At 38.5% G+C, this 144,179-nt stretch overlaps 1 protein-coding gene across 1 annotated transcript; it reads right to left on the bottom strand.

The window, feature by feature from the left end:
- Positions 1–42,505: 42,505 nt before the first annotated feature.
- nes (nestin) lies at positions 42,506–95,280 on the bottom strand. The gene is made up of 4 exons (XM_051923302.1): positions 94,294–95,280; positions 76,871–76,995; positions 51,284–51,357; positions 42,506–51,055 (listed from the first exon to the last, which is right to left on the bottom strand). The coding sequence occupies exons 1-4, from the start codon at positions 95,104–95,106 to the stop codon at positions 43,332–43,334; spliced, it is 8,736 nt and encodes a 2,911-aa protein (XP_051779262.1). The 5' UTR covers positions 95,107–95,280; the 3' UTR covers positions 42,506–43,331.
- Positions 95,281–144,179: the final 48,899 nt, after the last annotated feature.

The following is a 144,179-nucleotide window of genomic DNA, read 5'->3' on the forward strand; positions in this document are numbered from 1 at the left end:
TGGTGCTGGCAGCCATCACGCTGTTGGGTTGTTTTTCAGCAGTAGTGTCTGGGCGACTAGACAAAGTTGAGTGGAACAAAGTACAGAGATGTCCTAATAAAAACCTGCTCCAGAGTGCTCTGGGCCTCAGAGTGGGCCAAAGGTTCATCTTCCAAGAGGCCAATGACCGTAAGCACAGAGTAAAGACAACACAGGGGTGGCTATGAACAACTCTGTGAAAGTCCTTGAGTAGCCCAGTCACAGCCGTGACTTGAACCCAATCTAACATCTCACCACCGATGCTGCTCATCTAACCTGACAGAACTTGAGAGGATCTGCAAAGGAGAAGAGGAGAAAATCCCCAAATCGACGTCTGAGGCGCTTGTTGCATCAAACTCATGTGAAATAAACAGACTCGACACACTTAAAAAAGTTTGGTGCAGCCACCGGTATAATATCCCTGGCTGCAAAAGGGGTATGAAAATAGTTGTGGAGTCCACAACTGAACTGATGTCTTAATGAAAACATGGCAGCTTTAACAGCCGGGATCGGAAGTGACAAGGCAGAACCGGAAGTGACGTTCTTCTGAGCGCAAGAACCAGATTTGATGTCATCAAGGATAAATTAGGTAGGGTTTCCTGTGTTTGGACTATAGAGATAACAGAAGGTTTAGTGCACCTGGCCACCCCCTGTCCTGGCGTGATCCATACAGCTCTTTCCTACTCACACGTGTGTGACACCCAAGAAGACTCCAGGCCGTGATCGCTGCCAGAGGTGCCTCAGCTAAGTACTGAGTAAAAGGTCTGAATGCTTGTGTCCATGGTATATTTCAGTATTTTATCTTTAATAAATGTGCAATACTGTCAAAAGTAATGTATTCTCTGTCATTCTGGGGTATTGAGTGCTGCTTGATGTGAAGTAAAAAATCAATGTAAACGATTTTAGCACAAAGCCACAACATAATAAATTATTAAAAAAATGTGAAGGTTCTAAATAATTTGTGAAGGCTCTACATGTCAGTAACTACCCCCGGGCAATAGTCAGTCCATCACAAAATACATTCACATGGACAGCCACACTCGCAAGGACCTGGCCAGTCTAGAACTGCATATCACCTCAGCCGTCACAGCACTGAGGAGGCAACCAGGGTAGCTGGAGAAAAACCACACAGGCACACGAGAGGACTTGCCAGCCTGTCACTCCTGGAGCTGGTAGGCATTGCTGAGCCCAGTGTCACCACTTTGCTGAGTAACCTCACTGTAGGGTAAGAGAGCTTCAACAAGTCCATCAGGTACATGTCCACATACAAATTCCTAACCTTGTGCTTATTTCTAGTTATTCTCACAAGCAGTCATGGCGTGGGCTCATTGAAAAGCCCCCCTATTAGGTGACAGGAGACTCCTGGGCTCATTTTTTAAGTTGCTCTTCTTCATGGTCATGTGTCCTGCTGGTAAGCCTCTCCCCAGCTGAAGCTATCAACCGAACTTTGTCAGAATCTTATTGAAGGATTATTAAAGAAAAACTCTCCTGATCATTGAATTGCTCTAATTTAGCATATACTTGAGAAATCTAATTAGAGACAGAGCAATGGATTAAGTCAATGCATTGAAACACTATCAAATATTGTAGACAAAAGTGAATGCCTTCAAGAAAAAAGTTACCTGAAACTTTCATGTTTGTTGTATTTTTCCAAGATGGAATTGTGCTTCACCTCTTTTACCAACTTTCAACACTCGATGTGTTTTCTTCATCAATTTCTGATGATCTTCTTTCAAAGATCTGAGATTTCAAATTAAACTTGGAATTTTAAAGCTAAGTTGGCCTAAATCAGGACAGCAGATTGGAAACTGTTAAGAAAAAAATAACTGGGCAGAATGCACTTAATTTTAACTATGGCATGTCGGTTTTAAAAATACATTTCTGAGTACTTGTGGCTCCTCACTGGGAGTTATTTCAAACGGATTGCATCAGAAGCCCTCAGACAAAGCTGTTATCGGAAGCCAGAGCAGCTCTCAGACGTGGGGGAGCAGATAAACTGACAGCAACGTTTTCTTCAATGGCAGTCTGCTTTCTCTCTCCTGCTATCCTCGCAACTAATCACTTGGTAATTCCTTTATGGTGACCTCTGAGCACACAATGTCTTTTACACCAAAAAACAAGTGACGTCTTCTCAATGCAAATTTACTCAATGAATGACCTGAAAGATGAAGGACTTGCTGAAACACTGCCATGTCATAAATACGGTAAATGACGGAAAACAAACTCGCCTTCTTGACCTGTAAACTGTTCAAATGTACATTACATCACAGCCATGCAAGCACAGAGTTTCTTCCTTGAAACTTTTCTTTCTGTGTTGCATTACATCAACCATATACATTCCAGGCACAAACTTTTCATTTGTTAAGTTTTTTTACATTCATTTTCACTTTCTATAACAGTTGAGAATTTCGCTGTTAACTTACAACAACATTACAGAGAGCCCAGTGGCACAGAGATGAGTACTGTGGGTTCACTCCTCAAGGCACTGGTATACAATGAAAAAGCAGTTTGATTGTTTCATGAGATTTTTATAGATTTCGAGTTGTTGAATTCAAAATTAAAACCATTTTTCTCTATCGCATAACTTTTTTTTCACAAAACACATTTTTAGCTGTCAATTATAACTTTTATTGTTTGTTCATTATAATTAATAAATAACACTATTTTAATAATAATTGCTTGCGTTTAATATTTTCTAATATTAAAACCTATGTGTAAAGTGACACAGGCATTGTGTTTATAATCCACATTACTAACCGAGAATGCTAAACCTGATGGACGCAGGGACATCCGGCCATGGCCCGTAGCCGCAAAAAGACGTACTGCGCAGGCGCCCCAAAAAATGAGGCGCCGCGAGAGGCGGACAAGACCACAGAAAAAAGGAGTGAGCACAGAAAAAAGGAGTCAAACGCAGGCGATGCACACAGCGCCGCACGAGCAAAACCCCCCCAAACACACACACACACACAGAAGCAACGGACGGGACACACACAAAGAGGACGATTCAACAAGCCCCTGGAACACAAAAAAAAAGAGCCCGCAAACCCCCCCCCCCCACCACCACACACACACACACACACACAAGCAACGGATGGGACACACACAAAGAGGAGGATTTAATCCCATTGTACACGAAACGGGACGCACACAAAGAGGAGGATTCAACAAGCCACAAGCACACAAAAAAAACGAAGCCAAGAGCACCACACAAAGCCCATTGGACACGAAACGGGACAGACATTGGACATAGCACATGAAACGTACACAAAAACGACGATTCAGACCCACGACCACAGTAACATAAATAACAAATGACACACAAAGCCCCATTTCTAAATGAACCGTCCGTATTAAACATACGTCATCTCAACACGTTCACAATATGCAGCATAGGTAGATCTCATTACAATGAGGCACTATTAACCGTTCAACCGCAGAAAAGGCTCCATATTAACAGTGAGTGCGATCCTCCTTATTACTTATCCATATTTCTAGAAGAAAAAATGTCTCGGCTCCAAAAACGCAAAGTTCAATTAAAGCTTCTAACTAACGATGTACCTAAAAGTAAAAACTTTATGAACTGCATTAGATCCTACAATAGTTCATTTGCTTTTGCATCTACCGGAGTAAATATCAGGCCACCAAAAGGCAATGGACCATACTGCTTTCGCATATGTGCACAAATACTGCATCGCATTGGAACAGTGCACCCTGAAACAAATCAACAACGCAAATATGCACAAATCTACATCCTAGATCCACATGACGCAATCTATCAATCAAAGTGCTGCATCGCAACAGGCACGGATTCAAAACGAAACACCTCCCGTCTCAGACATACGTTAAAGGCAGCGAAGGCTACAACAGGCTTCTCACACAGCACAGGAAAATCGATTACAGCTCCAAAACAACACGTCCCAAATACTACACATGCAACAACGCGCCTCTCAAACGGCACAAGCAAAACATACACCAGGAAAATTCATTCGGATTAATGAATGTCATTTGCAATCATTGTCATTCAGTTCACATCCCTGAAGAAACAACTGGCAATACAAGTAATACATTTAGACGTTGTTGTCAAAAGGGTCAAATTTGACTGCCTCCTTTACATTCATATCCTGAATATCTACAGAAGCTTCTAACTAACGATGTACCTGAAAGTGAAATCTTTATCAACTGCATTAGATCCTACAAATCGGTATCCACTATGAACATTAACGGTGGCACTGCACGTGACATCCGTCTTGCAAAAATGTTAATTATTGATGAATGTACAATGGCATCCAGTCACTTACTCAACACCATTCATAAACTTCTACAAACGTTTATGAATAATAATATTCCCTTTGGAGGAAAGGTACTTTTATTAGGAGGAGATTTTAGACAGTGCTTAGCTATTCTTATACATGCCATCCGCTCAGCTATTGTTCAGTGCACCTTAAAATACGCAGACAATTGGCAATGCTTTCAAAAGATACAGTTAGTAAAAAACATACGATGTCCAGAACCAGATCATAACAATTGCTTATTACAACTGGGAGATGGTACACTCACCAATACAGATGGACTTCAGCCACATATTATTACAATTCCTCAAGCCTTTATCTGCGACGACTTAGTTACAAACAGATTTGGAACAGCAATCTCATTAGACCAAATGCCTCTTTTAACACAACGCACTATATTATGTCCAAAAAATATTAATGTGCAAAACATAAATACCCAAGTCATTCCATTACTTCCTGGAGAGACACAACTCTTTCTAAGCTCTGACAAACTTGACTCTGATCACAACAATAACCATCTTCATTGACATTACAAGTTCTGACCTGGAATTACCTTTTACACTTAAACGGCGTGTACAAAGAAATTTTCCAAAAAAACTTTACACTGTGCCACACACTTTATTGTTTGCTTTATATTTGCATCATCTACACCTTCACACTATTCTATATCTCATTCATACATCACGCTCTTTGTCATTCCCAACACCAGGGGTTGGCGAGCGAAGCGAGCAGGGGGCAGAGCCCCCTAGTAAGGTCAGAATATATTGGAAAATTTGGTGTATGTTACTGGGTCAGCAGTCAGGGCATACAAAATTCCAGGTTTTCTTCATGAGTGGGCCATCAGAGCCAAGAATTTACATTGGGATCAGAGGGAATGGGCAGCTAGAATTAAATTTCAGCTTAGTAACGAAAACCTTCAGAACTCACTCGGTGAATCCAGATAAAGTGACGCTACCACTGTTTCATATTAAGCTTGGTTTAATGAAGCAGTCCTCTCAAAAGATGGGGCCTTTTTAATGTATTTGTGCCAAAAGTGTCGATGTTTGTCCGAGGCTGATTTAAAAGAAGGTATTTTGGCTGACCTGAAAAAAATTCAAATAGAAAATCGGTTTTTGATACAGAATTTGGTCGTGTGATGAATGATTTAGGACAAGAGGCTTGGGTATCATTCAAAGAATTAATTTCTAAGTTTTGTATCAATAAAGATACACATTTTAAAGAAATTGTGAAAAATGTATTAAGTTTACGGAATTGGGTTGCAACATGTGTTTCAAGGTTCACTTTTTTAGATTTGCATTTTGAATTTTTGCCTGAAAATCTTGGGGTGAAGAGCAAGATGAAATATTCCATCAGGATGTCAGGGACATGGAAAGAAGATACCAAGGATGATGGGATATCGGTTTGACGGCAAACTTCTGATGGATGATAAATCATATGGACCCTCCACAAAAAGTGTACAAACAGCGGGTTAGCAGACAAAGGTTTGGACCGAAAAAACTTAGAAGTGACAAAAACTAGAGAAGTTATACAGTACGTAAGTCAATGAACATGTATTATTGTTTTCTTCACATATATGTTTAATGGTATTTATTATATTGACTACATATCCATCCATCCATTATCCAACCCGCTATATCCTAACACATATTTTCATGTTAAATTGATTTAGAAATGTAATGTACACATGAATATATTGTGTAATTTGTTTATTAATGAAATGTCTATTTTGTACTTAAATATGAAATGATTGAATTTTTCTTCTTATCTATGATTGTGTTAATGAATGCAAATAAAAATAATGAAAACATACATTCATTCATGTCTTTAATTTTGCATGCCTGTGTTACTCTCCTACTGTAAGTCGGGTGTATCGAATATTCCCCCTGCATCCGTATGGTGTACTCTATGGCTACTCCGTTTTTTCGCACATCCTAAAGTCAGGCAGTTTTATTTGGAGATTCTGATTGAATACCGTTTTTATAAGTTGCAGAGATGTGTCTGTGTGAACTTGGCCTGCAGTGACTGGTCCGCTGTGGTTTCTTATTTTACACCTGATGCTTCTCTTGTAGGTTTTTCAACCCCTGCAACCCTGTATTGTCATAAGCAGTTTACAAAATGGCTGAACAGATTGTGTAAACTTTAACTCTAGGAAAGTTAAACTGGTAACATCTTCAGCTTTGTAGCTCAGTGGTGCAGTAACAAAGTTTAAGATGGGTCGTGAAAAAAACGCTCACCTGCCAGTTTCTTTTATGACAATACATTTCCTTCAGTGACATTTCGTTTTGCTGGTCACCACTTTATTTCTACATTGAGTTGTTTAGGACAGAACAGTTGGCCATCAGTGTTCTTGGCTTACTGTATGTTTATTTTCTGTTTTATTCTTTTTTATTATTTTTCACGTGTTTTTATGCAGTTATTGGTAATATTGTTATATTTATTTTAGAGCTGATGCTCAATTAATAAATTGAATCAAACAATTACAATTTTTGATCGAAATTAACTCCATATTAATCGCAATTTATCATACTTCCTTCAAGCATCTTTCAATGATATTTTTCTATAAAGCAGAAATAACATATATTTTTTTTCTTTTTTAAACCATGCATATGTATAGTGATCAATGCAGCAGTTCTGATCACTACTTGCAAAATAAAATGCATTGCGTCTACATTTCCACAGATAATGGTTAGAACTGCTGCAGAAACTTCCTTTCTAATATTCTGCTCACATATAAGTCAAGTATTTTGGTTCATTTTATTTTTTAACAATGTTACCACTCATTATCAAATATCTGCAGGCATTGTCATTTTAAAATTTGGGACTCTGGCACCCTGATACTAGAATTGTCTCCACTAACCCAGGCTGACTTTTAATAAATTTGAAGTTTACAAACCAAAGTAATAAAATAAAAAGAATGGAAGGAAAAATTCACAGTGCCAATCACGCATCAAATTCAGGAGTAGACTGAGATCCATTGACTAATCAGGATGGCAGCACACAAAGTTCACCTTAGGCCTGAACTGTAAAGAACACAGAGCTCAAAACAATACGATTAATGTGAATGGGCATTTTAGTTCATTTTACTGATTCAATTTTTTAGAACTATACGTTTAAGTGAATTGATTCTTTTGATTCATTTAGTTCATGGGTCCCCTCTGAATCCATCACAAATATATAATTTAATAAATCACCCACACACACACACACACACACATACACACACATGCAAATATAATTATTTATGTAACATAATGATACTTCATATGACACTGTTCTGTTTCAGTACACAAAGCATGATAAAACATTTAAGATACATAATTAAAATAAGATATTACATTACAGAATCACAAGAAAATAAGAATTGCGCAACTCAGTCTCAGGCAATGAATCAGTTCACAATTCAAATAATCAAAAATCATGAGAGTTGTTTATAAATCAAAATGAATGGGAATTGTGTAAATTATTTGTGAGTTAAATGAATGAGAATCGTGTGACTCGTTCTCAGGTAATGATTCAGTTGGAACTCTAAAAAATAGACAAATGATATATGTTGTCTGCATTCAATGAGCTATTAAATATGCGCACTAGAGTAAAGCTGAAAACAGATAATAGTTAGAAGTTAGAATAATAATTTTATAAGGTTTCATTTTGAATGTACAAGAAGACATAAATGTATCAGTTTAATATGATGTTTATATATTTTGTTCAATTCATTATTGGAATTGTCCTAAACAGAACAAACAATTAATATATTCTAATATAAATGTGTTGTTACTCTGTTGTGCTTGTATGGTGAACGAGGGGATGATCAATGACAGAGTTTTCTTTCGCTGATTATTATTTAGATCAAACTAGCAAGATCATGAAAGATCAGACAGGCGGTACTTTCACATGCGCTTCAAACACCTAAATGAAAGAGGCTGGCGGTATCACGCGTGTGATTTGTCTCTCCAACGGAGCTCTGCTGAATTGATTTGTCTATACTCACTAATCAATTCCTATAATTAATTGAAAGGAGCTGCTCAAGAATAATGACTTTTTAAAAACATTATTATTAAAACAAACTAAGGATGTGTAAACCATTACAAGGTGTATTTTTCCAATGCTTTATTTACCATGGGACTTTTTCTGTATTTTCAGGTTTGCATGGTGTTCAGTATATTTGCTTGTGTGCAAATGTTTCTGAATTTCTTGTGAAAAATTCATGTTAATATTCTATTCAAAGCATAAAAACATTTGAAATGCAGATGACTTCATATTGTAAATATGCAGAAATGTTAATCTCCACAATTTTTGACATTCTGCTAACAAACATAACTGCCCATCTCATAAGAACTCATGTTAGGTTTCATAACTAAGTATTCCCAGTCTTGCACTTTTGTTTTTATATTGTTTTTTGTTTTTTTTGTATTTTATTCCTGCTCCCATCTGATTTTGAATTACGTTCATATATTTATGCGTCTTTCTTATTCCCCTCTCAATTTATTAGCCACACATATTGTTACTGATATACATATTGTTTCAGATGAAAGTTCTCTTAAATGCAAGCCAATCAACCCTTCTTTGATGCTTTCTCTTGTCAGCATTGTGAATACATAACTTTAATAGAAGTCTAAATCAGAAAGTGCTTCAAACAAACTACTGCATAGGCAACAGTTGTAATACTTGTGAGCCCCCCCAGTGTGTTGGGCCGGACTGTCACAGGCACATTCTTTAGCCATATGAACGCAAACTGGGGTGCCTGTAAGATACATATGCAGCCACAAGGAGAAAAAACAGCCTACACCTAAGCAGTGACCGGACCAAGAATGAGATTAAGGATCCTGAAACTGTGAAGTAGCAGTGCTAGATCATATGGTTAAAATCAGTAGAAATACCAGTATGAAGTTACTTACTGGATATCTGACTCCTGTAAACCAGCAGACCAGCTTCTGTGTCCAATATGTTTGAGTCTATTTTGTATTTTTTTCTTTGTTTAATATTGTCCTGCTGAGAATCAGACAGATGTTTCTTTTTTTCCTGAGCTAAACTGGACAAAGTGCATAAAAATTAAGCCAAAATAAATTATAATAATTTTAACTATCAATTTCTAAGAAGAGACAAAAATCAAAGTCAAAAAAACAGGAAAAGAAGTCAAACCAAATGAAGCTTGCAAGAAGCACTAAAACAAAAGATTTGTTTAGGAAGGTGGTATCTGCAGATCGGATTTAAAAAGAACCCCCAGCTTACTTTTTGTCCTATCTCACCACGGGTCACGACCCCAGATGCCACACCCCTAGCAATGTGGGAAGCAGCAACAACAAAATGGCGGTGAAATAAATCCCTAAAAAATAGCTATCAAGACATTAGGAAAACCAAATGAAATCACATGAAACCTAGTCACGACAAATATATTATTATTTATTTGTTATATTTAATTTTGTATTTAATTCTTTACAGTTTTGATCAAAAGAATTCTGATGAATTCACAACAATTTAACTAGGGTCAAAAACTCCACATCAATATTATGGGATCATCCATAAACACTTAGTTTGTGAAATGGTAACTACGGAGACAATGGCATGGAGAGTACTTGGTTGTCAGGCTCACAAAGCTACATTGGCCTGTAGTCCATATCGTAATATCAGACATCAAATTCTTTTACTTAAAAAGAACAGAGAGCACTGAAAAATAATAAATCAACCAGGAATCGAGGTGTTATGTCACCTTTTGGATTGTTATTGAAACTAACACAACATACTGTATCATCAATACAGTATGCAATACAAAAAAATGAGAAAAAATTGGTTTACACTAAATACAAAACAAGACAAGAAAAGGCCAGATTTTCAAATCATGAACTTAAAGGATCACAGATTCTTGCTCCCCAACTAATTCTGACTAATAAAGAGTTGGATCAGGTGGCTTTCCAGTCAACAGATCTTGGGGTATTTTCACCTTGTTACCTGATCTGCTGCCCAACAATTCTGTCATACTTTATCTTCAAGACTGAATCATTGCTCCATCTAACCTCCAAAACATGGGGCTTACTAGTTCTTTACAGCGTTTCTACATCTGCTGTGGTACTTTGATTGGTGATGAAAATGCATGTGTCAGGAGTTGTCCACAATAGCCTCAGACCACCATGCATTTAGGCTTATTGTCACTCCATTTGTCATATAAAAGTGGCCAATACTGAAATGGTCACTCATCTAATACATGCCAGATGTTATTTTCTAGGCTGACGACTGCATCACTAACCTCACTTATTACTATTGGTGTCCTTATTTCTGAATGCAGTCTTTGTTTTCATAAGCCACCTCACCAAACACTTTCTCTGCTGTTTACTATGTGGATAGTCCTCATCCAGACAACATTCCTCTGACGTGTGTTTACAGCCCGCTTACCATATATACTCACGGATAAGTTCTCCCACGGATAAGCCGGGGCTTGATTTTACCACATAATTTCTGGTATTTTATAATATCGACTGTATAAGTTGAATGTGGAAAACTCACGCTATTGGTCCAAGAGATTATGATATGCTAATATCCACCTGAGAGAGTAACCACGGAGCACACTGCCTTTTTTTTATATGTATTGTGCCTACGTGACCACAATGTAATACCCAAACTATTCCGAAAAATCATTTGCACTGATTTGTATTTTTTGTATCTCACAACCTCATACACCTTTATCGTAAGAGAGCATCCTTTATCTACAATGGAGCATTTGATCAGAAGAAAATATGAAGCTGGTTTTGAAATTAAACATTGTTGAAGTAGCGATAGAAATTGATAACTGTGCTGCTGCAACAAAATTTGATGCATCTGAGAAACTGGTGCGAGATTGGAGGAGGCAAGAAAATGTAAAAAAAAAATGTAAGTGTCGTATTTTTGAATGGCATATAAATCGGGGTCTGATTTTATGATCGATTTATCGGGTTTCAAAACCCGACTTATATGTGAGTATATATGGTAATCCATTTGAGGACTGAATGGATCCGAACAGATTCCTGCAACATCAAGGCAGGATTTAATCCTGTGCTATCAAAGGGCGCTTTCACATATACACTCACACACACTCGTATGGGGACACTTTAGAGATGGAAGAATGTGTAAGGATTTTAACTCGGGACTATGAAGGTGAGACCAAGCAGCTATAATGACTGCATCAGCAAGCTGAAATTTCAAATAAATAATGTAGCAGCTCAAATCAGCATAGCTATTAGCTAAACAAACAAGCCTGATGGAATGAATGGTCTAGCTCTCGTTTGTCAAAGTTGTAATGTTTTTATCAGCAAAATGTAGTGGAATTATTCCACGCTGTATATTCTTCCTCCATCAAGTCCAAGTTTAGAAGGAACATCTCAATAATAGCAGCCTAAAAAGATTCAGCTAGAAACCTTACCCCCATTCATCTGAAGATTCATAATAACAACTACAGTTCAAAGTGTTACATGCAAGGAGTTTTGAAAAAGCAGTGGAAGACATGGTGCCCTGGCAATAATGGCATTCAGTCTAAGCCTGTAAAGGGGCATGTTGACCAGCTGTCATAATTGGGAGTCAGAAACATGATGAAAAGGGTGTAAGGCCTCCACAATTGCTGAACCTCACTGGCCTGCCTTGAAGAGACTCACCCAAGCAAGCCAGCCACAACTACCACCGGTAGGCTTCTGACTAAGCAGGCCCCAAAAATGGGCACTGAATTTATAAGTGAAACATATAAAGAAAGTCCCAAACTATATCTCCAAATACCACCATACTCTATTTTGTAGGGCAAGTCCCACAAAGAATCTTTACAACTGAAGATATTTATTGAAATAAACCAAATATAGAACAGAAATGATCTAAAGAGCAGTAATAAGCAAAAAGGATGTACCTATAAAGGCCATCCACAGTATACAAGTCCCTGAACGCTAATCTAAAGCAAATCCAGGAAATGAACAGGAAACAATCCAATAAACCAGAAATAACCATCAGGGCAGTAGCCACTCCTGCCTTCCATAACATTCCAGCATCCATTGCTAGACATCTCTAATTGCAAGCTAGTGGAAAATCCCTGGCTGTAATACAACAAATTCAAGTTCCTTTGTTATCAGTGAAGTTATGAGATTCAAACTCATTCAGATCCTGCCAGAAGTTCTTCAACAAGACATTTTAAAGAGAAAAAAAGTCAATGAAGAAAAGCAGGCATGTCTGTAAATGAGTGAAAATGGGGGGCAGAACATCTAGGGAAGGTTAACATGGAGCTTTGTCAGTACAGACAGCTAAAACAACTCATGAAATTGGTAACAGCATGTGATAGAGAATTGATGGGACAGGTACAAAGAAAGAGTAATAAGAATCTGCAAAACCACATCACTGAGGTGCGTTATATAACTCACCCTCCCCTGTAACAAGTGAATAGTGTGGGGTACACGTTGTCACACACGTGTGAGTGGGAGGCAGCTAAAGGGCCTGAATAATAGTAGTTCCATGTCAGACCAAGGGGTGGCGAGGTGCACTGACTTTCTCTCTCGATTCTCTGCAGACCATCCACGGGAAATCCCGCATGGTTCTGGCCCCATGGATGACATCACTTCTGGCTCCATGCCCATGGATTTCGTCACTTCCGGTTCCGGGCCGGATGACATCACTTCCTGTCACAGCTTTTAAAGCCACCATATTTACAGCCTTTAACTCAATTCTGTTCTGGACTCAAACCTGAATACAACTCATTTCAACAACCATTTTTGCAGCCAGGGCACAGTATATGGGTGGATGCACCAAATCTTTTTGATGTCTAATCGTTATTCTTGTGACAATGTACATTTTCAAGAGTTCACTTACAAGCAGGATACAGAAGCAGGAGCTAGCAACAGAAATGGAGGAAGACTCCCACGTTATGTGAAGCAAAGCAAAGTATGTTCTAGAAATCTGGGATATCATTGGAAGTCCACGTAGGCACACCTTGTGAATGACAGTTTAAAGGAGAGGAGTACAAAGGTCCAGGAAGGAATAAGTAATATTGAGGGGATACAAGACAAACGCCCGTAGCAGTGGAGGTGGGTTTACAGGGAGCACATTTAAAGTGTAATCTTCTTGAATGAGATAGACATGAGCAATGTTGTGCAAACTAGACACTGTTCTTAATTCTTTCCTGTTTCAATAATACCTTAAGAATGCAGTTTATCTGCACAAGTGGGTTATGTGGAAGTGTCCAAAGTGTATACTATATGGGAAAAGCAAGACTGCTGCAGAGTAGCTTTTTGGTGCAAAACAATCCAATCATAGGGAAAGTAAAGGCCATGCTACAGATAATCTTCATTTTATATGCTGATTTCAACAGCTACCACCATGTCAGGGTACTTTACAAATGCAGATACAAATACATACTGGATATTTTAGCAGTTCAAGCATATACATATTACATGACTTGCTTAGGATTCACACTGTAAGTCCACTTAACTGAAAACCTTTGGCTTTAGACTTCATACCTTGTGCATTACACCACATTTCCCAGGGTCTAGATGATATCCACTGCAATCCTGGAAACAAGAACATCAATTCCCAAGGAGAAGTTAAAAATACATTGGCATTAATTAGGGAAGGAGACAAACCAATAAGGTATTGCATTCTTCCATATTGGGCCTTGACGGTGGAATTCGAAGGAGGTTACTGATTACTAAGACTTTATGGTAACACCTTACATTAATACACTGCAATTTCTATGTAATTCAACTTGTACAGACATCTGTAAGGGAAGATGTGATGAGTTCTGCAGAACATGAAGGATCATCTTCACCAGGTTGAAAGCTGATGATGGTTCTGTGGAGTCCTTTAAAAAGGAAACTGTTAGGAGAACCTCAGAGAAATAGCGTGGAAGACACGGGTGCTTCTGACCTAGTCTGTTGGATTTTGGGGGGCAATGAAAAACAAAATCTTACATGCTGGTGAAAAAGGCAACAAAGTTAAACTGGCTAGCCAGGAGAGGACTGTGATTGAGTTAACTGTTACTTCTGACCACAGAGTAGAAAACCGTTACACCTGACAAAAATTTTGGTCTTCTTCTGATGACACTCAAAGCCAACTGCAATGTGATGATAACTACTGACTGAGACAGACAGCAGTAGATGTTTATTAAAGTAATTCTGAAAAAAGCCAAACCAAAATACTGTATAATTTTACAGTGAACTTTTGTTATATTTCAGCAGCCACTTCACACATTTAAAAAAATGACGTACTGTATTTCCAAATAAAATAATAAGGTACATATACCACTAAAATATTGTATTCTGACTATTTGGGTTCTATTTTAATGTCCACTACAGTAACTAAGAGTTACATGAGGAAGAGAGATTTATTTTATTTTAGAATGCAATGGTAGAGATAAAAATATGCTGAACGATAATCAGGCACCGTGTTAAATTGGCCTGAAAACATGCTAAAAAACTTCTTGCGGGAACTGATATTTTCAGACCTTATAAATATTTATTATTGCCCAATACTGTAGCTTGGCAATTATACTTACAGATACCCTGATTTATTTTGACAAACCATAACATTTTAATAGGACTTCATTTGATCCATATACTTTTTTATTGCTGTTGCCTCGTGGATCCAACATCTTAGGTTTGAGTCCATCGTTCAGTTGTTGTTCTTCTTGTGGATTTTCTATCTTCTCCCCACGTTTGTGTGGGTTTCCATCCACATTTCTAAAGCCGTGCATGTTAGATTAGCTGACAGTTCCATCTTAACCCTGTAAGAGTGAGACAGGGACTGTCCAGAGTGGACTCCCAGCTTACATCCAGTGCTGCTCAGGATAAACTCCAGGCCACCACTATACTGAACTGGATGAAGCAGGTTTGTGATTTTTATGTTGTTTTGTTACACGTGTCATGTGTTTTAATTATTTTTTTTCTGAACATAACACCAATAGCTATATAAACTTTTATTCTTTATATATTTAAAGATTGTTACAGTAGTGTTATTTTTAGAAGAACTCAATATTGTGTCATTACCATGAAATCTCTTAACAATAAATTAATAATAAATCCAGCCAAAGGGGAGGAAGCTATTAATTGGCAAGTTCCTTCTTCAATGAAATAAAGCCAGATTTGTAAGTTTTGATTACTCATTTTACATTTAGTATTTATTTTTTAGTACTTCAGACTTTCAGGGTCCATTTTTACAGTTCATGTTATATTCTCGAATAAAAGCGCAGATGTTTATTTGATACTAGCTGTGTAAGCCCAGGCTCCTAGAAACTATTGAAATTGTCAGAAAAAAAGTCAGCTGTTTCATTTTGCAGATGCGCTCGCCCCCCGTCTATCAGCGGGTAAGCGAGTTTGTCTCCGACTTGTTAACTTGGGGCCGCCCTGTAGCCTTGCACTTCTGGACCGGGCAGACAGATACACACACTTCCACGCGTAGACTTTTATATTTAAGATTTGAACTAAAGTCTTCACACATTATACACTTCACGTAATTACTAATATAACATGGAAAAAAGTTTCTGCTTTAGGTATGTGTTCAGCATTTCTTGCCTCACATTTTCTTTCATCTGACACTTACCCAGATCTTTGTAGACACGGAGCACACATGAAATGCATGTATTCCAAATAACAATATACTATATTATTTACCCTATACAACTCCAGATCTCACACGTAGATAAAGAGCCTTGGCTTGAGCTGGGAGATCTTTTTGTCTGCGAGCTGAAGAATAGGACAGCATGTTGCTTGTGCTAGTCGACACATTTACAAAACAAAAGATGCTGATGATAGAGGTGTGAAGAAATTTAAGGTGGGCAGGGATTACGAGTTTTTTCGTAGGCTTCAGAGATTCTAGTGTTAAAGTACAGAGAGTTTGTAACATTGAGCAAATTTAAACCACTTACTGTTTCATATTATCACTTTCCTGGAGTTCTGCCCTCTATCACAACTTTTCCTTACTTTTTCTTTATGTATCTTTTATTTATGTTTTATATTTTTCTCTGTTCTCTTTAAAATTCCAGCTTAGGGGACAGAACCCCTCATTATTTGGCTATTCCTCAAGTATGCTGCCAGTCATGTGAGGTTTAACAAGAGGACACTCAAGGCTCAGAACTTCATTAAGCCATTGAGTGTGCTGTGATAATTTGTAACTGGAAAGTCTTTTTTGCTAGTTCAACACTGTGTTTCGCTCAAAAGTACCTCTTCAAGCTAAACTGTGGTGGGCTATCAAGAGGGAGAGGGGTTTGTATGTTTCTAACTTCATTCAGTGTCTCATAAGCCAAATCATAATCAGGTTTGGAAATACATTGTAATAAATGAAACTACTCTGAAAACTCCAAGAAGAGTTGGAGAATGACCCTGTATAATGTCAGTTGGACTAAATGAAAAACGATGTAGAATTTGATCAAAAAACCAAAGCATTTGACAGTATTGTAGTCGTTACATGGGTTTCTATACAAAATGGTGGCAGGAAATGACACCAAAGCAGACAGACGGAAGTGATGTCATCAGGGCGGAACCAGATTGAGGTCATCCATAGTAGCCAGAAGTGATGTCATTACAGAGGGCCGGAAGTGACGTCATCTTTAGGGATCAGCAGTGATGTCATCATGGCGGAGCTGGAAGTGACACCATCGTTTGGAGCCAGAAGTGATGTCATCACGGGGGGCAGGGGCTGGAAAGTGACGTCATCAATGGTATTCAGAGACAGGATTGTTGTGTAGTGGCCATTTTGGGAATCTGGAAGAATTGCAGGTAAGTTATGATTGTTTTTCTTCTTTGGTTCTGTTGAAGGAGGGGGGGGGGCATTAGTACCCACAATCAACCCTTTATCTCGTGTAATATCACTCACCTTTGGGCTTGTTGGCTGCCTCCTAAGTGCACGTGTGTGACAATATACACAAAATGATCTGATACGTTTTTTTAATTTGTTACTGTTTTTTTTTTTACTTTCCACAGCATAAAATTTTAATGCCAACAATTCAGCTATGTTAAAGTAATAGGGTATGGGAGAAGAATAATTATTTTTAAAAACCTGAAAATATGATCAGATTAACCCAGGAACAAACTGGAACCACACTGGGATTGTGTACATATGTCCTGACTATTTGTCACTGTGTTCAATTCTAGCTATGTTCTAACCTTATTATCAAATAAAATAATTCTTTTGCTTTAAACATATATATATATTAGAAAATATTACATTCAAACAAATTATTATAAAACTAAATATTGATGGTTAATTAAAGTGCAAAAACAATAACTGTTTTGTGAAAAAATATTACATGCGGGAGAAAAATGGTTTTCATTTTTGAATTCAGCAATGAAAACATATAAAATAACATGAAATAATCAAACAATTTTTTTAGTGTATGTGATGTGTTATATGTTATGGACACATTATGCTAAGTGTTAAGCCTCTTTCTGCATCATCTTAGTGTACTTAGTGGCATCATTTTACCTGAAGCTCATGAAACTGATTTATGCTGACCTGGTATACTGTACACTGTACAGGATAGACAATATAAATATACATATTAATCATGTGAATGAGTGTTCCACCCCATTACAGGTACCACGGTGCACCCTTAAAACAGTCCTTACCAAGCTTGCCTGTGCGACAACAAATAAACTAAACATTACATTTTTGACTGGTAGCATTATCAATCCAAGTACACAGCCCCACTTCTTGACACAGGAACATATCTTTTACTTTCTTCTGAGAGTCCATCAGTAAACACTGTATGTGTTAACAACAATTATCTTACCTGGTTTATCTATAGAGGCTGGGCAGCACAGAACACACCGCCTTATTGGGCAACCTAGTGCTTCTGCTAATACATTTTTTGCTAAAGCTGCTGGAAATGTCTGCTAACTTAACTCAATGGTTCTTATTTTCATCTGAAAGACAACAGAAAGTTGTCACACTATTAAAGGTTTTTGAAAACAAAATTGCAGAGCATAGAGATATCTGGACCTCCAACGTCTCATGAGAAATAAAATCTTCAAAACAAGCTCACTTGCATTTTGGATTGTTCATTGTGTTGCTTCTCAACAGAAGTCCTCTCTCTTTCACATCTAACTAGGGTTTGTTAGAGGCTAACTGCCAGGGAATCCTGAGACTGATGCTGAAGATGACCTGACTGACTCCTTCTGATGGAGTTCTCATGTCCTGCACATTTTCACTTGTCAATTCTGCTGTCCTACTCTAATAATATAGTTTTTGAGCAATTATATTTGTTTTCATTTTCTGAAACTTTCTTATCTTTGAAATAAAATGAGTGAGTAGAAGCAGATACAGAGGAGGAGGAGGCTGGGAGTATGCACTGATAGCGCGTTGCCACACCCACCACATGACAAACCACCTGGATTGGGACCCGAGTGCAACAGGATCTTATTATAAGTTTTTTTAGTGGCACAGAAACCTCACAAAATCACAAAGGAAACCAGAATAGCCATTAGTTATGAAAGTGGAGTTGTATTGAATGTTTTATTGGTGCCTTTACCTTCTATAAAATAATCAATCATTTATGAAAGAAAACTTGTTAGGTATATTAAAGATCAGCTTTGTTTCTTTAGCTAACTCTGTAAATAGTACAGCAACTTCATGTTCATTCTCAAACCTGGCTCTGGGCAAAGTGTCTGTCTATCCCAAGGCCCATTCATTCCGGTTTGGAATTGCCAGTTAATGTAACCAGCATGTCTTTGGGAGTTGTGTGGAATGCCCACACAGACATGGGTAGAATGTGCAGAATCCACACAGGATCTGAGAAACACCAGCACTATCTGTTACACCTCCGAGCTGCTCTATTACAACAAAAGTTTTGTGAATTCCAAAAAAACAAGAGCTTCCCGTGCTAACAGCTATATTTACTTTTTCATGTGACAGTAACTCATAAACCCAAAGTGTATAGCACAATCGTGTTTAACATTTCTGTAGAAATAGCTGTGGCAGGTTATGTGACACACTCAGAGTCACATAGCAAAGCAGTAGCAAGATTTGAAGTTCATTGTGTGCACACCAATGCCTTAGACACTGTCCTTTTGAGAATATCTTTGTTCTGTAAGAGGTAAAAGATGTTGGCTGAAGTTCAAATATGATTGAGCATTGAGTAATGAAACCACAGAAGCAACTGGCTTGCTCATAAATCACTGAGGCGGAGGAATGTTGTGATTTGTCAGAACCATAACTTGACTGCTTGCAACAGCCAGCATGTAGCATAGGAAGCACCTCCTGACAACAACGAGCTGACAATTATTTGGACAGAGAGAGGGACCTAGTTTGGCAAGCCAAATTAAAATTTAGAGATATCTCAAAATGAATTACAGATATCTTAAACTGTAATTTACTTTTTTCTGCTGTGAAGGATCTCTACTTATGTCTTACATTTATGCTGCTTGAGAGAGAGACAATCATCCGCCACTCATTAAGTCCATGTATCTTTTTTCTTTAGAATTAAATCACACAACAGGTTGAACATTCAATATCATCATGCCTTAGCTGGCATTGGATGATGAAGTATTTTTCTCCACAACAAGAATGTGAGGAGTTATTTTATTATGTAAGGCAAATGAAAGAATTGTGCTCAACATATAAAAAGAAACAAACATCTGGTTAATCCAATGATTAAATTGTTGAAATGCCATTAAATCAGAGCCTTAAATGCTGAATAATACTTAGAGCTTAATGGTTTGGTGATAATATCTTAACTGTGTTTTGTTTTCTGTGCTGCTGGCACACGGTTCCCTTCTGCTCAGCGTATTCATAACGTATGCAACTTTACAGTATATTAAAGGCATTGTCCCTCCTTCACGCTCATCTTTCTACGTCCTCTGTTACAGAAGATGGTGCAGGATCATTAACAGTAGCACCATGTGATTCTAGGACATTTCTAATCCTTGGATGATAAGGCAGTGTGCAGCCACTTACGGTGACAACGACAGGTGTGTTCCTGGTATATCTCATCACATTTAACATTTTAGGTAGAATGCCCAGTAAGGGCTGAGCGGTCTCGTGGCCTCAGAACCCCTGCAGATTTTATTTTTTTCTCCAGCCCTGTCCTCCCTGGCCATCGGACCTTACTTTATTCTTTAACTCTTTCAGGACTGATGTCGACTTTTGTCAATAGGAGGAACTGACGATAATCAGTAATCAACTGTAAACTGTGACAAAAGCAACTGTTATGTTTTAGTTAGATTCTCATTGGTAGAAGGAAAGTTAGCTTCATTGGTTAAGATTTCCTGCACTCCCATGAATAGCAAGGCGTAGTCAATGGCAAAATTGGCACTGACATCTGGTGAGAGATCAAAGTGAATGCGTTAAGCAAAATACTCTGTGGACGGCATGTTGCCTGTTCTCTTTGATTTGAACTAAGACTTGTCGGACTCTGATTTTGATACAAGTGATCGAAAATGAATATGAGGTTTTGCAGCTTCAGCTGATTGGTCCCCAGCTAATCGCGGTGCTGAACAGGTTCATGTAGCTGACACAGCCTATGGCACTGTTCACCTGGCCACTTAACAATGATAAGAGGTAGAAACCAGATTGCAATGCACTGTGACCATGACCGCTGCTGCTGCCCCTTGCAGCCACGTGAACACAGCCTGGCAGCTTGCCTGCCACACATTGTTAGAAAACTCGCAGCCACAGCATGCAGCAACACACATTTTGTGTTGATTTCAGTGTGAAGCCATTGCGTTTCAGAAAACTATGTTTTTTGGAAAAAATATTCAGCCCTCAAAGAGTTAATTAGTATTGCCTAATTTTATTTATATTTTCATTATTTTTTTCTTTCTTCAACTTGTAAAGCACTTTGAGTTACATCATTTGTATGAAAATGTGCTATAAATAACTATATAAATCCATCCATCCATCCATTTTCCAACCCGCTGAATCCGAACACAGAGTCACGGGGGTCTGCTGGAGCCAATCCCAGCCAACACAGGGCACAAGGCAGGAACCAATTCTGGGTAGGGTGCCAACCCACCGCAGGACACACACAAACACACCCACACACCAAGCACACACTAGGGCCAATTTAGAATCGCCAATCCACCTAACCTAAATATAAACATAAATTTCGCTGTTGTTAATATGTGGTGCTTTACTCATTTTGTTTGCTATTGGCATTATACCTCAGTAACTAGTATGAATGTCATTGTCCTTTGTTCACCTGACTATACATTTGAAACTTTAAACTTCTAGAAGAAATATTTGGATTTGATTATCATTTTGCTTGTAGAGAAACAACTGCATGCAGGATATAGTTTTCATCTTTAAAAAGGATGCAACAAAATTGATGCCATTCACAACAAGAAGAAAGCCACTTATGTCCTGCCTGGAAGTATTCTCATGCATTTATTCTGCATGTGTCTGTCTGCCATTTAGCATTTACATAAAGGTCTGCTGTGAAAAACAATTAAAAAAGGAAGTGGGTATATCCTCTACCTGGATAAAGTAATTGCTAGGTAACAGTGCTTGGTGGGGCAGGGTGTTTGAGGATTAACAATAGAATTACCAAAGCCTACGAAAAAACTCACAAGTCCGTCCCATCTTAAATCCCTTCGCACCTCTTCGTCAGCATCTTTTGTCCTGTAAATGTGCCAATTAAGACAAGCAGCAAGCAGCCTGCTATTCCATACCCTAACTGCTGCAGAATGGGCACAAAGTTCTCCCAGTTGCAGCCTTGATTATCTGGGAGTGAAGTGCCGGAGTTTTAGAATGGAAATAATAGATCGTTATTTGGAACACCTGCATTTCATGTGTGTTCCATTTCTACAATAATCTGTGTAAACACATTGTTAAAACAGAAACGTTTTTCATATTTTAGTAGTAAATGACAAAATGTAGACAAAAATTATATAATGCGTAAGGCCTGAAGTCCAAAGATCAAATAAACACTTTCACAAAAAGTTCAAGGAAGATGCAACAGCTTCAGTGGCATAGCAGTAAGATCTGCTGACTTGTAATCAAGAGTCCCCAGGTTCGATACTGACTGTCTCGTATATTTACCATTTTGAGTAGTGAGCGGCTCTTATTGTTAATATTATACAAAAAAAAAAAACATACATTTGATTTGTGTCTGTAACAGCCACTACAATTTATAGTACTTGTAAAAGTTAGGGTTTATTTTTTTCCATGATACATACTACCTAACCTCAAGGGATCTGACGCTGTTAGTTTTTATTTGAAACTGGGAATAACTGTAGATGTGAGTGGTGTTTTGAGACAATCGGAATGGAAATTCTCTAATCTAGAGGGATAAAAGCTGACACACAAATGCTGGCGAATCTGCCTTCTTCGTATCTCATTGTCACTTGATTTTTTTTTATTCAGTTTTATTGAGCGTTCCTGCTTAAGCTGAATTTGTATGTGCCTTATGTTCCATGATGTTCAAAGCCACACTGACAAAAAACAGAGACACAGGTATGTATATTTGATAATTGGAATTATTCATTTTATGACCTGTATAGTACATTTTCGTTAAACATTGTGGCATTGATGTAACATTAGTCATTTTCATTCGCATACCATCTTGCGGATGTAATCAGTGACTGCGTGGTTTTGTTTTTCCGATCTCGCACAGTCTGCACATTTTGGTTTATGGTGGTGTTTCTTTTGTACTCTAGGATAAGCAGAGGAAAGAAGGTTCCTCTGCAAGGTGAGCCAGGAACGCTCTTCTTTTCTCAGTGATCCCTGTACATGCCTTGCACAGTACGTGTGCGTTTATCGCTGCCAAGTCAAACATGTTATAGCACAAGCAACCGGCCACCTGCTTGCTCCTGCTCGCACTGAATAAGTTCATGCCTTCTGGTGCATGATGGCAATGCAGCACAGGGAAAAAAGAAAGACAAATATATGTGAAATTTTGAAGAAATCATTTTATGACATGAATAGTACCAATCAGAAAACAATATCTCACTAATGCAATATTATAGGAAAATGAACAGATCAAGTGTAAATTTATCTCCCTCCCCTGATCTGACCCTAAATAACAGCACCAGCATAAATTCACACCCAATCTGACGCTGTTCGTTTTCAAATAATATTGCATTAGTGTGATGATGTTTTCTGATTGGTACTATTCAGGTCATAAAATGATTTCTTCAAAATGTCACATATATTTGTCTCTTTCTTTTTTTTTTTTTTTAGTATGTATCGTGATCGTGGCTGACAGAATAAAAGTGAAAAAAATGCTAACTTTTACAAGTACTATAAATTTACAGTAGCTGTTACAAACGTAAATCAAATGTATTTTTTTTTTTGTATAATATTAACAATAAGAGCAGCTCACTACTAAAAACAGTAAATATACGAGTCAGTCAGGATTGAACCAGGGGACTCTTGATTACAAGTGAGCAATTCTTGCCACTGCATCACGGAAGCTGTTGCATTATATTTGAACCTTTTGTGAAAGTGTTTATTTGATCTTTGGACTTCAGGCTTTATGCATTATATAGTTTATGTCTACATTTTGTCATTTATTACTAAAATATGAAAATGTTTCTGTTTTAATAATGTGTTTACACAGATTATTATAGAAACGGAACACACATGAAATGCATGTGTTCCAAATAACAATCTATTATTTCCATTCTAAAACTCCGGCACTTCACTCCCAGTTAATCAAGGCTGCAACTGGGAGAACTTTGTGCCCGTTCTGCGGTGGTGGGGGGGTGGAATAGTATGCCGTGTGTCTTGATTGGCACATTTACAAGACAAAAGACACAAAGGGATTTAAGGTGGGTGAAGTTTTTTTGTAGACTTTGGTAATTTTAGTGTTAACAGAAGCAGCTTTCCATGTGGTACCATATTGTTGTGGAAAAAACACAATGGTGTGTTTTGGGGTTTCTTTGTGTGTAAAAAATTCAGCATGTCATATTTTTTTAAAATTTACTGTACTTTTCTGTGGCAATGTAACTGAGAGGTGTAAATAGAATTGATTTTCCCAGTGTGGTACTTAACTTAATTAACATGGGTTAGGTAGCTGCAGGAAAGAATAGTGAGACACAGAAGTGTAAACAAGGCTTTAGGGAGCAATACTCCTTGTTTTCTACCCCAAAAATAAACCTTTAACACTCAAAAAAACTCTTAAACAAACCAAAGATTGCCTGTTAAAGGAATTTTACTGTTAGTTTCATAAAACTGTATGCAAATTAAAACTTGCCTTTTTCATTTTTCACTAGTTACTGTATATCCTAAAGCTTTGAAATTATTCATTACTTAATATTGGTTAAATAATCCCTTTATACTTATGCATTTATTTGATCACTGACAGCTTCATATGTGCAGACTATGGCACTTAAAGTGAGGAAGAAGGTACCAAGGAATTGTTGGTGCATGTTGCCATGAGGGAGAACAGGACATAACTGCACAACAGTGTCGCAGATATTAAGAAGAACCCAGCATTCCCTCTCCAAAAGCCCTTGCTGATGGAGGTTCTACAGTCAGAAAAAAATAATTGATAATAGCAGCCAACAAAGGTTGACATAACTTGTGCAGAATAACACATGTACTTCAGTCAGTTTACTCACAGCTGAATACAACAACAGTGAGGAAAGAATCATTCCAGAAGGCAGAACTCATTGATCTCTACCACAAAAGGAGTATGGAAGCTGACCCAACCGTGTTCTATTTGTTCAAGGAAGTAATAAGATGTATTAACATTCTCTAAAGTCCACAAACACTGAGTATTTCAGAACTGTAAAAACATTGCATGATTCATAACTCTTGCTAATCACAGTGATGAGAGTGCGAGGTTATGGCACAAACTCAAATATTCTATAGACCCTCACTGCTATTTGACTTCTAATTTAAATGTGATGCTGTTGGCATTTTGGTATAAGTAGAACAAAATCTAAATTCCTTAAGATATCTGAACACAGTTACAAATCTGGTGTGTCCATTCAGAGCAGCAGTGTTCACATCTACAAATTGGCATTTTTAACAAGGTAATGTTGAACACTGCAAGACTGGGAATAGTTATAGTATGGTGAACTCACCGTCACCAGATCACATGGGCCACTGTTTAAGTGGTGCTGTTTCAACCCGTTCTTTAATTGACAGGCAATAGCTATATATATATATATATATATATATATATATATATATATACAGTATATAGTGAAATAAAGTGCCTTGACACAAAACAAAGGTTTGGGGCAGCCACCCATGTGCTTGACCTTGGCTGCAAAATAAGCAAAATATTCATCACAATAATGTACAGAACGGAGTCCAAAACAGAACTGATCAACAGAGGAAGGGAGTGGGGTTTTATAGAAAGGCTTGTGGAAGTGATGTCATCCTCAGGGCTGGGACAGGAAGTGATGTAGTCCTCAAAGGGCGGGACAGGAAGTGACATCCTCAGAGCTCAAGCTGAAGTGATGTCTTCGTATTCAGGTGGAATTTCCCGTGTCTGGTCTGCGGGGACAAAATAAGTGGGATGAATGCACCCCACCACCCCCTGGCTGGGCATGGAATTCCCTTCTTTTGGTCCCTGTGGCTGGCTCCCATGCGCACGTGTGTGACAATATATCAGAATCAGAAAACTTTATTAATCCCGAAGGAAATTACTTATGTTACAACTTAACAACAGACAAGGGACATGTTACACTAAGAGCAATTATAAAGTCATCATGTAAATATAAATAGAGTATAATAAATGTAAGTATCAAACTAGAGTGCAGAATGTTGCACTTTCAGTTAATATTGCACATTCTGAGAACAAATAAGGTTATTCTCATGTGAAGAGAAGACAATTTATTGCACAAGAACAGATAGTATGTTGCATATTTCAAGTACTTGAAAAATGTACCTGGACATTCAATAAAGAAAAAGGGTAATAGCTTAAAGTGTGGGTGAGTGACCAGAAAAGGAGTTATAGAGTCTGATGGCTGTCGGGAGGAAGGATTTCCTATGACGTTCAGTAGAGCACTTAATGCTAGTCAGTCTACTGCTGAAAACGCTCCTCTGTCCAACCACAACACTATGAAGTGGGTGATTAGCATTTTCAATAATAGACCGAAGCCTACAGATTCTCTGATCTGCCACAGTTTCCAAGCTGTCCAGTTTCTCTCCTGCCACAGAGGAAGCCTTCTGAATTATTTTGTTTAGTCTCCTGATGTCTGCCACTTTCATGCTTCTCCACCAGCATGCCATATTGAAGAAAAAGGCACTGGCAACTACACTGTCATAGAACATCCACAACATAGTGTTGCTGACACTAAAAGATCTGAGCTTGCGTAGGAAATACAGCCTACTTTGACCCTTCTTGTATATGGCCAGCGAGTTCCTGGACCAGTCTAGCTTATTGCTCATATGCACCCCTAGATACTTGTACTCCTCAACTATCTCCACCTCCATGCCCTTAATAGACAGGGGAGTTGCTGGAGATTGCGATCTTCTTAAATCAACTGCCAGTTCTTTAGTTTTACTGGTGTTGATCTGCTGTTGATTCAGCTCACACCAGTCAACAAAATTGTCCACTACCTTCCAGTATTCCGTCTCTTCTCCATGTCTGATACTACCAACATATACATATATATACATAATGACATGTGTGTGCTTGGGAGATAGCTTAATGGCTCTGGTGAAGGTAATTACTTGCCAAACCAGGGGGTTGTATTGTTGTCTATTGCCTTCTCTCTTCCTTACTCTGCAGAGCAGAAGACTGACAGCCACGCCACTGCTGACATCAGTTCAGTTGCCCTGCCTCTTCACAGCCCCCCAGCCTTGACTCTATAAGAAGACAAGGAAAAACTCCCAAAAAACCCTTGTAGGGAAAAAAAATGGAAGAAACCTTGGGAAAGGCAGTTCAAAAAGAGACCCCGTTCCAGGTAGGTTGGGTGTGCAGTGGGTGTCAAAAAGAAGGGGGTCAACACAACACAATACACAAAACAGAATTAATCCTCAATACAGTATACAAATAAAAATTTTACAAGTACAGACCAGAATTTAACAGTAGATGATATCACATAATATGATTTGGATTTGTTTCTAGTCCTGGAGACCTCAGCCATCAAGCTGCCTCCCCCATTTGGCCATTCAACAGCTGAGTCAGCGCTGGGCCAGCCAATCCGATGAAAGGACCCCTCTACCCAAGATTCCTGTGATTTTCTATCAGAGATGACTTTACCTTAGGTAGGCAAAACAACTTGGCAGGTGGGCCGTGTCACCAAGTGCCACATTTGAGTACCGAGAAGAGAAACAGAATAGGTGAGGGTTAGGAACAAATTAAAACTATCATATTACTTATGTTTTAGTGCTAATGACTAACAACAGAGATGCAGTCTGTACAGTTAATCAGCAGCTCTACTCAGGATATGCTAAACTGAAGTAGTGAGTCTTCAGCCGGGATTTAAAAGCTGAGACCGAAGGGGCATCTCTTATAGTAGCAGGCAGACCATTCCACAGTTTAGGGGCCCTGTAGCTAAAAGCTCGACCTCCCACTGTTATTGTATTAATCCTTTGAATCATAACCAGACCGGCATCTTGAGATCTTAATGTGCGGTCTGGTTTGTAAGTCATGATAAGTTCAGACAAGTAAGCCGGACCTTGGCCATTTAATGCTTTATATGTTAAAAGGAGGATTTTGAAATCTGCCCTAAACTTAACCAGGAGCCAGTGTAAGGATTTAAGAACTGGAGTTATGTGTTCGTATATTCTTGTTCTTGTAATAATTCTTGCAGCAGCATTTTGGATTAACTGGAGGCTGTATAAAGAACAGTTTGAACATCCAGTGAAGACTGCATTGCAGTAGTCAATCCTACTAGAAATAAAAGCATGAATTTATTTCTCAGAATCTTGTTTATTTAGAAAGCGCCTTCATTTCCCAACATTTCTAAGATGGAAGAAACATGATTTGGACAACTTTGTAAATATGAGCTTTAAATGACATGCTAGAGTCAAAGATAACTCCTAGATTGCGGGCTGATTCAGTAAAATTAATTGGGATTCCAACTGAGTTAAATGATGACAAAATATTGTTGTGATCAGCGTCATTCCCTCCAACAATTAACATCTCTGTTTTATCTGTATTTAAAGACAAGTAGTTCTCATCCATTCACTCTTTTAATTCACTAACACAACTAATTAAAGACAACATTGGAGAAACTTCATTTGATTTAAATGAAAGGTATAACTGGGTGTCATCTGCATACGAGTGAAAATTAACATTATGTTTCCTAAAGATAGATCCTAGTGGAAGCATGTAAAGTGAAAACAGTAAAGGTCCCAGCACTGAGCCCTGTGGGACACCATATATCACTTCTGTGTATAATGATGGAGTACTGTCAGCACATTTCTGTCCATATTGGAATTGATTTGATAAATAAGAACTAAACCAAGCGAGCATAGTGCCTGTAAGCCCAACATCATTTTCTAGCCTGCGCAGTAAAATAGAATGGTCAGTGGTGTCAAATGCTGCACTTAAGTCTAATAACATAATTACAGTGGAGTTTCCTTCATCAGAAGATATCAGAATGTCATTTACAACTCTAAATTGTAATGCGTAAGGTGTGACTGAAGCTGATTGGCGACTACTTTTTCTAGTATTTTAGAGAGAAAGGGTAAATTTGAAATAGGCCTATAATTATTTATTATATTGGGTTTAGGTCTGACTTTTTAAGTAATGGGTTAATGACTGACACTTTTAGTGCATCAGGTATTGTGCCATGCAATAATGAACTATTGATAATGTTTGGAATAGGCGCTGCAAGAACATCCATTGCACTTTTTACTAGTTTTGTTGGCACTGGATCTAGGGAACAAGTAGTGGGTTTCATTTTAGAAATTAAAGTTAAGACTTCCTGCTCAGTTATAGGATTAAAATTACTAAAGTGCTGAACGCAATGTGAGACAAGGTCTGCCAAGCTAGTACAGGGGGTCCTCGGGTTACGACACAGTTCCGTTCCTACAACAGTGATGTAACCTGAATTTTGGTGTAAGTCGAAACTCACCCTAGCCTAAGCCACTTACTTATTCCTAACACATTTGCAAAATCATAAATATACTGTACTATACACTGTACTGTAGTAAAAATGAGTGTAAAAAATCCTTACCTTTATTCCTTCTCACGTCTCAATTTTTTTAAGTTTTTATGGGAGTGAGCATTTGTTTCCTTTTAGGGGGCGATATAGCTCCCTAGTTGGAATAAGTTCTTTTGAAACTGAGGCATTTTAAGTAACCAAAAAATATATAGATATGATATAAAAGGCGATATTCCTCCCATAGTGATACGGCAGTAAAAATCACATAAGAGAAAATAGCTTAGCTTTCTTTACTGACGATTTACGCAGCATTACAGACAGGAAGCCTATGGCAAACTTTATCAAGGTGGGATCTTGATCTATACAGTCTGTCATCTTTCGTCGCTGCACTGAAAGGATTTTCAGGACGGATGAACGTTATCACTCATCCGTCCATCAGCTTCGAAGTGTTTGGCCGCAGTCCAAGCCTTATATACTGTCTTCTCCACATGTAGGCCCTTCCTTGGTTTCCAAACAAGGAATGTAAAGGATTCAATTTCATCTCTAACATACAGGAATAGTACAATGCCTATTTTCGCAGTTGTCCCCTTCATTCTCCAAATGCTAGAGTAGCAGTTTCTAAATGCTGACAGCCCCTGTGTGCTAACTTTGGCCTGCACATGTAAGTGAATTTATAAAATAATTTCTTGTACAGAGCACAGTGACATTAAACTTACATTCTTGTTACAGCGTTGTAAACTCGAAATGTTGTATGTCGAGATGTTGTAATCCGAGGACCCCCTTTATGCGGTTTGTACTGTGATGCTGAGATCTGGGATCTTATATTTTTAATTTTCTCATTGAAGAAGTTCATAAAATCTTTACTGCTAATATCTGTTGGTATTTTGCACCGTAGATCTGAATTCCCATTTGTTAATTTAGAAACTGTTCTAAACAGTACCCGAGGATTTTTATTATTGCTATCTATTATTGTAGAATAGTATTCTGAGTGAGCTTTAAAGAGAGCTTTTTTTATATTTTTTAACACTCTCTGTCCATGCAATTTAAAAGACATGTAGCTTTGTTGTTCTCCATCTGCGCTCCAGTTTTCAAAACTCTAATTTAAGAGCTCGAGTGTTTTCATTAAACCAGGGAGAGTTTCTATATGCTTTGATCACTTTTGTTTTAAGGGGAGCCACTGCGTCCAGAGCATCTCTCAAGGTTACATTATAATGTGATGTTAGTTGATCTAAATTGTTTTCCACGTTTACATTTAATGTTATCTGATCTAAATGGTTTTCCACAATTACACTCAACTTACTCAAAGTATCTATAAATTTTGAAGCTGAATTACAATCTAGATGTCGTACTGTCTTTGTTTTAATCTGTGAGTACATTGGCAAGGGCAGGACGAAATCAAATGTAATTAAGTAGTGATCGGAAATAACTTCATTTAATGGAGTAATATTTAAATTTTGAATTTCAACTTTGTAAGTTATAATTAAATCGAATGTGTCGTTATGATTATGAGTTGGACCTTTGACAATCTGACAAAATCCTACTCAATTTAACAAATAAGAAAAACATTTGCTAAAAGTGTCAGTTTCTACATCAAGGTGTACATTAAAATCCACCATCAATACTACGCAATCATAATTTATAGCCAATTCAGATAAAAGGTTGCTAAATTCAGTCATGAACAACGAATATGGCCCTGGTGGTCTATAGACTAGCACTATAATTGTGTTGAAATCTGTTTTAATAGTTAAAATGAATGCCTCAAAGGATGTAAAGTCGCCTACATTTTTAGACGTGATTGCATTTTGTTACAATGAATTATTCCAAGGCCTCCTCCTCAACCAGAATCTCTAGACTTATGAAGGAACGAGTATCCATCTGGTGACGCCTCAGCTAGGGGAACAGTGTCACATTTACTTTCAGGTTTCAGTGAGAAGACACAGATCAGATTTTGTACTTAAGATAATATCATTTACCAAAATAGCTTTACTGCCAAAAGAGCGAATGTTCAATAAGCAGCATTTAAAACTGCATGCTTCATTCTGAATTGTTGATATATTTTTTGTTTTAATTTGAAGTAAATTTCTATTACAGATTCCTCTAGTGGAGGGTCTGATTTTATCCCTTGGTCTAATTATACACCTTATTTTTTTGGTTATCAAGTAAGTTAAGGTTTGCATCAAGACTAAATTTACTGGATGCCCCACAACAGGGATTATGGTTAACAGCTTCAGGATAGTAACAGGTGAGATAAACAACAGCGTGTGATTTAAGATCACATGACTGCGGCCTGGATGGTGCTGTAATCAGTCAGCCAGGCAGTTTTGCTGCCATATTTTAGGATAATACATAAGGACCCTCCAGTTAGGATGAAGACCACCTCTTTTGAAAAATCCAGGCCTTTCCCAAAAATCATCCCAATTATTCACAAACGCTATGTTTTTATTTGCACACCAGGTTTCTAGCCATCAGTGAAGGGAACGCAATCTGCTATAAATCACACTCCCGCTACATAATCTTGGTAAGGGGCCAGATACAATTAAATTCCAACATTTTCTTTTGGCTTTGGTGCATAGAGAGATGAAGTTCCTCTTTAAAACCTCAGATTGCTGTAAATAAATATCATTAGTGCTGACATGCAGCAATAAGCTAGGTACTTCATCGTCGGCGACATGGTCCAATGCGGCCTCTGTGTCAGAAATCTTGGCCCCTGTGAGGCATTTAACATTTAGGTGCACTGAGAGATGCACTGAACAAAAAAACATTAACTACTGGTTTAACATAGTTTGGAATTCTAACATTCCGCACTATGGAATCGCCAATTATGAGCACTTTCTTATTTTCAGTTTCCACAGGCGCGCTGCGGAGTGCTGAAAATCTGTTCTGAGTCCAAATTGGTGACCTTAGTGCCGAGGGACTAAATTTTGGCTTCTTAGACCCCGGTCTTACTGTTACCCACTCGCCCTGCGGCTGAATTGGTGCTGCTGACTTCGGCCGCACACTGACTACAGTGGGAACTGGAGAGACTGAAGCCGAATCAGAAGTAGCCGAATTGTCTAAACAAACCTTGTCAATCCAATTTTTGGTTTGCTTAATTGCTATCAGGTTCCTAACGCGGTCCTCCAATTCGTGTATTTTCCCAACCAACTCTGAATTAACTAAACACTTTTGGCAGGTGAAGCTGTCTACACTGTCGACTGGAAAACCTGAACTGTACATGCCCTCAATGTCCAGACAGCAGATAGAACTTATGTTTAGAGCTGATATCATCTTCTCCATTTTTGTAGTAACTTCGGTGCTTCTGCGTTTTTTTAGTGTTCAGCTGAATCACTAAGAGACTGTCAGCTTTAAGTTTCCACCACCCACTGAGCGATTGAGTTTGATTTCTCACTGCCGGTTATTTCTCCTGTCGGCTTTACTTCAGTTGAACTTACTCGGGTGTTTGTGAAGGGCTATGTACCTGTGGGAGACGCCGCTGCTCTGTGCTTTCACTTGCTGCTACTCTGAACACTTTTGCTACATATCCCATGGAGGCTATACTTGTTACAAGAACACACCATAGGACAGATTTCCCTCCCACCGTGACTATAATAGGTTTTGTCAGCCAAGAAAGGTTCCTGAGTCAAGGTTGCTGTTTTTCATTTGTTTTGATGCTATCAAGCACCCCTTTTGTTTGTTAATTTGAATTTATCAATTGGGAATGACCAGGTTGGTGCACCAACATTATATTCTGTATTTATTTTTTTTTTACATTTTGTTGAATTTATTAAAAGTAAGTAACATTCCATACAAGCAAGTCAAACTTCACAAAACTAAGTTCAAGTCAACCCACACCCTGAAGAAAGAGAGCAAGGCCAACAGCCAGAGTAAAACTTTAAGAGTAGATAAAAAGGGAGAGAAGATCCTTTTTTCCAAATATAAAAGCTTATTCTAAAATGTTATTGATTAGAGCCTGCCAGGTTTTTCAATTGTTTTGCACAGATCCTCTGACTTAAAACAGGAGAGTTAGGATTCTTCCATTTGAGCAAGATATGTGCCAATAGTGTAGTAAAGGCAATTACAGTTTGTCCTTCTCCATTATAAGTCCATCTGGAAGTACACCAAACACAGCTGTTAGTGGATAAGGAGGGATTGTGACTCCAAGGCTGAAAAGCATTTGAAGATTATTGTCCAAAATGATGTTAAACTGGTGTACGTCCAAAACATGTGGCCCAGTGAGGCTGGAAGCTGATTGCAACATTCATAGGTTGGAAGTTGCCCTGGAAACATTTTGGACAATTTTAAACGAGAGAGATGTGCTCGATGAAAGATTTTAAGTTGAATAATTGTATGCTTTGTGCATGTGGAGCTTGAGTGAATTCGGTGCATTGCTACCTTCCACTCCTTTTCTGACATGTTGAGTAAGAGATCCTTTCCCCACTGTACTCTGGCATTTTTGAAAGGGAGGGACATTAAAGTGTTTTTATATATTACAGAAATGCTGCCAGAGTCCTCAAGACTGATCAATATTTCTTCTGGAATAGAAGTAGGTGGGAGGTGAGGAAAATTGGGCAGATTTTGTTTAGCAAAGTTTCTAATTTGTAGGTAGTGAAAGAATTGTGTTGATGGAAAGTTAAATTTGGAGTGTAATTGTTTGTAGGATGCAAATACATTGTCTATGTACAGATCTCTAAGTGATTTAATCCCATATATTTTCCAAATGTTAAAAACTATGTACGTTTGAGAGGATAAAAAAAGGTGGTTCTCGTGCAGAGGTGCCACAGATAAAATTTTCTCTGTCTTGAAGTACTTCCTACATTGGTTCCATATAATTAGTGAATGAAGTACAATTGGGTTGTTAGTATATTGGTGATGACTTCTACTTATTGGGGGTACAAAGCAAGGAATATAAAGAAGTACCACAGGATTTTATTTCTATTGCGGACCAAGCCCTGTGTATGTTCATCTACAGTAATCCCTCCTCCATCGCGGGGGTTGCGTTCCAGAGCCACCCGCGAAATAGGAAAATCCGCGAAGTAGAAACCATATGTTTATATGGTTATTTTTATATTGTCATGCTTGGGTCACAGATTTGCGCAGAAACACAGGAGGTTGTAGAGAGACAGGAACGTTATTCAAACACTGCAAACAAACATTTGTCTCTTTTTCAAAAGTTTAAACTGTGCTCCATGACAAGACAGAGATGACAGTTCTGTCTCACAATTAAAAGAATGCAAACATATCTTCCTTTTCAAAGGAGTGCAAAGCAAGCAGTCAAAAAAAAAAATCAATAAGGCTTTTAAGTATGCGAAGCACCGCCGGTACAAAGCTGTTGAAGGCGGCAGCTCACACCCCCTCTGTCAGGAGCAGAGAGAGAGTTAGAGAGAGAGATAAAAAATCAATACGTGCCCTTTGAGCTTTTAAGTATGCGAAGCTCCGTGCAGCATGTCCTTCAGGAAGCAGCTGCACACAGCCCCCCTGCTCACACCCCCTACGTCAGCGCAAGAGAGAGAGAGAGAGAAAGTAAGTTGGGTAGCTTCTCAGCCATCTGCCAATAGCGTCCCTTGTATGAAATCAACTGGGCAAACCAACTGAGGAAGCATGTGCCAGAAATTAAAAGACCCATTGTCCACAGAAACCCGCGAAGCAGCGAAAAATCCGCGATATATATTTAAATATGCTTACATATAAAATCCGCAATGGAGTGAAGCCGCGAAAGGCGAAGCGCGATATAGCGAGGGATCACTGTATTTGTGTCAATTTTCAGGTTTTTATAGTTTGTATATTTGCTACCCAGTAATAAAACTGAAAGTTAGGTAGAGCCATGCCACCTTCTGCCTTAGGTCTTTGTAGGGTCGCCCTTTGGATGAGTGGATATTTTGAATTACAAAATAGGTTATGATAGAATTTAACTTCTTACAAATGATATGTTAATGTATATGAGAATGTTTTAAAATAGAAAAAGAAGCTTAGGAAGGATATTCATCTTGACAATGTTAATTCTTCCAACTAAAGTGAGATGAAGGGTTAACAATCTTTGCAAGTCTTGCTTTGGTTTTTCCATGCAGACAGCAAATTTTTGTTGATAAAGAGCTTTATGTTTACTTGTGATGTTTTCCCCTAGGTATTTAAACTGATCTGCGATGAAAAAAGGGAAGGTGTCCAATCTAATACTGTGTGCTAGAGAGTTCACTGGAAAGAGCCCACTTTTATTCAAATTCATTTTGAGTCCAGAAATTTTTTAAAATTCTGTTAGTGCTGTTTCGGACTGCAGGCACAGTATTTTGTGAATCTGATATATACAGTACCATATCATCTGCATATAGTGATATTTTCTGTTCAAGTCCTTCTCTGATAATCACCTTTATCTAATAAGCATTCTGAAAGTGAACTGCCAGTGGCTCAATAGCAATTGCAAATAGCAGTGATGACAAGGGGAAATCCTTGTTTAGTACCACATTCTAGTTTGAAGTACAGTAATCCCTCACCTATCGCGGGGGTTACGTTCCAGAGCCCCCCGCGATAGGTGAAAATCCGCGAAGTAGCGACCTATATTTATTTTATTATTTATACATATTTTAAAGTTTTTTAAACCCTTCCCACACTCTTATAAACCTTTCTCACTCTCTTGTTAACCTTTTCCCATGCTCTTATAAACACTTCCTATGCTCTTAAACACTTTCTACATTCTTAAACACCTCAGACCAACACTGCACACTGCCTGCACGCAGCGATCAGACGTCAATGTGTCTGCACTCGCTTTGTGAAGGGAGGCAGCTGAACTCACGCTGAGCAGAAATGGACTTTGTGCTGCTTCTGCCAAAATGCCTGCTTGTTGCTCTGCGCGTTCGGAAGGAGGAGGAGGAGTGTGTGTGTGTGTGTGTGTGTGTGTGTGTGTGTGTGTGTGTGTGTGTGTGTGTGTGTGTGTGTGTGGGTGTGTGAGAGCTGAACGCACCTTCGCTCAAACCCCTCCTTCCCTGAAGCGCAGTACGCTCCTGCCACTTTGCATTGTCAAGGGGGTGGGGAGCTGAATGAACGCTAAGGAGAAGTGGACTTTGTGCTGGCTTTGTGCTGCTTGTCGCTCTGCGTGTCAATAATTTTAAGCCTGTACATCACCAATTTTCCTGTCTCACTGTCTTGTCTTGCGTGAAGTTAAAATGTTTTATAATAGTGAGATGTTACTCATATCCTTAGCCCGACATCCACATATCATATGTGTTAACAAAGTGTGTTTTATAAGTTTACATGTGTTTAAAGCATGTGGGATGGGTATTTTAAGGCTTAAACTATAAAAATGTTTATTTATATGGTCTTTCTATATCGCGGATTTTCTCCTGTTGCTGATGGGTCTGGAACATAACTTCCGCGATAGGCGGGCAATCACTTGTATTTAAAAACCCGCAAAGTCGTGAATCCGCGAAAAGTGAACCGCGAAGTAGCGAGGGATTACTGTAGTCTGAAATAATGTTGTTAATACAAACTGAAGCTTCTGGACTGGTATACAGTAGTTTGATCCATGCACATATGTTTGGACCAAGCCCAGATTTCTCCAATGTAGTGAAATGGTAGTCCCATTCAACCATATCAAATGCTTTTTCTGCATAATAATACTTCTGGGGTTTTAGACATTGTGGGTGAATATATTGCATTAAACAGGTGTCGAAGTTTGGAAACTCTCTAGGGTCATTGTCATGTTGCAAGGACCGCTTTCAGTTTAGCGTCAGTCTTCAGACAAATCATATTATCCTCAATCACATCTGGTACAATGAAAAGTTCATAGTAATAGTGTAGTGTAGTGTAATAGTGAACTGCCCAAGCCCTGATGCAGGAAAGCAGTTTCAAACAATAATATTTCCAACATCATGCTTTACAGTTGGTATCAGGTTGTTTCTGGTGAAATGCTGCCTTTAATTTTCACCAAACATGTCTTCTGGTACTATGACCAAATAACTCTATCTTTACCTCATCTGTGCAGAGCACGTTGTGTAGGTATTCACGGACAAACTTTAGTCTTGTCCTGATGCCCTGTTTGCCTTCTTCCTGCCACACATCACATGAAGATCTGCTTTTGCTGCCCCTTTCTAATGATAGACTCATCCACTTCGATATTGAGTGTGGCAGGAGCTACCTATAGCTCCTGACCTGAATAAGTTGTCAGTTCTATGAAATCTTCTCCACTTCTAAATGATCTTCTGGACAGTGGAATGGTTGATTGTGAATTATTTTGTGATGTTTTTAAATCTCTTCCCAGATTCATAGCCATCTACAGTATAACTTTCTTTTGTGAAGGCCTCAGAGAACTCTTTCGATCTAGGCAAGGTGATAACACACACTTCAACAACAAAGATCAAGCTAAACTAAATGTCTAAGGTTAAAATAAGACATGTTACACCAAAACCTCTTTAATGATGTTCTAATCATTTGCATCTGATTTGTTGCACTTAATTCTAATTTTAGGTATTTGAGGTGGTGATGAATGTTTTCCATACACAGAATATTTATTCATGTTTATTTAAATTATATACAACAAAATATTAATGTGGCATGATGTTATATTGTGTGATCTTTCACATGATTGTATTGCAAAGACCTATTGTATGATATGTTTTGTGTATTGTCTTATACCTTGTATGAACACTTTTAAAGTGTCACCTTGCAGTTTGTCAACTCTATATTGTGGAATTTCTATTTTCTTATCAATGTTATAACCACCCCTATCACTCTTTCATCGCAAGGTTGTATGTGAGGTTCTTTTTTCATTTGCAGTTGGAATTTTGTCAAATGATATGTCATCTCCGATGTGTAATCCATTAGAAGTAACGCAGTAGCAGTTCACAGGGAGCTCTGCACAGCCAATTATCATTCCTTCCTCCTTGTTGACTCATGAGTGCAGGCCAGCTGGGGGCCTTCCAATGTTACACTGATAAGCAGCAGAGCAGTCATCCAGCAACCAGATTAAGATTAATTCAATTTGGCTGGAGTTAAAATTGTCCTTCCTCCTTCTGACATAATAGATAAATGGATGGGCATTGATCTTAGGTTAGCTGGATTGAAAAAAAAATAAAAAGATGTCTTAGACACAATAAAGCTCACTTCCTGTCTTCTCTTTTCATTTTCTCCTTGTAGTTTTGCCACACCAATAAGAGACAGGAAATGTTATTGTTCAGCTGATTTTTTAAGCTTTTATAACTCTACAGCCGCCTTCATAACAAACAAGCTGTAAAGTAGCTACTGTATGTTTTTATTATCGTTATATATTTTACCCATCCACAGCCTAGACTATGATGTATTAGTTAATGCTTTTGGTAACTTTTGATTGCAAATATGTGTTAGTGAAAAGATGCTGCTTGAAAGAAAGAAAGAAAGAAAGAAAGAAAGAAAGAAAGAAAGAAAGAAAGAAAGAAAGAAAGAAAGAAAGAAAGAAAGAAAGAAAGAAAGAAAGAAAGAAATGAGTTTAGGCATTTTTTTCTACTGGGTACTTGTACCAAAATGTCTAAGTGGGAACAATGGTCGTTTACTGCTTGGTGGGAGAAGAATGCATGAAGTGTCTTTGTTCTGCATATAATTAACTAAATAGCAAAAAGGAAGGCAGACAGGAAGAAAGAGGCCAAGCCTGTGAAGTCATCCATTGTTGCTTGTCTGTCTGCTTTGTTCTCCCTCCCTGTTTTGCTTTGGGTCTTTTGTGCTAGGTGTTTGCTGGCCTCCACAAGGCCTGAGGGTGTGCGCTTTCACTGGACTTTCGGTGGTCTGGGTGGGACACTGAGAATCACCCAGCCGAATGCTGTAGCCATCGGACCAGTTCTCTTTATTACTGGGGGGGCTCACACTAAACCATGTTGCTGCATTAGCTGGCATGCTGACTAGATGATGGAGGTAGTTTATTATTACCCACAATTTATTTATTTATTTACTGCAGGTAGGCATCAGATATAAAATGTTCCTGTTTATCTAATTTGTTGGTTACTGAATCGGTCCGACTTAGTGATAAGGTTTTAAAGTTGAATTACAAGCTTGCTGGCTCTGACTCATTGGGTGAGTCTGAGTGAGTCGCTTAACCTTCTAACACTCCAACTGCAGAAAACAGTAACAACAGCGATATATTGTGCATTTAAAGCACTGGGAAAAGCACTAAATTAAGATAAAGATTTTTGTTATTGCTTTGTACTCAGTCTACTACGGTGTGCTAGATTATTATAGTTTCCTATTGCATAGTGCTCTGTAATGTAAATATCCAGGTAGAATAATCCTCACGATATAATGTGGGCAGTGGATATTTTTGAACCCATAGCAAAATACATTGCTGCATAACACCCATTGACAAGCTCTGTGCTGAAATGCTGACCTTCTAGATTAAAGGCCTGCTTATTTTTGCAAGTAGATTTCAAATGGCCTTATAAATCTGCAAAAGATGGATTATATTTGGTTAAAATAATACACCAAACCACAGAAATAAAGAATTCATAGTCGTTCTTTATTTTTTTTTGCTACATCATGTCGAGAATATTTGAAGGCCATGTGGACCAACCTGAGTGGGATGTCCACATACTGTTGCATTTATACATTTAGGCAACAATCTGATTAAGGTTTTTGTCACTGAAATTCTGCAATAGAAACAATGTTAATATTCTCAATAACAGAAAAGAACAACAATAACTTCAAGTGCTGAAATACAGAACTGAAAATAAAGCACACAACGGAGAGAAATGTGTTCGTGAGGAAGGTTTCCCCAGGAGATGCCTTGGACTGCTTGTCATCAGGGCCGTCTTAACGCATGGGCACGCTGGGCAGTTGCCCGGGGGTTCCACGAACATAGGGTCCCCATGCTAATCTATGTATGGTGTGACTTGCTGTCAATAAATTAATACTATACTATACTAAACTGTAAATACTTGTTATTGTGTTATAAGTGGACATAGGCATTCACCTCTGAGTTAATATCACGGTCACCTCTGCAACCTCACATGCATGTACAGTATGTGTATGGATCTCACGCGCTACAGAACGTAAAAAACGTATATGTGAATGTAACTTCACAAAAAAATTTAGAAAATGTTTGTGTTGAACACTTGATTAATAATAAATAATTCATAGTAATTTCATCCTCTGCCATCTCCGTCTGTATGGTTTACCAATTGAGTATCATGCATATGTTGAAAGTTTTGCGTTTTTCAAGGCTCATGTTATATTGTTCAAACGTTTGTGTTGATTAATCTTTGCTGTATAGCATGTTTTTTAATGTTTAAACACACTGATTTTGTTGGAAGTACCAATAAAATAAATATATGTTTAATTTTATCGACCATTTACATTTTTGTTCCTGTGACTGGTTGTGTAGGTAGGGGCCCCAGTGCACTGCTTTGCCAGGGGGCCTATAAAGCTATTAAGATGGCCCTGCTTGTCATTGCATCCCTTTAGGTCAGTGCCTGGACATTTTTTAATATTGAAATGCTACAAGAAGATGAGTGTGAAAAACTGCCAGTGTGTCGGCCTTAATGGTTCTCAGTTATAGATATTATTATTAAGGAACAAAGCATCCGTGATGGCAGGCCACCCCTGAAAAAACCTGTCACATACGTATGACAGCATTTTACATGTGAAACAGTTTTTCATTTCAGTTGATGAAATGTGAAGTACAATAATGAATTCTGGGTTGATTTTCAATGCTGGGTTGATTCCTTTCAAAGGCACAGAGTAGCTCAGCATGGGGTATCAGGCACTGTGAACAGAGCTAACATAATTCTATAGTAATTAAAACAAACCTTCACTTCTTGTAATATGTAATATAGAGTATATGTTGGAGTTTGGCTGATGATGGCCACCAGTGGCTAAAAGGATGTACACATACATTTGAGGAATTCCACCTATGAAATCCGAAGAAAGTGCATTAAAATGTGAAGGTGTTAGTTACAGAGCAAACAATCTGCCATCCATGCATGGCTCCAGCTTTGTCCAGTTATTACAGCCATGGATATGGCATTCAAAATGGCAATTCCTGGAACTTTTAATTAAAAAAAAAATTGCTCACACATATTTAGATTTGTCATAGTTAACTGTTCAGTAGTTTTTTGTTTGCTTCTGTCTTTCCGTCATTGGTGACCCATTTCCTCAAATTGTGAATTGGTTGCTGACTGGCAAGGGGTAAAGTTTTTCAAACGTCCTCTGGAGGACAGAAAATCAACAATGGTAGGAAGACAGCAACTTGGCATGGAACATTCGAATGCTGGAGTCGGTAAATCCTGTAATCCCCAGTGAGCTAAGAAAAGTGATAGGCAGGAAAACTAGAGAGAGAGGGCTGAGGAGAAGTTCTACTCGTGATGATCCATGAGGATGCTAGACGACCGGCAGCTCAGCAGGATCAGAATCAGAGAGTACAAGGGGCAGTGTCTTCTAGAAAAAAAGTGTCAAGTAGCAGGAGAAGCTTGGGCCAGTTTTCTCAGTCAAAGGTAAGTTGAGGGAGGTGAGAGAGATGGCCGCTACTTCACCACCTATCAAGCATGGGGACAACAAATAGTCCCAGACATTGTGTAGGGAGGCCATATTTCTGCTCTTAGGAAATGGCCAGATGGTTCAGAAGTGTAGTCATTTCAGGAACCATTAGATAAACATCTGACCTGGTTTTTCAAAGAACAAGCTGTCTCTGATGCCAGAAGTAATTTCAATCCATAAATGCTCCTGGGGATATTTTTAAAACTGCATCATGCCTGAGTACTTATGGAGTCAACAGTGAAGGAGAGTTTGAGGTGAAGGCTCACTGGAAAAAAAGAAGAGGGCAGGATGATGAGTGATGGAAAGAGGTGGGTGGGAGGTGAAGATGGGGGTACTTGCATCCTTTTCAGATGAACAAGTGTATTAGCAACCCTGCTTTCTGGGCAAAGGTTCAAAACCATGCAGTCTGGTGGGGAATGGAAGTAAGTTATTCTTTTGGGGTCTACATGCTTTGTATTTTATATTTTTCATTTTTTCATATTTTTCCCTGAGTGGTTTTGGTTCCATTTTTTAAAATTTGGCCCCCTCTTGTTACACTATTTAAACATTACCTGAATCACACTATCCATCCATCCATCCATCCATCCATCCATCCATCCATCCATCCATCCATCCATCCATTTCAGGGTTGCAGGTTACTGTGGAAGCACTGGATATACGGCTTGAACCAACATTGGATGAGGTGTTAGTGGATAACATATATATGTACTTTATAATGTTATTTATTTACCTGAGTTGTTGAATTTAATATTGGAAATAAAGAGAAACAGACCAAAAAACTGACACACAGAAATCTGCAGTTCATAAAGGATATCTTTTTGTGGTGTGTCCACAATGATACAGGTCTAACTTCATGCTGACAGTCAATTAAATGTAGACATGGGGTACTAATAGTTGGAATATATTTAGTCAAACTCTAAACAAAGCGCACAATCAATTTAAACTCTTTTAACTGAAAATATGTAAATGTAAATGCGGGTGTTGTTAGCACAACAGTTTTTGCTGTTACAACTGTTGACACGGCATAACTACGTCTCCCTTTCTCGTGTCAGAATTTTAAGGTTCAGACGTTTGTCCATCTAACCCTTCTCAGTTCATTTGTCCAAAATGGCATGCAGTAAGTAGGCAAGTTTCTGCTTTATTGCCATTTGACATTTTCACTCTTCCAGTTAGATTCTACAGTTCTTCTTTTTGACATTATTATGAAACTTTTTTTTATAAATAATATTCTAATTTGATTTGTTTCATGTGTTATTCTCTGTTGACTTTTAAATTTTATCTGTTTGTTCTTCTGATGCACACATCTTTGCAGATCAATGCTTGAAATAATTTTCTGTCTTCTTACAGCTCCGACCTTCTCAACATTCTTGTTTAAATATTTTATGTTTCACGCAAAGGCATGTTACTTTACACAAAAGTTATCATTATGAAAATTAAATTTTTCAAATGATAATGCTCATCAGAAAAAGTTTTGGTCATGAAAACTCACAGTGATTTTAAGTCACAATATTGTAACCTCAAAATGTCCAAAAAGAAGGCAAACTGTTAAAGTTGTACTTTAAACACTGGCCATTCTCTTGCACAGCTTTTTTTATGTTTGCTTTTTCAGTTCCTCTCAGACTTATTGGTTCAGGTCATTTTCTTTGTCTTCTTCTTCTGCACAGCCAATGATATCTTTCACTGCTGGCAAGAATTGTTCTTCACTTGCGCATATTCCTTTCACTTTCTCCTCATCTGATAAGAATTCCTCACTCTCACTTTCAGCACAAATCAGAATTTCCATCTTTCCCTTTTGCAGTGTTTCTACTGCCTTCGTGTCATGCAAGTGGTGTATGTCATCTTCTGGGAAATCTTCTGTCTTATCTTCTTGACTATCCTGAGAGGCATTGGTCTGATCACAACAAATTCCATTTAAAGAGTTTGAAAATGAGTTTTCATTGTCCTTGTGTTCTCCATTCATAAGCAACTGTGGCTTTGCTTCAATGGAAAGAGTATGAAAGCTACTAGCCGTTTCTAGCTGATGATCGTGTTGCGCTATTGGCAGTTCTTCATGTGCTTCAGACTCTGTGCTTTTGTTATTATCTCCGAATGCACTGTAAATTTCTGTTAAATAACTATCGACGACTTCTTGCTGCGGTTCTTCATCGAGTATTATTGTTCTTATTCCTCTACTCGCTGTAAGACCATAAGATACATTGGGTGAGTCAGCTTCTGAAACGTCAGAGTCTTCAGAGTTAGCACTGAATTCTGTCAAATTTTCAAAAGTCTTGTAAAGATTGTTGGGTAAATTGAGCTCTGCGGTGAAATCAACATTAGTCTTCGTCGACAGCATTTCCCCTTCTTCTCTACTAACTGTGTCATCAGCAAAATCTTTGAGCCCTGTATCTTGATTCGTGGCAGATTCATGTTCTTCCACTGATGTCTGTGTTAAACATGAATCAAACACTTCAAATTGACTTTTGACTTCATCATCTACTGATTTGTGAACTTCATCTAATATGCCACCCATGCTTTCAGCTAATATGTCTGTATCTTTGTGTTCTTGCATTTCTCTGCATTCATGCACTTCAGCACTCATTTCTTCAGAGCATTCTCCCTCGATATCTTTAAGTCTTTCATCTGTCTTTATGTCTGGGAGCCCTTCATTGTCATAGTCTTTACTCTCTGCCTCTTTATAGAGATTGGTTTCTTCATGATGTCCCTCTGAACTCAGTGTGTCTTTATCCTGGTCTTGCTCTGTTTTTTCAGTGACATTAATATTTTCTTCATCTTCCCTTATGATCTGTGAGTCTAATTCTAATTCTTTAGACCAGCTACTGTAACCTTTAGTTTCCTCTGTTATATGTCTGTCTTCTTCCAGGAGGTTTTCTGTCTTTTTAGGTTGAACGGTTTCTTCTCCATTTCCACATAATGTTTGCGTTTCTTGATCATTGTCTGTCTCTATTGTTTTATTTAGATCAATGTTTTCTTCCATTTCCACTGTTAACGTTATTTTGTCCCCCTGACCTGTCTCTGTTTCATTACAGATTTTAACATCTTCTTCTACTTTCCCTGATATTTGTGTTTCTTTCTCTTGGCCTGCCTCTATTTCTACAGAGAGGCTGTTGTCATCCTTACTTTCCACTACTATATGTGTGTCTTCAATCTGTGTGCTCTCTGTTTCCTGAAATGGACTTGTTGCTTCTTCACTTCCCATTGACAGTTCAGCATCTTCCTCTTTTACTTTAGCATCTTCTTTAGCTTCCACTGTTATTATTTCTCCATCTTCTTGGTCTTTCTCAGTTGATATCTGAATGGCCTCTTCTTCTTCCGTTTCTTTTTCTTTAGATAGAATGATGTCATCTTCGGTTTCACTTGATACGTGTGTGTCTTCTTCATTTTCCATTCTTGTCCATTTGTCTGCTTCCTGGTTTGTTACTATTTCATCAGAGAAATGAACTTCTTGTTCTCTTTCCTTTGATGTCTCTGTGTAATATTTCTGGTCCACCTCTGTTTCTTTGGATAGGTTAGTGTCTTCTTCAGTATTCACGGTAAGAATAATGTTTTCTTTTTCTTCTTCTACTTGGTCTGTCTCAATTCCTTTATCTTCTTCTCCAATTTCCTCAAATGTCTGAATGTCTCCTTCCTCCGCTACCTTTTCTTTACATTGGATAGTGTCTTCTTTAGTTTCACATGATATTGGTGTGTCTTCTTCCTGCTCAATTTCATCTTGTTTAGATGGGCCATTTTCTCCTTCATTTTCCACTTGTTCCTGATTTATTGCCATTTCTTTATGGAAGCTGGCTTCTTCTTCACTTACTATGGATGCAAGTTTGTATTCCACATCTGTTCCTTTGCATAGATTGCTATCTTCTTCGTTTTCAGCTATTATCTTTTTGCCATCTTCATTTTCTACCTCACTAACTTTGGAGTTGCTGCTATCTTCTTCATTTTCCTCAGATGTCTGATAAATTTGCTCTTTCTCCAATTCTTTTTCTTCAGATTGGCTGGTATCTTCCTTACCATCTTCACTTTTTCTAGATGTCTGTCCATCTCTCTCTTCATCCATCTCTGTATCTTTGCATTGGTTGGCATCTTCTTTAATTTCCACTGCTGAGTGCTTGTCTTCCACCTGATTTATTTCTCTTTCTTTGCAGAGGATGATATGCTCTTCACCTTCTTCCAATGCATTTTTGTTTTGCTCCTGACTGATTTCTGTTTCTTTAGATAGGATTATGTCTTCTTCCATTTCCATTGTTATTTCTTTGGCTTTCTCTTGCTTTATTTCTGCTTCATTAGACAGACTGGCATTCTCTTCAATGTCAATGTCTGTATGTATGGTTTCCCACTGGTCTATTTCTACTTCTTTATTGAGACTGTGCTTCATTTGGTTATCTTCTGTTTCATCTGATATTTTAATGTCTTCCTGTTCTTTACCTATTACTATGCTATGTACCTCTGCTTCTTTAGATAAACCAGTGTCTTCAGTTTCCTTTGATAAATGTATATAATTCTCCTGATCAATCATATCTTCACTTTCCATTCTTATGTCTTTGTCTTCCTCTGGCATTATCACTTTTTCTTCTTGTTCTTCTTGTTCTTCTTCTTCATCTATTTCCACTTTTATCTCTTCATTTTTCTCCTGTTCTATTTTTACTGATATAGAGGGAGTAATGACGTCTTCTGTTTCTCCTCTCATATGACTGATTTCTTCCTGGCCAGTTTTTATTTCTTCAGATAAAGTAGTATTTTCTTCGTTTTTTTCTGAGATGAGTGCATGTTCCTTGCCATCTTCCTCTGTTTCTTTTTCCATTCTTATCTGTTTGCTTTCTTCATGATCTACCTCTGTTTCTTTAGGTATATGAATGCCATCTTCTTTGGTTTCCTCTGATATATGCATTTGTTTCTCCTGGTTCACCACCATATCTTCAGATTCCTTTTGTTCACTTTCTGTTGTTATTAGTTTGTCATCCTCCAGCTTTATCTCTGTTTCTTCAGATGGTGTAATGTTTTCTTCAATTTCAATTTCAATCTGTTTGTTTTCTTCCTGTTCTATTTCAATTGATTTTGAAAAAATTGCATCATTATTGATTGCAGATGATTTCTGTGTATCTAGTTTCTGGTCTTTGTCGAATTCTTGCAATAAATTGGTTTCATCTTTTGTTCCTCCTGATACATGTTTTTCACCTTCCTGTTTTGTCTGATCTGCTTGATATAGTTTGATGTCTTCTTCAGTTTTCTCTGTTATCATTGTATCCTCCCCTTCCTGATACACTTCTGCTTCTTGAGAAATCCTGATGTCATCTTGGATTTCCACTGTTGTTGGTTTGCCTTCTACTTCATCTGTTTTTATTTGTTTCAATAAAGTGCTGTCTTTTTCTTTGAATAATGCCATGCTTTCATCCTGGTCTGTCTCTGCCTCTTTAAGTAAGATGATGTCTTCTTCCACTATTGCCTGTCGGTTTTCTTCCTCATTCAACTCTGTTTCTTTAGATAAGCTGAAGCCATCGTCAGTTTTCTCTAATGTTAAAAATTCTTCCTCTTTCTGCAACTCTCTTTCTTTAGAGACCATGGTTTCATACTGATTTTCCAGTTCTGTCTGTTCTTCATTTTCTTGATCTATCTCTGCTTCATTAGATAGGCTAATGGCATCTTCAGTTTTTACTGTTATCTCTGTATTTTCTTCCTGGTCAATCTCTGTTTCTTTAGATAAACTGGCTTCTTCTACTTCTATTTCTTCTTCATCTCTGGATTGATCTGTTTCTTTGCAAACCCTGATGTCATCTTGATTTTCAGCTATTTTAAGTGTGCTTTCTTCTTGTACAGTCTCTGTTTCCTTAGATAAACTGTCATCTTCTTCAGTTTTGCCTGATGTCAGAACAGCTTCCTTCTGGTCTATCTCATCTACTCTAAAAAGTTTGGTGTCTTCTTCAGTTTCCCCTGATGTCAGTATATCGTGTTCTTGGCAAACTTCTGCTTCATTAGACAGCTTAATGTCATCTTGGTTTGCAACTGGTATCTTTATGGCTTCATCTATCTCTGTTTCCTTAGATAAGATGCTGTCTTCTTCCTTTTCTTCTGGTATATATGTGTCTTTCTCTAGATCCTCCTCCATGTTGGGTTCGGTTTCTTTGTGCAACTTGGTATCTTCTTGAATTTCCTCTAATGTCTCTCTGTTATTTTCAGTTTGATCTCTTGTCATTGTATCTTCTTCCTGGTCTTTCCCAGTTTCTTTAGATAAGCCCATTTCTTCTTCAGCATGAATTATTATCTGTCTGTGTTCTTCATGATCCATCTCTGATCCTTTAGATCCTTCAGTTTCCTCAGATATTAGTGTGTCTTTTCCCCGTTCACTTTCTGCTTCTTTAAATAGATCAGCTTGTTCTTCAGTTTCTCCTGACATATGTAATTCTTCTCCCAGGTCTATTTCTTTTTCTTCAAGTGCCCTAGTGAGTTCTTTCATTTCCTCAGATATCTGATCTAGTTCTGTCTTTTGAGAAAAGTGTTCATCGCCTTCAATTTCTTTGTATGTTTGTATGTCTTTTTCCTGAACGATCTCTGTTTCTTTAGATAGGCTGTCATCCTTTTCTTTTTCCAACATATTATATGTATATTCCTCCTCTTCCGTGTCTCTTTCTTTAGATATATCTGTGTTTTCATCATTTTCCATTTTTTCTTGTATGCCCTGTTCATTGCCAAGGCATTTTTCACTTTTCAATGCCATCAGATTTGTAACTTTTTCCAAGTTTATTTCTGTTTCATTTGAAAGACTGGTATCATCTTTAATTGCCAATGTCTGAGGCTCCTTTTCCTCTTCTTCTACCTCTGTTTGTTTAGGAACTTCGTTTTTGTCATTTTCCTCTATTGCGTAAATTTCTTTTTCCTGGATGATATCTCCTTCATCATTCACTGGTAACTGAGATTGTGTTTCCATTTTGAGTTCTTCATCTTTTTCCTCTGTTAACCTTACTTTTTCCTCACTGGCTGTCTCTTCTGTTTTAAATAAGTTGCTTCCTTCACTATCTGTTGTTAAACATGTATCTTTCACCAGATGTTTATCTGGATCATTAGAGAAGTCATCTTGATTTACTGTTGTTATCTGTATGTCTGCATGGGTTTCATTATTAGAATTAATGTCTTCATCATGTTCTGCTATATCTTCCTCTTGTGCCATCTCTGTTTCTTCAGGAAGGCAAAAGTTCTCTTCATTGTCTGCTGTTAAATGTGTGGCTATTTCCTGGGTCACTTTTGGTTCACTCTGGAGACTGGACTCTTTTTCATTTTCTGTTGCTATTGATTCATCTTTGTTCTCCTCCACCACTATTTGTATGTTTTTGTCATATTCCAAGGCATTTTCGTTAAAAGAGTACATGCCTCCCTCTTTAATTGCATTTACCAGAGAGTCATCTTGTTCCACATGCATGCCATTTAATCCTTCACTATCTCCCCTCACTCGAGTATTTTCTTCCTGATTTATTTCATATGTTTCCTCAAGATCACTGGTTGCTTCATATTCCAATTGAATATGTGCTTCCTCATCTGTTTCAATCTCTGCTTCAGTATATAGTTCAGTTTGTTCTTCACTTTCCATTGCTACTTCCATACCTTCTTGTGTCAAGCTTTCCATTACATTTGTTTCAGTTCTAAGTTCCTCTGCAATTTTCTCTTCAAAATCTTCTTTTAAGACTTCAGGGGAAACAGTTGTTTCTGGATTTTGAAATTGTGCCATGGTATTCGAAAGAGCTTCATGTTCGCTCTCTTTTAGAAACAGATTTTCCTCTGCCATTTTGCTTATTTCCTCCCCATGTTCTTCCTCTAAATTTCTGCTATCGTTTTCAAAAATCTTTCCATGTATGGTGTGTGATTCTGTATCAACCAGTGTCCCATCAAGTGCACAGCTCTCTGTACTCTCTATAAGGCTCCCTTTCTCATTGGTTAGGGATGTTTCTGGGATGTTCTGTTTCTCAAAGTCATTCTCTGAAGTTAGCTGTTCTGTAATAATTTCTTGGCTTCCTTTTCTTAAGTCCATGTTGCCTGAGACTAAATGTATGCTATCTTCTGATTCTGCATCCTCTTTGGTCACTTCAGTGATATCATTAGTAGAATCATTCTGATTTGACTCTAATTTGCCAGCATTTTGTAGAAAGTCAGTTTCTGATATGGAATATTCTGATTCATCTATAGGAGCTTGCACAACAGTGGATGATGAATCTTCAGCCTTCCAGGTGCCACTTTCTTGTTCAGTATCATTCATTTCCAAAGTTTGATCTTTAATCATTTCACTGTTTGTGCTAATAGATTGTACTGCAATGTCTGTTGATTCAGATCTTGGACTGTCCAGATCATGCTGCAACTCTTCTTTACCTTTGGCATTCACATCAATAGCATGATGGTCTGAAGATATGTCAGTTTCTGCAGCTTTTTCTATAGCAGTATATTTTAAATCCAGATGTTCTAGCATTGTATCCTTCACATAATTAACTGTAGATGCTGAAACAAGTTCAGTGTTCACTGTGTCATCTGAATGAATGACCACAGGTGTCATTTGTGTTTCAGTTTCATTCATTAAAAGTGATTGTGTATTGCAGGCCAGATGTTCAAACTGTGGCCCTTCTGCAACATTCATAGTCTTCTCTTTGGTAATTTCTTTGTCATTTCCTTCCTCCTCTGTTATTTGAACCTCCTGCTCTTTGGTTATGGGCTCTTGATGACTATCAGGCACATCGACGTTATTGTATTCTTGGACTTCTACAGGAACTGCCTTAGTATGTGTTTTGCTACCATCACAGCTCTCCAAATAATCCTGACTCTCGCTACTTTCTTTTATAAAATGCTCAGCGGTATTTTCACTACTTGATGTTCCATTTTTACTATGATCATACAATGGTATTGAATAAGTTAAGGTATCTGTTGTTTTCTCTGCAGTTAGTTCAACGTCAAAAGCTCGCATTGAGGCTGATGATTCAGCACTGAATGTGCCATTGGTGACCTTTTCATGTGTAACATCAGGAGGAGATGTATTGGATGTCACCTCTTCCATCGAATTACTGAGTACTTCTTCAATGTTTCTTTTTGATCTGGATACTGACACTGGAGTGCTGTCCTTGGTTTCAACAGTTGCATTTAGGTTTTCTTGGTGTGTACTTTCTGTGACTAAACTTGTCGCCGTCATAATCTTTTGAGGTACTTTAGGGCTTTCTTCGGAAGGCACAAAAGGTGTTGATGTTAACATGAAAGATTTTGTCTGTGAAGGAGTATAAAACTGTGGTGAGCTCTTTTTCATGTGAGCTTCCCCACTTTCAGCAGTGCTGACCAGAGGTGAGTGAACATTTTGTCCAAGTCCTTTACTTTTGTCCAGTTTAATATCTGTGAAAAAGAAAATAAATATTACTGAGTTACATATTGTTCTGTCGGTGGTCAATTCTCTTCTCAGATATTTTAAATAAAGCAAATTATTTAAATAATTATAATAAGAAACACATCTTATCTGCTCATTTATATATAGAATTGTTGAAATTTTAGAAAACATTATTTTACTGTATATTGGCCTAACAGCAATGCTCGATTCAATTGCTTTCCCAGCACTGCTCTTACCTTTTCTGAAGGAGGACCTTTGTAATTCTCCTAGAGGCATCTTTACTCTCAAACTTTCAGCATCCAGAAGAGCTCTGAAATGTAAATAAGATACCATTTCTGAGTAATTTACCTTAAGTGCACACAACTTCTGACAGCAATTATAACATAGCTGTTTACTTACAACAAAGGCCAACCACCTTTCATTTATTCGTTCATTTTATATAGCTGCATAAAATTTGGGATGCTCATGAACTGTCTCCAAACCCAACGTAATGCCAAGGATGCCAGAATCTTGGTAAAAAGGACTTTACTTGGAAAATAATATATGGCAAGGATTAGTATGAGCAAAAAAAAAAAATCAAGGTAACAAAACAACAAACACCTGATGCCACTCTTGACTCTCTTCCTCAAGACTTTCCTTGACTGTTTTCAGGTTTTCTAGTCCATGTCTCTGTATTGTATCCAAGCCGGAATAGTTGCTTCCTTGTCCAGCCAAGGAGTCTCCATGAAAGGACCTGGATGGATAAATATCCTGACCAGGTTGGTTACTGGTACCTTTCCAGGCTAAAAAGCCTTAATATAAGGCGAAAGAGAGAGTACATCCCAGAGGGTCTGGTATTCCACCTGTACACATAAGGCTAGTGGAGCTCCCATATGTGCACCAGCAGGGCAGGTTGAGAGTAGTCGTCCTGATGGATGGATATGTTGGAGTACTAGAGCACCGCCTATGGGAACTGCAGGGGAATGCTGCACCTACTTCAAGGGGCTTTTGTCTAACCATGCCTCTCATGCAGCTGTCAAAGAAGAAGCACGGTGACATGGAACCTCATAGCAGAGGCCGCATTTGGTGACTTGAAGATTTGAAGATGACTCTGATTCTACTGTCCCCTAACTTCTCTCTTCCTTTGCTCCTCCAGACCAACACCTCCAACACTGGCCTTGATGCTGTACTGAGCCAGGTTGTCAAAGATCCTGTTGTGTATCTCAGCCAGAAACTGTCAAACCAAGAGACAAGGTACACCGATTGAAGGGAGGGCTGATCACTCAGATTCTCTACTATCTCCTGGGCCGAGAGTTTGCTTTGGTCCTGGTCAAATTCCAGGCCCATGGCCTCATGGCCAGATCTGCTAACCCCCGTAGGACCAAGCTTAGGGGAGGCAGTGTCATGCATGACTGTCCGAGCATCACCTGTGTATTTGTGATATGTGATAACTTGCCAGGGACTTCTCCTTCTCTCCCCTCAGCAGCAAGAAACTGCCCAGTGAGGGCACTTAGCCCCACAGAAAAGTTGTGAAGGTAAAAATTACGCTCTCCTTTTTTCATTTCATGTTTCTGTAAGAAGATCAGATCAATGTCATATCAGATAAGTACTAAATAAGTTATCTTTGAGTGGCACTAAAACCAAAATAAGTCTCTAGTATCTCTGTATTTAACTTGGCAGTCTGTCAGATAGCTTGTAGTGCTGACTGCTCTAATATAATGAGAAACTGCTATGAAATAGAAATATAATGACTATACCTCCCGTTATTTCAGTTTGGAATACCTCTGTTATTTTTGCAAAGAATGCAACATAACCATCCAAGTAATGTATGGTGTTAGTTTTTAAGTGAGACAGCAGCTATGGAGATCTTTTTTAATGCCAGGAGCAACAGTGTAGATAGAGTAGTTCTTCTGTGGTGGCATACTTTTTTGTAACCCAAACAAATCCCAGGGCACACCATGTTTCTACCAACCAAAAAAGCATTAAATCTCTTAAATGTGCTAAACTGTCCAAAAGGGCAAGACAGGATGTGGAAAAAAAGCAGCTTGGAGACTGCCATTTGCTCTGTGAAAGTTGCTGCACCCAGACAGATGGACCTCCAACATGTCTCCTGGCTGCTAAAGTGCTCTAAGTGCTGGGTCTACAAATTGCCAACCACAGAGCTGCTTTTATGTCGGCTTCTCCAGGTAGTTACATCCTTCTCAGACAGTTCTCAACCACCTGAGGAGTGTGTCTCTCTCAGATCTGGACCCAGGGGCACTACACTATTATTTCCAGTTGAAAAACACTTGTGTAGAGTATAGTTATCATTATGTGATGAACAATTGGGGATAGCATTTACGGAGTTTTACCACAAGTTTTATTGTAAACCGATTTAAGAGAAGCTTATTCTTTCAATTAAATGAGCCTTCAGCAGTGCATTCAAAGTCAACCGTCACCTTGATCACTTAATTTTTACTTTGACATGTCTGTGTCTCATATGCTATGCCAATTTGAGAATTAATACATTAGCCTTGTTTTCTTTTTGCCTTCTTTTTAATTTGCCTTTTAGGAAGGTTTTCATATTCAGGTTGTACTTGCTTAAGTAATATTTTGTTAAAAGTTCAGGTTTAAGGTCATTGTTTAAGTTTAAACGATGCCATTAATTTTTGTTCATTTCCTTTGTGTTGATTCTACATTAATTTTGTGATTCAGTGTGTATTTTGTGATAGAAAACAAAACAGTCCAAATAAATGGATGCTTATTATAAGCATACCTCCAACAAGCACCAAGCACAAGTTATCTCTTCATAATCATCTCTCCTCTCACCACTGCACTGCCCTCCTCCAGTTGAGTGTTGCTTTCCTTTCCTTCTAGCTCTGACTCACCTGGACAAGACAGTGCAGTCCCTTTTATTGAGGACCCTGATGTGCTTCCAATGCCAGGGCATTGTCCATTGGAAGTACTTCCAGGTCATCTGGAAGTCTCAGATAGTAGGAAGTGTAACTCCCTGCAGTGCACTCTGTCGGCACCCATGGACCCCATCAGGGCTGCTCTGTCATACTACTGGTTTCCAACCGATATCCAGGGCCGCTACTATCTAGCATCCTGTGGGAATAAAAAGTACCCAGCGACACTTCTTCCCTGTCCTTCATTATTTATCCCATAACATTTGTCCAATTGCCTGAGCGTCCTGTCCGTGTAAGGGAACTCCACCCACTTGGTAAGTCTCGTTTGGGTAAGGCACCTTCCCCTCTTCTGGTAGGGATGCCCAGTCATTCCATGTGGCACTAACAATTTACTTCACCATTTATGTATTCATTTTATAATTACATATTTTAATGGCGATTATTCACATACAGTTTGATTCCCAGCCCTCATATATATATATATATATATACTGTGTATATATATATATATATATATATATATATATATATATATATATGGTTGAAATAGTTTACTGTCAAATAATGCAAAGAGTACGCGACACGTGTTTCGCCCTAATTCTGGGCTCATCAGGCGTACACACTGACGTCCGAGGTTCAATTCCCCGTGGGGGGGGTGCAGTGAGTGTGTACGCCTGATGAGCCCAGAATTAGGGCGAAACACGTGTCGCGTACTCTTTGCATTATTTGACAGTAAACTATTTCAACCATTCTATGATCTGCTTCTCGCAACTGAAATGAGGGCACCGTGGCGGATGTTAGCTGACTTGCTGACCAACCACAAGTGTTACCTGGTAGGTAACCACCCATAAAATCAGATTGTGACACAGACTACGAATGCAATGAATATATATATATATATATATATATATATATATATATATACACATATATACATACACATAAATATATATATAATAAATGCATAAACAACAAAAATAGCATCATAAATGCTGACATAATAACATAATTTCCTGTTAAAACAGTTTTATACCTTCAATATATAGAAAAATTCGAATTCATACTGTCTTCCATCCATTTTTATAAGTCTTACAGAAATATGTTAATGGTCTTAGATTGGCTGAAGACATTCTCAGGCCAGTATCTGCTAAGAGAGACTACTAAGAAGTGAAGCACTCTGCCATGACATAATGTTTAACTAAGACACGTCTCCCAGAGTGCTGCCACAAAGACACAAAGGAGTGCTCTGCATAGCCACATTGTTATGGTAATGATCTGACAGGCTTCTTATTGTGAGACCATCTGGAACTTCAAATCCTTCAAGTTACAAACCGATACACATGAATAACATTGCACAGATACAAAAGTAACTGTAATTACTGGCCTTGTTATTAAAAATGAATACATGGTGGAAATGTGTGCAAAACTATGCAGTACACAGAGATCCATTCTTTCATATTTTTGAGAAAATACCTCACACACAGTTCATATGTAGTATTCTTAGAAACTGCAAGTTAAAAGTTGTGAATGGATGGGACAATGATTTGGATCCCTTGAAAAGACAAATTTGTCATGCATAAAATTTAAGCAGTTCCTCAAAGCAATATTTTTTTAATCGTTCTGTCCATTTTCTAATTTTTTTTGTTTGTTTTAGTCATCGAAAGCCAGAGCCTGTTATGGTACCAATGGACACAAAGCAAGAACCAATCCTGAACACGAGGTTAGTCCATTACAATGCATGCTTACGTATCCACACCACACCAACTTAGTGCTATGTCTGCACCTAACAGCATGTCTTCAGACAATGGATGGAAAACACTTGAATCCCATGTTTTACAAACAGTATGCCTCACATCTGCAGCCCACATGATGGAATAGCCATTCAAATTCATTGAGTCATAAACAGTCTCTCAAACCAAGGTTAGTTATCTAGAGGTATTTGCCTTATTTTTCTTCTGTGCTTCCTGAAGACATACTGTACTGTTCAAAAAGGAAATCACAGCAGGGATGTAAAATCAAGTCTACTGCCATCACAACAGTATCAAATCAGATTTTATCAAATACAAATTATACAGTGAAATGCACAGTTGCTCAACTCCAATAACTGCTTTTACGAAGAATACAAAAAGGTAATAACAATAATACACGACTTATAATAGCAAAAACCATTAATAGAATTATAAATACGTGATTTAAAAAATAACTAAATAAATGACCTAATAGTGTAAATTACTTAATATAAGAGAGTTAACCACAGGGTATCATGTGTTTCTAGACAATAGTGTCACAAATAATTTTCTTTCCCCTTGTCTGACATCATTAAGTGTATATGTCCTAGAAGTTACAGAGCACACACCCAGGGATGCATTTAGCTGACAGCGCCATTCTCTGCCGAGTTTTGCAGACCTGCTGTGTGTTGTTCCCCAAGCCAGGCGCTGCTACTTCCTGTCAGGATACTTTCAATGGTGGATGTGTAGGAAGTTCTTTTGTAATTGGGACGGCAACCTGAAATCCCTGAGGTGGGAAAGACATTGTTGTGCCTTCTTTGTGTCCATGTGTGTGGACCAGGGTAGGTCCTCTGTGAGGTGGGCACTTTGGTATCTGAAGCTGTCCACTCTCTCTTCCTGAGTGTGTTTTACATTGAGGGGAGGGTAATGCTGCCTCAGCATCATAGAAGTGATTTATTTAATCCATTGATTTTCTGAATCTTCATTTTCCTTTACATGGTGATGGAGATCTGGGGTCTATCTTAAACAAAGAGGCACATAGCTGGACAGAATGCAAAAGCTTTACAAACACATGGACATTGACCAAGCTGGAAATTAACCTCTGGTCCCTGAGCCAGCAATGCGAGCCACCATGAGTTATTACCATCCACTTAAAACTCAAATAATCAAAGATACAAGTAGTAGTTAATGGCTAAGTAGCAAGAACAAGGCTGGCAAAATGGCTGGCTTGGGTAACATCTAGCTGAGCATCTCATAATTCTGACAAGAGGAAAATTAATCACCAACTATTTGTGTGGTGCATCATAACAATTATAATGAAAGTAAACAGTTAACCTTTGGAAAGTTTGCGAAACTAGAAATTTTATTCCACAATGGCTAGTGTTAGGCAACCTCAATAACTAGTCTTCATTAGCAGGAGAATCACGTACTCAAGGACATCAGTGGGAATTAAGGAATAAGTGCATTTAAAACTGAAGCAAGGAAGCCCTTCTTTTTGCAAAGAGTTGTGAGACTCTGGAATAAACTATCAAGACAAGCAGTTAAAGCATAAACCTTGACAACCTTTGGGAAGGATCTGGATGAGATACTGTGACAGCTTAGATATTAGCTAAACAAACTGCTTTGATGGACTGAATGATCGCCTCTCGTTTATCAAATTTCTTATGTTCTTTTAGAAAAACCAACAGCATCTACTGCTGGAACATGAAACACAGAAACTGTTGGACTGCTAGGTTACAGGATTTAATAAGAAATCATGAGAATGCTCATAAAGTCAACAGAAATAGTTATACATTTTGTATGATGAAGACTACAATTTGTTCTATGTAGTGCATAAAGTAAAATATCTTTATCAACAGCCCACAATAAAAATATTTATACAATTAAATACAAAAACACAAAGCGTAACCACAATGTGGGTAAATGTTTAAGGTTGTGGTATTGTTTGTTTTATTTTTTTCTCTTTTGGAAACTTATTTTTCTTTTTGGAAATTGCCTGTGTAGTTTGTTTTGTTTAACTGTCTGTTTTTTGTTTCTTTCTTGATTAATCCATTGCTTCATAAGTTGCAGTGGTATCACGGATGTTTTGCTGTAAGGAGATTATCGGTTTGCTTCACGGGTCCTCCCTGTGTGGAGAGCACTTTGAGTAGTGAGAAAAGTGCTGTATAAATGTAAAGAACGACTATTATTACTATTTATAATTTAAGATCCCACATTGGAAGAAGTACTCTACTTGGCTTTTTTTTAAAGGAACATTTTGGCAGAATTAGGAAATTGTGCTAGAAAGAGGCACAGGGGTCTCACTGCTATCACCTTTGAGCTGAACCCAGTCAAGTCTACTTGAGACGTTTTGTATTTGAATTGGGACATTTGTAATAACATGCTGACAACAAAAGCTGAGGATAATTCAATGATCAGTCTTACCATTAAAACGAAAGCTTGAAATAATGAATTAGAGATGATAAGAAATTGCTAAGACTGGGGTGATCTTTATGTCAAAATGTGATGAGTGCAGCAATCGATAGTTGACTGATTTGTTTCAGGTTAATAAGTGAGACTGAATATGGCAACCTTGTATATTCACTAGCCACACTTTCTGCCTATATCGTGCCATTTAGAAGTATATTCCTGATGTATGATATTTTGCGTAATTGCATCTATTTCACTTTGAATTTCATCAGATTATTTTGTGGGTTATAGAAGTAGAGGTGACCTTAGTTGAACTGATGCCATAGTAATTCTGGAGTACTCACCCAGAAAATGGATGATTAGAATCAGTTGCTGGAATTCTTTGGTTGATGACAATGCCTGGCTGAATTCTAACTTTGACCTTTCTCATCAGAGAGAAGATCTTAGCACAAAGGATGTAGAGACACATTTTGACAAATTTCAAAGGAATTCCTGAAAACCTATAGACAAAATGCTGATATCTACCATTTACATTTACTTATTTGTCTGTCTCCTTTATCCAAGTCATCTTACAACATTTATGATACAATTGGTTACATTTCTTTTGGTTTTCCCAATTGGAGCACAAGCAAGTTAAGTGATTTGCTCATTGGTCACAAAGTGTCAGTAGCAGGATTTGAACCCACAACCTTAGGGTATGAAGTGCAAAACCATAATCACTACACCACACTGCCTACAAACATTCTTTTCTGGAATGGCTCTCTTGTTAAAAAATCTCTGAGACCAGTGCATGAAATTTTCCACAGTTGATCTTTAAAAAGAATTTGAATGTTCAAGAGTTCTGGGTAGACAAGTTGAAGTTTATACTTTTCAGTTCCATTATGTCTGGAGAAAAGCTTATACTGTGTTCCACAAGAGGAACCTCTTACTAGTTCTTAAGCATGGTGGTAGTAGCACTGTGTTGTACTGATATCTGAATTTTCTGATTATAAAACAAAGCAAAAATAATGATAATGGTGAAATAGCACTACTTCCCTACTGACGCCGCACTATTTTCGAACATACCACAACAATACCCTGTAAGCGACACAAATGTTAGATCCGTGTATTTAAACCTAAAGAGATAAAATTAATTAACATATAGTGTGAAGAGTGTCTTTCATGTAATGTTCTTCCCATTACACTAATATATACAAAACTCACAAAAATAAGAACATAGGAAATTTGACAGTTGAGAGGAGACTATTCAGTCCCTCAAGCCAGTTTGTTTAGCTAATAATTAAGCTGTCTCAGTATCTCATCCAGATTCTTCTTAAAGGTTGTCAATTTTCTGCTTCAACTACATGTCTCAGTAGTTTGTTCCAGAGTCCCACAACTCTTGTGTTACCTATTATGCCTACATCTTCTTGTTTCAGAATAAATCTTTGGTGTGTGACTGTATTAAAGGCTTTTGAATATCTAATACAGTACAATTTATACGAGCGAAGAGTCCATAGTGAAACAAAAAATGATTATGGAAAAAGTTGATAAAATTAACAATTAACATGACATCTGTTGCAATGTCATGATTTGAAAATGCTTTGCTGAACAAGTTGCCACTTTTAAAGGCACCATAAGTTCAGCATTGAAGATGTAATCAAAAGAATGTTAAATCATCCTTCTTTGAGCAAAACTAAACTAAAGTCTACTTTGGAACAGCTGAAGACAAAGACATTTACACAAGTTTTCGATGACCTATTCAAAGTTTATGCCTACCTTCTGATGATATTTTCTAGGATCCGCTGAAAAACAATGTAATTGTGTTACTAAGTTGAAGAAGTTCTATATAATTGTTGAGCCAAAACTTCTCAACTGTGGCATGAAACATTAATCAATAACTAGTGAAATGCCTGCTTGTAGTTGTTGATGCCAAAATCACCATAGCCAGTTATTGAGGCCAAGGGGAAATTGATTTAATCCACCTGAAGAGAATGCAAATAATATCACAGTTACATCCAAAAAATCAATTTACACTGGACTTGCTATAAAATCAGTTAATAATCATTCACAATTACTGTATGTTTTTGGCAAGTAGAGTATTCTTGGATATCCATTACAAACCAGCTATTAACAGTCCATTAAGATTTTAACTATACTTTTATTTTAAGAATGACTAGTTTTGTCATTCTTCATTGTTTTTTATACCATGTTTAACAAGGCTTTCGATATATTTTATAACACGTCTACTGGTAATACCTGCTTTTAATGGGTACCTAACCTACAGTATAATGGTTTGTCCTGATCTGCCTTTGTAAGAACACAAGCTGGTAGTTTGACTAAACCAATTCCAGCATTCCAACAGTTGGATCTTGTTTCTGCTTCAGGTCACTGAATTCAGTTTGATGGATCAACATTTGCCTGGGGACCTGAGGCATGTATTTGATGACTTCACACTGAGCTTGAAAAAAATCTAAAAGACTTGCAACTCAACTTGGACTTGAACAGCAATGACTTCCACTTGGACTTCTACTTTTGCCTCATGACTCATAAAAGCATTTTTTCTTCTGCCAGGATGCGGAGAATAGACTTAGGTTACATTGAAAACTAGTTAATCCATCCTAAATATAATTTTTTTGAACAGATAATAAAAATCATTAAAATTCATAAAATGTTTTACTGCCTTCATCAATTAACCAATCGGAAACACTGAATATGATCACTCTCTTAATTCTCCCTTTGGTGCTCAGAGAAAAAAAAAAGCTTTCATTTTTAATAAAATGCATAAAATAATTTGTTCACTTGCTGTTACTCTTCAAGTTTCTTCTTTTTCGGTGAAATAATCTATCCCATGCTGCTCCTGGACTCTGCATCATTCTTTGGGCTGCCCAAGAAGCCAGCAGTAATGAAAAAAACACCTTAAATATATTACATGAAAACCAGCAGAAATAAGATCAGCTAATGCTATGGGCTGCTGCCGAACTGCAAGATTATATATAAAAAACAAAGAAAAAACTATAATTGACTTAACATAAATATATCTCTATTAAGTATGATATAAATAAAAAAAAACAGATTTTATGTGTGATGAAGATGATTATTGAATATAACATGACGGGAATTACAGTAATAATAAGTGGAAATGATAAATGTTACCACTAATGGTTATCTATCTCTCACATACTGTACATACCAGTCTAGTGTAAAATTAACTCTGTCCATTAGTTCTTGTGTGAATATCACTAGTTAATATTAGCTAAAACAGAGTGCTTCAAGAAAGTAATTCTGGATAAAATGCTGAAAAGCCTACATAGTATTATTAGAGTTTGGTTTCTGTTAGTTTAGATTATCATGCGCTGACTGCTTATTAACAATCAGATTTTCACAGCAGACGTACATTCAGTTCAGAAGAGCCTGTAGGGTCAAATCTACATTGGTTAAGACTCAAGCTGTGGCAGCTAAAGAATGGCCAGATCTCTTTACCCACCCAGTGGCCAATGTCTGCTCCGCTGTGTCTGTGCACGCTGCATGAATAGAATGCGTTTGTGTTCATCATTGTCGACTGACAAACTTTCCCAGGGGAACGTAAACTGTTTGACGTTCCAGCAGCTGGATAACTGTGCAATGGGATCTTTCTCTTTTGTCGCTGTCATTCTCTAGCACAGGATTTGATTTTCTTATTGTGGTCAAATCAGTTTTTGCCATACATTGGTACTATGGGAATTTGTGAAATTCCCCCAGAAACAGATTATTGAGACGATTATATACATTACAGCTTTAATCATGGCAAGCAGATGGTTTTAAAAAAATGTGCACAAAGTAAATGTTTTAAAAAGTACCTGCAGGGAGAAAGTGCTTCTTATTGTTAACATATAAATAGTTTTACAATTTCATTAGGTTTAATGAGTTTTAAGTAACATAAACTATGATTTAATCTAACTAAATTGAATGACAACTGCTTAATACCATTTTCCACACATAGTTAAAAGTTAGTTAAAACTGAATAGTAAAGTCACACAGTGTTCTTTAAAATCCTGTATTCAAGACTAAGACATCTAAGACAGGTTGAAATCGAAGTAATCCATGTATACTTCATGATTTTTATTTGATAGATAGTCTGGTATTATAATAATACACACCCGATCCCTTTACTTCACTGCCTACTTTTCACTTCCTCTCAGCCTCACTTGTCAAACTGACCACTCTTAAAGTTGAAGTGTTTTGTTAGGAAACTGTGGCGGTGGTTGCTACCACATTGGCCTAGCTTAGCAACTCTAACCAAGTTATATCGGGGCTTTGGCTTCCCAATGTATGCATACTTTATCGTTATTTTCTCTCATCCATTGCCCATTATGCAAAGTTACCAGTCATTAGTATTACAGCTACAGCAATACATGGCCCAAGCGGATGCAAGAAAGTCGCTAACATGTTGCTGTTGTGGCTGTATAACATTGGACAACATAATAGGTAAATAAGACCAATTTCCTAATTTTTTATACCCCTATTTGGTATTTATCTAGATAGATAGATAGATAGATAGATAGATAGATAGATAGATAGATAGATAGATAGATAGATAGATAGATAGATAGATAGATAGATAGATAGATAGATACTTTATTAATTCCAAGGGGAAATTCACATACTCCAGCAGCAGCATACTGATAAAAATAATATTAAATTAAAGAGTGATAAAAATGCAGGCATACGGACAGTAACTTTGTATAATGTTAACGTTTATTTATTTGGAATTGAAGAGTCGCATAGTGTGGGGGAGGAACGATCTCCTCAGTCTGTCAGTGGAGCAGGACATTGACAGCAGTCTGTCGCTGAAGCTGCTCCTCTGTCTGGAGATGATACTGTTCAGTGGATGCAGTGGATTCTCCATGACTGACAGGAGCCTGCTCAGTGCCCGTCACTCTGCCACAGATGTCAAACTGTCCAGCTCCGTGCCTACAATAGAGCCTGCCTTCCTCACCAGTTTGTCCAGGTATGAGGCATCCCTCTTCTTTATGTTGCCTCCCCAGCACACCACCGTGTAGAAGAGGGCACTCGCCACAACCCTCTGATAGAACATCTGCAGCATCTTATTGCAGATGTTGAAGGACGCCAGCCTTCTAAGGAAGTATAACCGGCTCCGTCCACAGAGCCGGAGCATCAGTATTGGCAGTCCAGTCCAATTTATCATCCAGCTGCACTCCCAGGTATTTATAGGTCTGTACCCTCTGCACACAGGCACCTCTGATAATCACGGGGTCCAGGAGGGGCCTGGGCCTCCTAAAATCCACCACTACCTCCTTGGTTTTGCTGGTGTTCAGTTGTAGGTGGTTTGAGTCGCACCATTTAACAAAGTCCTTGATTAGGTCCCTATACTCCTCCTCCTGCGCACTCCTGATGCAGCCCACGGTAGCAGTGCCGTCAGCGAACTTTTGCACGTGGCAGGACTCCAAGTGCAACGGTGACATTTTTATGTCATGTTTTTTGTCACACTTTAAATCAGGCTTATTTTAAAACCTACACATATAAGTTTGGTATCTTTTCAGAATTTATAGAACTTTAAAGTAAGTTATTAGATTTTCAGATTCCATTTTTAAATTATAAACTAAAAAATATCAAGAACTCACATCTCGCAAGACGGGACTTTGAGGCAAAAGATATAATAGCACAGCTGCTGTGCAGGCTTTTAAATGTTCGAAGCACCGCGCAAGATGCAGATCATGCGGCACGGCAGCAGCAGCAAGCCACAGCTGTTCGAGCAAAGAGGAGGTAAAAAAAACCTGTATGTGTTCCGCATTGTGTCATCGTTTAAGAGGGGGTTTCGGAGGAGAGACCCACGTCTCCTTGGGGTGTGTTCAGCCCCCCTCTTCACAACGCAAAAGTGGCTGGCAAGTGAAGCGAGCAAGGGGGAGCCCCCAGTATATATATATATATATATATATATATATATATATATATATATATATATATATATATGTATATATATATATATATATATATATATATATATATATATATATATATATATATATATATATATATAATATATATATTATTTTTCTGACCCTTCTTTTAATGTTTGGCCTATTTTAAAATTTTTCTTCCTAATGCTAGCAATGAAACAGACACACAGATACACACACAGACACGTGTCCTTTTATTAAGGTGGATTTTGCTTTTCCACTTTTGTATTGAGGTAATGCAGTGACAAGGAGAACATTACTACAGGGTCTATGTTTGATTTCCCACCTAGCAAGTGCCTGTGCAATGCTTGCATGTTTTCAGTGTGTCTATATGGCTTTTCTTCTGGTGTGCCAGTTTTCTCTTACATCCTCCATCCTAACACAAACATGTGTGAGGTTCACCAATGACTATGAAAAATCACAGAAAAAGTGAATACTGATGTGTGCTACTAATGTGCCCTTTGATGGGTTTTGCATCCCATCCTGGTTGGGTTACTTTTTTGCACCTGATGCTGTCTAGAAATGTCCCAGCAATGTGAAGATGGAAGGATGGCTTTCATCTGTAAAATGAAGTGAGCAAACAACTCAGGGGGAAAATACTTATGGGAAAAAGGTTTTGCATTTTTTCATACTTTACATTTCTTTACTGATGATGAAGGTCCACTGGTGCTGCTGGTTCACTTCTCCAGGGACAAAGCCTTGATTCCCAAGCTAACTTCCTTCAGTGGAGTGGTTGTGCTTTTTCCTTGTGCCTGTGTAGGCTTTCTGTAAGGACCCTAGTTTTCTCTCACAGACATTTTAGATTAATCAGCCTCCCTACACTGAATATGTGTAAGTGAATTTGTGTCCCAAGTGGGGATGGTTAATGCTTGGTGTCAGATGGTTCCCTAAATAGGTTCTTGCTCCCCCTTACTCCATTATTAGACTAAGTAGATTAAGTCAAAGGCTGAATGGATTAATTTGTTTGCAGTCTGACATAATGAATGGCTATAGTAATGTTAGAACACTATAGACCACCTCATTTAAGTACAAACATCCACTAGAATATTAAGGAATGCAATACATTGGTATCTATCTATCTATCTATCTATCTATCTATCTATCTATCTATCTATCTATCTATCTATCTATCTATCTATCTATCTATCTATCTATCTATCTATGCATTTCATAGCTAGCCATTTATTGGCAGTATAAAAATAAGGATTTCTCTCTTTTAGGTTTGGCTGTTCCTTAAAATAAATAATTAAATATCAAAAGAATCCTAACAATTCCTAAATCAGAGAGCACTTTCCTTAACATTTCAGCTCATCTACTGACACTGTGTTTCCTTTAACCCCCCAGTCCTTTGTGATGACTGACCACTTCTGGTAAGTGAGTTTCGTCATGAATAATTCATAGGTTGGCCTGAAAATCTTTAGGGCTTCTTAATAGAAGAAATATTTCAAACAAAATACAAACATCTGCTTCATTATTGTGGTGTACAGTTATTCTGACTTTTAAACTAAATAAGACTAAAATGCTGGTATCCTGGATCAGCACGGTAGTGCTTTTACCACTTTGAATGGTACTTGATAACAAATGGAGTACAATGAAAGGGGTGAAAAAAAGCTTTTGAAAAATCTGTGCTTGATTTTCTGTGACATACTCCATCTCTTCTTTAACATGCAGAGCAGAAGGGGCCCCACTGACTACGATTGCACTCTTTGAGCGAGACAGAAATTCACTTTTTTATATTCCATCTCAGATTAATGGGCTGTCTAAGAGGCTTCTCAGTTCCTCAACTTTTTTTTTCTCCAAAAGCATGTTAAGTAAAATTTGGCAGACTCCATGATCAATCATCAGCCATGAAGGTGGTCTCAACAGATTAAGTCAGCAGCATTTTAAAAATTTTAGGTTTGGTTTTGACACTAATTTCTATTAATTTTTTTTTTCAAGATAGCAATCCTTCAGTAGGCTGTATCTCAATAAGGACAAAGAACAAGTCTCTTTGTGTTGCAGTCCATCGTTACAAAACTGATTCAAAACTTCTGAATAAAGACAGACTGTGTGGTGTGAGTGATCTCATATACTGTATACTGATTTTTAAACAATTCACTTCTCCAGTTTTGAAGCTCACCTGTGTCTCTGAGTTAATAACACATTTTATACTGTACGCACCATACTGCTAATTGCATTCCTTTTTGCTGGGCCTTAATGATTTTGTGACCTCTAGAACTACTGTTAGTGGTGCTCTGTTTAAACAGTTGTCGCAGATGAAAATCAGCAAGCATTGTGATGGCCTCTCTTACTTTATAGCTGGGTTGATCGGCTCAAATAACGGAGGCAGTGATGTTTTAAAAGAGACGTTTGCTAGAAGCAAAAGAATGCTTGAGAACTGTACAGTATCCGCTATGTATGGCACACCAAAATCCTGTCCTTTTTCAGAATTTTGATCCAGCCAAGTGTTAGGCTGTGATAAGTGCGCACTGACAAAGATTTGATTGATTAGTGAAAATGAACAGGCACAGCCATTTGAAAGTATGTGGGAACACCTCAAGAACAGCATGGAGACAAACACAATTCCTCAGAGCAGAGGCTTCCATGTTTGTGGTTGAGTGTAATTCCATAGCATTGTGAAAAGCTGCTGAAAATGAATGCAGTAAGGCTACGTCACTCAAACAAACTAACAGATAGTGGTGCCATTTGTTAAACGGATTTGTAACCATATTATATATCAATATCATCCACATACATTTGCTACCAAGGTTATGTAACATTTTGAACTTGACTGACAGAAAAAATTGAAATATTGTACCACAGTTTAAGATTCTCACCATTAAACCATAATTGGTTTGCTCAAGATGAAGTAAGATGAGGTTGCAAATGTAGAAGATTTGAAGAATGGCATATTTTAGGATTTGGTCAACATTTATCATTGGAGCTGTTAGCCTTACATATCAAAGTCTTACCGATAATTTAATTATTATTAATAGCCCATTAAATTTCAGGTAATCAGGCATATAATGTTGCCATAGAAAGGCCCAAACATTGTATCACACACGTAAGCTCATTTACCATGTACTGCATTGTCACTGGTTGTTTCGGAATTATCAAAAACAACTTTTTGTTGTGCTATAAGGTATAACAGCAAGAAACTAAATTGATCTGAATTTTTCAGTTCACTTTTTTAGGGTGAGTCATGAGCAAGGCTGGATTAAGACTACCACAGGCCCCTAGGTGAATTAGGTCCTTAACTTAGAATTGATCAATGCAACACCTAGACACCGGGTCATTTTATTCAATGCTGTAGTTTTTCCTCTTGATTTTGGTGTACAACTCGATTACTTTATCCATTGATCATTTAGACTTTGATCATTTTATGAAAGTGGTGGGAATGGTGATGGTGGATGGCATTGGTGAAAAAGCCCCTTGCCATCACAGACTTCTGATGATAGATCCTCCAATGGTCATGACAAACTGAAACATACTGGCATAGCAGTGAAAGGAACAAGGCAGAAAGAAAGCAGCCATGCATCCACTGAAATGACTGAATCTCAGCTGGAAACTGAGCACTGTGACATAACAACACTGGGTCTATGTGCTCATACTGGACAAGTTTGGAGCAATACATTTCAGTTCACATTCAGATCTTTAGGATGTAAGATGAAAGTAAGTTATACAGAGAAAGCCCACACAGAGATGAGACAGCAAACTTCACATATAGAGAAACCAAAAGAAATGAGAGACAACAGTGATAACAGCTACAACACTGCAACAACTCTCGGCTTCTTGCCACTATTTATTGACCGCCTAAGATGAATAAGGACTTTTTAAATGAACTGTCTGAGTTTGTAAATTCTCTTTGTTCTATGTCATCTAATGTTATTTTATTGAATGATTTTAATATACATATGGACACTGTTACTAATAATCTTACAAGGGATTTTATATTGTGCCTCAATAGTATTGGTCTGCATTAATTTTCAGACTTTCCTACTCACTCACTCTAAAGGCCATATTCTTGATCTTATTTGTTACTCTGCTGTTACTCATTATAATTGTAAGGCATCTGACCTGTCGATATCCGATCACAAACTGGTGTCTTTTAATGTCGACTTAATATTATCTAAATCAAATCTTTTCCATTTAATCTCATTTCACAATATTAAAAATTATTGATTTAATTGCCTTCTCTAATGGTGTCAACAGTCTGCCCAGTAGTGACAATTTGTTTAACCCAGATGAACTAGTTTCCCTCTATAACTATGGACTATGCAGCCTTTTAGATAATCTTGCTCCTCTGAAAACCTGGACTGTCTCTTTCATCCACTCTGCCCCCTGGTTCACCCCGGAACTTCGGCAACTTAAAGCTAAGGGCCGACGTTTATAAAAAGATGGGCTTTGTTGTCCATAAGAATATGTATGATGAACACATGCGCGTCTATAAGGATACTTTGTCTGCAGCAAAAACTACATATTATGCAACACTAATTGGGACTGCTGAAGGGAATACTAGGGCTTTATTTTCAACTGTAAAAAACATCCTACGACCACCTGACAGTCTTCCACCTCAGTTTTACTGTACTGGCCAATGTAACTCTTTTATGACCTTTTTAGATTGGAAATATCCCCAGCAGTTGACTACTTTTGGAAATTTCTGTACACGGAGTCTTTAATGATCCCCATTCTTCTTTTCTTACTAGTTTTAAACTTCCAGCTGTGGATGAAATATTTGGTATTATTAGAAAATCCTAGCCATCTACGTGTCAGCTGGATCCAGTTCCTACATTCTTCCCTAATCTCTGGAATTCTTGCTTTATCCTTTAAAACGGTTGTAATAACTCCAATTCTCAAGAAATCTGGTGCGGATCCCTACAACCTAAATAATTATCGTCCAATCTCAAATTTGCCTTTCCTTTCCAAAACACTTGGAAAAAACTGTTGTTGAGCAGGTTCACTGTTACCATACTGACAATCATTTCTTTGATCAATTTCAGTCTTTCGTACAGAGAGAGCCCTGGTTAAAATCACCAATGACCTGCTGATGGCAGCAGACTCTGGGCTGTTAACCATACTTGTGCTCCTAGATCTGAGTTCTGCCTTTGACACAATCTCTCATGATATTCTCCTTCAGAGATTAAACTCAATTGGTATTATTGGCACTCCACAAGCCTGGTTTAAATCGTACACAGTTTGTACAACTAAACAATTTCAGATCACAAGTTTGTCCAGTTGTTAGTGGTGTTCCCCAGGGCTCTGTCTTGGGCCCTCTTCTGTTTATTTGTTACCTCCTGCCTCTAGGTCACATCTTTAGAAAATCTGATATTCATTTTCACTGTTGTGCTGATGACACCAGGCTCTACCTGTCTACTAAGCCTGATTCCACTCTTCCACCTTCTTCCCTCTCTGACTGTCTGTGGAAGTTAAATCATGACTGACTGCTAATTTGCTTAAATTAAATAGTAATAAAACAGAGGTTCTTCTGGTAGGAACTAAATCTGTTTTGAACAAATGTAATAATATTTCATTGACTATTGATAATTCTCATATCTCTTCTTCCTCCCAGGTTAAGAGCTTAGGTGTTATTCTTGATAGTACCTTAAAATTTGAGGCGCATATTAATAATTTTACTTGGTTTGCATATTTCCATCTACATAATATTAGCCGTTTACGCCCGTCTTAGCAAATTAGTCAGCCTACACACAAAGCCAGTCATACGTTAGACTTAGTAATTACAAAAGGACTAAAAGTTGATGTGAAGTGGATCATTGATATTGGTCTATCAGACCATTTTCTCTTACTATTTAATATAGAAATAATGATAGAAAATATTCATGAGAAGCATATTGTTAAAAAACTCTTCTTTGATTCATCAGCAGCTTCAAAATTTACAAACATTCTAAGCAGCTAGTCCATTTGTAGTGCTTACTACAATCGTGAGAATAACGTAATAATAATTTTAATACTAAGGTGAGAGCTGCTGCTGACATAGTCGCACTTGAAAAGATAGTTAAAAAATCTTCTAGCACTGTTACACCATGGAAGACCTAAAGAGTGTCTGATTTAAAGAGAACATCCCAGTGAGGTGAGTGTAAATGGAGAAAAACTAAGCTAATTATCCACTATTAGATATTGAAGGTTAAAATAACAGAATACAACAACATAGTCCATCTTGAGAGGTGGTGTTATTTCTCTAGAATTATAAATAGCAATGCTAGTAATCCCCAAAATCTTATTCTCTACAATTGATCGTCTGTTAAACTCAGGTCACTCAATGGAATGCCTCCAAAATACTTCCAGTGAAACTTGTGAGGCTTTTGCTATATTTTTTAATCACAAAATTAATGATATTAGAAATAATAAAGTACATCTCCCCAACACTGTTCCTCTTAAGCCTCAGTACTCCATTATAAACAAATTAAATTCTTTCACCAGGATAGATTTACCTCATTTATATAAAATAATTTCTCAACTGAGACCCTCCACCTGTGTCCTTGACCCAATACCAACAAATTTTTTCAAAGAAGTATCGGGTGTGCTAATTGATAGTATTCTTGACATAGTAAACTCGTCATTTGATACGGGGGTCGTCTCAGACTGTCTTAAGATGCTGTAGCTAAACCCCATGCTGAAGAAAAATAATCTTGACTCCTCTGCTTTTGAACATTTTAGACCTATTTCTAACCTGTTTTTCTTAAGTAAAATTCTAGAGAAGGCAGTCATTATGCAGCTTTATGACCACCTCAATAAATATGCCATTCTCGATAAGTTTCAGTCGAGTTTCAGAACAAATCACAGTACAGAAACTGCACTCGTTAAAGTAATAAATGACTTGCGGGTAAATGCAGACAGAGGCCGTTTATCTGTTCTCATCCTCTTAGATCGGAGTGCCGCATTTGATACCATTGATCACAATATTCTTAGAAATCACCTTAGTCAATGGGTGGGCCTCTCTGGCAGTGTCTTAAATTGGTTTGAATCCTACCTGGCAGGTAGAAAATTCATTGTTAGTTGTGGTAATTATTAAATACTTCAAAGACACATGATATTCTATATGGTGTTCTACAAGGCTCTATCCTGGGTCTGCTGCTCTTTTCGATTTAAATGCTTCCATTAGTTCATATTATCTCGGGGCATAACGTGAGCTACCACAGCTATGCTGATGACACAAAACTGTATTTATCGCACCTGACGACCCAGACACTCTTGATTCACTGACACAGTGTCTCACTTGTGTTTCTGAATGGATGAGTAGTAAATTTCTCAAGCTAAATAAAGAGAATACAGAAATTTTAGTGATTGGCAATAATGGATATAATGAGGTTATTAGAAATAAACTTGATGCATTAGGATTAAAAGTCAAGATGGAGGAAAAGAATTTAGGGGTAACTATTGACTCTGATCTGAATTTTAAATCACATATTAATCAGATTACTAGGACAGAATTTTTTCACTTAAGAAATATAGCAAAAGTTAGACCTCTTATAACATTGCAAGATACTGAAAAATTTGTTCACGCTTTTGTTTTTATTCAGCTAGATTACTGTAACGCACTCCTCTCAGGACTACCCAAAAAAGACATAAATCGATTGCAACGAGTGCAGAATGCAGCTGCTAGAATCTTAACTCGGAAATGAAAATCCGAGCACATCACCCCAGTTTTGATGTCACTACATTGGTTGCCTGTGTCATTTAGAATTGACTTTAAAATACTGCTTATGGTTTACAAAGCCTTATATAATCTCGCTCCATTTTATATTTCAGAATGTCTTACACCTTACACTCCAAATTGTAACCTTAGATCTTCAAATGAGTATCTGTTTAGAATTCATTCCAAGAGCTAAACTTGAAAGAAGTGGCAAGGCGGCCTTCTGCTGTTATGCACCTAAAATCTAAAATAGCTTGCCAATAGGAATTTGCCAGACTAATTACAGTGGAGCACTTTAAAACACTGCTGAAAGCACACTATTTTAACATGGCTTTCTAATAGCTTCATCTTAGTTTAATCCTAATGCTCTGTAAATTCAATTAATTATCATTATTATTCAGGGTGGCTCCAAAATCCGTACTAACCCCTATTTTCTCTTCTGTTCTTTTTCCGGTTTTCTGTGGTGGTGATCTGCACCACCACCACCTGATCAAAGCACCATGATGTCCCTACATGGATGGCTTAAAGGCCAGAAGTCCCCATGACCGTCATCATCAATTTCTTCCATGAGAACCCTGAATACAATGAGGACTGATTGAGGTCATTTATGTTGGGTAGAATGCCTAGAGTGGGCTGGGCGGTCTCGTGGCCTCTGAACCCCTGCAGATTTTATTTTTTTCTCCAGCTGTTTTTTTTTTTTTGTTTTTTCTGTCCTCCCTGGCCATCGGACTTTACTTTTATTCTATGTTAATTAGTGTTCCCTAATTTTAATTATTTATTTTGTCTTTTTTCTCTTTCTTCATCATGTAAAGCACTTTGAGCTACATTGTTTGTATGAAAATGTGCTATAGAAATAAATGTTGTTGTTGTTGTCTCTTTCTTCTGCCAGCACTGCTATTCTTCTTCATGCTCTGGTTATACCTCGTATTAATTATTGTAATTCTGTTCTTTCTTGTCTTCCTCACAAACTCCTTTACACGCTCCAATTGGTTCAGAAAGCTGCAGCTCGTATTATTACCAGAACCCCTTCCATAGAACACATTACTCCAGTCCTTCAGCACCTTCACTGGCTCCCTGTTAAATATCGCATTGATTCTAAGATTCTTATTATTATTTACAAGACCCTTCATAATCTGGCACCTCCTTATTTTTCTGATCTTCTTCATATCTTCATTCCTTCTCATATCATTAGATCTTCTTCCTCTATCAGTCTCATTATACCTTCTGCTCACTTGACTACCATGGGGTTTAGAGCTTTCAGTTGAGCAGCCCCACACCTCTGGAATTCTCTCCCACAATATATTTGAAATGTTGACTCTCTTCCCACCTTTAAATTTCATCTTAATAACACATCTTTTTAAGATGGCTTATTCTGTCTGATATTAGCTGATAAAGTTAATTTCAATTTTATTATATTCCATTAATTTTATATTGTGACTGCTGTTATTAATGTGTTCTGTAAGGTGTCCTTGTGTGCCTTGAAAGTTGCCTACAAATAAAGTAAATTATTATTATTATTATTATTTAATTTTCCTATGAAACTTTTTGATAAGACAATCCTGCAGATTGCAATTTTGTGGTACTACAACAGAACAAATAAATGCTTTGAAAACAAGCATTTTTCAATGTTAGAAAATAAAACAGCATAACAGTCATGAATATATAACAAAAAAGCTAGTACTATATATTTTATGACGATTTCAAATCTCACTATTTTTTGTACAATCATCTTTCAGAGATCAGTAAGCCTTTCAAAGTCAGTAATGGCTACTTTGGCGTCACACTCCTTGGGATGTCACAGCCATATGGCCGTTAAAGATTGCATTTCCTCTGCTTATCCATTCCCCTTGTGTTTTTTTGAAGAGCCTTCTGCTTTGCTATTACTTTGCTAGCTCACTTCCTTCTTCCAACTGGAACTGAATCCCCAGTGGAGTCCTTAGATGTCTCTTCCCCTGAACATTAAAGTAAGAACAAATATTGGCAAAATCAAATGGGGCGCCCATTCTGGGCTGAACTAAATTCTTCCCCAAGGCTGTTTTCTCTGTCCCTGCCTATTGTGTTCTTTATCACTCCTTGATCTTATGTTGTCGCCTCCTGTCACATTTGAACAGTGGTTTTAAATGTCTAAATAATTTAAACTATGATTATCTGTATGTGTATTTCTGTGTTTTCTTGAATCCTCTGGGACTAAGTCAAACAGTGTTGTACTGTAATTTAATTATTCATGATTTAGTTGAAGAATACAATATGTGTGTTATAAATCAGCACTGCTGTCTCACAACTCCCTTGATCCAGGCTCACATCACAGCTTGTTTGCACATCCTCCATGCATCTGAGTATTTTTTAACCAGGTACTACTGGTCTCATCCCTTCCCCTGTGTTAGGTTAACTGGTGACTGAGTGTTTGTGTGTGTGTGAATGTGCCCTAAGTGGTGGTCTCTGACATCAGCTAAGAAGGTTCCAATGAATTGGAAAGCTAGTTTGAGAATAAATGATTGAATGGATGAATACAAAAATGCTGTTAAAACAAGTGCATTAAAAAAAAATGGCTTTGATTTGGAGTCGGTACAGCATATTGTCTTTAATTAGTTAAGAAATGATAACAGATTACTAGAAAACATGCCACCCCACCCATTATACATTTGATCATCATTTTCATTATTACAAGCAATTAGGCCTGTTGTAACCCTGGTTGACCAGTTAATATTAATTGCTTGAATAGTTAGGAAACCACATCTGTGTGGACACCTCAACTTTAATAAAGCTTCTGTCCCCCATTAACCATGCATCTCCACCTTTTTGACTGTACCATATGCACTCCATTGCTTTTAATGCAGATGACAAAATTTGCTCTGGTGGAGGTCCAGCCTTGAGGGAGCAGTGGTTATTTCTTTATGCTTTGTGTAAGTCATTACTATTCCAACCTGCAAGTTACCACAGTAAGCAGAATGTTAATTTAAGAAAAAAAATGGTTTCCACAGCATATTGAACAGAACATAAAGATCTGAGTCAACTATGACAAATGCTGTGTATAGCAAATATGTTCATATGGTGGAGCTGGGACTATTTCATGCTCTTCCTACATTTTTATAAGCAGCTTTATTTGCTACAGAATTTTTGAAGAATATGAAAAATGCAACAACATAGAGATTAGCATTTAAAGTATTGTGTTGTTCGTATTTGTTAGTTTCTCTTTTATAGCTGTGTCACTGGTACTGGTCATCTGTAGCAGATCAACACTTTCACATACCTCTTAATAAAATGGTGAGCTGTTAATAACAGGATTAACTGTAAACCAACTAAATTAGGCAGCTCTAGACATTCTTGTCTGAAACCAGGACCATAACTGAAAAGTCTATATGAACTGACAAAGTCCTATTTGACTATACGTTTTAGAAGAAATCTCCCTAATGATACTTTGGTGACCTGCTTTAGGGATCCTATAATAACCAGTACTTGAAATGGAAGGCAGTAATGGCAATACAATAACATCTGTATAGAGTTGAATCTTTGAGCACCAGGATATGTCACCACTAGTGATGAGCAAACCCTATGCATTTTGTTTTGTTGTGAGGTTTGCACTGGGTCCACTAGAAAATGCCAAAACCTTACTGGATCCCACACAAAACATAAATGACTTAATATTTCAACAAAATAGCTGAAGTAGAAGTCCCCTGCATTGAAGAGGCATAATTAAATTTCTCCTGAGTCCATCCATCTGTTTTTAAAGCTCTCATACTTCATTTCAGGAATGTAGGGGGCGGCAGAACTGGGCTCAATCTGTCTCAGAGTACTGCTATGCACACAGCTATGCTCATTTTATTTAGATTCACCAAATAATCCAACACTCACGTATTTGGAAAAAGGAAGAAATGCAGACATACACATGGCAAGGACATGAAAATGCCTTACATGGACATGAGACTTTTGAGACATGAGACACAAAAGAGTCAGCAGCTTACCGGTATTATTCTTGGAGATAGCAGGGGAATTAAGAAAGTGCTTCACTGAAGTCTGGATCTGGACATGATTGTTTCAATGCTATTTTGTTTTGTTATTTATTTACTTTGTTGTGGTGTTTTGTTTGGTCTTTTTCCTAATTTTGTTCTTCTTTCGGCCCTCACACTGTTGAGCATTGAGGACAATAATTCACATGGGAGATGGACCAACGGTTGGCATGCTGCTGGTGTCATTACTCTGTATATCCATATTGGTGTCATTTGGTATTTAAGCAGTTGAAAAGCGCAGTGTGCTATCACTTAATAGTCAGCTACAAGTGGAGACCTTTCGAGTTAGTAGCAAAATTCTAGTCAAGAAAACAGTCATAAAAAGAGCAACATTTAAATGAGAGTAGGAATTTTGTTTTGTTTTATAGAAAAGTCTTTCATTGGCTCTTAATAATAGAAAGAATGACCCTGGAGTGAGAGCTCTAAATAAAGATAAAAAAACCCTTCAGTTTCAGCTTTTTTTTAAATGTCTTTAACCTTGGTGTTTCCTTGTATTGAATTTGGCTCTGCTGTTCTTCAGGCTAATTGAGTGTGATAAAAAATTTTTGCTTTTTTCAGCCTTTCCACAAGGTTTAAATTGACAATTTCATGATCTTGAAAAAAAACAAAGGGGCTTTAAAGGGAACAGCCAAAAACAGAGCCATTGAAACACGCAAACTGGAAGCACAGTTGAACAAAAGATCTGCAACAAAGTTCAAAATGAAAAGTGGAATTCTTAATTCAAGTGATGTAGCAAAAGATGTACGCCAAAACTAATGAAAATGAGCTCAAACCAAATGACTTTCTATTCAAAAACAAACCTAAACTATACAGTGAGTTATCTCAAAGCTAAGCTAGAGAGCATCGAGCCCCTCCATCTTAAATAAAGTAACATCATGGCATCACACATATCAACGCTGCTGGTCATAATGGATTTTTATGAACAATAAGGCTACTGCACAAAATGGCAATGTCTGAGAGGGAAAGTATCAGAACAAAATGGCATCATTGATATAATGATAAACAGTAATCAAAAGAACAAAAATTAACAAAGAATTAAAGTTCAGAATAACAATAGATATGTCCAAACCACAATATATGACAATGTGTTATTAGAGCTACACACCCAGTTTTTATTGTAGAAATGTTATTTTTTGTGTTACTGAGGTGCTCAATTTTGAATGCATGGTTGTATTCTACTAACTTGATAAACTAGTTTATGTTGATTTAATCTTTACATTTTCATTAAAGCTTATGCACAAGGTTACCTGTAAGTAGCCACTTCAAGGCACAGTGACATTTTCAGTTGCATGAGCTGCTGACGGTCATTAAGAATATGAGAGATCTGATCACTGAGTGCCTCCTTTTCCATTTCAAGTGTTTCAATTAAGGCCTAAAAGGAAATAAGCAAACAATGTTCTCATTATAAATGGAGTCATACTGACAGTGCATTTAAGTCTGTTTAAGAATGTTTAATAATTTATTTATTTATTTGTATGTATACACAAAATAACATCAGGTATAAGTTAATGACAATAGACCATTGACTTCATTAGTCTTCTTTTGGTAGCTAACAGCCAACATTGTCTCAATATCTCATCCAGATACTAGTCATATGAAAAAGTTTGGGAACCCCTCTTAATTCTTTTTGTTTATCATTGGCTGAGATTTCAAAGTAGCAACTTCCTTTTAATATATGACATGTCTTATGGAAACAGTAGTATTTCAGCAGTGACATTAAGTTTATTGGATTAACAGAAAATATGCAATATGCATCATAACAAAATTAGACAGGTGCAAAAATTTGGGCACTCCAACAGAGATATTACATTAGTACTTAGTTGAGCCTCCTTTTGCAAATATAACAGCCTCTAGACGCCTCCTATAGCCTTTGATGAGTGTCTGGGTTCTGGATGGAGGTACTTTTGACCATTCTGCCATACAAAATCTCTCCAGCTCAGTTAAATTTGATGGCTGCCGAGCATGGACAACCTGCTTCAAATCATCCCATAGCTTTACAATGATATTCAAGTCAGGGGATTGTGACGGCCATTCCAGAACATTGTACTTCTCCCTCTGCATGAATGCCTTTGTAAATTTCGAACTGTGTTTTGGGTCATTGTCTTGTTGGAATATCCAACCCCTGCGTAACTTCAACTTTGTGACTGATGCTTGAACATTATCCTGAAGAATTTGTTGATATTGGGTTGAATTCATCCGACCCTCGACTTTAACAAGGACCCCAGTCCCTGAACTAGCCACACAGCCCTACAGCATGATGGAACCTCCTCCAAATTTGACAGTAGTTAGCAGGTGTTTTTCTTGGAATGTGGTGTTCTTCTTCCGCCATACAAAGCCCTTTTTGTTGTGACCAAATAACTCAATTTTTGTCTCATCAGTCCAGAGCACTTTGTTCCAAAATGAATCTGGCTTGTCTAAATGAGCATTTGCATACAACAAGCGACTCTGTTTGTGGCGTGAGTGCAGAAAGGGCTTCTTTCTCATCACCCTGCCATACAGATGTTCTTTGTGCAAATTGCGCTGAATTGTAGAATGGTGTACAGATACACCATCTGCAGAAAGATGTTCTTGCAGGTCTTTAGATCTGTGGGTTGTCTGTAACCATTCTCACAATCCTGCGCATATGCCGCTCCTGTATTTTTCTTGGCCTGCCAGACCTGGGTTTAACAGCAACTGTGCCTGTGGTCTTCCATTTCCTGATTACATTCCTTACAGTTGAAACTGACAGTTTGAGCCTTCCCCTAAACCATGATACTGAACAAGCTTTGTTTTCAGATGTTTTGAGAGTTGCTTTGAGGATCCCATGCTGTCACTCTTCAGAGGAGAGTCAAAGGGAAGCACAACTTGCAATTGACCACTTTAAATACCTTTTCTCATGATTGGACACACCTGTCTATGAAGTTCAAGGCTTAACGAGCTAATCCAACCAATTTGATGTTGCAAGTAATCAGGATTGAGCAGTTACATGCATTCAAATCAGCAAAATTACAAGGGGACCCACATTTTTGCATAGCCAGTTTTTCACATTTGATTTAATTTCATACAACTAAATACTGCGTCACTAAAAATCTTTGTTCGGAAAACACCCCAGTACTCAGATGTTCCTAGGAAATGAAAGACATTCCACTCTTATCTATTTTATTTATCCAGGGTGAGAGGGGTTCCCAAACTTTTTCATATGACTGTGCTGTTTGAAAGTTGTCAAGGTTTCTACCACACCCATGTGACAAAATTCCCATGATCCTTTGTTTGAAGAGGCTTCTTGATTGCTACCTTCAATGCACCTCCCTTCACTTTCACCCAAGTCCTTGACTGCATGATTTACTATTTAGCAAACTTAAATGGTTCCAAGGAAAATATTCCTTGCGCCTGATCACATGTGCAACAACTTAAAGCCTCCTAAATTGTGAAAAGATGAAAAAGAAGATTACTTTGTATATCAGTTGTGGGATAATAGCTCTCATTTGCTGTCAAGCAACTTATATGTACACATATCTGAAGAATCAACATAAAACCATATCCTGCTTTTAGTTTTTCTGTAGGTATATCCAGGCAGTGCTTCCACCACCATACTAGAGGCTAGGTAATGTGTTCTTTGGTTGGGGAGCTCATCAGATAAGAAGATATTTTTTCACATTTTTTGTGAGATTGAATTTGTCCTCTTGCAAAATATACATAGTGTTGGATATTCCTTTTTATGACAAATGGTTTCCATCTTGCCATCTTACTCCTTACCTCGGACTTGTGAAGAATAGCCTACAGCAAATTGTAATATGCAGAGAGCAGTCATTTACTTCCATAATTTCCTCCATCTCCTTTCACAATGACATTGACCTTTTGGTGGCCCCCTTGAGGAGCTTTGTTCTTGGCCAGTCATCAGCTTTGGAGGGATGCCATGATCTTTGTGATAGCCTTAAGGTGAAATATTTTCTGCACACTTCTTAATGATAATCTTTACAATGTTACATGTTATACTGTATATTATGTCTTTGAATCTCTTTTAGACCCCTTTCCTGATATGTACCTCTCAAGTATAAGAGCTCATTGATCTTTTGTGAGCTGCATGGTTATCCCTGCATTATGCAAATGGGAAACCTTCAGGAAACCCCTACAGGAAGAGGGTTCATCATGATAACTTAGGTTGATATCAGATGAAAGCTAAGCACCTTTGCATAGACTTTGAAATACAGTTACACCACCCGTCACAAAGGGTGTCCACACATACACAACTCAGGCATTGACAGTTTCTTTTTTTTTAACTATTTTTTCCTAAATGTGATCCAATTGTTTTTCACCTAAATATTGTCAAGTATATGATCTGACAAAACTTGAAAAGACACTATTTGTCTTGATTGTAGTCATTACATCAGCAAAAGTTGAATTTTCAATTAAGGTGTGAATACTTTAATCATCTACTGCACGTGTTCAGCCTCAAAGAAACAGAATGGAGATTCCATAAAGCATGTCTGCCACCATCAACAACTGTCATGTGATCATACACATATGGTGATTGCAGAAATATTTGGAAGCTGAACGTGCTGTTTATGTCAGATTTCACAGTCTACTCATTTTGTAATTAAACTCCACTAACCAGAAGGTGATACTTCACCTGGTCAGTGTGTCCAGAAAATGCCGCTGCTGTGGAAAACATTCTGCATTGTTCCTGATCCAAAGAAGGCAGGTGCCTCTTCACCCGATGACTACAGACCAGTGACACCAATGTCTCAGATCATGAAGACCTTTGAGTGGTTCATCCTGGAATATATGAGCCCTCTTGTGGTAGACCACCTGGAGATACTGCAGTTTGCCTATCTGCTCCACAAGGCTTATTCTCACCTGAATAAAGCTGGCAGCACTGTAAGGATTATATTTCTTTATGTATCCAGTGCTTTCAATACCATCCAGCCATCCCAAGTCATTTCACTTGCAGAAATTCTCAGATGATTCTGGTCTTATGGGGTGTATTGATAAAGGGGATGAGACAGAGTATAGGAGTCAGGTGGAGAACTTTCTTTCTTGGTGAAAAGAGAATCGTCTCCATCTTAGCATCAGCAAAACCAAGGAAATGGCTATTGACTTTTGCCACACCAAAGAGCCACTGGACACTATTCAAGGAGTGGATGTAGAGGTGGTCCACTCCTACATATACTTGGGAGTTTAAATCAGTGACAGAATGGACTGGTCTCGGAACACAGAGGAACTATATAAGAAAGGGCAGAGTAGGCTCTTCATCCTTAGGAGACTGTGTTATTTTAATGTGGGAAGTGACATCCTTCACATCTTCTACAACTCTGTGATGGCCAGTGTCATTTTCTATGGTGTGGTGTGCTGGGCTGGTATCATCACTTCAAGAGAAGCCACCAAATCAACACGCTTATTAAAATGGCAGGCTCAGTTGTACGACACACTCTGGACCGCCTGGAAGTCGTAGCGAAGGAGAAAAATAATAATGATCAATGCTGCATATCTTCTCAGTGACACACCAGCCCTGAGGACTTTTAGCCATTGTATTATGCAGCAAAAGTGTGTCAGGAAACGTTTCTTTATACCAATTAGTAATACGCTTGTATAATGGCTAACTGTGACTAGGACTACCAAGTCAGAAGTTTTCATTGTTAGTCATTCTAGTGTGAGTGCTCAGACCGTAGTGTGTTTGTGTACATTTGTTTATTTATCTATTTATGCATTTTTTATTAAAGAGCCTCTGTAAAATGTCAAATTTCTCCATGCGGACAAACAAAGTTCTATCTATCTACTATTTCCCAGGAAGCAGGCAACAAAAAGAAAAATACTCGAATGTTTAAAAGATAGCTGTTAATGCACAAGTGCTATAAAGTCATTTGAAAGATAATCCAGTTTGTTTTCTTTCACCAGATATGGGTGAAATTTTAAAAAGGCAGTTATTATTGTGCATCGTACTGCAGTTTCCAGTTCCCACAGATGAAAATGACTGTTGTTCACCGATCTATCTGTACAGGTCTTCACTCGCTCCATGACAATGGTTGCTAAATAGCAAAACTCAATAAGCTTCTTAGTAGCTCCTCTGTTTTGACCTAAATTAAAATCAGTCAGGCTTACTTAATTCTTATGATTTCATCCAGCCCAGAGACTCACAAAAGATAAGGAGACTGGTCTATTAGCATTTAAAATGTGGCCGTCTTTCTGTTGGAAGTAGAAAAGGAGTGAAAGGATTGCTTTAATAGTTGCTTTTCGTTTTCTTTTTTTTTGTGCAACTAACATTTTTTTCTGTTTATCTCCATTTACAAAATAAGATTGTACTCAATAAAAATCAATAAATTAAATTAGCAGTTCATTTTCGAATCTTTAAGTTATTCTAATGGAGGGAGTCACTACATCAGTGTCATCATGGAAAGCTTAAATTTTCAAAGAGGAATGTTATCTCAGGTCAGGAATCATAGTCCTTCAATATCTGATCACTCTGGGGGGTACAAAAAGGGGTGCAAAAACAAGAAGAGAAGATTGAAGACATGAAAGCTGTAGGGAAAATGTCAGATGATTCTTATGTAAAAGATTACAGTAGAAGATAATTATTATAACTTTCTTTACTTAGCAGACAAATTTGCACCATTCCATCAAAGAGTACACTCACTTGTCCTGAACCAAATTAGAGTCAGCATTCTACCTAACCTATATGTTTTTGGAATGTAGGAGGGAAACAAATCCCTCAAAGTTGATTTAGTAGGTTCACACATTGGGTAGATGGACAGGATTATCAAAGGTGTCTTAGAAAAATCCAAAAATGAATGCTAAACAAATGAGGGCTAGACAAGGTTTTGAAATGTTAACAGAAGATTTTAGACAGAGAAGAAAGTTTCAGTACTGCAATGATAGTGTCAGATGATGAACATGAACAAGCATCAAGCAAAAGCTAAAGGTAGAACTGAGTGGTACAAAGCGGTCTGGGAAACAGCATATCTTTAAGGTGTCTAGAAGAGAAAGCAGAGTTCATAGGCAGACTGAAGAATTAGGGGAGATAACATTGGGGACCACAATTAAGAAACAAATAGAGGGGTTCAGCTATGTAGAGACCTGTGTAGTAAAGGTTCTGATTTGCATTCTAGCAGACAGAGGTAAAAAGAGAAGAACTGAGTGCAAAGTTTGATAGACTATGTTATTCAGGCAGGAGAATTCGCAATGAGTATGCAGGGTAGTAAAGTGAAAACAGCAGATATTGGGGAGTATACATAGCAAGTAGGGAACAGATCTAATACTGCTGTGAATAAAGACAAGGAAATGGGTTGATTAAAGAAAAGCAGAGTTATCAAAAGTTATGCTGTTCCTTGATGATGTAATGTTGTCTAAAGCAATTTAAGGATAAACATCTGTAGCAGGGAAAGACAAGGCAGATATTAGTTAATCTGCTTTGGAAGGGCTGGGTTCTAGATGATAGCTGATCATCTATGAAGGGGTGGCAGAGATGCAGTTGATCATATGGCTTCACCTAAATAGTGAGAGGTGCAGATGTTGCATAGACTTGATAAGATAGCCATTTCACTATACTGTATAAGAGAGCTTAGAAAAAAGAAATAGAGGTGCAGCACTCCTTTTTTGGGGAACAAACAAAAAGTTACATCATAAGGCACAGAATGATAGCTCAGAAAGTTAGGACTTGAACCGGACCAAAAAACATTCAGATCCAGATTTACAGAGGAAAGTGATAAACTGAAAGTAGTTAACCATATAAGCTGCTGAGATGCTAAGAAGGTAATAGTAGAAATGAGAAAAAAAGAGGCTTTAGCTAAGTGTGTTTGTGCATGAGTGACTTCTCTTATCTTTCCCAGAATGATCCTCAGTCTTACTTGACTTTTGGGATAAAGCTAGACCACTTGAGGAGGAAGCAATTTAATGCTGTTTTTACATAGCATGACAAAGTTGATAGAAACGTAAAGATGGCTGAGATTTCCAGAAGGCAATAATGGCTGAAAAGCAATAACTTTCCAAGGTACACTGTGTTTTCTAAAGTAATCTTAGGATGTGTTATAAATGGTCACCTTCTGCCAGAATCAAATGAACATTCACTGTAAGGAATCAAGACAAGATACCATTCCTGGAAGGAATAAGAGTAGCGTGAATGGTAGGAGGAGAATAAAGTAAAAGGATGATAGAAGAGAGATGAAAAAGTACCTGAGATGAAAGTTGAAAGTACTTTTTATCTGTCCCCCAGCACAATGGAGACATATGTGTTTGGGATGCCCATGCACTTCGAAGTCATGGGTACGTACTCATATATGCTTTTTATTGGACATTTATCATCTCAGTTTTCAAGAATATGAATTGTTTTTGTGCAAATTACCATGACTCATTATTTCAGAAAACAAAACTTACAATCTGTCATTAGTGCCAAATTTAGCGTTCCTCAAACATTTTTTCTATTAGTCCCAATATTTAACACTAATTTAGATGTTCATCTTCACCAGCTTGATTTTGATAATTGCCACCAATGGCTATTTTTATTTATTCAGTTTAATCCCCATATTGTACTGATTAGCAGGTCAAGCACACATGGAAGTGACATGTCACCCAGCCATGTTGAAATGCAATTAGTCAATTAGTGAATGTCAAGGTATTTCCTTGAAAATATTGATATATTCAGTCAGTCTGTGAAGTACTAACAACACTCTAAGATGGCCTGGCTTTTTCCTGTCTTCTTTTGCATTACATACAGTATGAGCCTTCAGCTGCAGCCACATATCTGAGCTGCAGTAACTTTGTCTGACACTTTAGATCAAACTCCCACTTCAGCCAAGTGAAGATATCTGAGTGAAACTGCTACAACAACCTCTTTGGTATGCAGCCGCTGGAGCTCTATCTGATGAGTCAATATCACTCACAGCTGAATAACACTTTAAGTCCAGACTTCAAGACATCTCTGGCTTGTAGCTGCTGAAGAATGTGAATTTCCCATTGGGATTAATAAAGTATCTATCTATCTATCTATCTATCTATCTATCTATCTATCTATCTATCTATCTATCTATCTATCTATCTATCTATCTATCTATCTATCTATCTATCTATCTATCTATCTATCTATCTATCTATCTATCTATCTATCTATCTATCTATCTATCTATCTATCTATTGTTTATCACCTTGTTCAATTGGAAAAATTGCCAGAATTCAACCTTTGTCTCCTTGATGAACAAAATTTTGCACAAAATAGCAATTTGAACGTTTAGGTATATATTCTCTCAAGAAAAACAATGGCAAATTGTCCACTCCTTCCTTTAGAAGCCAGGGCCAGCAGTGACCTGATCCGGCTGCAACAGTGAAGCCTTGGGGTTAACGTCTACTCCATGTTGCCTAGGATATGGCCGACAACAAAAGGCTGGAGGAACCTTTCTACTTCAAGGAGTAAGGCAGTGCTGCAACACGCCAGTGAAAGATAGTCTGTATTGAGGGTAGGTTTGAGTGCCACACTGAGTCCAGCCTCACTAAAGCATTAGAGACTATATGTGAACCGACATACATCTGTATTGCTAATAAAAAAAGAGATAACTGATCACCAACTCTCACCAGATCTATTTTATGCTATTAAATGAGGACCATTATGTGAAACCTCAAAGACTATAACTGAGAGAATAACATCTAGAAAAAGAAAGAAAAAGCATGCTCATCATCCTCCTCCTTCTATGTGTGTCAGTGAGAGTCCTCCATGGGCTCTGAAAATTGAAGACCTAAGAACAAAGAATTAACTCAATTCTAGGAGTTGAGAGGACCCACAGAAACACATAGTTAGCATTAAGCATGTACTGTCATACTGCATATATTTCTAGTTGTTTGTGAATTGAAAGTAGTAACCTGTGTGATGAGAAATATTTTAGGTTTTATAAGTTTCTCTAAAATTAATAGGAAAACAGAACTTTTAACACAACCTTCACTAATTCATACATCCACGTAGTAGCTTCAAAAAGCTTGTAATACACAGAAGATCTGTTGGGGGGGGTGAAAGCAACTACAGGTGGGGTGTAAACAAAATCAGCATTGCTAGATCAAAGTACACAGGCATCGAGGGGCTTATAACCTTGAGAAAGGTGTATCCATTCAACCATATAAGAAACAAAAAATCTTACAAAATTATTTAAATTCTGGTCCTCGGATGAACATGAAAGGGAGATAAAATTCAGAAGTTTGTGCCTCCTTTATGGCAAAAAGCTAGAAAGAAAATTAGGCTTAAATGTATGTTTGCTTTGTTCTGTGTATTTATTTTCTTTCATCTGTTTATACCTGCATACATTATATCCATTTCCCATGATCCTTATATTTTAAATACATTGTATCATTTTGTGTTTTTACAGCTACAGGGGATGCACAGACCAGTGTCTTTCTTCATGCCGGTCCCAAGCCCAGATAAATGGAGAGGGAAGGGCATCCGGTATAAAAGTTTGCCAAATCAATATGCGGACAACAATTTTGGATTATCCGCTGTGGCAACCCCTAACGGGAGCAGCTGAAAGAAAAAGAAAACAGTGAGACTGTTTTGAGTTATTTGTTGAAAAAGAGTCTCTTGTCATGCTGAGAAAGTGACGGTTGATTTGCGTACATCTTTGTCAAATTGTTGATTTTTTTCATAAGCCAAAATTTATATCTCTTCATCCCTTAAGGCATCCTGCTTGAAAATTAGACTGATATCTCACAGCATACTAAATAATCCTGAGTATTAACACAAATGTATCAAACAGACTTTATCATTCATACTGTATCCTTGCGAAAATAAAAAATGTTGTATTGTTTACTGTCTTTTGTGAAATCTGTCTGGTGTAACTGGTGGACATACTTTTCTATTCAGTGAGCAAAACACACTGGACTAGAAACCTTAGAATTTTGTTTCATGATTCAGCCAATCACAACAAATGGCATGGGTGAAAGGTTTTCTGCAAATTTCTCACTAATGTAGCAGAATCCCTTTGTCAGCCCCTCTCTCTGGTTCTATGTTTACTCCTACAGCAATTATGGTGAGGAGTATGTGCACTGTGGCTCATCGCTGAGAGGGTGCTGTACAAAGCAGTTATTTCATGTAAAATGTCCAACACTATGCTACTTCTAAGGGTGTCTACCTTTATTCCAGTTCTTGTTATCAAGGTATTTGTTTAGCATTTGGAATGTAAGTCATATGCACACATAACATATACACTTATGAATGACAATGTAAAAGTGCTAGAAATGACTACAATTACATTGCCCATATTGCAAACAAACATCTACATTTCTAATGTACTCAATTGCACTGTGAGTCCTCCTCAGGATTGACCAGGATAGGCTCTTAGAGGGCATTCTTCTATGATGTGGTAGATTGTCTGTCTAGCTGCACCACAGTCACATTGTGAGCTTTTTTTCACCATTTGTTGACCATGTCTGCTCATCTACCATGATTGGTTCTTATTCTATTGATGCTAGACCATACTCTTCACGGTAGGTCAAAACCAGATGTTTTTCTGATATACATGGTAAGATGTGAACTAGTGTTGGTGAGATAACTTCACATTCTCTTCTCTAAGATTTTGTAAGGTTAAAGTCATTTTCATACAAATCTTTAGATTTTACAAGTTGTGGAACTCCTGACTGAAGTCTGTTATTACTCAAACCATAAGAATAAGTGTGAATGGAAGTTGCTGATTTTTAGGGTATTCTGATATTCTTGGACAAGTGTGCTTTTTCTGCATAAGTGGGGTGGTGGGATATACAGGCAGCCAGTACGTAGGAGCAGACCTGATTGTTCCTAATATTATTTGCATGGTGCAATTTAATCCACCTTTTTTGTGAGGGTGCTGTTGAGCCACGTTGAGGAGTAATATTTTACAGCAGAACAGACCAATTCTAGGGTGGAAATGCACAGCGTAGAGGCTGAAAATTATTTGAAGAATGTTATTTCTAGTTTGGAGTTCAGCAGCAGTTTTTTACAATGCTGTTTATAGTTCAATGTTCTATCCAGGATCACACCCAAATGCTTTGGATTTTTATTACAAGTTAAAATACTGTTACCATATTGTATGCAAGGCGCAAGTACTCCTAGAAAACAGAACATACAGTAACCTATGTAGAAAGGCATACTGTGTGTCACTTATCAGTAGGCAAAGAATTTAACGTTGCAATATACTCAACTCTGTTCTCAATGCTCAGTCACTACACACATGACTGTGGTATGGACTTTATTTTATGCTTTTCCACAAAACATTCTTCTCTCTTAAAGACTTTCTCTAGTAGACTACAAAATGTCTTGACTTCTTTTTTATAAGCACAATTTATTTAATTAAAAAAATTGACTTCTGTCCTTCATTGATATAAAACAAAGCAGCATCCAGTATAGTTGTCATTACCTGAGTTAACTGATTTTTTTAAACTTTACTTTATGTAACAAAATGATATGAGATGATATTGACGGGCCATGTGTTTTGTCTTATCTCAGTGAATCTGGGTGACAAAATTTATGACAATAAAGCACAATATGTTGCTAATGCAATAAACTATTAATTTGTTGTATTTAATCACCTCCATTGTAATAATTAACAAATCCTAACTCAGTTCTGAAAATTTCACAATACAATTTAGTAGATGCTTGTTCTGAGCTTTTCTCCACATGCAGCATGCTTTAACACACCCAGTGATGGTGGTGATGGCAGAGCTGTAAACATTTTAGAAGCACGATTGTTGTGATTTTGTGTAGCAGTTGTGCCATTTAAAAACTTCTATGGAGGGCCATGACAACATTTTGCAGAAAAATGACCATGGAGTTACATTGAAGGGTCCCTGTCACCATCCAATATACATCTTGCAGGAATATCACCGTCATTAGCACTGACAGTGTCATATCATCAAATATATCAACCTAAACATATGCCTTAAATATTCTACTCTAGTAGCTTCAAAATGTGTGGTGCTACTATAAGAGAAAAGTTTTAAAAATATGTGGTCTGTATTATTGGTGGGCTATTCATAACAGGGAATCCTGACCATTAATTTGTGTGCTTTTTTTCTTCTTCCTGTCCCATGTATCTACATTACCTACTTCTAGGCTTTTTAAGCTGTTTTTGAGGGTCATGAATTATTTTTTGCCACATGTCGTATGTTCAGATTATTGAGAGTGGTGGTCTAATAGCAGCTTAGTATCCACAGTATATCCCGTTTATTGATTTCGTACTATATGATAAGCCACTCAATTATAGCACCAAGATCACGTCACGTGTTTTATCAGTCATGCCAGTTATAAGTTAACACGCATTACTTTTGGGATCTTGAAAGCTGTACATGATAGTATTAAAAAGAGTTAGGGGAATAGTTATGCACTGATCTGTTCCCTTCAAAACTTTCATGATGTTTTTACTATGCTATTCATATCTTAATAATGTTAAATTCATGTTTCACACTAGTACGCCAATGCTTGCTTTGTCATCACCCATGATGTGAGGTTTGTTCGTGATATGCCCAGTGTAAGCCATAGAAAGAAGGCATATAGGCATTTGCTTCCATTTCATGTTTATTTTCATCCATAGTAATGCATATGGAAGACAACTAGCTGTATAAAACTGATGTGACGGGTTGCTTTCTCTTCAGTATGCAAATTCCAACCTGACATGGGTAACTCCATGCACACATCTTCTGCCTGTCATTGTAATAATTTTGGAGGCTTTGATTCTAACCTTGAGTTCTCGTGCTTCACAAGATAATAGTGTATCTAGTGAGTCTATCCAAAAACTGGAATTTTCTACTTCTCTGTTTAAATCTTTCACTTCAAGAATGTTGTGCTGCAGTTGCTTACTTGTCTGGTTGTCACGTTATGGTGTGGCCATTGTTTCTGGTGGTATGGCACATGGCTGGGAGGTGTAAGTGGCTAGTGCTGTTTGAGTTTCTTATTTCTTCTATATGGTCATTTATTACTGTCATATATTGTTCCTTCTTTATGTTAGTAAAGAGTAAATCTTAAAAAAAGGATTAAATAAACAATTGAGATTTGTATTGATTGTGAACATGTGCATTCTCTTATTAATCCTCTTTCTCGACTGTCTAAAAGCTTGATAAATTATTCAAGTTTTCACAAGCCACATTAGCCAAGTGTATGTGTTTTTGTCTTCCACTTGTGCTTCATCAGTTCTCAAAAGACCAGATGTACTTATTCATGGCACTGGTTACCCCTCTAGGCATCTCTCAAAACAGCAGACAGTGAGTATCTTCATTGAATGGCCAAGTGCTCTCAGTTCCAAAGGGCAGCAGCACCCGGCTTGTCAACTGCATTGCTTGGACGTTTGTTTATCCTGCAGTACACAACACAGCTCCATACAACACAGACGTTCCATTTTTGATTTTGTTCTCCATCACTGGTCAGTGTCAAGTGCTGATGCCGCTGGACTCTCAAAACTGTCATCATTGGCTTTTTCTTACTCTTAACCTGAACTCCTACTATGGTTCTTATAGCAAGAAACTGAGAAAGATGCGTGTCCATTTACTCTAAGTGTCCACTTCCCTAATTCTGTCCCACCATTCTACTAACATTTTTGTGCTGAATCTCTTCATTTTTTAATGTTTATTTTTAAGTTCAGTAGCACTTGTTATTTCCATCTTTGTGCTTACTCTTAAGTGTGCAATGTGTTCTACTTTCTAGTCTTTCTCTCTCTGAAGTTTGCACATTCTCTCCATGTCGGTGTGAGTTTTCCACTGTGTTTTTTGGTGCGTCTCCCACATCTTAGAAACATACATGTCAGACTAATTGACAACTGTAATTTCACCTTGTAATGAAGTGAACCCTGATCTGGTTTGGTTCCTGTCTTATGCCCAGTGCTGCTGGCACATCCTCCTATTGACCGTCAACTGGATTAAGTGGGTTCCAATTATGAGTGGATATTTATGGATTAACAATAAACGTGTGACTTGGATGCCAGCTTGGCAAGATGATACCAAGGGCAAAAGCAGCACGGTGGTAAGGTAGGTTCAGGTTGGAAAGGAGGATTCATAATAATAAATATATGGGCCAGCATCTGCTATAGGATGCTACACTCCTCAAAGACTAGGCACCCATTAGAGGGGTTGCTTATTCATGAAGGACACTGCTACAGGATGTGGCATCTGTTACAAGAGCCATACACCCTAAATGCTGTGGAGGTGATTACCCTGAGGGCACATCCAATTTTTGGGGTGCAAGCAAGAAGCTGTAAGTGTTTCACCAAATTAGTCTCTGTGTACCGAATGCAAGAATGGGAAACACTGTACAGCTTTAAATTACCAGGTACCCACCCACAGCAATGTTAAAGGTATGATCAAGTCTCTAATAAGGAGCTAAGTCACTGTGTTTGGTTTACTTTTGGTTTTTCTCTTCATATCTGTCTGTCCTGTATTTATTGGTATTTACTGTACTGAATCATTTGTATATTTAATAAAGTACTCTAATTGTGTGTGCTCTGTAAAGAACCTTGTCATGGTGCATACTGCTGCTCCAGACGATAAGGAAAGGTTGACTCTGTGACGGATGGCATGGTCTCACCTCTCCAGCCCAGTCACGGCCTCTGTGTAGTTTGCACATTTAAACCATGTCTGAGTGGGCGCTCCAGGTATCACTCCAAATCACAAAGACGTATTTGTGAATTGGAGACTGCATGAGTAAAGCAAAATGTTGGCCTTCTGTCCAAGGGGTTGTTGCTGGTCTTTATAACTGAGGCTGCAGGTTAGGTTCCAGCTTTGAGAGCCTTACTTGGACTAAATGGATGGATAGATGATTTATTATAAAGGGTAGGAACATTGAAGCTCAGTGAGCAATTGAAAGCAAAATTCAGTTTATAGAAAGGTGTGTAATAAGAAGCAGCAAGTAGAGGAACCTAAAGGGTGAGTAAATTCTGCTGATATAAAATCAAATGACTGTCCTGTAATGTCCACGGTGCCTACTGTTTATCTGATGTTTTTCTGATGTTTCATGAAGTGCTCTTTTTGCATCTACAGCTACTCTATTGCCTGTATTGCTGTCCTGCTGTTTCACTCTGGACTCACACAAATTAAATTAATAACTGGAGGTTTTGTGAGTCTAAATATATTTATATATTTTTTAATTTAAAATGGACTAACAGTATTCTGTTTTGTATACTCCCACATCCACATTCCTATTATGTTGACAATACTGTATGGATAATTATCAGTTAATAACAAATGAGGACAGCCGGGTGGTGCAGTAATTAGTGCAGATGCCTCATAGATCCAGCTTTCTGTATTTGAATCCTGCACCCGGTTGCCTGTCTGTGTGTTGTCTGTTTCCTTCTCCACATGTTTGCGTGAAATTTCCTCCAAGAGCACACTGGTTTCCATGTCAAATCACCAAAAGCACGCTGGTTCGACTGACTGGCAATCCCAAATTGTCCTTATATGGGTGTGGGTGTGTGCATGAGCACATCGCACAATAGACTGGGAAAGGTGGTCTCCTGCCTTGCACCCAAGAACTGCTGGTACAATTTCAGGCCCCCCATTGCTATGAAGTGGATTAAGCAGTTTGACAATGTTATGTCATATAATGAACAATGTGAGTGTTTGTTGAAGCTCAGACTAGAGTCAAAGCAGCAGCTCCACACTTCCCCGGACTCCAGGTCCACCTGAAGTGATGCTATCTAATAAGAGGAACGTGGGCAGAAGAAGCTCTTTTCTGGCAGATTCAGTGGTGCAGCACTTTTTGCTGCTAGTTCAGCTACAAGATAAATTCTTTCTTAACCATTGCAACTTTTGTCATGTGCACCTTTTCCTCCAGAAAAAAAACAGCTGCATTTTACATTTTTTTGACAATAAAATGACCAGTATAAAATTAGATAAAATAATCCTCATAATCAAAAATGCTGTTAGCCTCAAAAACAGAAATTGGGATACAAACTCAGTGGTTTCAGTGGACCATAAGCAGGCTTGAACACCCCAGCTGCTACAAGGGACATGTGTGGGTATGTCATTCCTGACTTGTGATTCACTCCTCCATGGACGAAACACTTCCACTTAAAGCACATTACAATGAGGGCTGTGCCTTTGGGATTTCCTGCTTTTGCTGGCTGACAAGGCTGAAATTATTCTAAGGCTCTTTATTACAAAGAAAAAGTTCAACAGTAGCATGCTAAAAATGTAAACGGCCAGTTAAATGGAAAGGGAGTGATATTTCTTGCATGTAGTACATTTTTTTAATATCGCTGAACATATTCAGGGGTAGTTTGATGGCACAGCATTAAGCACTGCTGCCTGAAAGATATAGACAAATGGGTTCAAGCTCCAGAGCAGCCATTGTCTTTGGGGTGATTAGTCCTGTTACCAACCGGGCGCTGCCTGCATGGGTTCTGCATGTCCGGGTACTCATGATTGTCACCCACATCCCAAAGATGTGTTTCTTTTGGGTTCATTTGTTACTCTATAGGAGTGATTGTGCCCTGTGATGAATATCGTGCCCAGTTTAGGGCTCATTGCCACCTTTCACCCAATCCATTTTGGAGTCCCCAGTCCACTATGATACTGAAATGGATTAAGGCCATTTGAGAATGTATGTATTTAGAAGATTTTTTTTATTATTAAGATTCATTTTTATAAATAATTCAATTTTTTTCTAATTATAGTATCAACACCCTCTACTTAAAAAATGAGGATAAAATTTGCAAATATGAAGACTTGTGTTCTGGAACAGGACACTGCACTGAATAAAATGTGGCCTGAATATAAACCAGCCCCAATCTTGGGATTCGCTTCAAATGCATTGGCTGGAATTTCCTTATCTCTTAACTGTCTGCTATCCCACATTGTGATGTTCTGTACTCCAACTAAAGAGCTGCTGAGTATTTCAGCTGAATGAAATGTTTCTGTCAGGGCGTGATGGCAATAAGTCAGATAATACAAGTTAAAATGGGAATTGATGGTCATCTCAGCCACTAGCACACTACAGTTTCATATACTGTACCAAGAGGAGCATACAGATCTGGATTTACAGTAGCTGTCTTTTTGCTTCTATGAGATAATTTCTGACAATAAGGTGACCATTCATCTTTGAAAATGTGTCATTTAGCTTTAAGTTTTAACTAAGCATGGAGTTTCTATCCACCTATCCATTTACTAAAGTTTCTTCCTAGCACGTATTTAATACATGTTAATGGGGAAAATGAAGGGTCTCAGCAGTAAAAAAATCTCCTTCACATCAAGAAGAAGATCCCATTGTGAATGAGTGAAGGAGTGAGGGAGGGAGGGAGGGAGGGTATGTGATTAAATTTGCCCTGAAATCAATGGAGCCCCATATGGGCTCCAGCTCCAGCCTTAGTAATGTTAAACTGGTTTAAATGGGTTTATTGATGGACATATACTTATTAAAACATGAGAAAATATATCAACCAGAAAAAAGAATTTAAGAGTTTGGATTCTTTGATAACCTAATGTCTAAGTTGTCTGAATATGTCGTTGGTGTATTTCTAAGCAATATTAGTATCTGCACTTTAGTAATATGGATGGTTTCTACCATTTGTTTGTTACTGCCTAGATAGTCTCCAGCATCCCAAAACACTTAATCTGATAATCAGATTTTGAACTTGTAGAAAGAAATTAGTAACTTAATGAGTGATCATATATTCCAAAAACAAACAAATAACTCTTCAGGTCAATCACCTTCCAAGCATGCATGCTGTAAAAAGTTAAACATGTTAAGTATGTCCACTGCACTTACCTCTATTTTCTCCAACTCCTTACGCTGCTGTGCCCATCTTTCAGCCATATTCTTCTCAATCAGCTTTTTCTGACCCTGAGTTGCCTCTAACTCTTTGGTTAGCCCTTGTAACCGCAGGCAGTTTGCTTTTTTCTCTTCAGAAACTTGGATGAGCTGAGCCTTAGCTTGAGCTAAAGATTCTTCAAGGTGAGAAATCTGGTGGTCATAGGCTTCTGTCATGGCTTTCCACATTTCACTGGCCCGTTCTGCATAGCATTTCCCAAAATCTTCTACCTGCAGACTGTGATGAGCATAAGTGCTCTGAGTCAGTACAGGTGCTGCAGCAGATATCTGAGCTTTCACACTGGACGAGTCATCTTGGTGAGCTTCCACCTCCAACAGAAGTTCCTGTTCCAGCTGGGCAGCTTTTTCTTTTAACCAGATCTGAGCTCTTCTCTCCTCTTCTAGTGCCTTTTTCATGTCGGAGAGCTGCTTCTTTATGGCTCCCTGGGCTTCCTGCTCTTTTTGCCTTTTGCTCCTCAAAAGGTCCACTTCTTCACTCATACGATCTTTATCCATTTCTGCTTTGTCCAACTCTTTCCAAGCATCTTCCAACTTCTGTCTTGCTTGACAGAGCTCTTCTTCAAACTCAGACTTCCAGGACCTGGCATCTTGGTTTCTTTTAAGATGCTGAATTTCACCCCGGAGAAAATCATTCTCTTCTTCTAGAAACTTCACTCTTGACAGGTATGACTCCAGACGTTTGTTGAGATCCCACATCTGATACTTTTCCTGTCCAAGCTGTTGTCTACTCCCACCAATGGTCTGCTCCATGGTTCCTAGCTAGGAATTATGATGTTTTGCTATATAAGGAAGAGGCAAAACCAATAAATGAATCAGTTTCCTCACTTTTATCCTATGCTTGCCAGCAGCCTCCTGCTTTTGTCAGTGAGAGAGTGCGTCTGATTGTTGAGTGCACCCGAGAGCCTCTGAGGCTTTGAATGACTCTCTAAGTGCAGATGGTCGGGAGGGATCTCCCTTTCATAGCCTAATTAAGTTATACGTGGGAGGGGGAAGGGGATGGCAAGAAAGTTTTGGATTAACTCCTTCGGAACTAAGAATCTTTTCAGTCTTTCCAAGTTAAGATTTTCATCACTGCATGTTTATCCTTGTCTGCATCTATTATCTATACCTATATATTTATAGATGTTACTCCACAATCAATTTATTATCCACAAAAAAAGTGGTGTTCTAAGAAACATGTTTATGCCTTGCCATTAATGAATATGATAATCTTGTTTGTTATATTGCAGTAATTTAGCCTTGTCAGACAATATTAAACATCAACTCTGTGCTGAATGAAGCCCTGGGTTTAAAACTGTGCAATATCAAAACTTCAATACTACAGGACTAATGTACACAGACAGCCGCATGAAACAGTAAAATGTTATTCCTTGCATCTGGGCATGTTAATCAAGTCACTTTAAATGTAAGAATATAATTTTCGAATTTATCTTCTGCTCAAACAAAGTGAAACTTTCAGTAAGTTTATTGTATTCATTTACATATATCATCTAAAAGCCTCCACATTTTAAGTTTTTATATTGTTTTTCAAATCTGTATATAGTTATATTTTTCTGAGTTGATAAGTGAGTAGGAAAAGTTGCTCTTTTGCTAAGCTGATTAAAAATCCCATTTCCATCTAAATGAGAAGAAGCGTTTGGCCCCATCTACTGGTCATAAGGTGGTACTTACAATTTACAGCATTCATTTGGAGACTTTAAGGACTGTTGCAACACGACATTTCTATGATTTTGAGTTCTGAAATATAAAGACAATTGAAATTGTATACATATGGCTAAAATAATGTTTTAATTTGATTTTCATTCAGTGAACAAATATTTTAAAAGAATACATTTTGTACAATGCACTGCGATGGACTAATGCCCTGTGCAGGGTTTGTTCAAGCCTTGCACCCTATGGTAGCTGGGATAGGCTCTGGCATCCCCCCATGACCCTGTTCAGGACTAAGCAGGTAAGAAAATGACTGACTGACATTTTGTGCAATGAATTACTCTAAAGACTAAAAGGCAAACATGATATAGAATAGTACAAACAAATTACTGGCCATTGGATGCATTTTTTGTAAAGTTATGTTTGCGTAAAAAATAACCCTGCAAACTATGAGAATGATTTGTCATTTTTCAGTATGTATGTATGTATGTATGTATGTATGTATGAATGTATGTATGTATGTTGTCACAAAGATGACACAAAGTCATCAAAAGGCTTGGGGCAGCCACCTGTATAATGTGCTCTGGCTGCAAAAGGGTTAATTAACTGTGAGATTTCCGAGTCCAAAGCAGAACTGATTTTGTTTGAAAAAGATGGCAGCTTTATATGCCAAGAACGGAAGTGACATCATCAAAGGCAACACAACTGGAAGTGACGTCAACAATGACATCAGAACCGGAAGTGACATCATCAGTAGCACCAGAAATGGAAGTGACATCATCAGAGGCGTCGGAACTATGCAGGATTTTTCATGGATGGTCTGCAAGGCATCAAGATAGAAAGTCAGTGCACCTCGTCACCCCCTGGTCTAGCATGGAATTACTATCAATCAGGCCCTTTAGCTGTCTCCGAATCACACATGTGTGACAATGTATATATTCATTCATGTCTCTTTGTGTGTCCACAGCTGATGTGTGAAAAACTTTATCTAGAGTTAATACATGAAAAGCTGCTAGACCAGACCATATTCCCGGCCACGTGCTCAAGGAATGTGCAGACCAGCTGGCAGGTTTCTTCATAGACATCTTCAATGCCTCCCTGAGCCAATGTGCTTTAAGGCTACCATCATCAGTGCCAAAGAAGTCTGTAGTGTCATGCCTCAGTGACTACCATCCGATAGTACTAACATGGACCATCATGAAGGGCTTTAAGCGGTTGGTCATGAGACACAAGGAAGCTGGACTCTCCATCACACACAACCCTCTACAGTTTGCTTATCGTCCAAACTGCTACCCTTAGAATGCCATTTCATCTGCCCTCCACCACTCCTTCTCTTATGTTGAAAATAATAATGACACCAACTGCATGTTAGAATGCTGTTCATTGGCTTCAGCTCAGCATTCAACACTATTATCCTACAGCAGTTGATAGAAAAGCTACATCTGCTTGGCCTCAGCACCTCCCTGTGCAACAGGGTCCTGGACATCCTGGTAGGCCACAAACAGTCATCATTGAGAACAACATTTCTCGACCTATCATGCTGAGCACAGGGGCCCCTAGGGTTGTATATTTTGCCCACTCTTTTTCATACTGCTGACCCACAACTAAACTACAAAGTGCAACGCAAACAGCATTATCAATTATGCTGATGACACTACGGTGGTGGGCCACAAAAAAAAAAATGGTGATGAGACAGCATACTGGATGGCAGTGGAGCAGCTTACAAATTGGTGCAAGGTCAATAACATGTTTCTAAATGTGGACAAAACAAAAGAGATCATTATTCACTTCAGAAAGTCCAGAGCTCACCACATCGAGGGATCCACAGTGTAGACAGTAAGAAGCACCAAATTCCTCAGTGTGTACCTGACAGAGAGCCTCATCTGGGCTCTCTAAACTCCCTCTCTGGCCAAGATGGTACAACAGCATCTCTACTTTCTGTGGCAACAAAGGAAGCCCAGACTTCTCTCTCCCGTTCTTATAACCATCTATGGAGCCACCAGAGAGCATCCTGACCAACTTTATCACTGTGTGGTACAGGAATTGTAATAAGTCAGATTGCAAGACCCTCCAGCAGATTGTGCATACTGTATAGATAGTCATTGGGTTCTCTCTGATCTCCATCCAGGACTTTTTCCAAAAATCCTGTATTTGCATGGCCTCCCACATTATGGATGACCCTACCCATCAATCTTTGCTCTCCTACTATATTGCAGAAGATACTGGAGTATCTGGACAAGCTCTACTAGACTATGCAATAGTTTCTTTACCCTGGCTGTTAGACAACTGAACAGCCTCCAAATTCTATCTGGGCTTAAATCACTGCACGTCTCTTGTATTGCTGCTGTCTTCCAATAAAAAATTACCTATTTTATGCGAGTGTTGTGATAAGCTGCCCAGACATGGACAGACGGACACCATTGTACAGTCCACCACACGTTTATTCACCATATTTACACAATGTCCATAAGTGCACAACCCAGTGCCTCAAGCACCAAACTTCCCCAAAGTCTAGGCCTCTCTCACTCTCTGCCTGCTCTTCAGGCCGCCGCTTCTCTCCTGCCTACAAACTTTGTCCACTCTTTATCCGACTCCAGTCCTCGTCTGCAGGGAGGCAGCCCCTTTTATAATTACCCGGATGGGCTCCAGGTGATTCCCGACACTCCTTAGACACTCCCCTGTGTGGCGGAAGTGCCGGCTATGCTCCGGGTGTTCCCAGTCTTCTTCCCCCCAGCACTTCCTGGTGTGGCGGAAGTGTTGGGGTTCCGGGTCCTTCAGGCATGGGGGCCCCCCCTGGCGGAGACCACAGGCCCCTACAGGGTTGGGCTTCCAAGCCCTGTACCCATGGCCCCCAAAGGAACCAGGGCGGTCACCCTCTCGTGGTCTGGAGGAGGCATGAGCCCTCCTCCTGTCCTCCTGGGCATCCCAGCTGGGTGCCACCCCCAGCCGCATGCCACAATGTGTATACATCTTTCAGTAACAAAAAAATCCTGTTTGCTACTGATGTATCTTCTGTTTCCTCATGTCCAGCATACTCAAATGTTTACAAATGTCCTGTGTATGTGAATTGTATGTTGCACTGTTATACTGGTAGTACAGTGAAAACTGCACAGCATTCTTTAACTGACTAATTGCACGTATTTATAGATTTATTTATATATCAGATCCTCCTTCTACTGTATGTAGTCGTCCCTACAGCATACTGTCTTTGAATATATGGTAGCCATCCATGCAATATTCATATATGGGTAGAATATACACATGCATGTTTAAAATATGTGTTATTAAATTTCTATTATCATATGAACAGGTTTGGAAAATGGATGAAAGGATTATATTTTAATTATATACATTTTCAATGCCACATTAATCATACATTTATTTTTATTATAAGTAACTATTAGAAATGTAAAAAGCAAAATTTCCACAAACATTGTTCTATTATGAATTTGAGGTTTAACTTGTGAATTAAATATGTACACCGGTGTATACTAAAGTACCAAACCTCTTTTGTAAACTCTGTGGAGCTCGAGGCCTGCCGTTCCCTTCATTGTTCCTACAGTCGTAGTAGCAGTGTTATTGCAGTGAAATTGTCATTTGCATGTCCAACCAGCATCCAGCATGTCACCATTTTCCAGCGTCACAATAATTAACAATGTATTAAATCATTTAATTAATGTAAAACACAAATCAGCTTACCTGATGTGCCTTTTACTCCCGATTCTCATGCTCTCATATCCTGAAACCTTGAGGAAAAAATCCAGAGGAAAATTGCCAGCAGAGTCAGTGTTCTTTACTTTTGTTTTTTTCCCATTAAGAATGATTCTGGGATTGGATCTATTATACCATGTAAGAGTAAAAAATACTAAATGCAGAAGTGTACAAATATGAAAATATCTTTTGTGAGGTGAAAGGGGACAAGAGCCTGAGCCATGTAAATACAGGGTGTCCATGAAGTTACTGTATAATTTAAAAATGTATTAAAAATACAAATTAGGTAACTGTGTGCAATTGGTTGTATATTAAACGGTAAGTTTGAAAGTTTTAATTGACATTGTTTTATCTGTTTCAGATAAATGAGTGGTATAACAACTGGTAAATGAAAATGGCTAATCCTCAAGAAAAGGCATAATGTGTATCCTGGTTTATTGAAACAAAATCAGAGAAATGTCAGAACTATAGTATGGAAAAAATCCACCATCAGTTTCGACTTTTTGTGAGTAGCCCAAAAAATTAATGGAGGCAGGGAGTTTGCTGGATAAACAGAGATGCGATGTTAGAGTGAATATTGGCAGAAATTGAATATCATCTTATGTTTTTTATGTGACAAATGGTGTCCATGTAGACATTTACTGAAATATGTGAAAAAAATCTTCTTTATTATGCAATAAACTGCAAAGAACTATCTCTTCATTTACATTTTTAATAAAGTTTTTAAATAGTTTAAATAGTATACAGCTTACAATGGGCAAATTTGAAAAGAAAACGAGAAGCATGATAGGCCACCATTTACCCTTAAATAATTGATAGATTTATCTAACAGAAATGTAAAAATATGCTTGTAAGCAACAATGTATTATAACCTGCACAAAGTTTCTGTTAACTTCTCTGATCACCTCTCAGTGCTATTAGCTAACAGAATCCCTGGGCTTCTCTTAAGCAGATGTCACATTATGCAACTTTGAGTTATGGGGTCTGTCTGCTTGGCCAACTGCAGTTGCTGATCTTGTTGCTGGATAGTGTCAATTGACTGAAAATCACTGGCCATGTAAAATATAGTGATTGTGTACCAACCTTACAGCATGGTTGTGCTCACCCCATTTTCTGACAGCCAATAACATGCTGCCAGATGGAGCCCATGATGTATGATAAGTTAACAGGTATGTCAATCTCTGCTCTTTTTTCCCCCTTTTTTCCATTCTGCCTTGTTATGCAAAACAGAAGACATCAGACAGACAAGCTTCTCTTCTGTTTGGGAGGTCCAAAGCCCACATGTTCCATGTTCCCGATCATTGCATTCACTTATTCCACAGTATCCTTTAAAAAACAGTGGTCTGAAATCCATGAGAATTGACTTACACACAATGATATACCAAGATAGATAGATAGATAGATAGATAGATAGATAGATAGATAGATAGATAGATAGATAGATAGATAGATAGATAGATAGATAGATAGATAGATAGATAGATAGAACTTTATTTGTCCCCCAGGGAGAAATTTGGCTTTTCACAGAAGCAGCTGTTTAAATAAATAAATGCAAAAATAATTGGATACGTAAGTAAATAAATATACACACACATTTTGGTCTGAATACACATTGGAATGACTATAATGCAAGAAAATTCAAAAGGAAGAATAATTCTGACTTGGGTCTCAGAGTCACTGTGGGGCAGTATGCAGGTGTATTGCTGTTGGTATTAAGGAGCCCCAGTCACGTTTCTTAACACACTTCTGTTGAATAATTTGTTGGCTGAAAGTTCTCAGGGCGGCACGGTGGCGCAGTGGGTAGCGCTGTTGCCTCGCAGTTGGGAGATCTGGGGACCTGGGTTCGATTCCCGGGTCCTCCCTGCGTGGAGTTTGCATGTTCTCCCCGTGTCTGCGTGGGTTTCCTCCGGGCGCTCCGGTTTCCTCACACATTCCAAAGACATGCAGGTTAGGTGGATTGGTGATTCTAAATTGGGCTTGGTGTGTGGGTGTGTTTGTGTGTGTCCTGTGGTGGGTTGGCACCCTGCCCAGGATTGTTTCCTGCCTTGTGCCCTGTGTTGGCTGGGATTGGCTCCGGCAGACCCCCGTGACCCTGTGTTCGGATTCAGCGGGTTGGAAAATGGATGGATGGATGGATGAAAGTTCTCAGTGTTAGTATGTCAGAGAGAGGATGTGCAGTATTGTTCATAATGGAACACAGTTTTGTTTTAATTCTGTCTTTTACTACTACCTCCAGGGGGTCCAGAGTGTGTCCTATAACTGAGCTTGCCCTTTTAATTAGCTTACTGATTTGGTGGACCTCTCTGATACCAGCCCAGCACACCACAGCATAGAAAGCTGCACTGGCCATCACAGAGTTATAGAAGATGTGAAGGATGTCATTTTCCACATTAATGGAGCACAGTCTCCTATGCCCTTTCTTATTTAGTTCTTCTGTGTTCTAAGACCAGTCCAACCTATCATTAATGTGGACCACTAAGTACTTGTAGGAGTGAACCACCTCTACATCCACTCCCTAAATAGCGACCTAACACAGAGGCTCTTTTTGTACAGTGAAAGTCAATAGCCAGTTTCTTGGTTTTGCTGATGTTAAGATGCAGATTATTTTGTTTATGCCAAGAAACAAAGTTCTCCACCTGACTCCTATACCCTGTCTCATCCCCTTTATCAATACACCCCATACGTGCAGAATCATCTGAGAATTTCTGCAAATGACATGACCTGGTGTTATATTTATAATCTGAGGTGTACAGAGTGAAAAGAAAAGGAGACAGGACTGTTCCTTGTGGTGCTCCAGCGTATCAGCAACACGGTCTTTGAACCTCACAAACTGCAGTCTGTCCAACAGATAGTCCATTATCCAGAACACCACAGACTCATCCATTTGCATATCCCTGAGTTTAAACCTTAACATGGATGTCTGGATGGTATTGAAGGCACTGGAGAAATCAAAAAACATAATCCTCCCAGTGCTGCCAGCATTGTCCAGGTTAGAATAAGCCTCGTGGAGAGGATAGATAATTGCCAATCGTTCTCTCCAGTCTTTGTCCAACAGGCAAACTGCAGTGGGTCCAGGTGGTCTATCCCAAGATGACTCGTATAGTCCAGGACTACACCCTGTAACAGCTTTATGATCTTGTTTGAATGGCAGTTCGCATATGAAGTGCATTTTGCTGATGTCATTAGTGATCTTGCTATTGTGAAACCTCAAAGGTGGATTCTATAAAAATGAATGCAGTAAGATAGAATGTGTTATTTGTTATATTTGTCTTATGTGATGTAAAAGATATTTTGTTACATTTGGTTTGTGGTATTACAAAACACGAGCTAATAATATTTTGCATTTGGACCGAAATGTTATTTAATACATGCTTACAATTTGTGCATTTACTTTGTAATATTTTAAAGTTCATTTAGTGATATTCTGTTAGCAGTGGTGTTGTTAAGCGGGTAAAATGTAGCGAGGCTGAGGAGGAGCCCATTAGTACAATTGTGTCCCGGGCCCTAACATGTATAATGGCATCCCTAATTATCATCAATAGGTCAGTTAGAAGCCATTTTTCCTAAATAATTAAGAAAAGCATATTTTGGCTTTTTAGAATGGTCTAAAAAATTTGCCCCACACTACAAGTACTGATTCACACTCACTTCACGTGTGTCTACAATTACCTCAGATCCCAAGAACTGTGGTTAAGCCTAACGTGGTACGAAAAAATGAGATACAGATTTAAACCTAAAAATTTTCAGAACTGAACATCATGTTGAAGTCAAAAGTTCATAGCTGACAAAAAAAGCAAACACACTATCTTAGTGTTCACGAAGAGAAAAATAAGCACAAACATCAGGAAATGATTGATTATTAGCCAGCAAGCCAGCTGAAAAGTTGTCAGCAAAATGCCTCATTTTTCTGCAATGGAGAACAAGCCATCCAAACACCTTTTAAAGACGTAATTACTTCATACCAAGGAGCCAGTCGGTAATTTAATATTCATTTACGCACATACGGCTACATGTATTCCACTGATCTCATGTGAAGTGGATGTCTGTTCATACAAATTCATCATAGATTTGTTATCAATAGCAATTCATTTGGAACACATGAGGCCTTATTCATGCACACACTCCATGTCGTAAACAGTCAAAATTGTAATTTGTTTTGCTTTCTGCTCCTGAGAGACTAAGTAAAGAGACGTATTTTTCTCAAACTGAGCCGTGTTTTGTAAGTAACACTGTTTGTATGAATGAGGCTCTGTTGCAGGAAGCTACGGCCACTAGCAAGTGGTTTCGCCACTCGATGCAATCGAATTAATGTGCTGACATTTCACCTTTAAAAGCCCTGGTATCAATCTGGTGTGGGTCATAAACAAGATGTGTTTGCTGTTCTTTAACTTTTAGCATTCTGGGTTCCTTCTTACAAAATCATGTAATAAATGATATTTTACTATTCTGATGGAAAACAAAAAATTAGGAAAAAAAAATACAGAACTTTTGCCCGAATTGCAAAAACAGCAATTCTCTATTTGAAGCTTGTTTGAGTCACGTAAGTCCTGCACGTTGGATGACAGACATATTTGTGACAATTTTTTTTGGCAAGCAACAGACCTCTCATTGTTTTCTTTGCCTATTTAAGGAAGAGGACCTTTAAGTAATTCCAGATTGAATAAATGGTTACAGTGTATGGGATCAGGACTCTGAAGTTATTAAGTCCCTATTTAAATTTTAAAGACTTTAACTGGGCATAATTTGATATCAAATTTAAACAAGTTCAGCTTTATAAAGTAGTTCTTGATTAAGGCTGTCTGCTTGGTGTGAGTTCTGTGGAAGGTGTATGTAAATTATGCATGTAAATGGTGCTAAATGATTAGGAGATTTGGCACAGAATCTTTCAAAGAAACCTAATTTTTCATACAACGCCTATAAAAAGTATTCATCCCCTCGGAGATTTCCCCACTTTATTGTTTGACTCGCAGTGGATTTAATTTGGATTTTTTTTTTCTTTTTTTTATTGAAGAAAACAACAGGGAATACAATCAAGTCGAACTTATGCAACAAACAACTTTATTATCAAACTAGAGTTTTTGACACTCATTAGCAGAAAATAGACTCTTAAATGTCAACGTGAAAAAAGATATCTGAAAAGTGGTCGAAATTAATTACAAATAGAAAACACAAAATACTTGCCCGCATAAGTAAGTGTTCATCTCCTTTAATACAACGCTCCACAGTCCATGCTAATGAAGCCTGCTGGCTTTAGAGTTCACATAACAAATTCAATGGAGACCACCTACTGTAGTCTAAAGGGGTTTCAGTTGATTGTGGTATAAGTACACCATCATTTGGAAGGTCCATTCTGTAGTGTTATGGTACCGTAGCCTCATCTGTTCTTTTTCACGTTCAGTCCTGTGAACTCCATGTGGATGCTTGCTTTCATCCCAACCATCTTCTTCTTTTAAATGGACTTGGACTTTAACTTAATAAGCTGTTAGCTCCCACTTCATTTTACAACTGGATGTGCCAAATGTTTACAGAGTGAAATCAGAATTTGTGTTAGATCGATAAGAATTGATTCTTTTTTACTCTCTCGTATACATAGTATAGAGAAAGTATACCAATCGTGAAAAAAATTTGACCTCGAGATTTTGATGAATCTTGACGTTTTAGATCTTACAAAGTCTGAAAATACAATTTTTGAAATTATGTCTGTCTGTGTGTAAACACGATAACTCGAAAATGCTCAAAATCGAGATTTTTGTACACCTGCATTATATCAAAAATAATAATAATAATAGGTTACATTTATTGAGCGCCTTTCACAAACCCAAGATTGCTTTACATACAGAGTAAAAAAAAAAAAAATTACACAGATGACAAAAGTTCGTAGAAGAGGAAAGTTTTCAGTTGCTACTTAAAAGTGCAGAAACAGGAGAAAACAGAAACAGAGAGTTCCAGAGTTGAGGGGCTATAGCACTGAAGGACCTGCCTCCCAGGGTGGAGAGTCTGGTGAGTGGGACAGTAAGGAGATTACTGCTCGAGGACCTGAGAGAGCAACAAGGAGTGTAAGGAGATAGTAGCTGAGTGAGGTAGAGGGGGGCAAGGTTATGCAGGGCTTTGAAGGTGAGAAGCATAAAATTGAATTTAATCCTTGATGGAAGCGGTAACCAGTGAAGCTGGGAGAGAACAGGGGAGATGTGAGCAAAACACTTTGTGTGGGTAAGCTGCGGAGTTCTGAATATACTGTAGCTTTTGTATAGATTTTGCAGGGAGGCCAATGAAGAGGGAATTACAGTAATCAATACGAGACATTATGAAACAATGAACCAGAGTCTGAGCATCACACAAGGACAGAAATGGAAGGAGGCGGGCAATGTTACGGAGATGATAGAATGAAATTTTGGAAAGAGACCTAATGTGTAACTCAAAGTTAAGTGATGAATCAAACAAAACACCAAGATTTCTGACAACAGGAGCAGGTTGGACAAGTGTACCATCAACAGAAACAGAGAAATTGAATGCCTTAGAAAGTTGGGATTTTGGACCTACCAGTAACACTTCAGTTTTATTGGCATTAAGTTTGAGAAAGTTATTTTCCATCCATAGCTTAAGATCAGTGATGCATTCAGTGAGTGTGCTGGGAAGTGAATCTTTAGGGGAGTCTGTACTAAGATATAACTGTATATCGTCTGCATAACAGTGGAAGTTAAGGCCATGTCTGTGAATAATCTGACCCAAAGGAAGGCTATAAAGTAAAAAAAGTAATGGCCCAAGGACTGAACCCTGAGGGACACCATGCAACACAGGTGAGGTGGAAGATATATATCAGCCGAGTGTGACAAACTGTTGCCTATTAGAAAGATAAGATGTGAGCCATTGAAGGGCTAAGCCAGAGATGCCTACAGCAGAGAGACGTGACAGGAGGATTTCATGGTTAACAGTGTCAAATGCTGCACTTAAGTCAAGAAGGAGGAGAATATTAAGGGAACCGCAATCTTCAGACCAGAGAAGATCAATGACTACACAGAGAAGAGCTATCTCAGTGCTGTGCTGTGTACGAAAGCCAGACTGAAAAGGCTCATAGAGTGTATTATCTAGAAGAAAAGCATGGAGTTGTGTAGCAACCACGTGTTCCATCACCTTAGCTAAAAAAGGGAGATTAAAGATAGGCCTGCAACTGGAGAGAGAAGAAGGATCCAGGTCAGGTTTTTTAAGGATTGGGGTAACTGCAGAAGTTTTGAGGGCAGTAGGGACAGAACCTGAACTGAAACATGCATTTACTAATGAGGGAAGGGGAATACTAATTATGGATGAGCATGTCTTAAGCAGAGAAGAGGGGGCAGGATCAAGCAGACAGGAGGGGGCATTAGACTTATTAATAATTTCAGAGATGGCAAGAGAGTCAACAGGCGAGAAACAAGTGAGTCTTGATGATGGAGATGGCAGATCAGAATGAGTGAGTGACTGTGGTGTGGAGAGGAAACTGTGAAAGATTTGATCAATTTTGGTATTAAAGAAATGTAAGAAAGCCTGACACTGTTCAGCTGTACTGGGGCATGCTAGAGGAGGGGGTTAGAGGAGTTTATTAACAGTCCTAAAAAGAGTTCTATGCCTAGTCTTAGCACCATTTTTGAGAGAGGAATAATAGTTGGAGCGAGCAGTGTTAAGGGCATCCCTATATTTAAGTATGTGCTCTGTGTAAAGCTGTGAATGAACTATGAGGCACGTTTTCTTATAAAGCTAGTGGATTTCATAGCTCTGAGCTCATCGGTGTACCAGGAACAGGAGCGGGAGGCTGGAACATGCCTAGTCCTTAAGGGTGCAAAGTTATCTAACAGTTGGGAAACACAGCTGTTATAAAGGGAGACCATGTTTTCCATGAAAGATAAAAAATAGGGAATGCTATCAACTTTTGGGCCACTTCCGACAACCGGAAGTGGTACTTTAACTGAATACTTTTGCGAATTTTCAAGTAGACTATGGTTATAATTACAGATAGATGATTCAAATTTTGATTAGATATTCATAATGATAAAAAGCAAACAGATATGACATTTGAGAAAATTTACTCAACCGGAAGTAGTATTTTATTTTAACAACTATTCAAAGTTTTGTATCATGGAAATATGAATGTGTACACAATATTAAAAACTGTATTCAATATAACACATATCCTTTCAATAATTATTAATTTTATTTTAATTTATACATCATCAGTTTAACAATAAAGTGTAAATAATGAACATACCATGTAAATATAAAGATGTAATGGAAATAATAAGCTGCTACGTCCCTGTCGCGTTCCTGGTAATACATTTACTTTATGATATTTTTTTATTTCCGCCATCTTTATCATAATTAAATGTGGCTAAATACAGTTTTACCTATAGAAACTTATTGCAACAAATATTATATAATACTAACACTTTTTCTATGTTTTTAGGTGACTATAACTCTTTTCACTTTGCACGTAATCTAGGTAATACATATATAGATAGATACTTTATTAATCCCAAGGGGAAATTTCACAAAAAAATTCCACCACTATTTTCGACCTCCGTAAGTGAGAAAATATAATTTTAATATAAAGTTTGATTATAAATAAAGATAAATAATGGTGTATCAATATTATCAAATAATTATGATGAGAAACAAAGAGATATGATATTTGAAAAATATTGCACAACTGGAAGTGGTTCTGATGACCTTTTCCTCTATCTCAGTATACGAGAAAGTCGAGGGGAGCACACTAGTGATTTTTTCTTTTTAATGTTCTTGTTGTTTTAAGTCCTTATTTACTAATATGACAAACTAAGACACACTCTTAATAGTCGGCGACTTTAATTTTCATATAGATAATCAATGTGACCAGAAAGTAAAAGAATTTATGAACCTCCTGGACTCTTTTGATTTGAGACAGCTCGTTAATCAGCCTACACATAAAGCAGGTCATACGTTAGACTTAGTAATTACTAAAGGACTAAAAGTTGATATAAAGCAGGTCATTGATACGGGTCTATCAGACCATTTTCTTCTACTATTTAATATAGAAATAATGATAGAAAACACTCATGAGAAGCATATTGTTAAAAAATGCTTCTTTGACTCATCAGCAGCTTTAAAACTTTCAAACATTCTAACCAATCAGTCCGTTTATAGTGCCAACTATAATAGTGAGGAGAATGTAAATAGTAAGGTGGAAAGATTTAATACTAAAGTGAGGGCTGCTGTTGACTTAGTTGCACCTGAAAAGACAGTTAAAAAATCTTCTAGCATTGTTATACCATGGAAGACCCAAAGAGTGTCTGATTTAAAGAGAACATGCCGTAGAGCTGAGCGTAAATGGAGGAAAACTAAACTAACTATTGACTATGAAATATTAAAAGTTAAAATAACAGAATACAATAACACAGTCCGTCTTGAGAGGCGCTGCTATTTCTCTAAGATTATAAATAACAATACTAGTAATCCCAGAGTCTTATTCTCAACAATTGATCATCTGTTAAACCCAGGTAACTCAAAGGAATGCCTCCTAAGTACTTCCAGTAAAACCTGTGAGGCTACCGCTGTATTTTTCAATCAAAAAATTAATGATATTAGAAATAACATAGTATATCTCCCCAACACTAAGGATCCTCCTAAACCCCAGTACCCCATAATAAACAAATTAAAGTCTTTCACTAGGATAGATTTACCTGATTTACATAAAATAATTTCTCAAATGAAACCCTCCACCTGTGCCCTTGACCCAATACCAACAAATTTTTTCAAAGAAGTATCGGGCGTGCTTAGTGATAATGTTCTTGACATAGTAAACTCGTCATTAGATACGGGGGTCTTCCCAGACTGTCTTAAGACTGCGGTAGTTAAACCCCTACTTAAGAAAAATAATCTCGATCCCTCTGCTCTTGAAAATTATAGACCCATCTCTAACCTGCCTTTCTTAAGTAAAATTCTAGAGAAGGCAGTCATTATACAGTTAAATGAGCACCTCAATAAACATGCTATTCTTGATAAATTTCAGTCAGGTTTTAGAACAAATCACAGCACAGAAACTGCACTCGTTAAAGTAGTAAATGACTTGCGGGTAAATGCAGACAGAGGCCATTTATCTGTTCTCATCCTCTTAGATCTGAGTGCCGCATTTGACACCATTGATCATAATATTCTTAAGAATCGCCTTAGTCAATGGGTGGGCCTCTCTGGCAGTGTCTTAAATTGGTTTGAATCCTACCTGGCAGGGAGAAAATTCTTTGTTAGTTGTGGTAATTATAACTCAAAGACACATGATATTCTATATGGTGTTCCACAAGGCTCTATCCTGGGTCCACTGCTCTTCTCAATCTACATGCTTCCATTAGGTCAGATTATCTCAGGGCACAACGTGAGCTACCACAGCTATGCTGATGACACACAGCTGTATTTATCAATAGCACCTGATGACCCCAAATCTCTTGATTCGCTAACACAATGTCTAACTTGTATCTCAGAATGGATGAATAGTAACTTTCTCAAATTAAATAAAGAAAAAAAACGAAATCTTAGTGATTGGCAATAATGGATACAATGAGGCTATTAGAAATAAACTGGATGCATTAGGATTAAAAGTCAAATCGGAGGTAAAAAGCTTAGGGGTAACCGTTGATTGTAATCTGAATTTTAAATCGCATATTAATCAGATCACTAGGACAGCATTTTTTCACCTAAGAAACATAGCAAAAGTTAGACCTCTTATATCATCGAAAGATGCAGAGAAATTAGTTCATGCGTTTGTTTTCAGTCGGCTAGATTACTGTAACGCACTCCTCTCAGGACTACCCAAAAAAGACATCAATCGTTTGCAACTAGTGCAGAATGCAGCTGCTAGAATCCTTACCAGGAAAAGAAAATCCGAACACATTTCTCCAGTTTTGATGTCACTACACTGGTTACCTGTGTCATTCAGAATTGACTTTAAAATTCTGCTTATGGTTTATAAAGCTTTAAATAATCTCGCCCCGGCTTATATATCGGAATGTCTGACACCTTATATTCCAAATCGTAACCTCAGATCCTCAACTGAGTGTCTCCTTAGAATTCCAAGAGCAAAACTTAAAAGAAGTGGTGAGGCGGCCTTCTGCTGTTATGCACCTAAAATCTGGAATAGCCTGCCAGTAGGAATTCGCCAGGCTAATACAGTGGAGCACTTTAAAAAACTACTGAAAACACATTATTTTAACATGGCCTTCTCATAACTTCACTGTAATTTAATCCTGATACTCTGTATATCTAATTCATTATAATAACTATTCATTCAAAATCTGTACTAACCCCTACTCTCTCTTCTGTTTCCTTTTCCGGTGTCCTGTTGGTGGTGGCGTGCGCCACCACCATCTACCCAAAGCACCATGATGTTCCAACAATGATGGATGGATTAAAAGCCAGAAATCTGTATGACCATCAGCATCAAGTGACTCCGTGAAAAACCCGAACTACAAAGAGGACTATTTCATTTATGTTAGGTAGAATGCCCAAAGGGGACTGGGCGGTCTCGTGGCCTGGAACCCCTACAGATTTTATTTTTTTCTCCAGCCTTCTGGAGTTTTTTTTTTGTTTTTTCTGTCCACCCTGGCCATCGGACCTTACTCCTTTCTATGTTAATTAATGTTGTCTTATTTTAATTTCTTATTTTGTCTTTTATTTTTCTTCTCTCCATTATGTAAAGCACTTTGAGCTACTTTTTGTATGAAAATGTGCTATATAAATAAATGTTGTTGTTGTAATAAACACAAAAGTAGGTAATGGTGAAATAGCTGGTCATTGGCATTCTGTGTTGTTTGAACTGGTGTCTACTCAGCTCTCATTCATTTTTAGTAGTCAAATACAATTGAAAGAGCAAGCCCCAAAGAAAACGTTAAAGGAAAAAAACAAAACAGAGTTAAGCATTTAATGAGATAGCAAAAAATGCAGACATTTCTTGCAAATGTAAATCTCACACTACTACACTGAATGCAAAATAAATAAAGGAAAAGGGGCCACTAATTAAACAATGAGATTAATTAAAGGTTAAAATGGCATCCTGATTGTGTGAATAGTTGGGACAAAAACCTGCAGGCACAAGGGGCCAAAGGACTGACCTAAAGAACCACTGGGCAAACCATCACAGTGAGACAAAATAAGATTCCAGGCAACTCTGTGAAAAGCTTATTGTAAAGCACAAGTCAAAGGATGAACACAAGGAAACCTCCAAGTCACTGAATGTCCTGTAGAGTCCAGTTAAATCATTCATTAAGAAATGGAAAACATATGGCACAGCTGTAAATCTGCAATCTGAGTGATCGTGCAAGAAGAAAATGAGTAAGGGAGGCCACCAAGAGAACTGTAATAACTCTGAAGGAGTTACAAGCTACAGTGAAGGTGGCTAGATTGACTTTGCTAACAACAACTGTTGCCTGTGTGCTTTGACAATTGCAGCTTTATGAGGAAAGTGGCAAAGAAAAAGCCACTGTTTTAAGAAACACATGACATCTCAGCTGGGTTTTCCTAGAAGGCACAATGGAGATTATGAAACCAGCTGGAAGAAGGTTCCGTGGTCTGATGAGACCAAAATTGAGCTTGTTGATCATCAGATTAAACACCATGCTTGGCATAAGTCAAATAGTGTATATTATCAAAAACACACCATCCCCTCCTTGAAGCATAATGGTGGCAGCATCATGTTATGGGCATGCTTCTGTGCAGCAGGCCCTGGAAGGCTTGTGAGGGAAAAGGGTAAATGAATACAGCAAAATACGGGGAAATCCTAGAGGTAACCCCAAGAAAGTCTGCAAGAAACCCGCAGGTTTGTTTTCCAGCAAGACAAAGCAAAAAGACAAAGCTATGCAAAAATAACTTAAATAATAGTAATGTCCTGAAGTGTCCGAGTCAGAGTCTAGCTCTCAGTCCAATTGAGAATTTGTGTCTAAACTTGAAAAATGTTCTTCATTCACAATGTTCATGCAACCTGACAGAGTTGGAACAGATTTTACAAAACAAAAAAAATGAAACTGCAGTTTCCAGAGGTGCAAAGGTGATAGGGACCTGTGCACACAGACTTAAGGCTGTCACGTCTGACAAAGGTGCAGCTACTAAATACTGACTTGACACTTATGCAATTAATTATTTTGAGTTTTAAATTTAGAATACTTTGCAGAGATCAGTTTTCACTTTGCAATAAAGACACACAAAGTCGCATAAAGGTTTGGGTTTTCCGGCCCCGTATACTGTACAGTATTGAAAAAACAAATAATGCGGTCAGTGATATGACTTGTCACCATTACAACAGACAGAGAGCATATGTTGGAGGGACCTTTTAGGGGGTGGGACCGGAAACTGGTGAATGGAATGATGGGAAGGAACTGAGGTGCTGTATGGGAGCCATGACGTCATCAGGAGGGGACCAGAGGAAGAGATTCAGCGGTGGTAGTGCGTGGCTTAGGGAATCCGGGCAAAGTTATGGCGGTGTTGTTTCTGCCTTTCTGTGAAAATAAAAGAAAGAAAAGTTAGTACCCCGCCTTTGTCCCCTGGCACGATATTTGCCTTGCTCGTTGGGTCTTTATGCGGCTCCCTATGCGTGCGTGCGTGACAACTTTTACATTAAAGAGTCTTTTTCTGTTGATCAGTGATGAAAACTCAAACTAAATCCACTGTTAAGTCAGTGTTACATAACAATAAAATGTGAAAATTTCCAAGGGGGTCAAGTACTTTTTATAGCCACTATGGATTGTACTTGAGATTTTGTTGTTTTGTTAACTAAACAAAGCAATGATGAAAATATAAATGTACATTGACATGTAAATTATAAATTGAAAGCCCAGGGTCAATAAAAAAAATTTGGGCGGAGGTGCAGTTTTTGGCAGAACAAACTGAAGCAGCACTTATCTATTTTATGGCTTGTTCCTTTCACATCATCTATCTATCTATCTATCTATCTATCGATCTATCTATCTATCTATCTATCTATCTATCTATCTATCTATCTATCTATCTATCTATCTATCTATCTATCTATTTCACACAATTGAATGTGAGGCACACTCACTTTTCTATCTATCTATCTATCTATCTATCTATCTATCTATCTATCTATCTATCTATCTATCTATCTATCTATCTATCTATCTATCTATCTATCTATCTATCTATCTATCTATCTATCTATCTATCTGTCTGTCTGTCTGTCTGTCTGTCTATCTATCTATCTATCTATCTATCTATCTATCTATCTATCTATCTATCTAGCTGTCTGTCTGTCTGTCTGTCTTTTTCACGCAATTGAATGTAAGGCACACTCACTTTTCTATCTATCTATGTATTTAGGCATTCCACATCCTCTTCTTGTTCTCATCATAGTGTCCATTCACATCTTGGCCTGTCCAGTACTACACCCTTAGGACAAATCCAGGCTAAAATGTATTATACCCTTTCCACCTGATGACAGCTTTCCCATTTCTGCTTTGCTCCAAAACTTTAGTCCGAGACATCCACAGTCCCCTTATTCTTCCCTTAACTTGCCATATACAGTAGATGTTGAAAGGAACAGGTGCACCTGCCACCCAAATATTATACTACACCAGTCTCTAAATTGCTCGGTCCTTTGCCAACTTGCCCAGTTCTCCATTCTGCCAAAATCTACACCCAAATGTTCGCATCCCTCACCTCCATAATTTTTCAATAATGTGGACTTCTGTCTGTCCTATAACACATCCATAAAGCCTAAATCCAATCCAAATCTTATTCTGCCTCTGCTAATCCACATCATACAGTCACTAGTCCTCTGATTTTTCTCAAGTCTTGCATCTCAGTTTATCATTTACAACACCCACAGAGTTACTCCCACCCTAACTTTATTCTGCACTTGCTGTCAGTCTGCCCAATCCTATGCCAGTTTGGCAGGCTTTCTTCATCTGTGCACAAATTCACATTGTAAGATCCACAGGCCCCACATCTTAAAACATAACTCAACCCCTCAACTTGTCTTGTACTACACCCATAGGACAAGTCCAACCTAAATCCTGTTCTGCATTTATGATCAGGATACCTATATTTCCTTGAAAATAAATTTTTCCCTCCATTCCTTTCATATCTGAAAATTTCTCAATTACTTTCTGGATAAATTAAGTAATTTCACTAAGTCTGTCAAAAAATTAGCCTCATATTATTGTCTAGATCAGTGTTTCCTAATCTTTATTTCTGCAGTGACACACTTTTTGTAACCAAAATCATTCCAAGACACACCACTATTTTACTAATCTCAAACACATTATATCTTATACATGTACTCAACTGTCTGAAGTGGGGAAACTAACAAAGAAGTAAAAAAAGCAGCTCAGAGATTATCAATTGCAGACACGGCACTTAGTGAGCACTTTGGTGGCATTACCTAGCTGCTTTGCGGCTTTGCACGCCCCTTTCTGCCTCAGAGACAACTCGTATGCCCAATATTCACTAGCCCTGTGAAGTTCACTGGTGACCACACGCCCAGGGTAGATGGCCTCTAGCAGTCAGAAGATATTTCTGAAGTGCTCTAACATGGCGATAGAGGAGCTGTTTTTATGCCAGTTTCTCCAGGTTAACCTATCCTTCTCAGATAGGTCTTTACCACCTGCAGATTTTGGTTTAGACCCAAGTATGAAACACTGTTATTTCCATGGTGATCCATTGTGCTGTGGCACTCTGGTTGAAAAACACTGGACTAATTGACTGTGGCTACTTTCATGCCACTTAAATTTTTCATAAAGATGTTTTAGGTTCCATACCCCCATCTTTGTCCATAACACTTCGGTACCGACATTTTGAAACAGCATACAGGGAAATCCAAACAAGGCATTTCTTACACCACATCCAGTTAACCAGCTCCGTTTGTCATAACTAGAGTGAGAAAAAGTCAGTGTGTAAACCTGTCCTCAATCACTGCTGTTGAATTCTTAAGTCTGGTCGGCCCAGTCGAAGCTCCTTTATTTTCTTTTTTTCTTCAAGTAAATGATTTATGAAATGGTGTTCCATTAAAAAATAACAACATTTTCTTTGATTTATGAAATTCCACTTGAAGTTGGCATCTCCCTAAAGTCATGCTCGCTCATCTGTAGTTACGTTAATGGCGGGTGTGAACTGTGAACCATTGACATGAACAGGAAATAGTGCATCGACAATTATCCAATCACGTTTATTTAAAAAAACCTAAAACAATACTAATTCGCTGCCAATTAAATCTGAAAGCAACCAATTAAAAAGCTGCCTCAGGTCATCTGCTTGCCAAAAGATCAAGAACTTACATACACTCTCATTTTCACTCAGGAAATGCAGATATTCACACAGAAATTAAACAAACACAAGTTGGAACAATTTTTAATGGATGTTGACATGCGCTGACACCAGGCATGTTGTGCAAAAAATAAATTTATTTCATGATCTTTTAGGACTACCTAATTAATTTAAGAACAGTTTTTTAAAAAATATTTAGTTGGGGACAATGCCCCAGCACCCCACATTACAAACCATCACTTATCATGCACTATATACAATGCCCACTACCTGTATGTTCTGGCCTTGTGGGACCCCTTTCCTGGGCTGTGCAACTGTTTAAATTGACTAAAGCATGCAGTTACTATCTTGTGTGGTATTCGGGGCTTGAAGTGAGCTGATATGCTGTATCAGCAGTTCCCAGTTTCTGCTTTGCAAACAGGACTGTATCAGCGCATTGACCTCTAAGATGAAATTTTAGTTCTCCACAGTATTGCATGCATTTTACGATGGGTCTGGGCTGAGGGCAGGGGTCCAACGGAACGTGAAAACTCACCTGATTGGGATCTAAGATGGTGTACTAACGCTTCTTTCTTTTTCTCACCAGAAAAAACGAAGACCAAACGCACTCCAGTACTTGAATTCTATGCCAAAACACGAACAGAACTCCCGTATTCCACCTATCCCTCCTTGATGACTTCACCTCCGGTCGCCCACAGATGACATCACCTCCATCACTCTCTGTTCACATCATCTCCTCTCTGCACTTATTTCCGGTTCATATACCATAAATTCAGCTGTCTTTTAGCCTTTGTTTGTCAACTGTGTCCTTTTCTTCACACCATAAAAGCATAGAAATCCAGGCCTGAGTTACACTTTAGGTTAACACCAAGCAGGTTAAAGCAACCCTTTTGCCCCCCCCAAAGGAAAGTCCATCTAAATGCCAGTTCTTCTACTAAATAATAAAAACATTATTGCACATAAATGAATAAGAAACCAGAAGACAACATGTGGTCAAAATATTGTGCCAAGTGCTTAACCATGAAGTCAAAAACAACCAATCACACTGGTCTACAAAAAATAATTTTTGTTTGCTTCTGGGAACTTCAGAGCAGCTCTTTATTAAGTTTTTTACACTGATTTCATATATGAAATCGGAATTAAGATAGCATGTCAGGTTTTTGAAATACACATCATTGACGTTTTGACACTTTTGAATATCAGTATATGAACACGATATCTGGAGTTTGGACTATGTCCCACCAAAATTGTTTTGATGCGTTTATTCTGAAAACAAACCAGAAGACAATACCAGAGACACGTTAAAGTAAATTTATGTCAATTTACCTCAATATAAAAGTGAGGTCAGCATGCCCAAAAATGTTGGAGGCACTCGCTTTTGCGCTTGTACTGCACATCCGTCTCTCTTTACAAGAACCAACAGTAGTCACCCATCATGCTCAGAGTGAATTTTTCCCGATATCAGTTTTCCATCACCTTTGTATCTTGATGAAATCCCATGCTCATCTCTGACATCGCTTAGATTTGGTGGAAAAAAGTCGAGATGAGAACGTAAAAAATGCATCTTTAGTGACTTTCAGCATATTCTCCACAAGCTCAGTTTAATTCTCTGTTCTATGACTGTCAAGAAAATTCTGGACAACCTGCACGAATGAGGGTGCTGATTCAGTGGGCTTCAGTTTCCTTTTGAACTCATCGTCAAGCATCAGTTCACGGATTTCAGGGCCAACAAAAACAGGTTCCTTAATTTTGGCTTCACTTTTCTCGAGATCAAACTTGTTTCTTAAATGCTGAAATGCATACTTTTACTGTCCAGTCACACTAGTTGTCCAAGACCTGGAACATCATAACTAAAAAATGGGACATGCTGGACGAAAACAGTTTTCAGATTTGGAGTCAGCAAGTGAAATTTGTTAAAGTCCAGGTGAAAGAATCCCAGTAGCAAAATGCTTGTTGACCAGTGTCATCAGAGCAAAGAAGTAAGCAACGAATAAAAAAAAGGGTCAAAAATTATAGTGAAAGTTTTTTGAGCAAAAGAATCTAATAACAATAACAATGAAATATGCTCAGAGTTAGTTTGGATCCACAACCTTGGATAACCAGGAAGTGTAATGCGCTAACTTATAATATATGTTTATACATGATCTTCAGGGCGGCACGGTGGCGCAGTGGTAGTGCTGCTGCCTCGCTGTGTCTGCGTGGGTTTCCTCCAGCTGCTCCGGTTTCCTCCCATAGTCCAAAGACATGCAGTTAGGTGCATTGGCGATCCTAAATTGTCCCTAGTGTGTGCGTGGGTGTGCCCTGTGGTGGGCTGGCGCCGTGCCCGGGATTTGTTCCTGCCTTGCGCCTTGTGTTGGCTGGGATTGGCTCCAGTAGACCCCCGTGACCCTGTGTTAGGATATAGCAGGTTGGTCAATGAATGACTGACTGACTGACATGCTCTTCATGTTAAGCTGCATAAAAGATGACCTCAAAATGGTAACCCCCCATAAGCAAACAAAATGGTATTGCAAAATAACAAGAAATTGTTTTTATCATTGCAAAATGGAATTGAAACTAGAAATGAATGAAATGAATTTTGTGACCTAAAAAATCATAAATGAAATGCAAAAAGATTCAAAAAGAGTATAGGTGAAAGTGAGAGAAAATTAAAACATAACACTATTCACAACTGTGCCCACCAGTGGCATTCCTTTAACTGTCTGTTAAGAAAAAGCATGCAGCAGGACCACAAGCCTCTGCAGGGAGTGGTCTGATCAGCTGAACATATCACTGGGTGTGCACTGTCTAATTTCCATTATTAATTATCAATATTACTAGGTATGCCAAAAATGGCCTCTTCTTTATTCTCTGTTTTGGGAAGCACATTTGCCGCCTGAAGACCATTTCTGAGGAGGAGCTTCTCTCCACATTTGCATCCTAAATGAGAAGAGTGCCTAGAGCTACATGATGCCCTGTTGTTAATTCTCTTGTATTTATTTATAAATTTACTAGCCAACCCGCGGCGTACCATACACCGCATAATCAGGCCGCTTTTTAAATGATTTTTAAGCACAGGGAAAAAATTAACATTTGAAAAATCCGGAGGAGAGGGGAAGGACGCCCATTACGCTCCATTCGTCATGCTAGTCTGCTGATTTCTCGTTCAGTAACCTGTGAGTAGTGATGGGCGGGGTGAAGCCTTGAGAAGCATCAACACGTTTGAAGCAATTGTGTCGGAAATCGAATAGAAGCTTCGAAGCATTTGACACTCACCTGTCACGTGACACCTTCTGGCCATTTTCATTAACGTTACAGAAACTTATGATACACTTCAATGACGTCTGTTAAAAGTCGTATTGCTTTTATTTTTTCGTAGCTACAGACTGACAACAAAGAGAAGGGTTCGTCAGTAGCTTCTAGTGTCTGATGTCTAAAAAATATAAATATAACTAATGCCGACAGGCAGAATGCACTATACCAGGGGTAGGCAACGTCGGTCCTGGAGTGCCACAGTATGTGCAGGTTTTTGTTCCAACCCAGTTCCTTAACGAGAACTCAATTATTGCTGATGAAGCACATATTGCTTAAGTGACATTTTAATGCTTCATTTTAGTGGTCTTGCTTGTTAAGGTTCTCCAACCTTAATTGCTTATTTCAATCTTAAACTGCTGCATTCAGTGTTTTAATTGCTCCTTATTAGCAATAAGATGTAAAAGACAAAGCAGCCAGCAGTTCTCCAGCTAGCTTTTTTCCAATTACATCTGTGTGTGTTCATCATGCACGGTTTGATTTAATAAAACACTTAATAGAAAAATGTGACAGACTGAAAATGATCTGTTTTAGGCTTCAAATCATTTGGATGATATCCTTGGAAAGGAAAAAAATCTACGATATAAAAGCCTTACATTGCACAGACTAACAAGCCATAAAATTAAATAAGGTCTGAGATTGGCAATGATTGGTTTCTAATTAAGCAATTGGGTTGAATGAAAACCTGTAGCCACTGCGGCTCACCAGGACCGACATTGCCTACCCCTGTTTTACATCTTATTGCTAATAAGGAGCAATTAAAACACTGAATGCAGCAGTTTAAGATTGAAATAAGCAATTAAGGTTGGAGAACCTTAACAAGCGAGACCACTAAAATGAAGCATTAAAATGTCACTTAAGCAATATGTGCTTCATCAGCAATAATTGAGTTCTCGTTAAGGAACTGGGTTGGAACAAAAACCTGCACATACTGTGGCACTCCAGGACCGACGTTGCCTACCCCTGCACTATACGATAGCAAGAGTTAAACAAAATAAGACGCCTCACCTCATGCATTCCCGGCTCTTTCAATTAGTATTTACTTTTGCACTGTATCATTATAATCGCTCCTGTTATTAGTATTATAATTAACCCTGATCTTTTCTTGAGATCACATTTAATAGCCTTAAATGTTTTGTTTGGTCTGTCTTAATTAAAACGGAGTAGACAGAAAATAAAGGTTTATCCCTGTACTTTGCCATGATATAGGTAAGCACATTTGAGAAAGAAAAATGTGAAATCCTTAAATCACAGATGTCATTATTCGATCAAGTATTAAAATCTGCAGTGCTTCGAAAGCTCGACAGTGTCGAAACCTTAGTATAGAACGGCCCATCACTACCTGTGAGTCACGTAGAGTTTTGATTGTTGTTTGCGATTCTGGCCGCTTTTCGCGTACTGAGTTGTTTGGGAGTCACAGTTGAGAAACAGTTTTTTAATGTCTTTTAAGCACAGGGGAAAAAATGAACATGTGGCCCGGTACATTCTTTAACTGCCTTGTGGCGGTGTAGTAGTACGGCTGCTTTGCAGTAAGGAGACAGTGGAAGATTGTGGGTTCACTTCCCGGTTCGTCCCTGTGTGGATAGCAAATTATCCGCGACAAACAAACTGTTTTACACGCTGCAAACCAATCCGCGCCGCTTTTTCAATGTTTTTTAATCCTTCGAGTTGCTAATTAACTAATTAACACCCACTTACTCAGCTTGTGTGAAAAAAATGCGCCCGTTCTTTCATCATTTTGTTGCAGCCTATCAAAGACTTGGTGATCATGTTTTGTAGACTCAATATATATTGGCTTTTCACTCAGCGCGAGGGCGTGCATTCATCTCAGATTATTACATCTTGCTAGACTAATCTGCTACACGGCTGCATTTGAAAAACCGAGTTATCCCGGATGAGTTTCACCGGCATTAATGATTAGGAATCTGGTTGGAACAAAACCCTGCAGCCACAGGGGTTCACCAGGACCGAGTTTGGGAAACACTGCTGAACACAGATGAAACCGACTCAGGTGAGGAGTGGGGGTGGGCAAAGTAGTTGGAGCTATTGATTATTCAGTGTTGTTTGCCTGGGTGTCTGATCTGCTCAACAGGATTATAAATAAAAGGAAAACAATGTGAAGGCAATGTCACAGGTGATCCTGTGGTATAGCGGGTCCACAGCTCCCCTTCAAAAGCCCATTTTTAAATAAATAATCATCGCACTCACAGTGTTGACTCGTGCTTCGGGCATTTCTCCCCTGTGCAGTGTGTGAGTGAGTGAGGAGAGAGAGAGAAAGCCGGTACGTTAGAGTGAGCGAGAGCAGGCTCGAAGGCAATGTGTTCCTGTGGTATAGCGGGTCCATAGCTCACATTGAAAAGGCCATTTTTAATCAGGCGACTGACAGTAGTGGAGTCAGGCACAGAGAAGGTCAGCTGCAGAGAGAGCGTCTCGACTGTTGCAGGGCCTGAAGCAGGTGAGACGCTAATGAAAAAGAGGCACAGGGCTTATTGATTTTTAAAGACTGCTTCCTTCATTGTGTTTTAACTTCAGTTTTAAAGGATTGCGCGGCTCTCTCTTGCGCTGCCTGTGTGTGCCTCTGTCTCTCTGTGGCGCTGCCTCTGTGTGTGTGCGTGGCTCTCTCTCACGTGCTGCCTGTGTATGCTTCTGTCTCTCTCTGGCGTTGCCTCTGTGTGTGTGTGTGTGTGTGTGTGTGTGTGTGTGTGTGTGTGCGGCTCTGTCTCTCACGCTGCCTCTGTGTGAACCAAGATTCCACTGAGGTTGACTAATGAAAAGTCAACGTAGCTCAGAGCTGCAAGTGGAATGTGGCACAGACAAACAGAAATGACGGCATGTTTTTCGAGGCGTCGCGTCCGAGTTGGTGGGCGTGACTGTGATTTTTTCGTCGTATCCAATTGTCTAAGAGTTGGTGGGCGTGGCTCCTTCCTGCGTGCGCCATTGGCGTCTTACTTGTCGGCGGTTTAGTGAAGCTTTCCATGGTCGGCTACTTGTCTCCTGGCTTAGTGAATTATATAATCCACGCCCCTTCCGGCGTGCTTTCCATGGTCGGCTACTTGTCTCCTGGCTTAGTGAATTATATATATAGATTATTAATTTATAGAATATTAATATAATGCTGTCATTGTATATATTGATATTTATAGATTGAAGTACAGTATTTACTATTTTTTTTTTTTTATTTTCTTTCTAATGCACAGCCTTGGAGTTCAGCAACTAAGCATTTCACTACATATGGTACTGTGTATAATTGTAGGTGACAAATAACATTTGATTTGGTTTCCTTCTTTATAGAGTACTTAAGATCCCTGTCCCAAAATCTGATTTCCACTATCGAAGTCTAGCACATCCAGATGTTTTTACAAGTTTGATAGAGCTCTTTGCCTACCAGAAAATGATTTTACCAGACAGGAGAAGTGTCAGTAGTCACTGAGATGAGCAATAGTCCTTCTGTAAACCTCAAAGCAGGGAAATACTCTACACTTTATGTATAACTCTATTATACTGGAAGAATTACCCTACAATTGAGTCATCTGTGAGAAGGCCAGGAATGATGATTGACTCTGGCCTATGTACATTTCCAAAATCAAACATCTAATATGACCAAAATAGACATCTTTCTCTTTTACAAAACAACTTCCCTCCCACAACCAGATGCTGAGAAATGAGTCCATTCTTTTTGAACAAGGAGGTTTCATTGTTGTAATGCTTGTCTCATTCTGGTTGTTGTACAGTAGAAGTGGTAGAGCAACAATGTAGGGTTTGTAAAAACAACATCCTTCTAAATTAGAACATATTTTGCAATCTTCAAAGGTTTCTATAGAGTGGATTTCCAATAATAAACTAGCACAAGTATAGTTTCTAAATATTCAGTTCATTTGGTTTTCACAGAGGGAAGTGAAAATAAAAAGCCACATTTCACTATGAAGCCAGGCACATACATCATTTCAAACTCCTTGTTTGGTCACAGTGAGCTCACTATGCCTCTCTGGAGACTGCTGGCAAATGATATGGGTGATTCACACATTGGCAGACATAGTAGGTTACAAAGGAATTCAAACTGTTATTCTCTGCACAGATTAAGGGGTTCAGAATAAATGAATAAAAGTTGGCATTCCAGTCCAGACAAGACAGTCAAGTAGTTTAACATAACATTATTCATTAATATTTTTAAGGTTAATGTAATATGTAAAAATAACATTAAAAACCTGCTTAATCCTGTCCGGCGAGCCAGACATGTTTCAGAACCATTAGGTTCAAAGTAGAAACCAGCAACTAATCTATGCACATATCCAGAGAACAACCCAAGCAGACTCAGGGGAACGTGCAGACTTCACACAGACGGTATACACTCATGGATGCACTAACTACTGCACCTCCATATACAAAAATATCATGTGAAAATAAATAATATATTTATAATTAAACTACTTTATTTTGTCATCTTCTTATTTCATACTAGTCATTTAGCCCGTTACAATAACGGGCGCTAGAACGGTAGTGCATAAACATTAGTAGGAACAGTCTATATTAAATGGCAAGGGACTTTGACCTCATTCTTTTTGTTGGTTGTATTTTTCTTTCTTTCAGCCTTTCTTTTGTTGATGTTTACTTGCTGAGCTGACCGTTCTTCGTGGGCTGCCACCGTGTATTGTGTGTCTTTAATTTTCTGTGACAGTAATACTGTCTTGTACGTCCGCTGGCTTGTACGTCCGTAATATGCCTTTAGTCTCCTCTGACAGTAATACTGGCTTGTATGTGGCTGTAATATGCGTCACTGTATTGTGTACCTTTAATTTCCTCTCGCAGTAATATTGGTTTGTATTTCCGTAAAACGCCTGTAACTTTCTCTGACAGTAATATCGCGCGTCGCACTGTGCCCCGCGCATGCGCACTTCAAAAGGAGGCACACACACACGGACACCTAGACGCACACAGGGATTTTATTAAAGAGGATACACAACCAAATTAATAGTTTTCAAGAGTAAATAATAAGGATACTACCAAATACAGTTTATTTTAACCAGGCATCCTCAAGTTTCAGTCCTAGAGGGCCTCAGTGGCTGCAGGTTTTAGTTCCAGCCCAATACCTTAATTAGAGATCAATCCTTGCTGATAACAGGTCTTATTTAATTTGTTAGTATTTGCATTCTCACACTTTCACTATTTTTCTCTTCTATTTCTTTTCAAATATTTATGTTATGACATCCTGCAGAGAAGAGACAGAAGAAGTAAAGAGTGAAAAGAAATGAAACATAAACTGAGAAACAAAGCAAAGATCAAAACCAGAGAAACATGCCCGTCTTTTATCAAACCCAAAATGGTTGCCAAAACTGGAAAACAGAAGCCTAAGTTCATTAGCTAAAAAACTATGCAGAATATGGGACTAGACCTTCAGAGAGTATCCGCAAACTTGGATGATGAGTTACGTGCAATGGCGGCTTACCCCAAAAGAGCACTAAATCATTGTCTTGTCCTAGCGGTAGTTGCTGAAAATATCACCATATCACCAAGCATTAAAATTCAAAATGGTTTCACATTAAATTCTCAGATTGAAAAATGACTAATTTTAACTAAGTTTAAACAAAGGGAATTTGTTCTATCTCAAGACAAAAAAAAGGACTGTGAGACATGGTCTAAATAACGTTCTAACTCCATACCCAAAAAGACTAAGCTTATCTTTTATCAAACCCATATTAAAATCTGAAAATCAAAGTTTTAAATAACAACTGATATTCAAACATTAACAAAGACAGTTGCAAGCAAAGTTCTTTTCTATCCAATTTAGGATAATTTTTGAAATTATTTGTTATCCTTATGATTCAAAACGTTATGAAAAATAATTCAATATTGCAGAAAAAATGTATTAAGCTAAGAACATAATTAATAAAAGAACAGTAATCATAAAAATTTTCTTGTGAAAACATTTTTGCGATGGATAAATCCAGATGTAAATGGGACCATAGTCTAAACTGGACTAGCTGGGTGGACCTTTCTACAGCAAAAACTACTCCAAGACAAACTGTGTGCTGATTGTAGTTAATAACCATTTATTTTATCTTTTTTCTTTCTTTTTTTACAATTGAAGTAGCTGGTCAGGGTGTGTCCTAATTAATCATCTTACTGGATGGCTAAAACCTAATGCTTATAATTGCTAGAAATGTACTATGAACAATTTTTTCCCCATTTATTTTTTTGGTTTCCAATGCAGCCACAATAGTTAGAAACGCAGGAAAAATGACATCCAGTATTATGTAACACGTTACATAAGAGTGCACATAATGTTACTGTTGGGCAGTTTTGGCAATAAACGTATTTGTTCTTGTTCCATGGCTTGAGAAAGTTATATCTAAACATTCTGCTGCAATTATATAATATGAATATACTGTGCATAATGGGCTAACAGAGTTTCTGTAACAGCTACCCCTGCACCTACTGCATGGCAATGAGTCAGACTGCATGGAGAGAAAATGGCAGTTCTCTTAATTCACTTCAATTCATTTACAATACTGCCTACCACAGTTAATGCAAAGTAGTTGTCAGTAAAATATTTAAACCTACTACCTTTCCTCTGTGGTTTCCTGTGTTTGGATTCCTGATAGGTTTGATTGGGAAACTCGGAAAGACGAGTGGCTGCCAGCTTTGAGACCGCACTATTGCTGACAATGATGGGATAGCCCTCCCTGTGGCTATGAGTTAAAATACATTGAGCTATTATAAGTGACTGGATCTCTCCCTCGCACAACACTGATGAAAGTCCATGTTAAATAACTTATTATAATTTTTATGATATTATATCTTATTCTATGGAAATGTTTTTTTCAAACTAATGAACTTAAAATTAGTATGAGGGGAAGTCAAGCTAAAGTTAGAAAATGGGATTTATTAAAAAATACAATGAACCTTAACAAAACTAAATGTAGCCTCCACCTTTCTCAATGCACTTGCACCACCTGAATGGAAGTGCCTGGATTCCAACAGAATAAAAGGTTTTGTCTTGTCCTCACAACCACTCATGCACCCGAGTTATTGTCAAACTATATATGCTGAGGGGTACTACAGTCACTAGTGCAAGTTACTGTGACTTGCTGGAGACCAATGAGAACACTGCTATTTGATCTAAACGGTGGGGTCTTGCCCACACACTGCTAAGAAGTGGTGGCTCTGAGGCTAGGGATCTGCACTGGCAATCGGAAGGTTGCCGGTTCGAATCCCGTAAATGCCAAAAGAAACTCTGCTCTGTTGGGCCCTTGAACAAGACCCTTAACCTGCAATTGCTGAGCACTTTGAGTAGTGAGAAAAGCGCTATATAAATGCAAAGAAAGAATTATTAAGAACACCAAGGCTTATCCGGATAAACTGAAATTTGAGGTATTGCCACATCCTCCTTATTCCCCAGATCTGGCACTGTGTGATTTCCACCTTTTTGGACCTCTAAAAAAACAACTAGGTGGTCGTCGATTCAAGACAGATGATGATGTGAAGAAAGCGGTGCACGAGTGGTTGCGAGGATAAGACAAAACCTTTTATTCTGTTGGAGTACAGGCACAGCCACAAGTGGATTGGGAAGGGTGGAGACTACATTGAAAATGACATTATCAGTTTTGTTAAGGTTTGTTTCATTTTCTAATAAATCCCATTTTCTAACTTTAGCTTGACTCCCACTCATATGTACCTGATTATGGCATAAGAAAAGAAAAAGCAATAAAGTAAATCATTTATGTTAGTAAACTAAACAAAACAGTTTTTTTCCTAATGTTTTTTAAAGTACCCTGCACAACTAGCCAATAGAAGACGGCTACTAGTATATTCAGGATAGCAGAATTAGACCTGGGAAGGTCATGGCTATGAAAGGTGAAGCTAAACTACAATAAGATACCTGGTGTATCATTTCGTGGAATGTGATTATCACAAGTGCTGTAAATATGTTAAAGTTATCAAGTGGGAATTTGAAAAAATAACATATTGGAAACACATACTGCTAACCAAAATACTCATGATATGGTAAGACCTAAACATGTAAAGGATCTAGAATGTCTAGTTCAGGAAAGAATGAAATTAAGGAATGAGCTAACTAACACCTACCTCTCAGTACTTAAAAAGGATGTGTATGTACTCATCTTAGATTTCAGAACAACTCTGAATTAAGCATTATGTACAACTTAAATGCTAGTATTAGACCAGTGGATGTGACAGATGTAAAAATAGCAAAATATGTTTGCTGAAGGCTTATCTAGAGGTGGAGCCATGATAAAGATACTTGACCATGAGCACACACAAGGTGCTCTTTGAGTGCTGCAATGTGTTCTCATTCACAGTTTTCAGGAAAGTTGCACCACCTGCAGAATGCAGTGCTAAATTTATGGTCTTAAAAAAATGACATTATATTGGTTGATAAAGAAGAAAATTGAAATAACTTGGACTACATATTACTTGATTGAAAAAGTATGGACTGAAGGCATATAAAGACAAATGTGAGTTTTTCAAACCTCCTGTTGGGTATTTAGGTCATTCCCTTGATTTTCAGGGACAGCATTTAGTCCATTTGAAAGTGCACACCACCTAGAAAGAAGACACAAGCCCTCCCACCTGCTTTGTAGTCACTTACTGGAGTACATATGTATGCTTTTCACATCTGTCTTGGCCACTCTTTCTACATTAGGTTTCAAGTCTTTAATCTCTCATACAGTGAAGCCTTAGAAAGTGAGGATTCTTTAAAATTCAAATAATACTAAATGTGGACTTGTTATTTTGTTTCTCTTCTCAGTGTCCTGCTGTGGCACTTTGTGCAGTACTTTCAAGCTGTTTTCCTGCCCTTGGAAAGACATCTGTGATACTTGGAATATTGGAATGAATGGTGCGGCGATTGACTGGGAAGGACCGGGAGAGGGATTATACCTCGCCTGGGCCACAAGAGGGCAGCTGCCCTGGTCTGTATGGGGGTCACGGGAAGCTCAAGCATGGAAGCTCAATCCTATTGGGGCCTGTGGCCACCACAAGGGGGTGACCGGAGGATTGAGGAGCCCTGGATGTCACCACTTCCACCACACCCGGAAGTGCTTCCAGGTGCTCATGTGGCACTTCTGCCGCACCAGGAAGTGCCACAGGAAGATCGTCAGAGCGTACCTGGAGCACATCCAGGTGGATATAAAAGAGGCTACCTTCCTCCAGTCATTAGCCGGAGTCAGGAGGAAGAAGACAAAGCTTGGGAGAGAGGAGCAGAGGCGGTGAAGGAAGGACCATTGAGAGGCCTGGACTTTAGAAAGGTGTTTGGTGCAGGGGGCACTGTGTTGTGTGTGGATTGTAAATTCTTTAAATAAACTGGGTGTAGTTTGGAACTGCCAGTGTCTGTCTGTTGGTGTCCGGGCTGGTTTTCCAGAATGGATAAAAATATCCTGCCGTCAAATTAGACAGCCTGGTCCCGACTTTACTGTAGAAGGCTGAGGACTCTGGGACTGCAGCTGTGTCTGAGGAGATGTAGTCGCTCCTCCGAAACCCCCTCTTAAACAGTGATACAATGGGAAACAAATACAGTTTTATTTTACCTCCTCTTTGCTTGATCAGCTGCTGGCTTGCTGATGCTGCTGTGCTGCGTGATCTGCATCTCGTGCGATGCTTCAAACATTTTTAAGCCTGTACAGCAGCTGTCCTACTCTTTGTCTTTAATTTCCGGGTCGAGGGCGTGGCGGACCTGTGGCCTCAGGTGGTGAAGCAGCAGCCGCTCCATGGTCTTCATCACATGTGATGTCAGAGCGACAGGCCGGAAGTCATTCAGCTCACTAGGAAGTGATACCTTTGGGACTGGGGTGATGCAAGATGTCCCCAGCTCCAACGCACAGGCCTTCAGCAGTCATGGCAATACTCCATCTGGACCCACTGCTTTGCTGGCACGAAGTCTCCTCAGCTCTCTGTTTACCTGGGCTGCTGTAATTGTAGGTGGGGTGATACTCTCTCCTATGCTGGTACTGTATCAGCAGAAGGATGGGTGGAGGGTGCAGTACTCCGAGGTGAGAGTGGGTTAGGGTGGTCAAACCTGTTAAAGAAGTTGTTCATCTGGCTTGCTCTCTCCACGTCTCTCTCGATGGTGGCACCCCACTTCGAGCTGCAGCCAGTGATGATCTTCATCCCATCCCACACTTCATTCATGCTGTTATTCTGCAACTTCTGCTCCAGCTTTCTCCTGCACTGCTCCTTCGCCACCCTGAGCTGGACTCTGAGTTTCTTCTGCATGCGCTTGAGCTCATAGAAAGGATCGGTGAGCTTTGTTGGTCTGGATGCTCTGTTCTCATTTAGATTGTTCTAATGTTCTAATGAGCAAGTCACTTCAACTGCCTGTGCTCCAATTAGAAAAACCAAACAAATACAAGCAATTATTTCTCAAATGTTGAGTCACATTTGATAAAGGCATCAGCCAAATAAGTAAGTAAAGTTGTAATTGCATTTATTTGTTACAGCGCTGTGAGTCTGGACTCAGCCAAAAGTACTATATAAAACTCAACAGAATTGAATTGAATTGCACTGAATGTGTGGCTGTCTGAAACAGCAACAGTGAACCTACAGTAGCTGCTTGGACACATCAGCAGCCTAATAGGCAGTTAGTACAGTGTAGTTAAAATATCTATCATATATCTAATTTCTGTACATTATTACATGAAATTTTAAATTTAATTTTTACTATTAACCAAGTGAACACTGAATAAATTTGAACTTGAATTAAAAACTTACTTTACTTTAATGGGCATCTCATCTAAAGATGGTTCCTATCTTGTGACTGATATTGCCAGGAAAAGCTCCTGTCAACCAGTCAGCCAGAATTAGGTTAAGTGGCCTAAGCCACGTAGGTTCTACACGGTTAATTTCTTTTTGTGAACAATTGTTATTACTATAATTGTAAAGAAATCAGAAAATCAAGTAACAAATGAAATAGAACTCTAAACAAAGAAAGTTTAAATAAATTAATTACTTTTTGTTGAGTTTTTCTATTATAGTATAGTTGTCCTCACGCTGAAATTGTTTTCATTTTGATAGCTAACAGAGTATAATCTTCTGTTTTTTATTTAAATGTGTTGCTGTTCTGCTCAAAAGAGACATTTAAACAGAAACCAGAAAGTCTAAAACAAGCCTTATTCATAACTTTATCTTTAGCCAAACCAAAACAAAATCCTAAATCATAGTTGAAGTTCATATCAGTGATTCTTTGTACCAGGAAACCAAAAGCAAAACACACTTGCTATTATCACAGTGTACGTCTGAATCTTTTAAGCTGTTCCTGTTGCCTTTGAGGCTGCTGCTCAGGTGATGCCATGCCCTATGTGTTACTGGTCACAAAAAAGTGGCCCACATTATATACCAACCTGGTGTCAAGGAAAGACATAAATAATTTTTAACTAAATGAAAATAAGATTAAAAAAATTAAATCAGAAATAGACTTGGTAACACAGAAAGCTGTAATTGCCATAATTTCTGATATAGACACTTGTTCCAATAATGAGGAAAATTTTAAAAATGAAGTAAAATCACAACTGACTGAATCTGAGGAGATTTTAACAAACTCAAAGCTACTGCTCACTTGAATATGGAGTGAAGCAAGATTGAAAAGTAGCACAAAAGGAAAGTGTAGCGCCACTTTGATCACGTGTGAGATTTTCAGAGAGTGAAAGTTACTTTCAGGTTAATGTATTCAAAACAAGCCTAGACGTGATCATCATCCAATTTAATGAAAAATGTAGAGATATGCAGTAAACATTGCAACTATTTTAGGTTATCCAGTCAAGTGTCCTGGAGAATGAATATCATTACATCATGGAAAGTGCATATCAGACCACTTCATCATGAAAATATCTGCTATTTGCCTTTCACTCAGAATATGTTTAAAGGTTAGATAGCAAAATAATCCATAGTATATAGGAATTAGCCAAAATTTTATATTACAGAATTGTTCTGGGAAGTATACAATGTAATTCTGCAATTCATAACACTACATGTTAGTGCTGTTACTACAACAGACTGCTCATTCTCCAAACTAATCAAGTCCTACCTTAGAAGACACATGGAACAAGAAAAACTAAATGGGTTAGCTATACATCCATTGTAAATAACAGATCCAGGTGTATGGACTTGAAGGCTACTGTGGATGGTTTTGATGAGCGCTTGGCACATTGGATGCAATTCACATGATTGCATACCTTTCATAATAAAACTTGATAGCTAGCAAATCTAATTTTCACTTATGTTTTTTGGACTGTGGCCAATCAAATATTACTTATGGCATTGATGAAATGCCAGAAAACTACAAAGCACACTTAAAGCACAACAAAAATACAAAAATTACTGCAAAACACGTAAAAGGGAATGAACAGTGTCACAAAATTTGCATTGTTGTCCGCATATTGATCTGGCAAAATTTTACACTGGATGCCCTTCCTGACGTAACCCTCCCCATTTATCCAGGCTTGGGACCGGTACAAAGAAACACACTGGTTTGTACAATGGATGAGAAAGAAGATTTCTGGAGTGAGCTGGATGAAGTAATGGACAGTGTACAGAAGGGAGAGAAAGTGGTGATTGGAGAGGATTTCAATGGGCATGTTGGTGATGGGAACAGAGGAGACGAGAAGTTGATGGGTAGGTATGGTGTCAAGGAGAGAAATGAAGAAGGTCAGATGATAGTGGATTTTGCAAAAAGGATGGGCATGGCTGTGGTGAATACATATTTTAAGAAAAGGGAGGAACATGAGGTGAAGTACAAGACTGGAGGGTGAATCTGAAGGAGACTGAAGACTGCAAAGTAGTGGCAGGGGAAAGTGTAGCTAGGCCGCATAGGATGGTGGTCTGTAGGATGACATTGGAGATCAAAAAAGAGGATGAGATTGAGGGCAGAGCCAAGGATCAAATGGTGGAAGTTGAAAATGGAAGACTGCAAAGTAGAAGTAGGTAAGACAGGCGCTGGGTGGCAAAGAAGAGTTGCCAGACAGCTGGGCAGCTACAGCGGAAGTAGTATGGGTGACAGCAAGAATGGTGCTTGGCGTGACATCTGGACAGAAGAATGAGGAAAAGGAAACCTGGTAGTGGAATGGGGAAGTACAGGAGAGTATACAGAGGAAGAGGATGGCAAAGAAGAAGTGGGATAGTCAGAGAGATGCAGAAAGTAGACAAGAGTACAAAGAGATAAGGTGCAAGGTGAAGAGAGAGGCAGCGAGGGCTACAGAAAAGGCATATGATGAGTTGTATAAGAGGCTGGACACTAATGAGGGAGAAAAGGACCTGAACCGATTGGCTAGACAGAGGGATCAAGTTGGAAAAATGTGCAGCAGGTTAGAGTGATAAAGGATGAATATGGAAACACACTCACAAGCAAGGAAGGTGTGTCGAGCAGATGTAAAGAGTACTTTGAGAAGCTGATGAATGAAGAGAATGAGAGAGAGAGAAGATTGGATGATGTGGAGATAATGAATCAGGAAGTGCAATGGATTAGCAAGGAGGAAGTAAGGACAGCTATAGAGGTGTTTAGGCAGTGGAGTTTTTAACCAGATTGTTTAATGCAATCTTGGAAAATGAGAGGATGCCTGAGGAGTGGAGAAGAAGTGTACTGGTATCGATTTTTAAGAATAAGGTGGATGTGGAGAGCTATTTTAACTACAGGGGGATAAAATTAATGAGCCATAGCATGAAGTTATGGGAATGAGTAGTGAAAGGTAGGTTAAGAAGGAAGGTGATGATTAGTGAGCAGTAGTATGGTTTCATGCCAAGAAAGAGCACCACAGATGTGATGTTTGCTCTGAGGGTGTTAATGGAGAAGTATAGAGAAGGCCAGAAGGAGTTGCATTTGTATCTTTGTGGACCTGGAAAAAGCATATGACAGGGTGCCTAGACAGAAGTTGTAGTATTGTATGAGGAAGTCAGGAGTGGCAGAGAAGTATGTAGCAGTTGTACAGGATATGTACGAGGGAAGTGTGGCACTGGTGACGTCTGCGGTAGGAGTGACGGATGCATTCAAGTTGGAGGTGGGATTACATCAGGGATTGCCTCTAAGCCCTTTCTTCTTTACAATGGTGATGGTCAGGTTAACAGATTAGACAGGAGTCCCCGTGGACTATGATGTTTGCTGATGATATTGTGTTCTGTAAGGAGCAGGTCAAGGAGACCCTGGAGAAGTGAAGATATGCTCTGGACTGGAGAGGAATGAAGGTCAGTAGGAACAAGACAAAATACATGTGTATAAATGAGAGGGAGATCAGTGGAATGGTGAGGATGCAGGGAGTAGAGTTGGTGAAGGTGGATGAGCTTAAATACTTGGGATCAACAGTACAGAGGAATGGGGATTGTGGAAGAGAGGTGAGAAAGAGAGTGCAGGCAGGGTGGAATGGGTGGAGAAGAGTGTCAGGAGTGATTTGTGACAGACGGGTATCAGCAAGAGTGAAAGGGAAGGTCAACAGGACGGTAGTGAGACCAGCTATGCTATATGGGTTGAAGATGGTGGCACTGATAAAAAAAACAGAATACAGAGCTGGAGGTGGTCGAGTTAAATACAGTATGTTAAGATTTGCATTGGGTGTGATGAGGATGGACAGGATTAGAAATGAGTACATTAGAGGGTCGGCTCAGGTTGGACGGTTGGGAGACAAAGTCAGATAGGCAAGATTATGTTGCTTTGAACATGTGCAGAGCAGAGATGCTGGGTATATTGGGAGAAGGATGCTAAGGATAGAGTTGCCAGGCAACAGGAAAAGAGGAACACCTAAGAGAAGTTTTATGGATCTGGTGAGAGAGGACATGCAGGTGATGGGTGTAACAGAGCAAGATGCAGATATGGGACAAGATGATCTGCAGTAGCAACCCCTAACAGGAGCAGCCGAAAGAAGAAGAAGAAGAGTGTCATGAAATGGATACAGACAAATTTAAAAAGTCTAAAAAGGGGATGCATGTAAAGATCCTTGATATACTTGATTCAGATCTTTCAATTCAAATTTAAAGTGGTTTCATAAATGCAAATGATAGACGTGAGGTTGTTGCAAAATTCACAGACAATATGTCTTTGTTTAATGTTTAACCTTGCAAGACAATTAATGTCTTTAGGAAGTGGCTTTTCCAGCCACTAAAAATACAGAAAAGCTTTTTGAGATATTGTCTACCACTTATATGATAAAATAAACAAATCCAATCCGTTGTTAAGACAAAGTGTGGTCTTGTTCAAGATGTATCTTAGGTCAGCATATCAAGTCTCCACCCTGTCACACTACCAAGGGCCTTTTGAAGACAGACATGCTTTTCCTGGTTTTGCTTCCTGACTGAAAGGAAAAACATGAAAACCTTTTTTTTGGTTAAGACTGCTTTTGTAAAATAGATAGATAGATAGATAGATAGATAGATAGATAGATAGATAGATAGATAGATAGATAGATAGATAGATAGATAGATAGATAGATACTTTATTAATCCCAATGGGAAATTCACAAATATTCATTGTGTATAACAGTAGACTGCAATTAACATTAATTTTCTGTTTCTCTCTAAGAGTCTCACTAAACAGATGAAAAATATAACTCAGGAGTAAGTCTGTTAGTATATCTGAGGTAGCATTAAATTACAGGGAATGGTCCAATAATTATATTGGGTTTCAACAATTTCTGACAAAGAGCAGAAAACCATGAAATCCATTGTGAGCATAAGTCAGGGACTAATCTCAGTCAGAGCACTAGTCAGGGTCCCAGTCATGCATACACGTACACTGAGATGGGCCCAAATTAAAATTGCCTTTGAAAATACCAGAAATATCTCCAGGAATGTCCAAAGAAAGATAACAATAACAAAATATTATATTAAAAATCAAATGCAACATTTTACATAAATCTATTTCTCAGCTGTAGCTTTATAAATACACTCCTAGATGTTTTATGTTGTTTTGCTGTCCATGCTTAATGGAGGGTTGCTATTCTTGAGCATGCAGACCAAGAGCAAAAACACAAAACTGTCAGAATGTTCTTGGGTATCATCACTCCAATCAACAAGCGGTACTTACCTGCTATGCCACATAAACAGAAGTTCTATCACACTAGCACTCAAACCCAGTTTTTGTTTTTTTATTTAATTTTTTTTTACATTTTGTTTGAGCTTATGGGTCACATTACAATAGGTAAAACACATTAAATTCAAAGATACAATCAATTAAAAGTTATAATCAACACTTAGAACCCCAACCTAACACAGACAAATTACAGTATGTGAACAACAGCCCCTTTATAAAATAGTCAGTAAATTGAAATAAACAGATCAGACAAAGATGTACATATGGACATTTTAAAGAAGCTGCATTGTTCTTGATTAGACTGTGATATTTGTAATATAATTCAGAAGAATAAGAGAATTTTCAACTGTTTTATACGCTTTCATAGGTTATGCATACTGTATATCTATTTGATTTTTGCTGTGTTTACATATTTCCTTATAGGTTTATTCTGCCTTTATACAAACACAAAAATATATTTTAGCTAGTACTAAAAATAATAAATGATAAATGACTTTGCAAATAAAGGCCCCTTTGAAATGCAAACATCAACATACACACTAGAAAACAAGATAGGGCTTATGGTCCTTCTCTGGTTACACAGAAAGAGAGTGGATAATTAAATCATTTATTGGGCTAAATGTTAAAGTTGATATTTGAACACCTCACCCTATTGCTCGCTGTTTTTCTGTCTCTATGTTTTAATATTAGACAGAAAAGTTTATCCATTCTCTTGGACCTTTCTTTAAACTAAATCATCTGGGCACACCTGAAGAACCAAAAACTTACCAATAGAAAACAAACCTGTCCGTAATCCTGTTGAACCAACATATTAGGATGTGATGTAGCCTGTGAGAATGAACTCCACTGTGCACCTGTGAAATTAAGTGAGATGGAGAAATCCGAACCGCACTCAGACATCTGTGGAAATAGAGGACCTGGTTGGCCTTTTTGAAAAGATGTAATGTGTTGTGCTCAATTCAGTTCATCAGTGATACTCACTCCAAGAAATTTAAAGCTCCTCACTCTTTCAACAGCATCCTCCCCAATGTAGATATTAGGGTGGTCCACCATCTGCTTTCAGAAGTCTACAGTCAGCTTGTTGGTTTTGCTGAAATAAAGGGTGAGATTTTTGTCGTGGAGGCACTCAATCAGCAGGCAGACCTCTTCTCTCTAAGCTGCCTTGTCACTGTTAGTGATCAGGCCGGTGATGGTGTCGTCGTCAAGAAATTTAATAATGGAAACACAGTCAGAGGTGAAGAATGAGTAAAGAAGGCAGCTCAGCAATCCATGCACAGCGTGCCACAGGGTGAACACAAACGTGGACCAATTTAACAATGCCACTCTTACTTACCTGCATGACTTTGGGTTGTGAGAGGAAACTGAAGCATCCGTTCACCTTGCTGTGAGGTAGCAGCACTTCCTCTACAGCACTGTGCCACCCATCAGCTAGTCCAGAAGGTGTTAAATTCACATTTGGTAATACAATTATCTGTGGTACTATGGACTTTAGTAAGTAAAGGGTATGTGTTTAGTTACACTGTAAGTGTTTGACTTGCATATTTAGTGTAGACTATGGCAGTATAAACTGATAAAACCAAACCACTAGAGACAGTTACAAGACTGATCTGAACCCACGTTTTTGATATGAACTATTAAAAAGTGATTGGAATTTTGATTTCTTGTACCAGTTATTTGTAAAATTACACAATATGTAGAAAACAATGTTTCATTATCCCTCAGTTGATTGATAAAGAATCCTGGGAGCCACTGCAAATACAGCTGTACCTGTCATCTCTTTGCTTTTTAAAATACTTCAGGTCTCACACAGCATAGCACTTTGTTGATTATTACATATACATTTTCAAAAGAGATCATTTGGTTCAGCCCACCCAGCTAGTACGTGGAAGTAACGTTAACCGTAAACTGTTTTTTTAATGGCTCTTAAAGCATGCATTTACTCACAAAGTTACAGAGATTCACCATATATATATGGACTCAGGAAGTGTGCAGTCGGGTTAACTCCCACCTCCTTAACTGAGACGTTTGTCGTGTGGAGCTGAAGCGTGCCCAGCAGGGAATGTCAGCAAACAGAATCCGCTTTTACGGACACAGACGTTACCAACAACATCCTAGCCTACCAAACATATATATTATATATATACATATATTTAACCCAAGATCCATGTGAAACAGTGAAACACAGTTCTGCTTTTGCCACAATGCAAACGTGGGTTGCGACAGCATGCTCGATTTGTACTTCCAAACACAGGCGCATGTTTTCACGTGTGGCGTTCTTGGCAGCAGCTCTCACCGCGCTGGAGATGCGAGCACAGTACAGTAATTAACTTGTTATGAAAGCGTCATGTATGAAATGGCTCATTTACAGCGAAGATTGTGTATTTCTAAAGCAGCATATATAGTAATCATAATTATACTTTAACGTCGTCTAGCCTATATAAAACTTAACAGTTTGTTTTGCGGTTCGAATTCATTCCACGACAGCGTGTGAGAACGACCCGACTGATCAAACACATAGAACTGCTTTCGGAGCGATTATAATTCATGCTGTGGCATCGGTCCTAAAACTGTCCATTTTCCCAGCATACAGCACGGCGCCCACTTATCTAAATATACACCTTGTGGACTCATTGTTTAAACACCAGTCTGGGTGCACGCTGTGTAAAGTGACAGTGCTAACCACTGAGCCTTTAACCTATTAATCAATTAGTACATAATTTATTTTCTCGGTTTATTCAATTACAATTCAGTGGAGCAGGAAGACAGTACCTACTTTGGAATCGTTGATCGTACGGTTAGAACAAACCCAGTATGAGGCGCCAGTCTGCCGCAGGGCGTACGTAATCATCGAAGCTCCCACTTGGCAGTTAAAACAGAGGCTCGAAAGTAATGGCAAACCGCGCACGTTTGGGATGTGGGGGCAGATTACCAGGAGAAAGGCCAACGAGGAAAGAACGTGATTCAAAGGAGAGTGTCAGCTGTTGTCTCGATTTAAAAAAAAAAAAAGACTTCAAACAATGAAAATGAAAAAAGCAATCACCCCGTCATCAAGGCGGTGGCATGCAGGCATCAAGGCCATCATGCAGGAAATCAGATACTACCAGTTGTTTCACGGAGAGGCTTTCAGCTGCTCAAATGTCTCTGGAGAGAGCTAGCAGTTGTTAAACAAGCTCGTGCAGTTCCACGTAGTGCATCTGGACATCACTTCATTCAGCTGCGTAAAAAATAGGTGCGAGTTTTATAGACTGTGCTACCCGCTTCAGGACGTATGCTGATGGCGTTGCTTCAACATTAATCCAGCGTCCTGGACAATGTAATCTTTATGATGGAATAAATTGATTTTGAGTATAAAAACATTATTTGCTCCAATGATTGTTCAAGTCGTTAGCAATTCATTTACATTTACTTATTTGGCTAACACATCTATCCAAAATAACTCACATTTATGATACAATAAGTTGCATTTCTTTTGATTTTACTAGACAGATGGGTCAAGTGACTTACTCAGGGTCACACAGTATCAATAGCAGGATTTGAACCCACAACCTCAGGGTTTGAAGTCCAAAAAACTTAACACTACACCACACTGCATGCCATCTGTTCTCTATTATTGACTAATATTACTTTAATTGATGATGGGTTAGCAAACCTTTAAGTTCCAATAATTAGCTAACTGAGCTAATTGATTTTATCATTACCATACCATTTTGTGAGACAGGTCAATCCTGAGCAGGTTGTGGGAGTCTATACTATCAAGCATGGAGTGCAAGGAAGGAACAGTCCCCTAGACAGTCTAGAGCCAATTTAGCATCGCCATACCCCCTAACCTGGAAGTCTTTGGACAGTGGGAGGAAACCCAAGCAGCCAAGGTGAGAACATGCAGGCTTCAGGACCTGGGATGCTAACCCTGGTTTCCATACTGCGAGACATGAGCGATACCACTGCCCTACAATGCCACCCTGTTTTTTTATTGTTATCATTATGATGATTCTATAGTTGCAGCTCACGATTTTTACAGGAAGGAAAACGTATACCCTTTACGAAACTATGCAAATAATGCATCACACGCTTGATTATCACTTATATTTAAAGAGAAGGTTGGACATGGACCGATTAATATTGTAGTGTCCTGTATATTGATCCCCTTACACACTGAGTAAGGTTATCTATCTGAGCTTAAGACCCCTCGTGTTTCTAGGAATATTTTGTGTGATTTTCTGTTAAAAATCGTTTCAGGGATCTGGAAACCCCAGCCGTGATTTAAATAGGGGTGCAACAGAAAAAGAGAAAATGAGATCCTGTGGACCAAGGTGTCCAGAAGGGATATATGTAAAACCTTCTCCAAGCCCAGAACTTTATTTAGGTTCTCTGTGTTTTGAGAAATAATATATACAACAGTTAAACATGTGGATGTGCCTAAGTGGTTACAGATGTTAGGTTCTTTATTGACATGTACTGTAATACCATTATTATTAACCTTTGTTTTTCTTTTTTTGTGCCTGCTTATACTTTGAGTGACAGAGTCTCTCTCAATACTCCAGATAACACCAGTTTTAAGAATATAACCAGTTTTAGGTGGAGTGCCTCTCACTCGCAGGAAAACTCACATGCCAATGTTGTGCTGCTCCCATTGTGCGTGTTGGTCCGGGGTTTGTCCCTCTTTGCACTTGGTTTCCAAGTCAGGGTACGGCCCTGTGAGACACTTTCTGAATTAATGGGAGCAGAAAAGGTATTATTAGTAAATGTATTATTATTAATAGTAAGCATTCTAAATTACATACGAGAGACCATAATCCAGAAAAATGACAGATCTGCAGAGTTTCAGGTGCTTTTTCCAACTAGTGCGGCAAAAGGCAAGCAGTCCTTTTAAGGATAAAGAGTAGAGAATCGATCCATTGTGGTACATGGTGCTGATGCTACACTATAAAGGTACCTTCAGAGAATGAATTTGCTTATGTAAATAGAAATCATTTCCACTCTACTAATGTGCTGCTCTATAGCGCACAGAATGTGTGTCACAGTGTACAAGTATGTAATGTGCTTCACAATGTGGCACACAATCGTGGCTTGCCCATACCTGAAGAGATGCGCTATGATGAATCCAACCCTGACTCACCAAATGATCAGCCAAATTGGACAGCATTACAACGTCATTTGAATGTAATTAGCAGAATGTAAAAACAGATAATCAGAAGCAGCATTTATTTTTATAACCAATTCATTTAATTTGTGGTCAATATCACATAGTACAGCTCTTATATTCCTTAGTTCATTTGCCTCATCTCTTACAGCATTCACTATTGCATTTTGTGACTCCAGAATAGCGTTCATCAGCATACAGCCAGATGGCCTCCCAGCGGTTTCTGAGGCATAGGTGTGTGTGCAGCCAGTGTCCTAGGACAAGCTCAGCACAGCAGTACAATCATATCATCGGCATGTAGGTCAGTTTTTGTAATATTGTCTGAAACAGAATAAACAGACGGTGGGCTGCAACTCGCCTGTTCACGTCGACTGTGATATCTGACCACTTCTCTTTTATTTTGGGCACTGTGCAACTTTCTGAACATGAACTTTTGAGTGTCTCCACCATGCTTTTGTTGCTTATACCACTGTGTAAGCCAACAAATAGTACATTGTTCCTTGCCTCTACTTCGCATTTGCTGAAATTCTTGTTTTTTTCACATGCCCTTTCCATTGTATTTTACATCTTTACATCTTGCCTGAAAAAGGGGCCTGAGTTGCCTCGAAAGCTTGCATATTGTAATCTTTTTAGTTAGCCAATAAAAGGTGTCAGTTTGCTTGGCTTTTCTCTACAACCAAACAAAGTGATATTTACAGTATATTGATTTGGATATTAAAATATGCAAAATTCTGGACAGAGTCGGAGTGGGGCTGTAGGCGTGTGCATATGCGTTAAATTTCATGTTCTTTGGGATTTGTAAAGGGGAAGTGCGTGGAACTTGATGTATGCACAGATTTATGCATCTGGATTTTTTGGGCATACGCTCATTTCCACTAAAATCCGTACACTATGTTTTAGTGTGAATTCTACGCATGGCATTATACATGAGGCCCCGGTTGTTTACTTTAAGTACACACACACACACACATAACTCATATACAAAGTTGTCCAGTTGGGGGTGCTCATGTAATCCATTTTTTCTCAGTAAAAATGGTTCTGCTGTAACTTTCATTTATAATTTATCATATAGATGCAAATATCAATCACGGCCTATAGCACAACCATGTGCATTTTTTCAGCAGCTTGCACTAAAGGTTTTCAAATACACGTTAGTGATATAAATGTATATAATGTGAATGTGTGTCCATTATTGTGATAATCATCAGTCAAAATAACTTATTTCCATAAAAAATAAAACTTCAACTCTTAAAAATAAAGATAGATAGATAGATAGATAGATAGATAGATAGATAGATAGATAGATAGATAGATAGATAGATAGATAGATAGATAGATAGATAGATAGATAGATAGATAGATAGATACTTTATTAATCCCAAGGGGAAATTCACATACTCCAGCAGCATCATACTGATAAAGAAAATATGAAATTAAAGAGTGATAACAATGCAGGTTTACAGACAGACAATATCTTTGTATAATGTTAACGTTTACCCCCCTGGGTGGAATTGAAGAGTCGCATAGTGTGGGGGAGGAATGATTTCCTCAGTCTGTCAGTGGAGCAGGAAAGTGACAGCAGTCTGTTGCTGAAGCTGCTCCTCTGTCTGGAGATGATACTGTTTAGTCGATGCAGTGGATTCTCCATGATTGACAGGAGCCTGCTCAGTGCCCATCGCTCTGCCACAGATGTCAAACTGTCCAGCTCCATGCCTACAATAGAGCCTGCCTTCCTCACCAGTTTGTCCAGGTGTGAGGCATCTCTCTTCTTTATGCTGCCTCCCCAGCACACCACCGCGTAGAAGAGGGTGCTTGTCACAACTGTCTGGAAGAACATCTGCAGCATCTTATTGCAGATGTTGAAGGACGCCAGCCTTCTAAGGAAGTATAGTTGGCTCTGTCCTCTCTTGCACAGAGCATCAGTATTGGCAGTCCAGTCCAATTTATCATCCAGCTGCACTCCCAGGTATTTATAGGTCTGCACCCTCTGCACACAGTCACCTCTGATGATCACAGGGTCCATGAGGGCCTGGGCCTCCTAAAATCCACCACCAGCTCCTTGGTTTTGCTGGTGTTCAGTTGAAGGTGGTTTGAGTCACACCATTTAACAAAGTCCTTGATTAGGTTCCTGTACTCCTCCTCCTGCCCACTCCTGATGCAGCCCACGATAGCAGTGTCATCAGCGAACATTTGCATGTGGCAGGACTTCGAGTTGTGTTGGAAGTCCGATGTATATAGGCTGAACAGGATCGGAGAAAGTACAGTCCCCTGCGGCACTCCTGTGTTGCTGACCACAATGTCAGACCTGCAGTTCCCAAGACGCACATACTGAGGTCTGTCTTTTAAGATAGTCCATGATCCATGCTACCAGGTATGAATCTACTCCCATCTCTGTCAGCTTGACCCTAAGGTGCAGAGGTTGGATGGTGTTGAAGGCACTAGAGAAGTCCAGAAACATAATTCTTACAGCACAACTGCCTCTGTCCATGTGGGAGAGGGATTGGTGTAGCATATAGATGATGGCATCCTCCGCTCCCACCTTCTCCTGGTATGCGAACTGCAGAGGGTTGAGGGTGTGGCGGACCTGTGGCCTTAGGTGGTGAAGCTGCCGCTCCATGGTCTTCATCACATGTGATGTCAGAGCAATAGGCCGGAAGTCGTTCAGCTCACTAGGACGTGATACCTTTGGGACTGGGGTGATGCAAGATGTTTTCCAAAGCCTCGGGACTCTCCCCTCTTCCAGGCTCAGATTGAAGATGCGCTGTAGAGGACTCCCCAGCTCCAACGCAAAGGCCTTCAGCAGTCGTGGCGATACTCCATTTGAACTCACTGCTTTGCTGGCACTCTCACTTATGCTGGTATCAGCAGAAGGATGGGTGGAGGGTGCAGTACTCCGAGGTGAGTGTGGGTTAGGGTGGTCAAACCTGTTAAAAAAGTTGTTCATTTGGTTTGCTCTCTCCACGTCTCTCTCGATGGTGGCACCCCGTTTCGAGCTGCAGCCAGTGATAATCTTCATCCCATCCCACACTTCCTTCATGCTGTTATTCTGCAACTTCTGCTCCAGCTTTCTCCTGTACTGCTCCTTCGCCGCCCTTAGCTGGACTCAGAGTTCCTTCTGCACACGCTTGAGCTCATGCTGATCACCGCTTTTAAAAGCCCTTTTCTTCTGGTTCAAAAGGCTGTTGATGTCAGTTGTAATCCATGGCTTGTTGTTAACATAGCAGCGTACTGTTCTTACTGAGTCAGTAGTGCAGTCAGCAACCTCCTCAATGTTCTTACTATATGATCCCTGCAGGATATCCCAGTCTGTAGTTCCAAAGCAGTCTCTCAGAGCCTGCTTTGCCTCAGTGGACCACTTCCTAAATGAGCGTGTGGTTGTAGGTAGCTCCCTCACTCTTGGTTTGTAGTGAGTGAAGCTGAAGCAGAACCAGGTTATGATCTGCTTTCCCAAGTGCAGGCAGCGGAGTGGAGCTGTATGCATCTTTAATGTTTGCATACAGTAGGTCAATAGTTCTATTTCCCTGGGTGTTACAATCCACATACTGGGAGAAGGCAGGTAATGTTTTGTCCAGCGTTACATGGTTAAAGTCTCCAGCGATTAGCACAAGCGCCTCGGGGTGCTGTGTTTGTAATATAGCAACTGCGGAATGGATGACGTCACCCGCTATCTCCACGTTCGCCCGAGGAGGGATGTAAACAATAACAACAATGATGTGTCCAAACTCTCTGGGCAAGTAA

This window comes from Erpetoichthys calabaricus, chromosome 2 (assembly GCF_900747795.2).
Source record: "Erpetoichthys calabaricus chromosome 2, fErpCal1.3, whole genome shotgun sequence".
Classification (NCBI taxonomy): domain Eukaryota; kingdom Metazoa; phylum Chordata; class Cladistia; order Polypteriformes; family Polypteridae; genus Erpetoichthys; species Erpetoichthys calabaricus.

What these genes read in the sequence shown, in the direction of transcription:
- nes (XM_051923302.1), bottom strand. Translation starts at nt 95,106, where the DNA reads ATGGAGCAGACCATTGGTGGGAGTAGACAACAGCTTGGACAGGAAAAG. An exon ending in AGGAGTTGGAGAAAATAGAG is followed by an intron (nt 76,996 to 94,293) that starts GTAAGTGCAGTG and finishes ATTTCCTTTTAG; the next exon opens with GCCTTAATTGAAACACTTGA. An exon ending in CTTGAAGTGGCTACTTACAG is followed by an intron (nt 51,358 to 76,870) that starts GTAACCTTGTGC and finishes TTTACATTTCAG; the next exon opens with AGCTCTTCTGGATGCTGAAA.